Source organism: Nyctereutes procyonoides, unplaced genomic scaffold (genome assembly GCF_905146905.1).
Source record: "Nyctereutes procyonoides isolate TBG_1078 unplaced genomic scaffold, NYPRO_anot_genome, whole genome shotgun sequence".
NCBI lineage: Eukaryota > Metazoa > Chordata > Mammalia > Carnivora > Canidae > Nyctereutes > Nyctereutes procyonoides.
Window position 1 is genome coordinate 66,532,908 of NW_026575146.1, and position 142,506 is coordinate 66,675,413.

At 44.2% G+C, this 142,506-nt stretch overlaps 5 protein-coding genes across 11 annotated transcripts; all 5 read left to right on the forward strand.

Moving 5' to 3' along the window:
* The first annotated feature begins 1,653 nt into the window (after positions 1-1,653).
* On the forward strand, positions 1,654-43,407 carry ZNF671 (zinc finger protein 671). 3 transcript variants are annotated; one of them, XM_055311792.1, is made up of 4 exons: positions 1,654-1,800; positions 34,967-35,093; positions 39,217-39,339; positions 39,974-43,407. In XM_055311792.1, the coding sequence occupies exons 1-4, from the start codon at positions 1,789-1,791 to the stop codon at positions 41,167-41,169; spliced, it is 1,458 nt and encodes a 485-aa protein (XP_055167767.1). In that variant the 5' UTR covers positions 1,654-1,788; the 3' UTR covers positions 41,170-43,407. The 3 variants fall into 3 exon arrangements, with proteins under 3 accessions (XP_055167767.1, XP_055167766.1, XP_055167768.1); XM_055311791.1 differs by lacking the exon at positions 1,654-1,800 and adding an exon at positions 19,133-19,389; XM_055311793.1 differs by lacking the exons at positions 1,654-1,800; positions 34,967-35,093 and adding an exon at positions 19,133-19,389.
* A 2,052-nt stretch (positions 43,408-45,459) lies between these two features.
* On the forward strand, positions 45,460-71,469 carry LOC129500886 (zinc finger protein 211-like). Its single transcript, XM_055311775.1, is given in 4 exon segments — positions 45,460-58,592; positions 61,510-61,636; positions 66,700-68,849; positions 68,851-71,469. Coding segments are annotated over 4 exon segments (2,406 nt in total). The 5' UTR covers positions 45,460-58,559; the 3' UTR covers positions 68,947-71,469.
* Positions 71,470-80,983: 9,514 nt separating this feature from the next.
* Positions 80,984-97,748, forward strand: LOC129500902 (zinc finger protein 211-like). The gene is made up of 3 exons (XM_055311805.1): positions 80,984-81,160; positions 84,080-84,206; positions 91,831-97,748. Exons 1-3 carry the CDS (start codon positions 81,128-81,130, stop codon positions 92,391-92,393), a joined length of 723 nt encoding a protein of 240 aa, XP_055167780.1. The 5' UTR covers positions 80,984-81,127; the 3' UTR covers positions 92,394-97,748.
* Positions 97,749-98,381: 633 nt separating this feature from the next.
* On the forward strand, positions 98,382-116,171 carry LOC129500883 (zinc finger protein 665-like). 3 transcript variants are annotated; one of them, XM_055311770.1, is made up of 4 exons: positions 98,382-99,617; positions 100,809-103,076; positions 105,970-106,096; positions 111,483-116,171. In XM_055311770.1, exons 2-4 carry the CDS (start codon positions 102,960-102,962, stop codon positions 114,377-114,379), a joined length of 3,141 nt encoding a protein of 1,046 aa, XP_055167745.1. In that variant the 5' UTR covers positions 98,382-99,617; positions 100,809-102,959; the 3' UTR covers positions 114,380-116,171. The 3 variants fall into 3 exon arrangements, with proteins under 3 accessions (XP_055167745.1, XP_055167744.1, XP_055167746.1); XM_055311769.1 differs by having other exon boundaries at positions 98,382-103,076; XM_055311771.1 differs by lacking the exons at positions 98,382-99,617; positions 100,809-103,076 and adding an exon at positions 103,436-103,770.
* A 10,070-nt stretch (positions 116,172-126,241) lies between these two features.
* On the forward strand, positions 126,242-137,372 carry LOC129500881 (zinc finger protein 850-like). Of its 3 annotated transcripts, none has more exons than XM_055311764.1 (3): positions 126,242-126,432; positions 128,523-128,649; positions 133,349-137,372. In XM_055311764.1, exons 1-3 carry the CDS (start codon positions 126,391-126,393, stop codon positions 137,164-137,166), a joined length of 3,987 nt encoding a protein of 1,328 aa, XP_055167739.1. In that variant the 5' UTR covers positions 126,242-126,390; the 3' UTR covers positions 137,167-137,372. The 3 variants fall into 3 exon arrangements, with proteins under 3 accessions (XP_055167739.1, XP_055167740.1, XP_055167741.1); XM_055311765.1 differs by lacking the exon at positions 126,242-126,432 and adding an exon at positions 126,950-127,107; XM_055311766.1 differs by lacking the exon at positions 126,242-126,432 and adding an exon at positions 127,985-128,028.
* The last annotated feature ends 5,134 nt before the right edge of the window (positions 137,373-142,506 follow it).

The window sequence follows — 142,506 nt, forward strand, 5'->3', positions numbered from 1 at the left end:
ACTTTGCTGCAGTTAGATTACTATAACATTAGATTCAGTTTCCAGTGAACACATTTTTGTTTCTGAATGACGCTATGGAATAATATATGCATTTGGATTTGTGACCTTTTAGAGCATCTAGAAATATTTTTAGCCATTAGGAACTTGCTGAGCTTCTGGGAATCAGAAATCATGTCTCCGGGCAGCCAGGGTGGCTCAGCGGTTTAGCGCCTCCTTCAGCCCAGGGCGTGATCCTGGAGACCCGGGATCAAGTCCCACGTCGGGCTCCCTGCGTGGAGTCGGCTTCTCCCTCTGCGTTTGTCTCTGCCTCTCTCTCTCTCTCTCTCTCTCTGTTTCTCTTACGAATAAATAAAATCAAAAAAAAATCATGTCTCCAAACACTTGGTTAGTTGTAGACAGTACTCCCTAGAAATATGATAGAGCCCCTTTAGTAAGGTACGAAGCTACTCCTCTGCTATTGGACCAGTAGTCAGCCTCTCCAGACTCCTGATAACTTCCTCCCCTGGATCAGAATTCAGTTAAGAAACTCACTCCAGGGCCTATGGATCCAGGCAACTAGATTACCCAGAATGCTCAGCGTGAAGCGGCAAGTGTGGGTGACCAATACAGTCTTAGAAAATAAGTGGTTCCGTGGGAGGCACAGCTCGTAGAGGCGGAACTTCCTGTGTTCTCTACTTGGGAGTCGTTTTGACTGCTCTGGGAGTGGGCGTTCATGGTGAGGCCCTACAGAGCGCGGGCTGGGCACTGAGGTGACTAACCGAGAAGACGCGAGGGGACGCGCTGTCCACGCCGCACACACCTGGGTCCGGGGGTCCGCTCTGTCCACAGAGTCTCATGGCGGCGGCCGCGCCCAGGGCCCGGATGCAGGTAAACACTCGTCCCCCGGGCCCTCCCTGCCCTTCCCCCACCCAGACCCTCAAGGCCCGAGCGCGGGGCGTCTGCTCGTGTCCCTGCGGCCCCGGCCCGGTGTCCGGGACGGGGAGGCGCGGGCACGCTGGCATGCGGGAGCGGGTTGCAGGGGAGGGGCGGGCTGGGGCAAGGCTGCGGGGGTTCCTGAGGCGGGAGGACTTTGACGTTGGGGAACTGGTAACGTGAGGCGGGGTCGCGCCGGACTGGTGGCCCGCGCGGTGCGGTAACTTCAGGTGAAGACTAGTAAATGCCAGGGGGAGTTTTGGCCAAAGAAGGAGCAGGATCTCCCTGAGGGTTTCAAAACTCCCCCAGGAATTCAACGAAAGCAGATTGGAGGAGGGTGATGAGTTCACTGAGGTCACTGCTGGTAAGAGGCCTAGAAGTGAGACAGCTAGCCTTAGGTCACCTGGCTCCGGGTCTAGGAAAGGGAACAGGCATGGACCCATTTCTCTGAGACCTGCCTCTTCGCACAGGTTCCCATGACTACAGAAGCTGTTTTGGAACCCACAAAGATCAGTGGACGGCGTCCCAGGACCTTGAGGGTCCTAGCCCCCTATTCCCATGTTGTCTGGATTGTGATGTTGTTGGACTCTCAGTGCTATTTCTCCAGACTTTGTGTCTGGGACACTAGAGAAGCCGTAGGCCCAGACTCCTAAGTCCACTGCAGGCTGTATATAGGGGTATTCCCATTACTGGGAACTGATGTGAACAGATGTGGAAAGTTAACCTAGGAGCCACTACCAGGATGTGCATATGCTTAGAGGTAAAAGTGATCAGAATGAGTAAGTGATATTGAGATCTTAACAGACTTCATTTGGATGCAGAGTGAACAGTCTGGACTTGAGAGAGTAAGAAGGAAGATCAGAATGAAGGCTACTAATGATAGCCCAGGTGAGAATTAATGGACAGACTTGTAACTTAGAAGTTGTGGTTGGAATCTGGATGCCTGTTGTAAAGGGTAAGTCAATTTTGTAATGTGGAGGATGAGTGAATTAAACTAATAAGTGATGACCTTAGGGTGTTTGATTTTAGCAACTATAGGGATGAAAGTTGCATCATTTGAGATGAGATACTTGGTAGCTTTGTTTTGACCATGTTAAGAGTCTAAGGTATCTCAGAGACCAGGAAATGGAGCCCTAAAATGGGCACCTGGACACACAGTTGAGAAATCTGGGAAGGAATTCAGATTGGATATATTTAAAATGTAGTAGATATTGTGAAGAACAAGTTGAGTAAGCTCTGGTCACATTTAAAAGAGGCAAAATTAAAAAATAAATAAATAAAAGAGGCAAAATTCAGGTTATGGTGGCAAGGCAGGGGAGACTAGGGGTCCAAGAACTGGGTCTTTTGTTTGCATACCAGGGTGATGGTGTCGGGTTTCATATCTACAGGGGAGGGGAGATAAGTGACCAGGAAGGTAGAGTGTATCAGACAAGATAGTCTGGCAGGTGGTCAAAGCTTCCAAGGGAAAAGTGGACAAGAGATGGATCCAGAGGCAAACAGTAATTGAGGCAAATTATACTCAGACTGGGTATCCCTGGGTGGCTCAGCGGTTTAGTGCCTGCCTTTGCCTCTCTCTCTATGTCTGTCATGAATGAATGAATGAATGAATGAATGAATAAATAAATAAATAAATCTAAAAAAAATTATACTCAGACTGGAACAGGTTCTTATTTACCATCCTTATGGATTCACCAAGAGTTATTATTTTTTTATTTCATTTCATTTCATTTCATTATTTCATTTCATTTCATTTCATTTCATTTTTTTATGATAGACATAGAGAGAGAGGCAGAGACACAGGCAGAGGAAGAAGCAGGCTCCATGCTGGGAGCCTGACCCGGGACTCGATCCCGGGACTCCAGGATCATACCCTGGGCCAAAGGCAGGTGCCAAACCGCTGAGCCACCCAGGGATCCCCAAGAGTTTGTTTTGACTCTGGTGGGGCCTGGGGTGTTTTCATTCAGCCTGGTATGTGATGAGGAGCAAATGTGGTCATCTGTGAGAATCATTAGTCCTGGGGGGGTGTCATTGGGACTGGCCTGGCATGAGGACTGGATGGATAGAAGAAAGTTGTACTTGCTGAGGGCACATTTTGAGAATACTGAGCTTTGATAATGTATTTGCCATACTTTAAAGTGTTTTTATTTTGTATGATAGTTACTTGGGTTATGAAGAGGCCCTCAAATTTTAAAAATCCAGCCTGGGGATCCCAGGGTGGCTCAGCGGTTTGGCGCCTGCCTTTGGCCCAGGGTGCGATCCTGGAGTCCCGGGATCAAGTCCCATGTCGGGCTCCCGGTATGGAGCCTGCTTCTCCCTCCTCCTGTGTCTCTGCCTCTCTCTCTCTCTCTCTCTCTCTCTCTCTCTCTCTCTCTATGTCTATCATAAATGAATAAATCTTATAAATAAATAAATAAATATATCCAGCCTGAAGAGACTGAATTAAATGGTATGTCTGATTAAAAATGTAAGGGTACCTGTGTGGCTCAGTAGTTGAGCCTCTACCTTTAGCTTAGGTCATGATCCTGGGATCCTGGGATTGAGCCCCACAGTGGGCTCCCAGCAGGGAGCCTGCTTCTCCCTCTACCTGTGTCTCTGCCTCTCTCTCTGTGTCTCTCATGAATAAATAAATAAAATATAAAAAAAAAAAGTACCCCACTAGGGGCACCTGGCTGGCTCAGTTGGTAGAGCATGCAACTAATAACCTTGGGGTCATGAGTTCAAGCCCACAAAGGGCGTAGAGCTTAACTTAGCAAAAATAAAAAGTATACTCACTGGTCTACATGTGTATAGATGAAAGAAGAGTGGCTATGAAGTGATAAGTAATGGTGGAAGATTGGAGAAGGGTACATCTGGCTTCATGACAAAGTCTTTTCCATTTGTCTATAGACTGAAAAATAGCCATAACAAAAGATATGTTATTGTATCAGTAATTTTATATGTTGAAAAGAAGTTAAAGGGGATCCCTGGGTGGCTCAGCGGTTTAGCACCTGCCTTTGGCCCAGGGTGCGATCCTGGAGTCCTGGGATAGAGTCCCATGTCGGGCTCCCGGCATGGAGCCTGCTTCTCCCTCCTCCTATGTCTCTGCCTCTCTCTCTCTCTATGTCTATCGTAAATAAATAAATAAAATAAATCTTAAAAAAAAAAAAGAAAAGTTAAAAAGGATAACAGGGGAAAAAAGAGTGGCATAATAGGAAACTTTTTGTTTCAGGTGTAAGCATGTAGCAAACATGAGAATATATGTTTGCAATATGTCCAGCTTATTTTATTCAGTTTTACTGAAATGAAGCTGCTTAAAAATATATAAAAACTTCTACCTTTCTAGTCTCCACTATATTTTTTTCCTATGTTCTTGAGGTTATTTGTGGCTACTGAATTGCTATGGTGGAAATAAAATATATTGGTGTAGTACTGGCAACTCTGAGCTTGATGTTCAGTGATATCACACTGGCAGTTTTAAGTTGGCCATAGTGGGAATATGTATACTGGGGAAATTGCGAACACTACAAATCATGGCTTGATTTATTTTATTTTATTTATTTATTTTTTTATTTTATTGTTGGATATCTAGACTTAAGTGATGGAGAATACAATAATGCAGGTTAAACTATATATGCTGTATGTGGCCACTGCACAAGAAAATTTAGGAAATATTCCTTTGCTATTCAAAAATGATTATTTCTTACTACAAAAAAGCCACATCACTAAAGAATGAATAAAGTTCTGAATAAGTCTTTGTTGTTTCATTATCTTATTTGTCAAAGCAAATTCATCTTAAAAACTTGGCAAAAGTTTGAAAAGACATTTTTACCAAAAAAAGACATACAGCTGGCAAATAAATGAAAGAATAGTCAACAGAAATGCAATTTAAGATCACGGTGAGATACTGCTGTACAATTATTGGAAGGGTTTTTTAAAAGGGTTAAAGGTTTAAAAAGATTATACCCACTTACTGCCAAAGATATGGCAGAATTGGAGGTCCCAAATACTGCTGTTAGGAATACAAAAACAACTATTTTAGATCATAGTTCGTTAAAATTCTATATCCATTAACCTCAGACATTTCAGAGGAAAATGAAATATATCCATATGAAAAATTGATTTAAATCTTTTTACTTGCAACAGTGAAAAACTGGAAATAACCCATATTCATACAGATAAATGAGTAAACAAATAGTTGTACATCTACAAAATATGAATACTCAGCAATATAAAAAGAATGAACTACTAATATAAGCATCATTGATGAATCCCAAAAAGTATGCCGCTGAAGGCACCCAAGGGGAGAAAGTAAATACTTAATGACTTTAATTATATTAAGTTCCAGACAATGCAAACTAAAGTAATGAAAGATAAATCAGTATTTAGCTACAGGGCACAGTGCTATCATTAAAGGATGTGAGGTAAACATGGGAGTGATAGATAAGTTCATTATAAACACAATGTTGGAGGTATCTGGGTGGCTCAGTCAATTAAGAGTCTGACCTTGGATTTGGGCTCAGATCATGATCTTAGGGTTCTGAGATTGAGCCGTGCACTGGGCTCCACAATGAGTGTGACACCTGCTTAAAATTCTTTCCCTTCTGGCACCCCGGGTGGCTCAGCGGTTTAGCGCCGCCTTCAGCCCAGGGCATGATCCTGGAGACCTGGGATCGAGTCCTGCCTCAGGCTTCCTGCATGGAGCCTGTTTCTCCCTCCGCCTGTGTCTCTGCCTCTTTCTCTCTGTGTCTCTCATGAATAAATAAATAAAATCTTAAAAAAAAAATTCTTTCCCTTCCCCTGCCTTTGCTTTCTTTTTCTCAAAAATAAATAATAAGCAAACATGATGATGGCTTCAAGTATTTACATAAATGTCAAAACTTATCAAATTGTATGTTAAATATATATATTTACCATTTATACCTTACTAAATTTTAAAAATACCATTTATACCTTACTAAATTTTAAAAATATAATTCAATGTAAATTTTTTTAATTTCCTATTTTTAGGAAATACCCTACATTGATTTTACCATCTCTCTTCTTATGCTCTGCAAAGGCTCCTTGCCTCAGTGGTCAAAAATTAAGTGAACAGTGAAGACTTTCCACCAGATTCAATAGGAATGCTGGCTGGGTCATAAAGTTCCCATAACTTGAAGAAGAGATATCCCTTCTCTGTGTCCTCATTTTTTTCTCTTCACAGAAATGACCTTGAGGACAGTTCACAGAGGCTACAAGAATCCACAAAACTTTCAGGTTATTTTATTTCGTTGTACCTAATGCTGTATGATTCATAGTTCAGGTCTAAGAATTTCTGTATCTATTAACACTTCACAGCCACAGTGATTGGAACCTTGTGGATATCTCTTTAAAGAGGAACATTCTGAGCAATTGGTTAGTCCCTGCCTCCTGCTGTTAATCTAGTGTTTAATTGTTATTGTTTTGTTTCTTTGGTAATCTCCACATTCAGTGTGGGTCTCAAACTCATGACACTGAGATCAAGAGTCACACGCTTTTGTGACTGAGCCAGCTAGGTGTCCCTAATCTAGTGCTTCTGTAGCAATTATAATTTCCCCTACATTTTTACAACCAGTGATGCTACCCTACAGAATTTTGGACATGAGGGCCCATAGCTCCATTGCAGGACCTAGGAGGTTTTCCTCACCACTGCTGAGTACAAGGCAAGATCCCTTGTGAATAAGAATTTCATGGTGCTCTCAGAAGCACCAAAGGTGTCATGAGAATTGCTTCCTTCTCAGGTTGACCTTGAAGCCCAGAAACTATTACGGCATTTAAACTACAAAATAGGACCAGAAAGCCTGTAGTCTTTCACTGGAAGCTCTGGGCAGCAATGCAAACAAGGGCAAAAGTGGAGAACTACTCTCTGCTGTGATACTGTCAACCTCTGAGGCACACAAGGTTTGGTATCCCAACAAAAGTGCCATTCCTTTAGGTTTGTAGAACCCAACTGTTTTTCAAATCATCCTATAGCGTGAACAGTACCCCAAAATTAAAGGTGGCATAACCAATAAGGCCTCTATTATACAAACCAGAGTATAGGGAGGCAAGTTTCTCCTGAGTTGGTGACTTGATGGCTGGGAAATTCCATCACAGGAGTCACATGAACCATACCCCTGGAAAAAGTCCATGTTGTCGAGTCAAGAGTATCTCCCACTGGGCCAAACATGGGTCAGGTACAAGGCACAGCATATCAAAGAGAAAAAAAAAAAGAGTACTCGGACTTCTCAGTAATCTCCGTTATGAATGGAAAACACCCAAGTTGCCCTGAACTCACTGCACTAGATGAACGATGGAGACTACAGGCACCTGCTAGGTAGTAGAGGTTAAGTGGCTTCTTCTGCAGAAACCTCCCATGGCATAAATCTGGACAGGCCATGAGCAGGTTAGAAAGTGCAATGCAACTCCAGTGTACTTGGAATTTGTATATGTTTGGATGTGGTTCAGTTCAGACAGACTGCAACATCATTAGGGATCTCCCTAAGCTCCAACGTATGGAACAGGGACATTGTACATCCTTACACATGAGAGATGTTTCTACCCATGTGAAATTTGTATTCAAAGAGTGAAGGCTTTGGGGTTCTGGCGTTCTCACATTCATTGCTTCATAAGACCTTGATGCAGTATGAACTTTTCTGTGTGTCATGAGGCTGGAGTTTTTAGTAGGGGATTTCCCATGTATGCTGCACACATAAAGCTTTTCTTCAAAGTAAGCATTTTGGTATTTTAAGAGCCTGAAGCAGTAGTTCTAGAACTGCACACATTCCTAAAATTATAAAGTCATTTTCCAGTGTGAATTTTCTGATGTGTAGTGAAGGTAGAGGTTTGGCTAAAGGATTTCCCACATTCCCCACACTCATAAGACTTTTCTCCAGTGTGAACTCTAATGTATAATGAGGTTAGACATATATCAAAATGATTTCTCGCATTCACTGTACTGATAAGGCTTTTCTCCAGTGTGAGTTCTCTGATGTTGAAGGAGCACAAAAATTTTGACAATGATTTCCCACATTCACTGCATTCATAAGGCCTTTTTCCAGTGTGTACTCTCTGATGGTAAAGGAATGAAGAGCTTTTCTTAATTATTTTCCACGTTCACTGCATTCATAAGGCCTTTCTCCAGTGTGAACTCCCTGATTTGTAATGATGTTGGCATGTATCATGGATTTCCCACATTTACTACATTCATAAAGCCTTTCTGCAGTGTGAACTCTCTTACATTGAAGTAGTGCAGAGCTTTGGTGAAAAGATTTCCCGTATTGTGTGCACTCATAAGGCCTTACTTCAGTGTGAGTTATCTGATTTGAATGAGATTAGAGTTTTGGCTTAAAGATTTCCCATATTCACTGCACTTATAAGGCCTTTCTCCAGTGTGAATTCTCTGATGTTTAGTGAGGTGGGAGCTTTGGCTAAAGGATTTCCCACATTCACTGCACGTAAAACATCTTTCTCCAGGGAGGATGGTCTGGCACTGAACAAATGTGTATTTGAAAGGTATCCTCACACTTCATTCCACTATTTGACTTCTCCCTGGTGTGTGTGGCCTGTTGATGACGAAATCCTGAGTTGTACAGGAAGACCTCTCAACCTCCCCAAGGGTAAAGGGCTTCCCTGACAGAATTTGCAGTTGTTTACAAATACATCACTTCTCAGTAGTTTCTCTCCAGTGTTCTGCTTTTAGTATGGATAAAGGTTTGCTCTGAAAATAGTTTCTCAAATGTCCCATACATGCATAATTTCTGCCTGTGATGTGTTCCCTGGTACTCAGCCAAATGAAAAATGTCACTCAAGATCATCAAGCATTTCATGGCGGTTGGCCTTCTGGGAAGTTAGACCTGCCTTGATAATCCCGATTTGTGATCCCTCTTAAACTGAAATATGCTGCTCAGAAAGTGCTTCCTTATCCTCTGCTCCATACCAACAACCTGAAAGCAGAGAAATGCTGGTGAATTACATATTAACTTTGTGTAGGGAAACAGTGCTATTACAGATGTCTGACAAACCCAAGATTGAGTGCATGGGATTATCTGATTGGGTTCAGGTTGAGGATGAGGGTGCTTAGCAGTACTGGCCAATTGATGTTGAGAGAATGGCGCATTCCTCACAAGATGAATGGCAAAATCATGAGATGTGACACAAAGATCACAAGCAGGATCTACACCTCATTCCTCCGCAAACAACTTTTGGCCTTTCAGCAGCAATTGGTGACACATGAGTGCTAGATAGAATGTTATGTCCAGCCCTTGAAAATCTAACTGCAAGAGTTGCTGTTGTTCAGAGATTGAGAATGTGCATACTTCATGACACAAATGTATAGGCCAATGTCATACAACACTGCAGATGGAAAAAGCATCCAACACTGCAGTATGAAAAAGCTTTGAGATGTAGAGTTGAGAGAGGTGAGGATTATCCTTGAGCTAAAGTAAGAGCAGAAGTGACAAGTAGTAGAGTTGACAAGGTGGATAAGCGTGAATAATGGGTAAAGAAAGGCAAAAATGAGGTGTGGGTGCCACTGTGGCACCAAAAGACAAGCAAATGGATCTCTGGTATAATTTGCACTCAGCTCTAGGGTCATGACCTCCCCCAGCTGCTGCGGCTTATCACAAGGCTACGTTTGAGTTTGTCTTGCTTCAGCTGGATTCCTTTCCATCCTGTGAACCTCTCCCACACACCTTAATAAGCTACTACACAGAACCTGGATGATTCAAATACTAAGGTAAAGACAGGACAGATACAGCTCTGACTGTTCAAATATAACTCAGCACATGATAGACCATGGGAAGGGAAACTAAATATTACAAGAATAACCCATGGTCCACATAAATACCAAGTCAGTGATGGCAATTTCTGGTACAAGGAAGAATGAAGAAATATTAGTGAGAGGAACGAAGTAGAACCTTGGGTGGCCTGGGCCTGGAAAATTCACCTGGTGATGGAGAAGGCAAGCAAGATGGAATCCACAAGTGCATGTCTTCTGATTCTGGATCTATCCTTTCCAGCTAGGAGTAACAGGTGTCAGGCCTACTCAAGGAAGGAGAGGACAGTGTTCAGACCCCAGCCCTACCAACCACAGCACGTATTCAGGGAACTGGGGAAGGAAGCAGTGCCCAAGGTGCTAATGTGAAAAGGGCTGACATGCCAATGGATAAAGGGGAAGGGCAGAGACTAGCTTGTGGCACAGGGGTACATTTTAGGGCCTCACCCAGTGAGACCACAAGTAGCAAATTCTCCAGCATCATACCATGGGTACAGGTGTCTCTGAGCTTCAGCAAGGAGACCCTATTCTTCCTAGAAGTACACAACCACACCCTCAAAGATCACACAGACCTGCCATGATTGGGAGAAATGAAACCACAAATAGCCACTTTCCTGAAGACCTGTAGTCCATTCTCACATATGTCTATCCTATGCCCATCCTTCTTCCAGTTCCCCAACTCAGAGTGGAAACTACACCTCTGGTGCTATTGGTGCTGTTGTCTCTTATGGGGGCCATTAATTACTAGGCCCAGCCATCAGCAATAAGCAGGTGGACAAATAGATATCTAAACTGTGAACCTGGCATAGAGGCATTCAACACCCCCTGCCAATTTCCCTGGTATGGATAAGATCATGTAAGCCCCAATACCAGGACCCTGGGGTCCTCAGACATACTGCCTCTCCATATATATGTCACTCTAGACTGCACATCCCTCACATCTCCTGTACCACACCTCTGCCATATCCACCATCATCTCCCTGTCCTCCTACTATTTAAGAATCTCCCTGGCCTCCACACATATTAAAGTATTTTGATCACCTCCTTTTCACTTCGCTGGTGAGGGTGGGATTCCTACTCAGAGTTGCGGGAATTGTACAGATGCACACGAATATTGGACAAAGATTAGCAGCATCTTATTAACCATACATTTTCACAGCCTGGGATAGTAGACCATCACATACCACATAGGGCTACATGGGGTTACACTATGTGAAACACTGAACAACCAGCAGCTGTAGGATCAAGTTTTGTAGTATCAAGAGGGTAGGTGCCCCTGGTTCCTACAGGAGGATACAATTCCCTTTTCTGAATAACAACAAAGAGCAGACAAGGAAGTGAAACCCACTGCAAAGAGATAAGCAGGAACTATTCCTGGTCCTTTTTATTAAAAGGGTACAGTCAAAAGATCTTATCTGAGGGGCACCTGGGAGAGTGTCCGACTCTTGATCTCAGCTCAGGTCTTTTAAAGATTTTATTTATTTATTCATGATAGTCACACACAGAGAGAGAGAGAGAGAGGCAGAGACACAGGCAGAGGGAGAAGCAGGCTCCATGCACCAGGAGCCTGACGTGGGATTCGATCCCGGGTCTCCAGGATCGCGCCCCGGCCAAAGGCAGGCGCCAAACCGCTGCGCCACCCAGGGATCCCTCAGCTCAGGTCTTGATCTCATGATCATGAGTTCAAGTGCCACGCTGGGCTCCATGCTGGGCTTGGACTCTACTTTAAAAAAATTTTTTTTTTGAAGACCTTATCTGCAGGAGCAGAGTGAAGTGGGGAACTGGTGCTTAGGCCATTTGAGGTTGTCCTGTTTCAGTACATGTTAAGGCAACATATAATACTGAGACTTTTCAGGCCTTATACCACATTTAGCAAACCTTACCCAGAGTTTGCTTGGCAAATTCATACAGGATCCAGTTGTAACCTAGATTTCCCATGGCTCATTAGTGGCACCAAGTGCCAAAGTCTTCATTGCAGGCCTCCCTGCGGGGCTCCATTTCTTGCCTCAGTGTTGGCAAGAAGAATCATGTATTGCTTTCATATACCTATGGCCTTCTTCCACTTCTATATGCACTTGCTGTTCCCTTACCAATTGACCTTCCTCTTCCTCTACTTGACCCTCATTCAAGTTGGCCCATTTGAGGCCTACCATCTCTAATAGATGACAACATTTGCCCGCAATCTCATCCTCTAGGTTGAATGAAACATGAAACAGCACACCAAAGTCGCCAAAAAAATCCTACTAGAGGGGATCCCTGGGTGGCTCAGTGGTTTAGCACCTGCATTTGGCCCAGGGCATGATCCTGTGGTCCTGGGATGAAATCCCGCATTGGGCTCCCTGCATGAAGCCTCCTTCTCCCTCTGTCTCTGCCTCTCTCTCTCTCTCTGTCTCATGAATAAATAACATCTTTAAAAAAAAATCCTACTAGAGAGTCCTCAGAGCAGCAAATGAGCACCAGCTCCAAGCTGATGGTCCTCTTGCCTCAATCCTAGGCCTCCCATGTCCATTTTTCACTTGGAAGCCTTGGTCATCTGCCATACTATCCTCTCCCCAATACATCCTCTCTTTATGGCTAGAATCCAACCCCTTTTCCTAAACCACCACTCTCATCCATTAACCATCCCTTGGACTATGACAATAGCCTCTACTCTGATCTTCCTTTCCTCTCTCAACCCCAGTGTGTTCTCCACTCAACAACCTGTTAAGACCTTCATAAAATGGCCTCTCCCTCTGATCCAAACCTCCCACCACCCGGAGACAGATAAACATCTTTTCCAACCATTTTTATCCTATTGTCCTCTGCTTTTTGATCTTATCTAAAAGAGAGGAAACCTGTGGTTTCTTGATCACCAATTTACTTTTACCTGTAAGCATTTGGAAATCTTGGATCCAGTTCCTGGAAGAACCCTACACACCCATTTATACTGGTTGCCAGTAATGAGCATATCTGTACATAAACTGGACACCGACATACCTTAGGGCTTGGGTTCCGACTTAAAGACTGGAGGAGGAACAGCACTAAGAGTCCTCCAACACCACAATCCAGAGAAAATGGGGGTAGGAGGTTGGGCCCTCCAATGATCTGTGGATTCCATAACAGCTTCTGCAGTCATGGCAACTTGTGCAAATACATGGGCTTTAGAGAAATAGGTTCAGGGTGGCGTTGGAGGAGCTCATGCTTCCTTGCACTCTTCTCTAGTCCCAGAACCAGGGGTCCAAAGGCTAGCTGTCTCACTCCTGGGCCTAGGTGCTCACTGTTGGCTCTTACCAGCAGTGACCTCAGTGAACTCATCACCCTCCTCCCATCTGCTCTTTTCTTTGAACTCCTCGGGGAGTTTTAAAACCCTCAGGGAGATTCTGTCCCTCCTTTGGCCAAAACTCCCCCTGGTGTTTACTACAGTCCTCACCTGAAGTTACCGCACCGCGGGCCACCGTCCCTACGTGACCCCGCCTCACCTTCCTGTTCTCCCACGTCAGAGTCCTCTCGCTTCAGGCCCCCCACAGACTCTGTACCAGCCTGCCCCTCCCCTGCAACCCGTTCCCGCACCCCGGCGTTTCCCTGTCCCGGACACCGGGCCGGGGCCGCAGGGACGCGAGCAGGCGCCCCGCGCTCGGGCCTTGAGGATCTGGGTGGGCGGAGGGCAGGATGGGCCTGCGGAACCAGCGTTTACCTGCGCTGGGGCCCTGGGCGAGGCAGCTGGCATCGGACTCGGGGGGCGGGGCGAACACCCTCGACCGCGTCCCTATCCGGGCCTCAGCAGGGGCATCTATCATGATGCTTTTTATATCTGCTTTGACAAAATCTGCTCTGTATATTTAACAAAGGGAATTTTTTCCCATGACCTTTTTCTTTTTAATTTTTTTTTTTAATTTTTAGTTATGATAGTCAGAGAGAGAGAGGCAGAGACACAGGCAGAGGGAGAAGCAGGCTCCATGCACCGGAAGCCCGACGTGGGATTCGATCCCGGGTCTCCAGGATTGCGCCCTGGGCCAAAGGCAGGCGCCAAACCGCTGCGACACCCAGGGATCCCCTCTTTTTCTTTTTTATAGAGAAAGAGAAAGTGCAAATGGTGGAGAGGGAGAAGAACAGAGAGAATCTTAAGCAGGCTTCAGGCCCAGTTTGGAGGCTGGTGTGGGGCAGTATCTCATGATCCTAAGATCATGACCTGAGCCAAAATCAAGAGTTCCATGCTTAACTGACTGAGCCACCCGGTGCTCCGTTTCCATTGTCTTTTACGAGCTGCAATTCTCGTAAAAGCCTTATCCACCTATAATTAATATTTTTGTGTGTTTTGAAGTGGAAGTCTAAATTAGTATTTGACCAGTTGGGTTTCCCATTGCACAGCCAATATATTTAACAGCCACTATTAGGACAACTGTAGCCCTAAGAATAAACAGAATTTGAGCCTTTGCAAGTTTTAGACAATTTCAACTAATAGTGAATTTAACTTGATATCTGTGGTCAGTTGAAAAAGGCTCCTTTATATGGCAAAAGAAATTTTGCAGATGTGATTTTTTTTTCAGACGTGATTAAGATAAGAGTTTTGGGATGGGATGATTATCTGGGATGGATTAACCTAGATGAGCTCTAAGCATAATCACAAAATTGGGGACAGAGGGAGATTTGACTATAGAAGAGGAGAAGGCAATGTGATAAGGCAGATTATTCTGCTGCAAGGAATATGGACAGTCACAAGAAGCTGGAAAAGGCAAAGGAAATCTCCTCAGGAACCACTCTGCCCACACCTTGACTTTAGCCTCATAAGAATCACTTCAGACTCCTGGCTTCCAAAACTGCAAGAGAATAAATCTCTGTGTTTTTTTTTAAAGGTGTTGTTTTTTGTTGTTGTTGTTGTTTATTTATTCATGAGAGACACACACACAGAGAGGCAGAAACACAGGTAGAGGGAGAAGCAGGCTCCATGCAGGGAGCCTGACGTGGGACTCAATCTCGGGTCTCCAGGATCATGCCCTGGACCAAAGGCAGGCGCCAAACCGCTGAGCCACCCAGGGATCCCCAAATCTCCATTGTTTTAAGCCACTAAATTTTTTATGGTAGCAATAGGAAATATCTAATGCAAAAAAGGGTAAACTTCTTATTTGCCTGCAACAGGAAGCATATCTATAAGACATAATCTCCACGAACAATGATGGGGCTAGTGCTTTGGGTTTTTTTTTTTTTTTTGAAGATTTTATGTATTTGTTTGAAAGAGACAGTGCATGAGCTGGGAGGTGGGGGGCAGAGGGAGAGGGACAAGCCAACTCTGCGCTGAGTGGGGAGCCTGACACAGGGCTCAATCCCATGCCGAGATCATGACCTGAGCTGAAGTCAGATGCTCAACTGACTGAGCCACCCAGGTGCCCCATGATGGAGCTAGTCTTATATAGGATATTAGGAAGTTTGGTATTTAGTGCGTACTGGACTTTCAGAAATGGGAGTGTTTAGAGTCGGACAGAATTTTGTCTCTGTTATCACAGGCACTGGAGTACCTCTGGTGTCCAGAAGCTTCCTGTCAGAAACATGGCCCCTGGAATGAGGCACTTGGCTGATTGGTTGTTGGTTAGGAGCCTGGGACTGTCCCTGGTTGGCTGTCTTCCTGGACTAGGATTTATAACTGATTGATTTTCAGATGTTTAGTAATGATACTGATTGTCTAGCTTTCAGAAGTGTAGTACCGGAACAAGGCTGACTCCAATGGACTGATTTTCTGAGCCATATATATTGATGCACAGTTATCTCAAATGAGCTGTGAGTAGTTGTTGAAAGGATAGTCTTGGGATCCCTGGGTGGTGCAGCGGTTTAGCGCCTGCCTTTGGCCCAGGGTGCAATCCTGGAGACCCGGGATCGAATCCCACGTCGGGCTCCCGGTGCATGGAGCCTGCTTCTCCCTCTGCCTATGTCTCTGCCTCTCTCACTCTCTCTCTCTGTGACTATCATAAATAAATAAAAATTTTAAAAAAACTTAAAAATATAGTCTTGTCCTTTGTTTTTTATTTTTATTTTTTTAAAGATTTTATTTATTTATTCATGAGAGGCACACAGAGAGAGAGGCAGAGACACAGGCAGAGGGAGAAACAGGCTCCATGCAGGAAGCCCAACTTGGGACTTGATCCCTGGTCTCCGGGATCACCCTGGACCAAAGGTGGCGCTAAACCGCTGAGCCACCCGGGCTGCCCATTTTCCTTTGTTTTTTAAAGAAAGATTTTTTTATTGGGATGCCTGCGTGGCTCAGTGGTTGAGCGCCTGCCTTCAGCCCAGGGCGTGATCCTGGAGTCCCGGGATCGAGTCTCACATTGGGCTTCCTGCAGGAAGCCTGCTTCTCTCTTTGCCTATGTCTCTGCCTCTCTCTTTCTCTGCATCTCTCATGAACAAAATCTTTCAAAAAAAAAAAAAGATTTTATTTTTTATTTTTATTTTTTTTCAAAAAAAAAGATTTTTTTTTTATTTTTTTATTTTATGATAGTCACAGAGAGAGAGAGAGGCAGAGACACAGGCAGAGGGAGAAGCAGGCTCCATGCACCGGGCGCCCGATATGGGATTCGATCCCGGGTCTCCAGGATCGCGCCCTGGGCCAAAGACAGGCGCCAAACCGCTGCGCCACCCAGGGGTCCCAAAAAAAAAAGATTTTATAAGAGAGAGAGCACATGTGAGAGAGTATGAAAGGTGGGAGGGGCAGAGAGAGGGAAAAGCAGACTTCCCGCTGAGCGGGGATCCAGACATGGGACTCCATCCCAGTACCCATGCGATCATGACCTGAGCCAGACAGACACTTAACTGACTGAGCCACTCAGGTGCCCCAGTCTTTTTCTTTCTTGAATTTGAAAAATAAGAATTTCCAGGGATTGAACCCCATGTGGAGCTCCATGCTCAGTGAGGAGTCTGCTTCTCCCTCTCCCGCCTCCCCACCTCTTGTGTGCTTGCTCACTCTCTCTCTCTCAAATAAATAAAACCTTTTTAAAAAAAGAACTTTATTTTTTTCAAAGATTTTATTTATTTATTCATGAAAGACACAGAGAGAGGGAGAAAGAGGCAGAGACCTAGGCAGAGGGAAAAGCAGGCTCTCTGCAGGGAGTCTGATGCGGGACATGCTCCCAACATCCTGGGATCACGACCTGAGCCAAAGGCAGATGCTCAACTGCTGAGCCACCCAGATGCCCTTTTAAAAAAGAATTTTAAATTCTAAATGCTGGGATCCCTGGGTGGCGCAGCGGTTTGGCGCCTGCCTTTGGCCCAGGGCGCGATCCTGGAGACCCAGGATCGAATCCCACGTCGGGCGCCCGGTGCATGGAGCCTGCTTCTCCCTCTGCCTGTGTCTCTGCCTCTCTCTCTCTCTCTGGGACTATCATAAATAAATAAAAATTAAAAAAAAATAAATTCTAAATGCTATCTGTTGCTCTTCCCTTAACCTATCTTGCAGGACAAATCATAAGGAATTGTATCTAAGCTCTAAACCCAATGTGGGGCTTGAATTCACGATCTTGACATCAAGATTTACATGCTCTACTGACTGAGCCAGTCAGGTGCTCCAGGAATTGTCTTGATCTTTATTTGTAGAGATATGATTTTCAACTAGTGTCATTTAAATGAGTTTAGTGTCAATTACTGTGGTGAGAAAATAAACCTAACTGCTAAATTTTGGTATTTTATTGAAAAGCAAAATATAAAAACACTTTAGGCATCCTGACATTGTCAATGAAGAATGCAGAACAAAAATCACTGAAGGTAAGACATATATTAGAGAGAACTCCTGGCAACCCTACTCATGATGTGCCTCATCCAATTAAGATAGTGCCTAAAATCTAGTAGTTGCTCATTGAACATATATGTGAGAATGAGTTACCATGACAACATAGTTTTGCTATTGATTTTTACCATTCTGATCTTTCCTAAATACCCTTTTATCTCATTCCAATTGCTCCATGTTTCCAGGAAAAAAAAAAAAAACTGTAGACAAAGCTTTGATTGTGGTCAAGATTCCAATACAGCTATGCGCTCAACTTCATTTTTTTCATTTTTCATACTTATGTACTCAGAATTTTTTTCAGTGATAATCTCAACTCCCTGTACTGAAAACTACTTAAAGTAACATGTGAGGGGCACCTGGGTGGCTCAGTTGGTTAAGTGTGTGTCTTTGGCTTGGGTCATGATTTCTGGGTCCTGGAATGGAGTCTGCTGCTCTTGCTCTCTCCCTCTCTACATTCTCTCTGTCAAATAAATAAGTCTTTAATAAAAATTAAAAATAAATAAAATAGGGATCCCTGGGTGGCGCAGTGGTTTGGCGCCTGCCTTTGGCCCAGGGCGCGATCTTGGAGACCCAGGATCGAATCCCACATCGGGCTCCCGGTGCATGGAGCCTGCTTCTCCCTCTGCCTATGTCTCTGCGCCTCTCTCTCTCTCTCCCTCTGTGACTATCATAAATAAATAAAAATTTAAAAATAAAAAATAAATAAAATAACACGTGAAATGATACATTCAACAATGACAGACACTGTCCAGGGAGGAAGTGACATTCAAATGGTTGTGCTCTTTCAGACAGATCTCAGATCTTAAAAGCAATTCTATGTATCTTAGGATATGGAGTAAGAAATATTATCTGGGAAAAAAAAGAAATATTATCTGGAATAAACAGTGTCCCTCGCTGGGTTGATACAATCACTGATTATACAACCAGGAGTAAAGTTTTCTGAGTTAATTTGTCCACTAACTTCATGGATGTTAAACATCCCTTTTTTTTTCTTCCACTCCATGGCCCTGTCTGGAGTCTCTTCCCTCTTGTCCCTAACCAGAACTGAAGTTTGCAAAACTGATTCTAAAGCTTCATTCTATACGTTTATTTAAAAAGCAGCAAAGTGGGATCTCTGGGTGGCGCAGCGGTTTGGCGCCTGCCTTTGGCCCAGGGCGCGATCCTGGAGACCCGGGATCGAATCCCACGTCGGGCTCCCGGTGCATGGAGCCTGCTTCTCCCTCTGCCTGTGTCTCTGCCTCTCTCTCTCTCTCTCTCTCTCTCTCTCTGTGACTATCAGAAATAAATTAAAAAAAATTAAAAAAAAATAAAAAGCAGCAAAGTAATTGTTATTAGCTCCAAGATATGAGTGGGCGGAGAGAGACTTTGTGGTGGTGTGTGTCCATTTGTTTTTGCAGCTTTGGTGAATATACGAAGTAATATGTCTACAAACATTTCTGTGATGGTACAGAGTACACTTCGCAGAATCTGGATGCCGCCGGTGACGAGGAGAGAAGTCACACCACATGCTTGAGGGGTAGGGATACCATTGACCACGCCCTTCGCGGTGGTCCCTTACTTTTCCCAGGAACATCAGCCCAGAGCCACTTTCCTGGATCTATGGTTCCTAGAGAACTACATTACCCAAAAGCCTAAGCGCCGCAGTCCAATGAAAGCCCGGGAGAGGGGCGTTTCCGTGAGTGCGACAAGCTGTTGGGCGGTACTTCCGGCGTCCTCTTCGCAATGAACCTGTCGCTTTTTGCTAGGATCTACCCAATCCTAGGCTTTTGAATGCTTGGTTAGGCCGGAGGTGAAGGAGTTGTCCCCGTTTCACAGAGACTAGTCGGAGGCTCGGCGCTGGCGACGCCCGCCGTGGCCCCGCCGTGGGGCTAGACTTGGGACTGCGGTGTTTGAGTTCCCGACCTAGACCCGGGACGCTCCGGGCCTCGCTCCGCCCCCGAGTCTGATGGCGGCGGCGGCCGCGCCCAGGGTCCCGACGCAGGTAAACCCTCGTCCCCCAGGCCCTCGCCGTCCTTCCCACCCCCACCTCCAAGACCCTCAAGGCCTGAGCACCGGGCGCTTGTTCGCGTCCTGTGGCCCAGGCTCGGATGTCCGGGACCGGGAGGCGCCGGTGGCCGGGGGCCCCGTGTGTTTGCGCCGGCGCGCGGGCGTGCGGGAGCGGACTGCAGGCGAGGGGCGGGCTGGGGCAGAGGCGGGCGGACTCTCTTCTGTTCAGAGAGCGTGAGGCGGCGGCTCCCCTTTCAGGAGAAGTTATACTGTCATTGTGGGGACTCTGGGAGCCATAGGGGTTTTGAATAGAAGGTCTTGATGTGAATGATGACTAACAAAGTAGCTGCGTTTTTGCCGGAGCAAAACAGATCAGGTTTGGACGTGGAATATGAATGTGGATTCTTAGAGACCGGTAGGTAGGCTAATGCAGTGGACTCCCAGGAATGTTTTGATGCTGGGTGAACCAGAGTAGTGCCAGAAGAGAGAAGAATCTGTTCTTAGTCAGATTCTGGAGTTCTTTAAAAAGATTTTATTTATTTATTCATGAGATACCCCGAGAGGCAGAGACATGGGCAGAGGGAGAAGCAGGCTCCCTATGGGGAGCCTGCTGTGAGACTCAACCCAGGACCCCGGGATCACAACCTGAGCTGAAGGCAGAAGCTCAACCACTGAGCCACGCAGGGGTCCCCTGGATAGATTTTAAAGATAAAAGCAAGAGTAGTTACAGCTGCATCATATGTGGCTGTGATTGAGCTTAAGGAGTGAAAACCCAGGTTTTTAATTTTTGCTATTCTCGTGTTTTTCATGAACGTCTTGAAAATGAAAATCGGGAAGTCAAAGTAGGAAGATTTCAGAGGGATCAGAAGTCGAATTTTGGACGTGTTTGATTCTGCGATGTCTCAGGGTAGAGGTGTCAAATGGGTATCTGGGATGGAAGGTCTAGGGTTCTAGGAGAATTGGCTGGATTAGATTCCTCCAGGGTGAGAATAGCCATCTGGGCTAGGTCAAGGCCTGATCAGATTTAGGTTAGCTGTCATAGGTATGTTATTTTATTGTATTTAAAGATTTTTTAAGTAATCTCTACACCCAACATAGGGCTCCATCTTAGAACCCTGAAATCAAGAGTCCTGTGCTCCACTGATTGAGCCAGCCAGGTGCCCCTTAAGTATGTTATTTTAAATGGTCCCTGGTGTGAAAGGGGAGGACTGTTGCTCACTGGCAGGGGTAGTAGGGGAAAAAGTGTAGGCATTCTTGACATTTCCCTCCAGAAAGGAGACTTGACATTTGAAAGGGTTCTGCTCAGTGTCTGCATGAAGAAAATGTAGGGCATGAGGATCTGGCCTGGGATAGTGACCCACCAAGGCTGGGGTGCTGTAAAATCGCTACTGATGGATGACCTCACCTTCACTTTTGAACAGCCTGTCCTAAGAGAAGCACACATTGAAAAACTCTTCCAGTGCTAGGAGTGATTCCACTTCACTCAATGTTGCCAAAGACTTAAAATACCACAAATACCATATGATAGATTATTCCAGCCTTCATAGGTTTTTGACTAAAATTTTCCATGGACAAACTCACTGGGAGCATCTTGCCTTGCAAGAAGTTCCTACCAAAGCAATCCTCTAATATAAGTTGTTCCAACACAGGAGATGTTTCTGCTCACATGCCCTATACATGACTTTTTTGAGTGTAGTGGAGGCAGAACTCTACCTGTAACCATCTTAGCTTGGACTTTTTTTTTTTTTTAATTGAAGTAGAATTGACACACAAAATTACTTTAGTTTCAGTGTACAAGACAAGTTTATACATTATTGGCTTGGATTCTTTAACCAAGAAACAGTTTTTTTTTTTTTTTTAAGATTTTATTTATTTATTCATGAGAGACACACAGAGAGGCAGAGACACAGGCAGAGGGAGAAGCAGGCTCAATCCCGGGTCCCCAGGATCACACCCTCAGCTGAAGGCGGCGCTACACTGCTGAGCCACCCCGGCTACCCAAGAAACAGATTAAAGAGAGAAAAATAGTTGATGTGTGCAACAAAGATGGGAGAAACCTAAATCAAAAGTAACTGAAAATGGTTCAGAATTCCAGTTTATATGGCATTTTCAATAAAGAACAATAAGTTTGTAGGGAAATGGCAGGAAGAAAATTAGTATTAGACTTCCAAGGGCACCAGACTGTAGTAAGGTAAACACATGGGAGGAAACTAGTTTGCAGGTTCTTTTGGTGCCAGGCTCTGGGCTGGTAAGGATCTGTCTCCAATTAATGGAGAATTTATATCCTACTTTTAGGGAGAAAAAGATTTTTATGATTGCTGTTTTTTAATTGCCTTTAGCTCAAAATAATTTTTTATGTCAAAGTTACATATTTTGAGATAATATATTCTGGTTTCCTTCTTGAACTACAAAAGAGCCAGGGAAAAAAAATTTGAATTACCCAAATTCCTAGATTATTCTAACTTTGTAATGTCTATCTAATTGATTTCATGAGAGAATTTAGCATTAATATCTTGAAGAATCCATTGTAGGTAATGAGTTGATTTTTTTCTTCCCTACATTTAGATTGGTCCCTTCCATGGGGTTTTTAAGACAATATTCACTGAAATTATTTTATGTAGGAACCAGTTCTCTTATGGAACCCTATTTGAGAAAGTCTGCTTAAGATTATGACCACACCAACTCCAGCTTATAGGGGTAGGTTTACTCACACCAAGTCTCAATTCTCTGATACCACCTGGTATCCTACAGTTCAATTCAAATCTGACACTATTCACCAGGAAATAGCATCAGATCTCACAGGTTAAGGGTTTAGTCTTCTGGGGACACCTGGGTGGCTCAGTGGTTTAGGGTCTGCCTTTGGCTCAGGTAGTAATCCTTGAGTCCTGGGATGGAGTCCCACATCGGATTCCCCACAGGGAGCCTGTTTGTGTCTCTGTCTATCTCTATCTCTCATGAATAAATAAATACTTAAAAAGAAATAAAAGGGGTTTAGTCCTATAAGATTGTCTATCCATACCCCTTCAGACACCAGTCACACAAGCATGTCGTCGCTTGTGTTTCTAACCAACTGGCTATAGATTGGAGATTCCAACGACCCCCTCCTTTGGTTTGATTAATTTATTACAATGGCTCGCAGAACTCAGGGAAACATTTTACTTAATAGATTAATGTATAATCCAAAAACAGCCCTGTGGAAGAAATGCATAGGGCAAGGGCGCAGAGGTTCCATGCCCTCTCCTGATGAACTGCTCTTCCTGAATCTCCACTAGTTCACCAAACCTGGAAGCTCTCTGAATCCTGTCCTTTTGGGTTTTGTGGAGTCTCATTAAATGGGCATGATTGATTGAACTCAGTCTCCAGTCAGTCAGCTCTCTCCAGAGGCCAGGATATAGGAGTAAAAGTTCCAACCCTCTAATCACATGGTTGGTTTTCCTGGCAACCAACCCCCACCCTTAGATGCCTTCAAAAAGTCACCTCATTAACAAAAGAAAAGACATCTTTTCTCTCATCACTTAGGAAATATCAATGGTTTTAGGAGCTCTGTGCAGGGCACAGGAATAAAGATCAAATATATATTCCTTGTGAATCACAGTATCACTTTGACCTAGTAAATAATATACCTATGTTCATAGAAAATTCAGAGAACTTATGATCTGCATTGTGACTTTATTTATGCCTTAATGAATTTAAGTGTTTAAATGTTGTGATGTAAAACGAAGAAGATTATGTATCTTGTGAATGTTACATTCTTTTTTTGATATTAAAAAGCAGACACTCAACCACTGAGTCACTCAAGCATCCCCGATTCTATATTCTTAATATCGTCTCTATGCTTATTTTTTTTTTATTTATGATAGTCACAGAGAGAGAGAGAGAGGCGCAGAGACATAGGCAGAGGGAGAAGCAGGCTCCATGCACCGGGAGCCCGATGTGGGACTCGATCTTGGGTCTCCAGGATTGCGCCCTGGGCAAAAGGCAGGCGCCAAACCGCTGCGCCACCCAAGGATCCCTCTATGCTTATTTTTCGATTTATCACTTTATGAGAGGATAGGCGAGAGTAATTTATACATTTGTACCGACAATTCTTTTCAGTTTTTTATATTTAAATTTATATTCAGTTTTAATATTTTATATATTTAAATTATAAGGAGGGATTACCAGACTATATAAAATGCATGGGCAAACTCCATACAGTCTGTGATAAATGATCCTTCATTACAAAAATAGCGATAAGCTAAAAAGAATGGAATGAAGTAAGACACAAATACTAATAAAAGGGTTGGAGTAGTTATATTAATATAAGAAATGGTCATATTACATTTACATTTCTGAGAAAGTAATGTGGCCAAAGATAACATAGGAGCATTTAAAATATTAGATAAGTAATTTAATCAAGAAAATGTAAGAATGCTAAATGTATTTGTACATAAGAATAAGCCTTCAATGGGATCCCTGGGTGGCGCAGCAGTTTGGCGCCTGCCTTTGGCCCAGGGCGCGATCCTGGAGACCCGGGATCGAATCCCATATCGGGCTCCCGGTGCATGGAGCCTGCTTCTCCCTCTGCCTGTGTCTCTGCCTCTCTCTCTCTCTCTGTGACTATCATAAAAAAAAATAAAAATAAAAATAAAAAAAAAAGAATAAGCCTTCAAAAATTCTTTTTAAATATTGTTATTTTTTAATTTTATTTTTTCCCTAAAGACTCATTTATTTATTTGAGAGAAAGGAGAAAGAGAAAGTGCACCCAAGTAGGAGTGGCAGAGGGAGAGGGAGAGAGAATCTCAAGCAGACTCTGTACTGAACACAGAGCCTGATGTAGGGCCCTAGCCCCTGACCCCAAGATCATGACCTGAGTGGAAACCAAGCGTCAGAAACTTAGCTGACTGTGCCACCCAGAAACTCCTTAATTTTATTATTTTTTAAAGTAATCTCCACACCCAATATGGGGCTTGAACTCACAATCCCGAGATCAAACATTGCATGTTCTATCACCTGAGCCAGCCGGGAGCCCCCCCAAATTATTTTAGTAATTAATAGACTAGATACAAAAACAGTAAGGATATAGAAGGCACCATGAACATCATCAGCTAACTTGATTCAATAGATATGCATAAAACATTGCTCCGGATTACAGCAGAATGCACATTATTTTCACCTACACATGGAATATTCAAGATAATAAACTAAATGCTGGGACATAAAATTAATTTCACTTATTTTAAAATTGAATTATACAGAAAATAGTCTCTAATTTCTAAATCATAAATTTTAAGCTACCCTACAAAACCACAGACATTTAAATTTTACAGGACACTTAAATTATCAAAAAGTAAGAGAAGACATGAGGAAAACCAATAAAGGATAAACTGGGAGCATAGTTTTGTAAAATAGGTGAGGGTGATTTAAATATAGCACTATAAAATAAAATACATGAAAATGGATAAACATATTCTAATTAAACTTGAAGACTTCTATTTCATATACCTCATGGCAGCCAAAATTTAAAATTAAGAAAGATTGAGAGAGGTTTGTCTTCTGGGGAAGATGGCAAAGTAGGAGGATCCTAAGCTCACCTTGCCCTATGGATACTCCTAGATAATATACACTTCAGTGTAAAAAAAAAAACAAAACAAAAGAAACAAACAAAAAAGCAGAAAATGACCCAAAGACTGATAGAACAGACTCTCCACGGGTAAATATAGAGAAGATGCCATGTTGAAAGGGGTAGGAAGGACAGAGACACGGTAAGGAACCAAACCAACCCACAAGATTGTGGGAGGAAGGGACACTGTAGGCACAGAAGGGAGAGGAGCAGACTTCAAACCAGGTACCCCAGACACCAGGAACCCACAATGGGAAAACTAATACCCATATTTGGCTTTGAGAACCAGAAGGGCTTAACTTCCTGAGTTCTTGAAATCAGGGATGGTTAAAAACTGGAACTTTAAAAATAAATCAGTGACCTTGAGGGCAATAGAAAACAGAGTCCCTGACCTTAAAAAGACAGCATAAAAACAACCCCACTGAGATACAGCATAGAAGCAGCAGTTTTAAAAATGCCTGGTATGTACTGAAAGGAGATTTATTTGCTGGTTTCAGAATATGTGCTGGAGGTGCAGAATTTTTTTTTTTTTTTTTTTTAATGATAGTCACACACAGAGAGAGAGAGAGGCAGAGACATAGGCAGAGGGAGAAGCAGGCTCCATGCATCGGGAGCCCAATGTGGGATTTGATCCCGGGTCTCCAGGATCGTGCCCTGGCCCAAAGGCAGGCGCTAAACCGCTGTGCTACCCAGGGATCCCTGGAGGTGTAGAATTTTCAGGAGAGTGCTCCAAGAATTTTAAGAGTTGTCAGGTACCGTTTTCCTCTGCTGCACCCCCAAGCTAGTTACACAAACACCTGCAGGAACCACCACAGTATGAACCCTCTCCACGTAGCTTGCCTTTGGCACACCCCACTCTCTCCAGTCCAGCCTCACTGGAGTCCCTCCAAAGTGGCTGTAGGTCCCCTGCAATAGCAGACCAGTGCAAACCCTGTTAGCACAATGTGTGTCATGCTGTCTGTGGACCTGCTCTACAGGAGTTCTCCAAAGTGACTTCAGTTGTTCTCCCACAAGCAGAACAACACAAACCTTGCTAAAATGTCTGCATTCTCCAGACTACCCACCTCTCCAACACTCCTTCTGCAGGATTCCACCAAAGGTGGTGCCACAAGCGTGGCAGGGTACAGGCAGTCTGGACAGGGGCCAGCACCACTGCAAAGTGACTTCTGTCCTGGGGAGAAGGAAAGATAACCACACATACCAGATTGACTGTGGCCCCAGCACTGGGTTGGGGCAGACATTTGGGCTGATGTTAGGCCACACCCACCCCTGATGGCCTCTCTGGACGACACAGTGTCCCACTATTCATTGTGACTGCAGCTCTGGCAAATGCCTGGTCTGACTCAACTTAAGCCAAGGTGGCCCCAGACTGCTCCGTTAACAATAAAGGGACCAAATTCTGCCCACAATAGTCAGAGAACATTTGCATATTTACTGAACTGAAGGCAAAAATGGCTCAGCCAGCCACAACAGTAGGGTGCACATAGCACACGGAGGAGGCACTGCTGAGGCATCATGGTCTGGTGAATAGGTGACATTGCACTGCAGGGCATGACAGGCAGGACCTCTTCATAAGGAATACATCACCATTAAACCAGCCCTAGAAGAAATGTTAAAGGGAACTCTTTTAAGTGGAAAGGAAAAACTATAAACAGGAGTAGGAAAAGTAGGAAGATCAAAAGCAGTAAAGTTAAGTATATCTATAAAAATCAGTAAAGGGATTCAGAAAATAAAAGGATATAAAGTATGATTCCATAGACTTAAAATGTGGAGTGGAGGGAAGAGGATTAAAGAATGAGTTCAAACTTGTGACTCTCAGCTTAATATGGACTGTTATATGCATAAGATATTATATATAAACCTAATGGAAACCAAAAATGAAAACCAGTAATAGATATGCAAAAATGGGGAGGAGGATGAGGGGAGAAATCTGAGCGTATAACTAAAAAAGCCAGAAAATAATGAGAGCAGAGAGCAAGGGAAGAAAGGAACAGAGAAGAACTACAAAAATAATCACAAAACAAGTAACAAAATGGCAAGAAGTACATACCTATCAGCAATTATGTTGAATGTAAATGGATCAAAGGCTTCAATCAGAAGACTTAAGGATGATGGATTGGGTACAAAAACAAAAGCAAGACTCAAACTGTATACTGCCTATAAGAGACTCATTTTTTACTTCAAAATATGTACAGATTGAAAGGGAAGGGCTGGAAAAGCATTCATCACATAAATGGAAGTGCAAAGAAAGCCAGGGTACCAATACTTATGTTGGACAAATAGGCTACAAATTCTGTAACAAGACATAGCAAGGCACTGTATAATTATAAAGAGAATAATCTAACAAGAAGCTATAATAATTTTAGTTATTTATAAACCCAACATGTGAACACCCAAATACATAAAGCAGCTAATAGCAAACATAAAGGGAATAATTGATAGTAATAAAATAATAGTAGAGGATTTTAATATCCTAATTACATTGATGGACAGATCAAACAAAGTCAAGGAAACAGTGACTTTGAATGATACATTGGACTAGATATATCTAACATATATTCAGAACATTCCATCCTGAAACAACAATATATTTTCTATTCAAGTGTATGTGGAACATTATCCAGAAGAGATCATGTTAGGCCACAAAACAAGTCTCAACAAATTCTTTAAAAAAAAAAAAAAAGATTTTATTTATTTGAGAGAGAGTGAGAGCCAGATAGATCAAAAAAGGAGAAGCAGACTCACTGCTGAGCCAAGGGCCTGAAGCAAGGCTGGATCCCAGGACCCCAAGACCAGGACATGAGCCAAAGGCAGATGCTTAACCGACTGAGCAACCTATGTGCCCTCAACAAATTAAAAAAGTGTAGTCATACCATGCATCTTTTCTGACTGCAATGCTCTGAAACTAAAAATAAATCACAAGAAAAAAATCTGTAAAGAACACAAATGAATACACGGAGGTTAAATAACATCCTACTCAACAATGTATTGGTCAACCAAGAAATCAAAGAGGAAATAACAAAATACATAGAGACAAATGAAAACGAAAATGTACAATGGTTCAAAATCTTTTGAGATGCAGCAAAAGTTGTCCTAAGAGGGAATTTTATAGCAATACAGGTCTACCTCAAGCAGCAAGAAAAATATCATATAAACAACCTAATCTTGGGATCCCTGGGTGGCTCAGTGGTTTAGTGCCTGCCTTTGGCCCGGGGTGCGATCCTGGAGTCGGGCTCCCGGCATGGAGCCTGCTTCTTCCTCTGCCTGTGTCTCTGCCTCTCTCTGTCTCTCTGTCTATCATGAATAAATAAATAAATCTTAAAAAATAAATAAATAAAAATAAACAACCTAATCTTATACCTAAAGGAACTAGAAAAAGAACAAACAAAACCCCAAACCAGTAAAAGGAAAGAAATAATAAAAATTAGAGCAGAAATACAATAGGAATAAAAAAAATAGAACAGATCAATGAAACCAGGAGCTTGCTTCTTTGAAAAGATGAACAAAACTGATAAACCTTTAGTCACACTTACCAAAAATAAAATTAGGGGCACCTGGGTTCAGTTGGTTAAGCATCTACCTTCAGCTCAAGTCATGATCCCAGGGTCCTGGGATTGAGTCCCACATCAGGCTCCCTGCCCTGCAGGGAGTCTGCCTCTCCCTCTGCCCCTCCCCCAATCATATATTTCATTCTCTCTCTCTCTCTCTCCCTCTCCCACTCCCCCTCTCCCCCCCTCTCTCTCAAGTAAATAAAGTCTTTAAATTTTTTTTTAGAGAACAAAAATTAAAAAGGGAGAGAGGATTCACACAGAATCAGAAACGAAAGAGGGTAAATAATAACCAAAACCTCAGAAATGCAAAGGATTTTAGGAATATTATGAAACATTATGTGCCAACAAATTGGATAATCTAGAGGAGATAGATAAATTACTAGAATCATATAACCTCCCAAAACTGAACCAGGAAGAAATAGGAAATTTGAACACACTGATTACCAGCTTTGAAATTGAATCAGTAATCAAAAATCTCTGAACAAAGGAAAGTTCAAGACCACATGGCTTCACAAGTGAATTCTACTAAACTTTGAAAACAGAGTTAATGCTTACTCTTCTCAAACTGTTCCGTAAAACAGAAGAGGAAGGAAAGCTCCCAAATTCATTGTACAGGCTAGAATTACTCTGGTACCCAAACCAGATAGACAATACAAAAGAGAGAGAACTACAGGCCAATATCTATGATGAACGTAGGTGCAGAAATTCTCAAGAAAATACTAGTAAACTGAACCCAACCAAACATTTTAAAACATCATTCACCATGATAAAGTGGGATTTATTCCTGGGATACAAGGTGGTTCAATATTCGCAAATAAATCATTGTGCCACACCATATCAACAAGAGAAAAGATAAAAACCATGCAATCATTTGAATAGATGTAGAAAAAGTGTTTGGCAAAATACAGCATCCACTCATGCTAAAAACCCTCAACAAAGTAAATTTAGAGGAAATATATCTCAACATGATAAAGGCCATATCTAGAAAACTCACAGTTACCATACTCCATAGTGAAAAACTGGGAGCTTTCTCCCCTAGGATCAGGAGCAAGAGAAGTATGTCCACTGCCAACCACTTTTATTCAAAATAGTTCTGGAAGTCCCAACCAAAGCAATGAAGACAGCAAGATAAAAGGCATCCAAATTGGTAAGAAAGAAGTAAAACTTTCACTATTTGCAGAGGATGTAATACTTGATATAGAAAACCCAAAAGACTCCACCAAAAAACTACTGGATTGACAAATGAATTCAGGAAGGTCACAGAATACAAATCTATTGCATTTTTATGCACTAATAATGAAGTGGCATAAAGAAAAAATAAGACAATCTCATTTTATGATTGCACCAAAAATAATAAAATGCCTAGGGATACTCTTAACCAAGGAGGTGAAAGACCTGTACTATGAAAACTGTAAAATACTGACAAAATAAAGTGAAGATCACTGAAACAAATGGAAAGATACCACATGCTCATGGATTGGGAGAATAAATATTGTTTGTTTGTTTTTTGAGAATAAATATTGTTAAAATGTTCCTATTACCAAAAAAAAAAAAAGTTCCTATTACCTAAAGCAATCTACACATTTAATGCAATTCCTATTAAAATACCAACAGCATTTTTTTTAAAGATTTTATTTATTTATTCATGAGAAACACACAGAGAGAGAGAGGCAGAGATACGGGCAGAGGGAGAAATTGAATCAGGGGCTCAATCCCGGATTCTGGGATCAGGACATGAGCCAAAGCCAGACGTTCAACCACTGAGCCACCCAGGCGTCCCCCCAACAGCGTTTTTCACAGAACTAGAACAAATAATCCTAAAATTTGTATGGCACCACAAAAGACTCCAAGTAGCCAAAGCAATCTTGGAAAAGAAGGATAAAAATGGAGGTATCACAATCACAGATTTCAAGATATACTACACAGCTCTAGTAATCAAAACATTATGGTACTGGCAGAATAATAGACACATAGATCAATGGAACAGAATAGAGAGCTCAGAAATAAACCCACTACTATACAGTCAATTAATCTTCAACTCAGGAAGCAAAAATATCCAAAGAGAAAGACTTTTTTTTAACAAATGGTGTTGGTGGGATGCCTGGGTGGCTCAGTGGTTGAGTGTCTGCCTGTGGCTCAGGGCATGATCCTGGAGTTCCGGGTTCGGGATCGAGTCCCACATTGGGTTTCCTGATAAAATCTTTGAAGAAAAAAAAAATGGTGTTGGGACACCTGGGTGGCTCAGTGGTTGAGCATCTGCCTTTGGCTCAGGGCATGATCCCGGAATCCAGGATTGAGTCCTGCATCGGGCTCCTTGCAGGAAGCATGCTTCTCCCTCTGCCTGTGACTCTGCCTCTCTCTGTGTGTCTCTCATGAATAAATAAATAAAATCTTAAAAAAAAAAAGGTGTTAGGAAAACTGGACAAGTATATGCAAAACAATGATCACTTTCTTGCACCATATGCAAAAATAAACTCAAAATGGATGAAAGACCTAAATGGAAGACCTGAAATAAAAATCCTAGAGGAGAGCACAGTAGTAATTTCTCTGACTTTGGTCATAGCAACATTTTTCTAGATATGTCTCCTAATGCAAGGGAAGCAAAAACAAAAATAAATAATTTTGCTTGGACTACATCCAAGCAAAATGTTTCTGCAAAGCAAAGCAAACAATAAAGGGTTAGTATCTAAAATATATAAAGAACTTCTATAACTCAACACCAAAACCCAAATAATTTAGTTAAAAAATGGGCAGAAGACACGAACAGACATTTTTCCAAAGAAGACATCCGACTGGCCAATGGGCCCATAAAAGGCTGCTCAACATCACTCATCATCAGGGAAATGAAAATCAAAAAACTACAATGAGTTTCACCTTACACCTGTCAGAACGGCTAAATTAAAAAACACAAGAAACAACAAGTGTTGGTGAGGATATGGAGGAACAGGATCCCTTGTGCACTGTTGGTGGGACTGCAAGCTGGCAAGGTGATATATATATATCTCCAAAGGAATATTATTCAGCCATAAAAAAGAATGAAATCATGACACATGCAATAATATGAATGGATCTAGAGAGTATATTGCCAAGTGATATTGGTAGAGAAAGACAAATACCATATGATTTCACTTTTATGTGGATCTTAAGAAAGAAAACAATGAAACAGAAAACAAGACTCTTAAATATAGAGAATGAACATGGTTACCAGATGGGAGATGGTGGGAAAGCTGAAGAGGATTGAGAGTACACTTATCATGATGAGCACTGAGAATTGTGTAGAGTTGTTGAATCACTATATTGTCCATGTGAAACAATTATATTGGAATGGGGGGGTTGATATCTCCAATGTCTAAAATTGTGAAAAGATCAACACATAGTCCATACAAAAAAATAGTATTAATCAGAGCAAGAAATAAGACTAGTCTAAATGGGCAAAACATGAGTGGTCAATGGAAGGGGGAACCTAAGTGGCCATTAGACATATGAAAAGATAAGCACACTTAAATTTAGAAATTCATGCCAAGTACAACTGTCTTTACAGAACACATAATAGAGTGTAAAGATGAGGGGATCCCTGGGTGGCGCAGCGGCTTAGCGCCTGCCTTTGGCCCAGGGCGCGATCCTGGAGACCCGGGATCGAATCCCACGTCGGGCTCCCGGTGCATAGATCCTGCTTCTCCCTCTGCCTGTGTCTCTGCCTCTCTCTCTCTCACTGTGTGCCTATCATAAATAAATAAAAATTCAAAAAAAAAATAGAGTGTAAAGATGATTCTAACTCCTCTGAAAACTTTACTAGAACTGAACTCACAAATGTAGACATAAATAGCCCTGAGATAATATTAATAATGTTCAGCAGTGTATAAAATGTACTGTATACCATAATCAAGAGAAAGAGGGATCCCTGGGTGGCGCAGTGGTTTGGCGCCTGCCTTTGGCCCAGGGCGCGATCCTGGAGACCCAGGATCGAATCCCACATCGGGCTCCCAGTGCATGGAGCCTGCTTCTCCCTCTGCCTATGTCTCTGCCTCTCTCTCTCTCTCTCTCTCTGTGTGTGACTATCATAAATAAATAAAAATAAAAAAAAAGACTCCTTTCTATAAGGAGAGTTTAAAAAAAAAAAAAGATACTCCAGTGGTGCCAGGTTGCTTTAATATTATGAAAAGAAACAATGTTATCTAACATGAGCTGCTTAAAGAAGAAAGCGTATCAATTTGTGCAGAAAAATCACTAGCATAAATGAATGTAATAGTGCTATGTATAGGTTCTATCCCTTTACATATATGTATAAGACATGTATAAGAACTCATGTAAGATGTAGATATAGATGTGTGTGAACTGTAGTCTGTATGTCAAAAATATGTAGAACACAAAAATTGAATGATGAAAATTTTACAGATCAATTCTATAGCATCACGTAGTAAAATTCTTAGGAATGAATATAATGAAATCTGTTTAAGTTCTTCCCTTAGGGACACCTGGATGGCTCAGCAGTTAAGGTTCTGCCTTCAGCTCAGGGTATGGTCTTGGAGTCCCGGGATCAAGTCCCACATAGGGCTCCCTGCATAGAGCCTGCTTCTCCCTCTGCTTAAGTCTCTCCCTCTCTCTCTGTGTGTCTCTCATGAATAAATAAAATATTTTAATAATATATTTTTAAAAACAAGTTCTTCCTTTAACACTCATTTCCAAATACCTTATTGAAAACCACAAAGTTGGGGATCCCTGGGTGGCTCAGCGGTTTAGCGCTTGCCTTTGGCCCAGGGCGTGATCCTAGAGTCCCGGGATCGAGTCCAGAGTCAGGCTACCTGCATGGAGCCTGCTTCTCCCTCCTGTATCTCTGCCTCTCTCTCTATGTCTATCATAAATAAATAAATAAATCTTAAAAAAAAGAAAAGAAAACCACAAAGTTGTGCTCACTTCGGCAGCACATATACTAAAATTGGAAAACCACAAAGTTGTCTGAATATTACTGAAAACTTCATTGTTGAAACCTACAAACACTTCTGCTGAGAGAAGTTGAAGGTGTCCTAAATAAATAGTATGATATTTTCCATAGAACTCAGTGGCTTAACTGTTTCTCCCTAGAAGTGTATAGTATCTCCTTAGTCTTCAGTATTAAGGAATACTGTCCTATTGGACACGGAATCTGGTGACAGTCAGGAATTTAGTCTGAGCTTCCATTGACTACACAGATCTATCTGAGGCCCAGTTTACCTTAGTGTGACAGTTGGAGAGGTTTGGGGGGGGGGGGAGTTTCTAGTTCCCACAGGAGATGACCACTTGGAACCCTCTGAATCGAGAGTGCAGGCTAAAAGGATGTGGGTGATCCACAATTGCTTTCTTTCCTCCATTGTGATGGGTTTGAAGTAGTATTGGGAGAGTGACCAGAGGATAGCATATAATTCCTCAGACAACAATCCCAACCACCCTGTGTTTTGTATACTACTATTTTCCCTCACATCAGCAATAAGGAAATGGAGGCATAGAGAGGTGAGGCTTCCTGTCCAAGGAACCAGAATCAGTAATGGGGTTACTTGCTGTAAACCCAGGTAGCTTCCCTCTAGAGCTCAGGCCCAGAAGTCAGATGCCATCTGCCAGATTCCATTTTCAGTTTGAACCCAAACACCATGTGGTTGGTTATAATTCAAGCTCAATGTTTGTGAATTTGAACATAAAACACAGTAGAAATGTGCTACAAAATTTGAAATGAAGTCCACCCTAAGCTGCTATTTAGTCCTGAGGAAAAAATATTTCTTAAATTGTAAATCTTGAGTCATCTTGCTTAGAAAAACATCTTAATTTTATCCTAGTGAAGCCCATTTTGGATTTATAATCTTTACAAGTATAAGAAGATAAATTTGTTGACTTAAGCCACAAAGCTGCTAATGATTTGTTACAGCAGCTATGGGAAACTAGTAGTGTGCAGCAGAGAATTGAAAGAAGGCTGAGGGTACCTGAAATATGCATGTAGTTCTGGGTGCCTGCAATTGAAGAAAAGGTCCAAATGGGGAGACCTTCTGGCAGGAATGGAGGCTTTCCTTTGGCAATTAGGGCAAGATGGGATCCTGGGTGTATTGACAAGTGTTCTCTCCACGTTGTATGCAGAGTGACATGTGAGGAGACTGGTGTGATGTCTGTGGTGTGAGAAGAGTCACGGTAGGTAGCTGAAACTATGAGGGAGGTGTGGTCTGACAAGTGATCTGCACGAGAGGAGTGTAAACTGATGGTCCTGCATCCCCATTCTTGGAGGCTTCCATGAGAATAGTGAGCCCAGGTTTATGTCTAGGGGGTATGATTTAGGGTACCCCGGGGGGATTGGCTGGCAAGTAGGGAGTGGGTGAGCATGACATTGTTATGGGTGGATAGAGTGGGGATACTCAGTCAAGAAACTTCCCTGGACCTTGCTGGCCATGTCATTGCAGGGCTGTGTGATCTCTGAGGACGTGTTTGTGTACTTCTCCTGGGAAGAATGGATGCTCCTTGATGATTCTCAGAGACTTTTATATCAGGATGTGATGCTGGAGAACTTTGCACTTTTAGCCTCACTGGGTAAGGTCTGCATGCCAATACCATCTGCTTTCTCTTTTTTCTCCAGAGACTGCTCTGTCCTTCCCATGGTCAGATCATAGGCACTGCTTCCTTACCTGATCTACCGGGGTAGATGCTATGGGTGTCAGGAGTGTTCTCACCTCTTAGCTAGCCAGTCCTAAAGCCATGCAGCAAAGGAATTGGGAGTTACAAGGTGTGGTTTGCCCAGTCAATCCCACAGTCTTGGTCATTTTCAAGCCTGTTGAATCTGTCCAGAATTAGGGCACCTCTGTGCTTAAGGTTCTGCTCCCTTTCTCCAGGTGACATTTTCTGGGACTTAATTTTTTTTTTTAAGATTTTATTTATTTATTCATGAGAGACACAGAGAGGGGGAGACATAGGAAGAGGGAGGAGAAGCAGGCTCCATGCAGAGAGCCCAATGTGAGACTTGATCCTGGGACTCCAGGATCATGCCCTGAGCCAAAGGCAGATGCTCAACCACTAAGCCACTCAAGTGTCCCATCTGGAACTTAATTGTACCAGGAGTTACAGGCACTCACATAGTCACTACTTAAGGGGACCTTTGTGCTATTTCTCCAAAACCTTCAAGGTTTTTTTAAAAAAAATTTAAAAGACTTTATTCATTTTAGAGAGAGAAACAGAGAGAGCATGAGCAGGGAGAAGGGGTAGAGGGAGAGAGAGATAGAGAGAGAGAGAGAGAGAGAGAGAGAGAGAGAATACCAAGCAGGTTCCACACTGAATGCAGGGCCCTATGATCCCATGACCCTGAATCATGATCTGAGTCAAAACCAAGAGGCAGACATTCAACCAACTAGCCACCCAGTTGGCACCGCCCCCCCGCCAAGGTTTTTTTTTTTTTTTGTAATTTTTTTTTTTATGAATTAATTTTTATTGGTGTTCAATTTACCAACATACAGAATAACACCCAGTGCTCATCCCGTCAAGTGTACCCCTCAGTGCCCGTCACCCATTCACCCCCACCCCCCACCCTCCTCCCCCTCCACCACCCCTAGTTCATTTCCCAGAGTTAGAAGTCTTTATGTTCTGTCTCCCTTTCTGATATTTCTCACACATTTCTTCTCCCTTCCCTTATATTCCCTTTCGCTATTATTCATATTCCCCAAATGAATGAGAACATACACTGTTTGTCCTTCTCCGGTTATTGTGGCCAAGTTCAAAAAGGGTGTTGCCTGAGTTCTTCTCTGGGATTTTGATGGAATCTTGTCTCACATTTAGATCTTTCATCCATTTTGAGTTTATCTTTGTGTATGGTGCATGAGAGTGGTCCAGTTTCATTCTTCTGCATGTGGATGTCCAATTTTCCCAGCACCATTTATTGAAGAGACTGTCTTTCTTCCAGTGGATCGTCTTTCCTCCTTTATCATATATTAGTTGAGCATAAAGTTCAGGGTCCACTTCTGGGTTCTCTGTTCTGTTCCATTGATCTATATGTCTGTTTTTGTGCCAGTACCACACTGTCTTGATGAACACAGCTTTGTAGTACAACCTGAAATCTGGCATTGTGATGCCCCCAGATATGGTTTTCTTTTTTTAAAATTCCCCTGGCTGTTTGGGGTCTTTTCTGATTCCACACAAATCTTAAAATAATTTGTTCTAAGTCTCTGAAGAAAGTCCATGGTATTTTGATAGGGATTGCATTATACGTGTAAATTGCCCTGGGTAACATTGACATTTTCACAATATTAATTCTGCCAATCCATGAGCATGGAATATTTTTCCATCTCTTTGTGTCTTCCTCAATTTCTTTCAGAAGTGTTCTGTAGTTTTTAGGGTATATTTTGAGAACCATTTGAATGGTAAATGGTTCTCCAACCTTTTATTTTCAGGTTGTAGGTGTCCTTCTGTCTAAAATGAGTCTCTTGTAGACAGCAAATAGATGGGTCCTGTTTTTTTATCCAGTCTGAAACTCTGCGCCTTTTGATGGGGTCATTAAGCCCATTCACGTTCAGAGTTACTTGAACTTCTTCTTAAAGGGGAGTTTTAAGAGTCCCCCTTAAAATTTCTTGCAGAGCTGGTTTGGAGGTCACATATTCTTTCAGTTCCTGCCTGTCTTGGAAGCTCTTTATCTCTCCTTCCATTTTGAATGAGAGCCTTGCTGGATAAAGTATTCTTGGTTGCATGTTCTTCTCATTTAGGACCCTGAATATATCCTGCCAGCCCTTTCTGGCCTGCCAGGTCTCTGTGGAGAGGTCTGCTGTTACCCTAATATTCCTCCCCATGAAAGTCAGGGACTTCTTGTCTCTTGCTGCTTTAAGGATCTTCTCTTTATCTTTGGAATTTGCAAGCTTCACTATTAGATGTCGAGGTGTTGAACGGTTTTTATTGATTTTAGGGGGGGATCTCTCTATTTCCTGGATCTGAATGCCTGTTTCCCTTCCCAGATTGGGAAAGTTTTCAGCTAGGATTTGTTCAAATACATATTCTGGCCCTCTGTCCCTTTCGGCGCCCTCGGGAACCCCAATTAAACGTAGGTTTTTCTTCCTTAGAGTGTCGTTCATTTCCCTTAATCTGTCTTCATGGTTCTTTAATTGTTTATCTCTTTTTTCCTCAGTTTCCCTCTTTGCCATTAACTTGTCTTCTATGTCACTCACTCGTTCTTCCACCTCGTTAACCCTCGTCGTTAGGACTTCTAGTTTGGATTGCATCTCATTCAATTGATTTTTAATTTCTGCCTGATTGGATCTAAATTCTGCAGTCATGAAGTCTCGTGAGGCCTTAATGCTTTTTTCTAGAGCCACCAGTAGCTGTATAATGGTGCTTCTGAATTGGCTTTCTGACATTGAAGTGTAATCCAGATTTTGTAACTCTGTGGGAGAGAGGGCTGTTTCTGATTCTTTCTTTTGAAGTGAGGTTTTCCTTCTAGTCATTTTGCTCAGTGCAGAGTGGCCAAAAACAAGTTGTATTGGAACACGGGGGAGTATCACTGGTCCGTCTAGCTGGTCTTCTGGGGGAGGGGCCTGCTGTGCTGATTTTCAGGTGTCAGCACTTGGGGGAGCTGCTCTGCCCCTGCCTGCTGCAGGGCTCAGCGGGGGTTGTTTACCCCGTGGGACCCAGGGAGGAACAGCAGCAGTTGCTATGGCAACTCTGGAAGCCTGGATTCAGCCTCCGCAGGAACTACGGGGCTCGGGGCTCTCGGCTCTCCGTCCGCAGGGCCTGGAGGCTCCGGGGCGGGGCCGCTGATCTGCTCAGCTCGGGGCAGGAGCGTCCTTGCTGTCCTGGGCCCTCCCGGCCTCTGCCTGTCCCAGGGGGAGGCCGGATCCTGGGCTGTGTCCCGGCGCCCTGTGCTCCGGGGCCTGCGCTGTGGGATTCGCGCTCCCGCCCCGCAGCCCCCTCCCTGGAGCCGCTCCCGAGCCCCTCCGAGCTGCTCCGGTCAGTCCCTCCGTGCGCGCTGCAGCCCTTAGGGAGCTCGGCGCACTCCCCGGGGCGCAGGTGTCTGTTAGTGTCCCAGGGAGCCCGAGGGCATCCCCGCCCTCCTGGGTCCTGCTCCAACTCCCTGCGAGCCCCTTTCCGCCCGCCCGGGAAGGTTGGTGCAGCTCCTGCTCCTCCGGGACGGGGCTCTCCTGTCCTGGGGACACTCGCCCCGGCCTCAGCCCGGCTCCTCGCGGGGCCCCTCCCCCTCGGAGGCCTTTTGTTTCTTTATTTCTTTTTCCCCGTCTTCCTACCTTGATAGAAGCGCGGACTCTTCTCACTGTAGCATTCCAGCTGGTCTCTCTTTACATCTCAGGCCGAATTCGTAGATTTTCAGGATGGTTTGAAGGTTATCTAGGTAACTTGGTGGGGACAGGTGATTTGGGGACCCTGCTCTTCCGCCATCTTGCCCCTCCCTTGTTCTGTAATTTTTTTTTTAATTTTTATTTATTTATGACAGTCACAGAGAGAGAGAGGCAGAGACACAGGCAGAGGGAGAAGCAGGCTCCATGCACCGGGAGCCCGACGCGGGATTCGATCCTGGGTCTCCAGGATCGCGCCCTGGGCCAAAGGCAGGCACCAAACCGCTGCGCCACCCAGGGATCCCTGTAATTTTTTTTTTAAACTTATGAGAGTGTCATAGGATGCATTGTTCAGTGTTGTAGGATGCTCACCTGTCCTATGTCTCCCTTAGGAATTGCATCCTCACGATCTCACTTAGTCACTCAACTGAACCCAAGGGAAGATCCCCAGATGCCTGAACAGGTGAATATGAACCCAGCCACAGAGAGAGAGGCTCAGAAGGGACCTGGACCTGGTGAGTAGATATGAGGAAAGGGGATGATATCAAGATTGGATTCAAAACTAGCTATATTAACTTTTCACACCAGTGTTCAGCTTCAAGGCTGGTGGCTACACAAAATTTCTACCCATCTTTCTCCATTCTTGACATTGCAGCTTATCTCCTGTCTGACTTCTAGCCGCTTGCCATCTTCCATCAGCCCTATACCCAGGCCACACTCCTGCTCAGTCTACATTGTTCTCCAGTATTGGCCTATACTTAATATGTCGTGAGATGCACACATATCCCTAAATAATCCTTGAGCACCAGCTATACACTTGTAAGTGGACCTTCCTGGGCCTGCACCTGCCCTTCTGCATAGCACTTGCCCTTCTGCATAGCACTTGCCGGTCTTCACAGCCAGATACCTACTGGAAGCCACTTGCTGTACTCTATCCCCATATCCCTGTCTTCAGGAGGCCCCTTTCATTCAGTGACCTTCAGAGACCCAGTTCTGCATTGCATCTCCTTCCTCAACCCATCCCTAGCTCTCTTGTCCTATAAACAGTCCCTCTGATGTGTTCCTGGGTGTGTCATACACACATTGACAACAGGATTGCCCCTCCACAGAAGTCTAACGTGCACATCAGCAGTACTTGTCTGCTTTCAGGTTGTCGGTGTGCAGTGGAGGACGAGCAGAGTGTTTCTTTAGAGGGAATGTCACAGGTCAGGACTCCTGTGGCCAGTCTGAAGACCCACCCATGTGGCGGATCTGGCTCCAGACTGAGAGGAATCTTACACCTGCCTGAACATGAGGTGGGAGAAGCGGGGCTGAAACCACAGCCATGTGGGGCAAGTTGGAAACACTTCTGGCTCAGTGCGAATCTTCATCAGCGCCACACTGGAGAGAAATCCTTCAGAGGGGGTGAAGGCAGGGATTCCATGAAAAGCCACCAATTCTGTGTACCAGAGAAGACCTTTGTGTATGGTGAGGGTAGAGTGGGCTTTCCAGCCACCTCCAGCCTTCCCCTGCACCAAGTTCCCCATGTGAGCCCTAAGCCCCACAAGAGCACCAGGCTTGGGGGAGCCCTCCACTCTAGACAGCAGCAGCAGCACAGGTGCATCGAATGTGGGAAATTATTCACCCGCAAGGACACACTTACTCGGCACCAGAGAATCCACACTGGAGAAAGGCCTTATGCATGCAGCAAATGTGGGAAGTTCTTTAGTCAGAGCTGTGACCTCTTTAAACACAAGACCATCCACACTGGAGAAAGGCCTTATGAATGCAGTGAATGTGGGAAGTTCTTTCGACAAATCTCTGGCCTTATCGAACACAGGCGAGTTCACACTGGAGAAAGACTCTATCAGTGCAGTAATTGTGGAAAATTCTTTAGTAGTAAGTCTAACCTCATTAGACACCAAGAAGTTCACACAGGAGCAAGGCCTTATGTATGTAGCACGTGTGGGAAAGAGTTCAGTCGCAAACATACACTTGTTCTGCACCAGAGAACTCACACTGGAGAAAGGCCTTATGAGTGTAGTGAATGTGGGAAGGCCTTCAGCCAGAGTTCCCACCTCAATGTACATTGGAGAATTCACAGCAGTGATTATGAGTGCAGCAGATGTGGGAAAGCCTTTAGCTGCATCTCTAAACTTGTTCAGCACCAGAAGGTTCACTCTGGAGAAAACCCTTATGAGTGCAGCAGATGTGGGAAAGCCTTTACCCAAAGGCCAAATCTTATTCGGCACTGGAAAGTTCATACTGGTGAACGGCCTTATGTGTGCAGCAAATGTGGAAAAGAGTTCAACCGTAAACACACACTTGTTCTCCACCAGAAGATTCATACTGGAGAAAAGCCTTAATACTACATCAGATATGGGAAATCCTTTAGCCAGTGCCCCCAACTTACTGTTCCCTTGAGAATTCCTAGCAGTGATTATGGGTGCTAAGAACATAAGACAGCCTTTACCCAAAGACCAGATGTTATTCAGCCCTGAAAAGTCCACACTGGAGAAAGGCTGTAGCGGTACAGGGAAGGTGCCATCTCCTTATTCAGCCCACTAGCTCTCCCCAGAGTGAAGTTCTGAGAGTATGCCATCATTTAAAAGTAGTACCTCATAGACACAAACATCTGTGCTAGGGAGATTACTTGTGAGTGCCTGCTATGTCTGGTACTTTCAGGAGCTGTGTTGTACATTGTAAACTGCTGAGTCCCTTTGCCAGTGGCAAGAGCTGTCCTGCTGTTACCATCTGGGGGAGTCTCCGAGTGCGTGTCAGTCACTCTGGCATGCTCAGGCAGGCAGACTTCTTTGCTATCTCCACAGGCTTTATAAGGAGTCGTGATTGGCCTCCGTGTCCCATGCCCCCTTCTGTCCGAGTTAGGCATGGAAAGAATCAGCACACAGGATGGGTTTTCCAGGTAGCTTGCAAAGGTTGCTTTTCATGGACTTTTTCATTTGCCCCCCTCTGTCTGAGTTAGTCATGGAAAGAATCAGCACACAAGATGCGTTTTCCAGGTAGCTTGCAAAGGTTGATTTTCATGGACTTTTTCATCTTGTGTGAGACTTTTGTGGATGTATACAGTCTCATGTCCTCTAGCCTTGGAACCACATGCCTCACATCACTCATGTTTCAACAATAATGAAGTACTTATTCTTTGAGCTATTTTTAATCTGGAAGGTCCTGCTCGTTGTGTGTAGTGTTGAGAACACAGTTGTATTCTAACAACATGAAAGGATAAAGTTGTAAGAGTCCTCAGTTTTCCATGTCTCAAAGAAGAGACTATGATGGCAGAAAAAAGCTCTCACTCCAGGTTTGGCCTAATTTGTGTTGCTACCCAAGGTCTTTTAGGAAAGACTTAGGAGCTTTGTGAGGCCTATCATGACAGCCTGAGTGCTAGTTTAATTTGTGGGTCCATAAGTAACTATGTGGAGATGTGGTTGTGACAATCTCCAGTGCATCTGGAAGCAGAATGAGTTTGGTCCCTTTTCCCCTGGACTGTTCATATCACCAAGTACTGTTAAAAGGAGACTGGCCTCTGGTACCTGACAGGGAGCCTGAGTTCAGAATTCAGTAGACAGATGTCACTGGTGGGAAAACCTACAGGAGCCAGGTGGGAACTATAATGGATACAGAAACCAAAGTGTGACTAATAAGGAGTTAGAGACATTGCAGCACAGTAGAAGGTACTGTGAAAGGTACCTGCTCACAGTATTCCCATACTGTGGTGAACAGGATGAGAAGAGTACAGAAATTTTCAGGACTTCCAGAGCTATGTCTCCTGTGGCCAAGATCACTTGCAGGCAAATAATCTAAATATTTTGTGGATTCCCTTCAACTCGAGATGCCTCAGGTCAGAACTATTTCTATGCTAGCAGGAAACTGGGTGACAGAAAGGAGATCTGGGATTCTAGGGATGTAGTTTTTGTGACTTATTCAATGTTCTTAGTAACTCATATAGAAACCGCTTTCATTAGTTGCCAATTTATGCTGCCACTGAGGCAGGACTACTCCCAAGATGCTAGGACAGAGATGATGGAGTAAACAGGGTTGCCTATGGGATTTAATTTGTCTTTTTCCTATTTTCCTAAGGAGGACTCTTCTTTATTTGAGAACTCTCTTCTAACATAGTCATTTTGTAAGTTTCCCTGTAATTCCTATGTTAGCAGCATTCCCCACATTTTGATATATTGTGCCTTTGTTTCTAGAATTGGTTTAAAATTGCACTAAAAAGGGCAGCCCTGGTGGCCCAGTGGTTTAGCGCCACCTTCAGCCTGGGATGTGATCCTGGAGACCCAGGATCAAGTCCCACATCGGATTCCCTGCGTGGAGCCTGCTTCTCCCTCTGCCTGTGTCTCTGCCTCTTTCTCTCTGTCTGTGTCTGTCATGAATAAATAAATACAATCTTAAAAATAAAATAAAATAAAATTGCACTAAAAAATTTCTAGCTTTATTTCTAGTGACTTCTGAGTATCTGGCTTTGACACTCTGTTAAGATAAGGCCCGTGGGATTTATTATTTTTTTTAAAGATTTTTTTAAATTTATTTATTCAGAGAGAGAGAGAGAGAGAGACTGAGAGGCAGAGACACAGGCAGAGGGAGAAGCGGGCTCCATGCAGAGAGCCCGACGCCAGACTCGATCCCGGGTCTCCAGAATCACACCCCGGGCTGCAGGCGGCGCTAAACCGCTGCGCCACCAGGGGTGCCTGGCCCATGGGATTTATTATGTATTGTTTAATATCCAAAAATTGGGCAGCCCGGGTGGATCAGCGGTTTAGTGCCACCTTCAGCCTGGGGCGTGATTCTGGAGACCCAGGATTGGGTCCCACATTGGGCTCCTTGCATGGAGCCTGCTTCTCCCTCTGCCTGTGTCTCTGCCTTTCTCTCTCTCTCTCTGTGTCTCTCAAGAATAAATAAATAAAATCTTTTAAAAATAATAATAATAATATCCAAAAATTTCCTGACCATACCAAGTCCCAGTTTGTTTTGCTGATGGTTTCCAACTGGCATAATGGTTAGATAGTCCAGCTTGACTGTATTACCAGAAATACATAAAAACTCCTACTGGGATCTTCTGACTCTCTGGAAGCCAGGGTTCATCACTCACATATTTGTGGCTTAATCTGGGAGTGAATCACACAAGAATGTGTGAATAAGAATCTGGGAAACTGCCTGGATATTTGAATCCAATATGGTCCTGCATTTTCTTTCTCTTGCTATGTTACATCCTTTGCTTTTAAGAAAACCTCACATGAATATGTTCTGTGGAGTCTTGCAAGTATTTTAATTACAGTACTTGTGAGACATTTGCAGTTGGTGATGAGGATGGGATATTTGATACAACCCTTGATTCTAGTTCAAATAATAATGCCTAAGAGGAGACTGCCTGACTGGCTCACTGGTAGAGCATGTGACTCTTGATCTCAGGGATCGTGAGTTCAAGCCCCCTTCCCCCCCATTGAGTGTGGAGCCTACTTTTTAAAAAATGATGTATTGCACAGGAAGAAAGATGACAGAGGCTGATACGGAAGGATTTTTGTCAAAAGGTTGGTTTCCAGACCATCCTTGGGTTCCATATGCAGAAATGCTGCACCCAGAAAGAGGAGGAAAAACGTTAAGTGACAACTGGAGTTTGTAGGTCCATGCTAAATAGATTGTAAATCAAATACAAACAGAGGATGTCAGCCAAGAGTGTGGTTCCTTGGCTGTACCCCCCCACCACCACTTATTCTAGTAAAAATAAAAGCATCAGAGAGGCAGCTAGAGGCTCTCAAAGCTGTAGATTACAACCTGTGGTTCAGTATGATACCATATCTTCTATCGCCATCCCTCTGAGCCAGCTGATGATTGCCACAATAAAAGGGGAGACATATGTGAGGCATGATGCTATGCATCTCTTTGTTCAACTCTCTTGGGGTTTAATGTTGGGAGAAAGATAAGGATTCTTCAGAAAAAAGGTAACTATTAATAAAAGACATGGAAGCAATCTCAGAATAACTGAATTAGATAAAGATGTTCAGGTGGTAAATTAAAAGTGACATCTTTTAAAAGGAGAAGGTAGGGATCCCTGGGTGGCTCAGCGGTTTGGCACCTGCCTTTGGCCCAGGACACGATCCTGGAGTCCTGGGATCGAGTCCTGCGTTGGGCTCCCAGCATGGAGCCTGCTTCTCCCTCCTCCTGTGTCTCTACCTCTCTCTCTCTCTCTCTCTCTCTCTATGTCTATCATAAATAAATAAATCTTTTAAATAAATATTAAAAAGAGAAGGTAGATGGAATAGTTTCTAAAATTTTAATGGATCACTGTAAGAAACTGGTAATCTGTTCAAAGTACTGGGACAAATTCTCCCAATTCATCTTAGTCATAATGAACTTTTAAAATGTTAAGACTAGAGGATCCCTGGGTGGCTCAGTGGTTTAGCACCTGCCTTCGGCCCAAGATGTGATCCTGGAGTCCCGGGATCAAGTCCTACATTGGGCTCCCTGCATGGAGCCTGCTTCTCCCACTGCCTGTGTCTCAGCCTCTCTCTCTCTCTCTCTCTCTCTCTCTCTCTCTCTATATATATATATATATATATATATATATATATATATATATATATAATGAATAAATAAAATCTTTAATAAAATAAAATATTAAGACTACAAAAAAGAGGCTTCTATAATCCTCTCAGAACCTATTCTGATTATAACCAGGCAAGGAAATGCAGAAGATTATGACTAAGAGATGGGAAGGTCAGGGTCTCATGACCTTGCAGAAGGGACCCCAAGTCTACTTTGAATCATATTGGTAACATGGCTTGAGGGCAGTAAAAAAAAATATACAATTACTAGACTTGATGATCTATGTATTGTTACAACTTAAAAGTCAAATGAAAATTGAGAGGGAAATATCATAGGAATGTTATTCTATAGGAGGCTTACAGGTGAGAGTAAAGTCCACAAAGGAATTTCTGGACAGAAACCATGTATGAGGGATGCCTGGGTGGCTCAGCGGTTGAGCATCTGTCTGCCTTTGGCTCGGGTTGTGATCCTGGAGTCCCTGGATGGAGTCCTGCATCAGGCTCCCTGCATGGAGCCTGCTTCTCCCTCTGCCTATGTCTCTGCCTCTCTCTCTCTATATTTCATGAATGAATAAATAAAATCTTAAAAAAAAAAGAAACCATGTATGATTATTGCCTCCCCCAACCATAGTGTGTTATTGGAATGGATATGATGTCATATAAATCTACCTAGTCCTTTTTCTTTTAAGTAAGCTCTATGCCCAATATGGGGCTTGAACTCAGGACCCCAAATTCAAGAGTCACATTCTCTACAGACTGAGCCAGCCAGGTTTCCCAAGTTAAGGACCTTCTATTTTTTTTTTAATCAAAATTTTTAGGGGGGATGCCTGGATGGCTCAGCAGTTGAGCCTTTGGCTCAGGGTGTGATCCCAGAGACCCAGGATCGAGTCTCACTTCTGGCTTCCTACATGGAGCCTGCTTCTCTCCCTCTGCCTGTGTCTCTGCCTCTCTCTGTGTCTCCCAAGAATAAATGAATAAAATCTTTAAAAAAAAATTTTTTTAGGGACACCTGGGTGGCTAAGCGGTTGAGTGCCTGCCTTAGATCCAGGGCATGATCCTTGGGTCCCAGGATCAAGTCCCATATCGGGCTCCCTGCATGGAGCTCACTTCTCCCTCTGCCTGTGTTGTCTCTGCCTCTCTCTCTCTCTCTGTCTCTCATGAGTGAATAAATAAAATCTTAATTTTTTTTTCTCCTCCCCATTCCCTTGGTGGAATTTACTAATCAGTGACTATAGGATGTCAATTAAAATTGATAGTGGGACATAATTCCCCTATCCCACAATTGGGTTATTATCAGTCTAGAAGTTTGTTTCCCAAGAGTGAGGCATCTCTTCAATATTTTAACGCTAATTACTCTTTATTTCATTTCATTTACTCATTTGCAAAATGAAAGCAGGTATTATTGACTTAATCCAGAATTGAATCATCATTTTGGAAATTTTGGGAGAAAAAAGTTCTTTTTCTCCCTACTGTGTAAAATGTGGCTTGTAAAACAATATTAGAAAAGATATAAAATTTTACGTTTGGCATTCTGGATAGTTTTCCCACACGTCTTTACCTTTGCAGGCCACACTAACAAATTCCAAATTATAAGTCATGCTTGAATATTATTTTTATGAAAGATGATGTCAATATTGGGTAAGGGGAAATGGACTTAAAATAATGTTTCAACCAAAGACTAAGTGTATATTTGAGAAATTCAGTGACATTTCCAAAGTTATGCATTTTTCTAATGTTTGTGAGAAAAACATTTCATAATTTATGATCTCTTTCCTCTAAGAATTTCTTGTTAGAAACACTGCTAAAAACATGCTAAGATTATTACCATCCATATTTTACATTCTATATAATATAGCTTTCATTTCATTTTCTATTAAATTTTTTTAGATTTATTTATTCATGAGAGACAGAGAGAGGCAGAGACATAGGCAGAGGGAGAAGCAGATTCCCTGCCAGGAGCCTGATGCGGGACTGGATCCCAGGACTCCAGGATCATGCCCTGAGCCAAAGGCAGACGCTCAACCACTGAGCCACCCAGGCATCCATTTTTTCCATTAATTTTTAATTTCAGTGAACGCAAATATTCAAAAACGGTTTTGTTCCATCTGGTTTGGTTCATGCTTAGTAATATTTTACTTATAAAACTTCGAAAACACGGGGGCCTGGGTGGCTCAGTTGGTTGGGCATCTGCTTTGGGCTCAGGTTATGATCCGAGAGCCCTGGTATAGAGCCCCTGATCAGCGGTGAGCCTGCTTCTCCCTCTCCTTCCCACTTGTGCTCTCTTTCACTACCTCTCTCAAATAAATTTAAAAATAAATAAAATATTTAAAACTTTGAAAACACTGCAATATTTTTATCTTAAAGAGATTTTTTTTAAAGATTTTATTTATTTATTCATGAGAGAGACAGAGACACAGGCAGAGGGAGAGGCAGGCTCCATGCAAGGAGCCCAATGCGGGACTTGATCCCAGGTCTCCAGGATCACGCCCTGGGCGGAAGGCAGGCACTAAACCGCTGAGCCACCCAGGGATCCCTCTTAAAGAGATTTATTAAAGAGAGAGCGAGTGGGAAGGGAGGGACAGAGTGAGAGGGAAAAAGAGAATCCCAAGGAGACTCTGCTGAGCCCAGAGCCCAATATAGAACTCGATCCCACGACCTCCAGATCATGACCTGAGCCTAAAACCAGAGTTGAACTCTCAAATGACTGAGCCACCCAGATACCCAAGTTGTTTCCTGCTGTTCATCCAGTACCCCGGAAGGCTGGTATTCATCATTCATTTAGACAATATGAGGAATAATATTTTTTGAATATTGAAAAACAATTAAAAATACAGAAAATAAGACTTTACATAATACCATTAAATGAAAGGCTAAGTAAATACTTAAACTTCCTGTCTTAGAAAAAGTATTGTGGTAAAGAGAACTTTCAAAATTAGTGATGGAAGGATACATTTTTGAAAGGTTCTGGAAGAGATATAAAAATATATTAATATTATTAAAGTGGGAAGAATAACAAGGACTGTGAATACATCACACAGACAGCATTTACTTATGTGGATATTTTACAGCAAATCTCAAATATACAATTTTATTCAATTAGGGTTTTGTTTTTGTTTTTTGAGAGAGAGACAGAGCATGGGGTCACACAAGTGGAGGGATTGGGGCAAAGGGAGAGGAAGAATCTTAAACAGACTCCATGCTCTATGCAGAGACTGCTGTGGGGATAAATCTCACAACACTGGGATCACGACTTCAGCTGAAATCAAAAGTCAGATGCTTAACTGACTGAGCTACCCAGGCGCCCCAGATATGTATTTTTTTTTAGAGGTAAAAAGTTTATTTCATAAAACAAGTATTTTTATTGTACCAAGAATAATATAAAATTATTATCAAGTGTCTACATTATTTTTTGCCTCCACACAGGTATTGCTCAGTGTTTTTAAGAATGAAGAAAATTAAAAAAAAAAAAAAGAAAATTTGGGGATCCCTGGGTGGCTCAGCGGTTTATCACCTGCCTTCGGCCCAGGATGTGATCCTGGAGTCCCAGATCCAGTCTCGGATCGCGCTTCCTGCATGGAACCTGCTTCTCCCTCTGCCTGTGTCTCTGCCTCTCTGTCTGTGCTTCTCATGAATAAATAAATAAAATCTTAAAAAAAAATAATGAAGAAAATTTTGGGTCCCTGGATGGCTAAATCGGTTAAGCAACTCCCTTCGCCTCAGGTCATAATCCCGGAGTCCTGGGATTGAGCCCAGTGTTGGGTTCCTTGTTCAGTGGGGAGTTTGCCTCTCCATTTCCCTCTGCCCCTCACCTCACCCAGGCTTGGTCTCTCACTCTCTCTCTCTCAAATAAATAAAAATCTTTTTTTAAAAAAAGAATGAGGAAAATTTCACTTTGGAAGCAAAATGATTAGTGACTCTAATAGTCAACTGCTCAGATTAATTCTACATCCTTTCAGACTTCACTGCTAAAATTTCTCTAAAGTATTAATTTTTTCATCATCAATTGATGTTTCCCCAGAGCTTTATCTGCCATCACCTTTGAATCACTACATAGTCACTGATTTTTGCCTAATTTTTAAAAAAGATTTTATTTATTTATTCATGAGAGACACACAGAGAGAGGCAAAGACATAGAGGGAGATCACGCTCCCTGCAGGGAGCTCCATGCGGGACTCAATCCCAGGACCCCAGGATCACGCCCTGACTCCAAGGCAGACGCTCTACCACTGAGCTACCCAGACGTCCCCTTTTTTCCTAGTTTTTATTTAAATTCCAATTTGTTGGGACGCCTGGGTGGCTCAGTGGTTGAGCGTCTGCCTTCCGCGGCTCAAGGCATTATCCTGGTTTGGGATGAGTCCCGCATGGGGCTCCGGCTTCTCTCTCTACCTGTGTCTCTTCCTTTTTCTCTGTCTCTCATAAATAAATAAATAAATAAATAAATAAATAAATAAATAAATAAATAAATAAATAAATAAATTTAAAAAAACAGATTTTAAAAGATTTTATTTATTTATTCATGAAAGACACAGAGAGAGGCAGAGACATAAGCAGGCTCCATGCAGGAAGCCCAATGCGGACCCATTCCCGGGTCTCCAGGACCACGCCCTGGGCTGAAGGCAGACATCCAACCGCTGAGCCACCCAGGCGCCCCAACAAATGTTTTTTTTTAAAAAGAATCTGTATTCTGGTTTGCCTCTTTTCCCCCTACTATGTTCATGTGTTTTCTTTCTCTTTCTTTCTTTCTTTCTTTCTTTCTTTCTTTCTTTCTTTCTTTCTTTCTTTCTTTCTTTCTCTTTCTCTTTCTCTTTCTCTTTCTTCTTTCTCTTTTTTTTATTCATGAGAGACACACACAGAGAGAGGTAGAGACACAGGCAGAGGGAGAAGCAGGCTCTCCACAGGGAGCCCTATGTGGGACTCAATCCCAGGACCCCTGGATCCTGCCCCAAGCTGAAGGCAGACGCTCAACCACTAAGCCACCCAGGTATCCCTTGTGTTTGGTTTCTTAAGTTCCACGTGAGTGAAATCATATGGTACATGTCTTTCTCTGAGTATTTCACTTAGAATAATACTTTCTAGTTCCACCCACATCTTTGCAAATGGGAATATGTCATTCTTTTTTATGGATGATTAATATTCTATTGTATATGTAAATACACATTTTTTTAAGATTTATTTATTTATTCATGAGAGACACGGAGAGAGAGGCAGAGAGAGAAGCAGGCTCCTCACAGGGACTTGATCCCGGATCCCAGGATCATACCCTGAGCTGAAGGCAGATGCTCAGCCACTGAGCCACCCAGGCATCCCTACCCCACATGGACTTCTGAGCTCTTTCTATAATTAGGGTGTTGTTGATAATGCTGCTATAAATATTGAGGTGCATGTATCTCTTCAAATCAGCATCTTTGTGTCCTTTGGGTAAATACCAAGAAGTGCAATTGCTGGATCATAGGATAGTTCTATTTTTAACTTTTTGAGGAATCTCCATACAGTATTCCAGAATGGCTGCACCAGTTTGCATTCCTATCAACAGTGTAAGAGGGTTCCCCACTCTCTGCATCCCGACCAACACCTGTTGTTGCCTGTGCTATTAATTTTCGCCATTCTGACTAGTGTGAGGTGAAATGTCATAGTAGTTTTGATTTGTATTTCTCTGATGATGAAAGATGTTGAGCATCTTTTCATGTGTCTGTTAGGCATCTGCATGTCTTTTTTGGAAAAATGCCTATTTATGTGTTCCACCCATTTCTTTTTGGGTGTTAAGTTTATAAATTCTGTATATATTTTGTTTTTTTTTTTTAAGACTTTATTTATTTATTCATGAGAGACACGGGGAGAGGGAGAAGCCGTCTCCGTGCAGGGAGTCCAATATGGGATTCGATCCTGGGACTCCAGAATCACACCCTGGGCAGATGGCAGGTGCTAAACCGCTGAGCCACCCAGGGATTCCCCCCTAAATTCTGTATATATTTTGGATACAAACCCTTTATCAAGTATGTCATTTGCAGGAGCTTCTGAGTGGCTCAATTAGTTGAGCATCTGACTCTTGGTTTCAGTTCAGGTCACCATCTCAGGGTCATGACATCAAGCTCTGTGTCAGACCCTGGACTCTGCTTGGAGTCCGCTTGAGATTCTCTCCCTCTCCCTCTGCCCCTCTCACTCTCTCTGTCTCTCAAGTAAAAAAAAAAAAAAAAAAGGTATGTCATTTGCAAATATCTTCTCCCAAGAAGAATTTGTTGACTATTTCTTTCACTACGTAGAAGTTTTTTATCTTGACAAAATTCTGATACTTCATTTTTGCTTTTGTTTCCCTTGCTTCAGGAGACATATCTAGTGAGAAGTTGCTTCACCTCACATCAAACAGGTTACTGCCTCTGTTCTCCTCTAGGGTTTTGATGGTTTCTTATCTCACATTTAGGTATTTCATCCATTTTTTAATTTATTTTTTGTGTATGATGTAAGAAAGCAGTCTAGTTTCATTCTTTCACATGTTGCCGTCCAGTTTTCCCAATACCATTTTTCTTAAAAAATAATTTATTTATTCATGAAAGAAACAGACAGGCAGAGAGACAGGCAGAGGGAGAAGCAGGCTGCTTGTGGGGAACCTGAGGCCGGACTCGATCCCAGGACCCCAGAATCATGACCTGAGCCAAAGGCAGATGCTCAACCACTAAGCCACCCAGGCGTCCCCAATACCATTTCTTGAAGGGATTGTCTTTTTTTTTTCCCATTAAATATTCTTTCCTAAAAAAAAAAAAAAAATTATTTCCTGCTTTGTGGAAGATTAGTTGACCATATAGATGTGGGCTCATTTCTGGGTTTTCTATTCTGTTCCATTGATCTATGTGTCTGTTTTTGTGCCATTACCATATTGTTTGTTAATCACTACAGCTTTGTAATAGAACTTGAATTCCAGAATTGTGATGCCTCCATCTTTGCTTTTCTTTTTCAAGATTACTTTGGCTCTTTGGGGAATTTTGTGGTTCCCTATAAAATTTAGGATGGTTTGTTCTAGCTCTGTGAATAATGCTGGTGGTGTTTTGATAGGGCTTGCATTAAATGTATAGAATGTTTTGGGTAATATAGATATTTTAACAATGTTTGTTCTTCTAATCCATGAACATGGAATGTTTTTCCATTTCTTTGTGTTATCTTCAATTTTTTTAATCAATGCTTTATGGTTTTCAGAGTACAGATCTTTTACCTTTTTGGTTAGGTTTATTCCTAGGTATCTTATGGTCATTTGTGCAATTGTAAATGGCATCAATTTTTTTTCTCTTTCTGCTTCTTCATGATTGGTGGATAAAAATGCAATAGATTTCTGTATGTTGATTTTTTATCCTGTGACTTTACTGAATTCATGTATTAGTTCTAGGAATTTTTTGGTGGAGTCTTTTGGGTTTTCTATACAGAATATCATGTCATCTGCAAATAGTGACTGTGTGACTTCTTCCTTGCCAGTTGTGGATGGCTTTCATTTTCATTTGTTGTCTGATTGCTGAGGCTAGGACTTCCAGGACTGTGTTAAATAACAGTGGTATGAGTGACCTTCCCTGTCTTGTTCCTGACTATTGAGGAAGAGCTCTCAGTTTTTCCCCAATGAGGATGATATTAGCTGTGGGTCTTTCATATATGGCCTTTATGATGTTGAGGTACGTTCCCTCTATCTCCACTTTGAGGTGTTTTTTTTTTTTAAGATTTTATTTATTCATGAGAGAGAGAGAGGCAGACACAGGCAGAGGGAGAAGCAGACTCCGTGCAGGGGGCCTGATGTGGGACTCGATCCCAGGACCCCGGGATCACGCCCTGAGCCAAAGGCAGATGCTCAACAACTGAGCCACCCAGGTGCCCCGAGTGTTTTTTTTTTTAAATCATGAATAGATGTTGTACTTTGTCAAATGCTTTTTCTGCATCTATTGAGAGGATCATATGGTTCTCATCCTTTCTTTTACAAATGTGGTGCATCACATTGGTTGATTTGCAAATTTTGAATCACCCTTGAAGTCTAGGATAAATCCCAATTGATCACGGTAAGTAATTCTTTTAATGTACTGTTTGCTTAGCTAGTATTTTATTGAAATTTTTTATATTCATGTGCACCAGGGATATTGGCCTGTAGTTGTCTTTTTTAGAGAAGTCTTTGTCTGGATTTGGAATCAGGGTAATTCTGGCCTCATAGAATGATTTTGGAAGTTTTCCTTCCATTTCTATTTTGTAGAACTCCTCTGTGAAGCCATCTGTCCCTAGACTTTTGCTTGTTGGGAGATTTTTGATTACTGATTCAATTTCCTGGCTGGTTATTGGTCAGTTCAAGTTTTTTATTTCTTCCTGTTTCAGTTTTGGTAGTTTATGTATCTGTAGGAATTTATCCATTTTTTTCCACATTGTCCAATGTGTTGTCATATAGATTTTCATAATATTCTGTTATACTTGTTTGTATTTCTGTGATGCTGGTTGTTATTTCTCCTCTTTCACTTGTGATTTTACTTACCTGGGTCCTTTCCCTTTTCTTTTTGAACAGTCTGGCTAGCAGTTTATCAATTTTATTAATTTTTTCAAAGAACCAGATCCTCATTTCAAGAACCTATTCTAATGTTCTTTTAGTTTCTATATCATTTATTTCTGTTCTAATCTTTATTATTTCCCTCCTTCTCCTGGCTCAGGGCTTCATTTGTTGTTCTTTTCCTAGCTCCCTTAGGTGTATGATTAGATTGTGTACTGAGATTTTTTTTAAGATTTTATTTATTATTCATGAGAGACACAGAGAGAGGCAGAGACATAGGCAGAAGGAGAAGCAAGCTCCATGCAAGAAGCCCGATGTGGGACTTGATCCTGGAACTCCGGATCACACCCTGAGCGGAAAGCAGACGCTCAACCACTGAGCCACCCAGGCGTCCCTGTGTACTGAGATTTTTCTTGCTTAACTGACTGCGCCACCCAGGTGACCCCCAGAGCAAAGGTTTCTAATGTACATTTCCTGAGTGTCTCTGCAGTGAGTGGAGGAGGCTAAAGAATTAAAGGGCTAGGATTCCAGGATCTCCACTGCTGAGAATGCCACACACTGAAGCCACCTAGCCACCTACTTCTTTGGCTTGAAACCGTAACTCAAGAAGGAGGCCATTAGATGCAGGAAGTTCCAATGCTCTAGACACCTACATAAGCAAACTGAAACTTCAAGTAAATTATTGTAAATGCCTTAAGGGTAAGAGATCAAAACCTAAGAACACCCAATCACAAACAAGCAACTAGGCTTTCCTAAATGAGGTGATTCCTTAAGTTATAGCCAATCTTATAACTTCTTTGCTTTGTTTCCCCTTTTTGTCTACAATAGACTTATCTCTAGTTTGGTTTGATGCTGCCCAATTGCATTTGCTGTATACTCAAACATGCTGTTTGAAATATTATTTTACCTCACTTTATCTTTTAACAGAGCTAATTTATGTTTTTAAAGATTTTATTTATTTATTTGATAGAGAGAGCACAAGCAGAAGTAGGAGAGGGAGAAACTGGCTCTCTGCTGAGCAGGGAACCTGGTGCAGAACTTGATCCCAGGACCCTGGGATCACTACCTGAGCCGAAGGCAGATGCTTAACTGACTGAGCCACCCAGGGACCCCTAACAGAGTTAACTTAAAAAAACAAAACAAAACAAAGCACAAGGTTCACCCTTGCTCAGTAGTGCTTTTATTTCTTAAAAAAGATTTTTATTTACTTGTTTATTTTTTAAAGACTTATTTGAGAGAGTTTAGTTTAAAGTTTATTTGAGAGAGATGGCCATAGATAGAGCACTAGCAGAGGGGGAAGGGCAAAGGGAGAGGAAAAAGCAGACTCTTTGCCCAGCAGGGAGCCTGATGTGAGGCCCCATCCCCGACCCTGGATCATGACCTGAGCCAATTGGCAGAAACTTAACCAACGGGGCTACCTTGGTGCCCTAAAAGATTTTATTTTTAAGTAATCTCTATACCCAATGTGGGTTCTGAACTTAAAACCCTGAGATCAAGTTGGTCTATCAACTGAGCCAGGCAGCGCCCCTCAGTGCTGCTCTTATTAAGGAAAGCTTTCTCACTGCCCAGTGTAGTATTCCATCCAATCCCCTTGTATGACAAAATCATGACCTCTCCTTGTTTCCATTGCACCTGCCACATTCTAACATGCAACATAATTTAGTAGTTCTGCTTTCAGGTTTCCTCTATTTTCCTTGAACCTAAGAAATGCCACATGAATGCAGGACTGCTTGTCTTATGCCTGCATTTTTCCCATACACCTACCAAAAGTTCCTGAAAACCCAGTATGTGTTCAATTCACATTTGGTAGAACAGTGAATAAATACGACATTTCAACTTCTCCCTTATTTTAACTACCCCAGGTACTGTAAATTTCCTCTTTAAGTCTCTATCCAAAGTGGTGTGAAAATTAGTAAAGGAAACCACTAGTAGTAGTGGAGTACCTTTCCATTAGTAAAGGAAAGGTAATGTGGAGTCAGGAGATCCTAAAAGAGGTTGCTGGTGGGACATATATAATCACGAGGAAAAAATACAATTTTAATCTTGACAAGGGAGGATGCTTTGTGGTACGAATTTAATATCCTGCTTTTAACAAAAAAGATGCTCTGTCCTTAAATCAGCAATGATGTACTAACCATGACATGCAGTAAATGAAACACTGCCACACTCTCAAAATTTTGTTCTTCAATGACTTTTATTGAAAGACACCCTCTCAAATCTCCTAAGACCTAATAAAAGCTGGCTTTACCTTTGTCTCTTTAGATTTGCTTGTGATTTACCATAGTGTGGTTATCTAGGTTGAAATTCCTCTGTTATTCTTGAATAAGCTTAATTTACTAGCAAATTAACTGCTATTATTTTTAAGATTGACAGTAGTATTTCTCAGTGTTTTCAGGAATAAAAAAAATCACGTTTTTGAGATAAAAGCCTCAGAATAACCAAACACATTAGTCCAGCACAGTTTGATTCTCTCTCTTCTCAGACTCTTAGAGCCTTCTTCTAAAAGTTCTGAGGTTGTCACTCTTTTTTAACCTTTACTGATGTGTGGGGAGATGGAACATGGGTTTTCTAAGAGCTATTCTTCCACTAAATAGCTGAAATGGGTATTTCACCACTGTTTTTCCGATATAATTTCAAATACTGAAGCAACAGTACTGCTAGGGCCTGAAGAAAGAAGAATCATTCCCAGCAAGGAGATGAGATCACTGGGTTAAGATAACCCTTTATTTCAGGGCTCAGATTGTCTCTGCACACATGCGCCAAATGAAAATGACAATATCTGTTCTGTACCCAAAACAGCATCAGTTAAGCTCCTTTGTGTTTGAGATGATGTCAGATTCGTAAAAGATATTGAGGATACCTGAGAATATAGAGTAAGAAATATATGGGTAGGGGCTTGTGGGTGGCTTGGCTGATTGGGTATCGGCCTTTGGCTCAGGTCATGATCTCAGGGTCCTGGGACCCAGTCCCTCATCAGGCTCTCTGCTTAGCAAAAAGCCTTCTCCCTCTCCCTCTGCTGGTGTTCTTTCTCTCTTTCTCTCAAATACATAAATAAAATTTTTTTAAAAAGAAATATATGGATACAAGTGTTCCTCAATAGATGGGACACAATCACTATACAGGCAAGAGAGGACTAGTGTGGAGCCAGAAGCCGAACCTGTCACTGACCACTTCATTCAGGGTGGCCTAACATTCCTGCTCTTCTTCAATATCAGAGAAATATATGGGGTGTGAAAAAGGAAACCACAGGCCCCAAATGGAGTCACTTCTGCTAGGCCATGCCACCAAACCAGCAAGTAATTCCAAAGCTCAATGCATTTTCAAACTCCCTCAGAAATTTAGTTCCAAGCTCAGTAAGGGATTTTCTGGTCAGTACCAAAAAGGTACTCTGCCACATATATAGGCCATCTCAATTCCCCAAAGAAATATGAGGGACTCTCCTAATAAGACTCTTTTGTCCCCACAATAAGGTGATCTTACCTGACATAATCCTTTGTTCTGTTTATGACATTTAGGTCCTATCTTTAAAAACCTTCCCTTTCTGTAGCGCTTTGGAGCTGCCCTCTACTTGCTAGATGAGATGCTGCCCAAGTCACAAATCACTGACTAAAGCCTATAGACCTTAACAATGTCTTAGACTTAATTTTAAACGGACTTTTGTGGAACGCCTGGGTGGCTAGGCAGTTGAGCATCTGCTTTGGCTCAGGGCATGATCCCGGAGCCCAGGATCTAGTCCTATATCCGGTTTATGTCTGGGGCCTGCTTCTCCCTCTCCTATGTCTCTGCCTCTCTCTCTGTGTGTCTCGCATGAATAAATAAAATATTTTTAAAAAACAAAAACAGGGAATTTTGTATTCGTCCTAACCAATTCCAAAACTGACTAACGTTTCGGGATACATGCATTGATGAGCAACATCTTTCAACTATGTACATTCATTATATATCTGGAGTGCTGTACGAAATGACATGTAATTTACCTAAGTAAAAGGATTTGAGAGCACCTAAAATAATAGTGTCTTGGAAGCTGACTGGACTTCCTGGAGTCTAAAATTATGACCTTTCTCCGCCTTTATTTATTTTTAAAGTTTTTATTTACTTATTATTGAGAAACACGGGGGGGCTGGGGCGCAGAGACACAGGCAGACGAAGAAGCAGGCTCCCTGCAGGGAGGCTGACCTGGGACGAAGAAGCAGGCTCCCTGCAGGGAGGCTGACCTGGGACTCGACCCCGGTTCTCCAGGATCAGGCCCTGGGCTAGAAAGAGGGACTAAACCGCCGAGCCACCCAGGCCGCCCCTTTATCCGCCCTTAACAGGAAGTGATGACAGTGCCTCTGGGTAGGAGCAGCACTTTCCAAAGGCCCCAGGATGCCACGTGACCTCCGCTCCAGTATTCCTGGGTGGAGGACGCCCTACTGGAGGCTGCCCTACCTCTGGAAACCACACTACCGGGAAGAGCCTGGGCACGGCGCAGCGAGGAGCCAATGAGGGAACACAATGCCGCGTTTCTAGGCGGGCGCCATCCTAGGGGGCGGGACTTCCGGCCTCATCTCACTGTAAATACTTTTCCTCTGGTTGGGTCTGTTTATCCCCCAAGGGGTCGGGCACAGAGTCGGGGTGACTAGTCGTGAAGACGCAGAGGGACCCACTGTCCTCGCCAGGCACACGGAGGCCCGGGCCCACTCCGAGTCCGATGGCTGCGACCGCGCCCAGGACCCCGGCGCAGGTAAACGCTCGTCCCCCGGACCCTCCCCGCTCTCCCCGCACCCAGACCCCTAAGGCCCGAGCGCGGGGCGCCTGCTCGTGGCCCTGCGGCCCCGGCCACGCCCCGGCGTTCCGGACAGGGAGGCGCCGGTGTGCGGGGTCCCCGCGGGTGAGCGCCTGCGGGCTGTATTGCTGCCGCGGGCAGCAGGGGAGGGGCGGGCAGGGGCTGACTGCGGGGGTGGGGGTTGGCTTCGTGAGCAGCAGTGAACTGCACGTGTCCATTCTTTCTGTCAAAGCAGGTGCCGCGCGGCCAGTGAGGCCTGCGCCCTCGCTGCCTGACGGGGCCGTCTGTCTTGGCGGTGCTGAGAGGGGGGCGACCCGGGTGTACATAGGCTTTATCTGGCCGCAGAAGGGCACGCCCCGCGGGGGTAAGCGAGGAGGAGGGAATCGCAGGAGTCGGTGGATTGTTGATGGACTCCGTGGCCACCGTGGACGTGGTCAACCGGTTGACTCTGGTCTATGTTTTGAGAAGGGCCGAGGCCGATTGTGGGTGTTGCAGGTGAGAAAAGGAAGGGAGGAGTCAGGGCAAACCCCAGGGCCTTCGTTACGTGAACCTTAAAAAGTGCCAGTTCCCCGTAAAAATGGCTTGATGTAGGAGCGACAGAGAACTGCGGTTTGGAATAAAGCAGCTGAGTCAAAATAGCAGGCCAGTGTGGAGAACAGGAGAGAGGTAGTCTATTTTAAGGGGAAAGGGGGGAAGTTGGGGAGGCTGTTGTAAACTACAAGTCCACTGGAGTAAGTTGGGAGTTGCGGCTTCTCATTGGCTGAGCTGTTGGGTGCGGTGATCAGGAAAGCCTGTCTTTTTGGGGCCTGAGGTAGTGAAGTCGTGTCCCATATAAGGTCAATCCCATCGCTTTCTGTTGGGCCTGCAGTTGATCACATTGGTAGTGCCTGAGAGCTCCCCGAAGTGCAACCTCCCGACTCCAGTTTGTTTGTTTGTTTGTTTGTTTATTTAAAATTTATGATAGTCATACAGAGAGAGAGAGAGAGAGGCAGAGACATAGGCAGAGGGAGAGAGAGAAGCAGGCTCCATGCACCGGGAGCCCGACGTGGGATTCGATCCCGGGTCTCCAGGATCGCGCCCTGGGCCAAAGGCAGGCGCTAAACCGCTGCGCCACCCAGGGATCCCCTGACTCCAGTTTAGTGAAGTTTCCCGTTATGAATAGCAGCGGAAGGGATTGAAGCTCCCGTGAACCTGATGGAAGTTGGCAGTATGTTGATTATCCTTTGGGGTGTCCTAACTTGTCTTGACATGGTTAAGCATCTTAGACGTCTTAGGGAAGTGTGAGTGATGGTGTGGAGTGGGCAGCTGGACAGGACATTTTGGGAAACTGGGGGAAAGTTGCAGATTGGAGGCTTCCCAAAGTGATGGCTGTTGTGCGGAGCAGGGGGAGAATTGGGTCCCATTTAGGAAGGGCATGCAGGGACGCCTGGGTGGCTCAGCGGTTTAGCGCCTGCCTTCGGCCCAGGGTGTCATCCTGGAGTCCCGGGATGGAGTCCCACTTCAGGCTCCCTGCGTGGAGCCTGCTTCTCCCTCTGCCTATGCCTATGCCTCTGCCTCTGTCTCTGTCTCTTTGTCTCTCATGAATAAATAAATAAAATCTTAAAAAAAAAAAAGGAAGGGAATGCAGAGAATATTAGCAGTGCTATTAGTAGGTCACCGGGTACTACTAAACTGTGCTGAAGAGTGGTTCTGTTGTTCAGCGTGAGTTTTTATAGTTGCTGGGCATTGCGAACACAGGTGAAGGTAGAGAGAATGATCTGGCAGTCAGATAGGCAAGCCTTCCACAGGGTGATGGATGGAACAAGAGATAGCAGAGGACAACTGGGAGTTTTGGGGTTTTTTTTGTTTTTGTTTTTGTCTGTCTGTTTTAAGGCGGCTCCATGCCCTTGTGGAGCCCAAAATGAGACTTGACCTCTGGACTCTGAGATCAAGAGTCAAATGCTGAACCTACGAGTGTTTGGGAAACAGGGGCTACTATCTTACCAGTTTTGTAGGGCTTCAGCAGAATTTTGGGATCAGCTTTTACCATATTTGGGGTCTTTCAAAGTCTTGCTGCTGGATAAGGTCTGGGCAGATGTGATCATTGCTGCTTCACTGTGCCTGGCAGGGAGACCTTTAGTGCTGGGGTCTTCACAACGGTTCAGTGGACAGTGGTGGGTTCTGATGGTTGAGGGACAGCATGGGCAGCACAGAAGTAGAAGAGGGTCTGTGAGTATCCTAAGTTGACATGTGCTTGTGAGTGCCTGTCATTGAAGGGAGGATTACAGGCAGGTTGAGGAGGGCTTCTCAGCAGCATCTGAGGCTTTCCCTCAGTTGGGATCCATGAGAGTCCTGGGGTGGTAGTGGAGCCATCAAACATCCTTTGGATGACCTGTGACGAGTACAAGAGTGAGTGGTGGGAGAATCGTGTGGTGTGGGGGCAGGAAGGCGTGGGCGTTCATCTGTGGGGTCTGAAGACAGGAGAGAGGTACAGTCTACAGAATCATGTGCACATGGAGAGGAGGTGTGAGCCAAGGACCTCAGGGTCCTGATATTGAGGACTCTCTGGTAAAGCAGGGCCCATACCTGGCTGTCTCGGGGCATAATCTGGGAGCCTTCATTTGGAATATCGTGACAGGGAGATGGGACCTTGCAGGCCACACCCAGAGCTTAGATTGCACCTACATGTCCTGTGTCTGTTACTACTGAGGACTGAACAGTGATTGACGGGAAGGCGAGAGGAGTGCAGCATTAGTGGCACCAGGACCTGGCATTTATCTTACAGTGGGGAGCTGAGGTGGCAGGGGAGACTGGGGTGCTTTGGGGGGGGGGTTGGATTGTGGGTTCTCAGAGAGAGAGAGAATGTTCATGGTTCCATCTGTCGCTGTCCTGACAGGGTGGCGTGACCTTTGAGGACATTGCCGTGTACTTCTCCTGGAAGGAGTGGAGACTTCTGGATGAGGCTCAGAGACGGCTGTACCACCATGTGATGCTGGAGAACTTTACACTTATATCCTCACTGGGTAAGACCTTCACCGTCCTCATTCACCTGGATTAGTAGACTCTGTATTCCACATCCCCCTCCTCCCTTTTCCAGGGGATGGTTTGTCCTTCTCATGTGTGGCCTGTGGGCACCGCTTGCTTCCCCAGCTTTCTGGGTAGTTGCTTTTGTGGCTAGCTCTGAGTTGTTGGTGTGCCCTTTCCTCTGCCCTGCAGTCCCCGTACCCTGTGTACTGAACCCTGAGGGTGACATTGGAGGTCAGTAGTCCTGCAGTGAGGCTGATGGATTGCACCTGGCTTGCCCTCTGCCCGGCTGGGTACATGTGTTCAGATCCGTGCCATTTCTGTGGCCCGCCTTTTGATACCTTGTGACATTTCCTTGTGCCTGCCTATGCCTGAAACTGCAGGCATTGGCATGTTTACTTCTTAAGTGGACCATGGGCTACTTCTCAAGAGTGTCATCTGTGGTTCTTTCTGTAGTGTTTACATCTCTTCTTTCATCTGGTCGCCTTCCTTCAATTTTTGAGAAATGATTGGCAAATAAAATTATATTATTGAAATTATATTATATAATGATTTGGGATGCCTGGGTGTCTCAGCAGTTGGGCGTCTGCCGGGTGTGATCTCCATTCAGGGATCATGTCCCGCACTGGGCTCTCTGTGGGGAGCCTGTTTCTCCCTCTGCCTGTGTCTCTGCCTCTCTCTGTGTCGCTTATGAATAAATAAATAAAATCTTTAAAAGTAAATAAGGTGTATTATATGATGATTTATTATAGAATATGAAACTATTACCTAAATTAAGGCAATCAACACACCGATCACTTGATATAACTTTTTTCGGCAGCCCGGGTGGTTCAGTGGTTTAGTGCTGCCTTCAGCCAAAGGCGTGATTCTGGAGACCTGGGATCAAGTCCAATGTCAGGCTCTCTGCATTGGTCCTGCTTCTCCCATGCCTGTGTCTCTGTCTCTGTGTGTGTTTATGTCTCTCATGAATAAATAAATAAATCTTAAAAAAAATTTACCTTTTTGTTAGTATTGTTGAGAAAGCTTAATATCTACTCACTTACCAAATTTCAGGTGTACAATACGGTATTAACAACTGTATTCAAGGCAGCCCGGGTGGCTCAGCGATTTAGCGCAGCCTTCAGCCTAGGGCGTGATCCTGGAGACCTGGGATGAGTCCCACAGTTGGGCTCTCCGCAGGGGGCCTGCTTCTTCCTCTGCCTGTGTCTCTGTGCCTCTCTCTCTCTCATGAATAAATAAATAAAATCTTAAACAGACAAAGAAAAGAACTGTATTCAAACTGCTGTACATTTGGTCCTTAGAACTTACTCATGTTTTAAGTGAAAGTGTGTATCCCTGACCACCATCTCCCCATTTCCACCAGTCCTAGCTTCTGGCATCCTGTTTTCTTTTTTTGTGAGTTTGGGTATGTTTGTTTTTTCAAGAATATCCTTATATGTAATACTGTGCAATACTTGTCTTTTACTGTGTGGTTTATTTGACTTAGCATAGTATTTTTCAGGTTCATCCATGTTATGGCAAGTGGAAATTTTGCTTTCTTTTTTATGACTGAATATTCCTGTGTATGTGTGTATACTAAATGTTCTTTGTCACTTTAAACACACAGGCACAGTTAATGATATTTCCACATATTGGTTATTGTGAATAATACTGCAGTGGGTATGTGTGTGAAGATACTCTGTGGAGATACTGATTTTCTTTGGCATACATACCTAGAAATGACAATGGTGGACCATGTGGTAGTTTTTTTGCTTTTGTTTTTTTTTTGTTGTTGTTTATTTTTTTTTTATTTTTTTATTTATGATAATAACAGAGAGAGAGAGAGAGAGAGGGAGAAGCAGAGAGAGAAACAGGCTCCACGCACTGGGAGCCCGACGTGGGATTCGATCCCGGGTCTCCAGGATCGCGCCCTGGGCCAAAGGCAGGCGCCAAACCGCTGCGCCACCCAGGGATCCCCTGTTGTTTATTTTTTAATTTAAACTTAGTTAACATGTAGTGTAGTAACAGTTTTTGGAGTAGAATTCCATGATTTGTCACTTACATGCAATTCCCAGTGCTCATCACAAGTGCCCTCTTTAATATTCATCACTTATCTGGCCCATCCCCACCACATCCCTCCATCAACTCTTAGTTGTTCTGTATCCTTTTTCTTTTTCTTTTCTTTTCTTTTTTTTTTTTTTAAGATTTATTTATTCATGAGAGACACAGAGAGAGGGGGTGTGGGCAGAGACACAGGTAGAGGGGAGTAGCAGGCTCCCCAAAGGGAGCCCAATGCAGGACTCAATCCTGGATCCCAGGATCAGGCTGTGAGCCAAAGGCAGACGCTCAACCACTCAACCACCCAGGCGTCCCTTTTTTTTTCTTTCTCCTTTTTCTACTCCCCCTTCTCATTTGTTCATTTGTTTTCTTAAATTGCAGATATGAGTGAGATCATATGATATTGTCTTTCTTTGATTGACTTACTTCACTTAGCCTAATAACCTCTAGTTTCATCCATGTCATTACAAATGGCAAGATTTCATTCTTTTTGAAGGCTGAGTAATACTCCATTGTATAAATATACCACATCTTCTTTATCCATTCATTAGTCAGTGGACATATGGTTCTCTTCTTGTCGATAATGCTGGGGTGTATATACGCCTTCTTATCTGTGTTTTTGTATCCTTTGGATAAATATAGTTGTTGGTTTGTAGGGTAGTTCTGTTGTTAACTTTTTGAGCAACCTCCATAATGTTCTCCAGAGTGGCTGTACCAGTTTGCATTTCTCATTAACAGTCCAAAAGTGTTCCCCTTTTTCCACATCCTCACCAACACTTGTTTCCTGTGTTGTTAATTTTAACCATTCTCACAGGTGTGAGATGATACCTCATCATGGTTTTGATTTGTAGTTCCCTGATAGGAATAGTGTTAAGCATCTTTTCATACATCCGTTAGCCATCTATCTGGATGTCTTCTTTGGAAAAAGGTCTATTCGTGTCTTCTGCCCATTTCTTAACTGGATTATTTGTTTTGTGATGTTGAGTTTGGTAAGTTCTTTATAGATTTTGTAGTAAGCCTTTATCGTATATGTTGTTGGCAAATATCTTCATCCATTCTGTAGGCTGCCTTTTAGTTTTGTTGATTGTTTCCTTTGCTATGCAGAACCTTTTATCTGGATGAAGTCTCAATAGTTCATTTTTGCTTTTGCTTCCCTCATTTCTGGCAACGTGTCTGATAAGTTGCTATGGCTGAGGTCAAAGAGGTTTCTGTCTATGTTCTCTAGGATTTTGATGGTTTCTTGTTTCACATTTAGATCTTTCATCTGTTTTTTAATTTTTTTTCATGTATGGTATAAAATAATGGTCCAGTTTCATTCTTTTCCATGTTGCTATCCAGTTTTCCCAGCACCATTTGTTGAAGAAACTGTCTTTTTTTTCCTTTGAATAATATTTCCTTCTTTGTGGAAGATAGTTGACCATAGAGTTGAGGGTCCATTTCTGGGCTCTCTTTTCTGTTCCATTGATCTATCTATCTGTTTTTGTGCCAGTACCATACTATGTTAATCACTACAGCTTTGTAATAAAACTTGAAATCCGGAATTGTGATGCTTCCAGTTTTTTCTTTTTTCTTTTTTTTTTTTTAAGATTTTATTTATTTATTTATGAGAGACACAGAGAAAAAGCAGAGACACAGGCAGAGGGAGAAGCCAACTTCCTGCAGGCACCCCAATGTGGGGCTCAATCCCAGACCTGGGATCCGGGATCATGCCCTGAGCTGAAGGCAAACGCTCACTCATCCTCTGAGCCACCCACGCACCCCTCCAGTTTTGTTTTTCTTTTCGGAATTGCTTTGGCTATTCAGGGAATTTTGTGGTTCCATACAAATTTTTAGGATTGTTTGTTCTCGCTGTGTGACATATGCTGGTGGTATTTTGATAAGGATTGCATTAATTTTAATTTTTTAAAAGATTTTATTTTTTTTATTTATTAGAGAGAGAGAGAGAGAGAGAGGCAGAGACACAGGCAGAGGGAGAGGCAGGCTTCATGCCAGGAGGCCGATATGGGACTCGATCCCAGGACTCCAGGATCAGGCCCTGGGCCAAAGGCAGGCGCCAAACCACTGAGCCACCCAGGGATCCCTCCTACAGTATTTTTCTTTTCTGTTTTCTTTTTTCTTTTCAGTAGGCTCCACACTCAGCATGGAGCCAAACACAGAGCTTAAACTCATGACCCTGAGATCAAGACCTGAGCTGCAATCAAAGATCAGATGCCCAACTGACTGAGTCACCCAGGGGCCCCGTCCTACAGTATTTCTATCTTCCTGGTACCATGTAGTTCCTTAGCTAGGGCTTCCAGGGAAGAGTCCTTCATGTATCAGAGTATGCTGCAGACATGACCAGGTGGGCTCATAGAGGACCTGTTTCTGGCGAATCACAGCTGGGAAAGCTGGTGATATTAGGCCTCTGTTCATATCATACTGGGTACCTTTGTTCAACCAGAGTTTGCTGTAGTTGGCAATGGCCACACCCATTTCTGGCTTTCTTTCTTCTCTGTTGGCAGTTTGTGGACTTCTGGGTTCTGTTTCTTTGGTGATGCCTTGACTTCCAGCGCAGGGGTAATCGGTGCTCCTCGGGCCTCCACATCTCACCCCTTTCTCTCACTGCTCTTTCTGTGTAGTCCAACATTCACACTTGCCCAGTTTGCCATGAGATGTTAACAAATCCCTGAACTGACCTTGAACAGTAGCAAATTTCTTGTGATTGGATTTTCCAAAGCCTTCTACTCAGCCAAATATCTGCAGCAAAAATGGGCCTACACGAAGCTGTGGGCAGAGAACAAGTTGTAGACCCTGGCTCTCTTCCTGGTGTCATACCTTAGTTTTGTATTCTTCTAGTGAGCTCTCCATGATACTTTGATCTTAAGGGCCCAGTAACACACAGCAGTCACTCCTTCAACTGAATTCCATCTCCAGTGTCTAGAAAACCATGCCATACGTTTATGCTAAGGTAAGACTGGCATGTATGTGATTGGCTTACCCATCACTATAGTCAACACATACTTCACCAGTATTTCTTTGTGTTCAGGTTGCTGCTGTGGAGCAGAGGCTGCGGAGGCACCCACTGAACAGAGTGCTTCTGGAGGTGTGTCACAGACCAGGACGCCCAGGATAGCTCTGACTTCCCGGATGACCCACCCCTGTGAGATGTGTAGTCTTGTCTTGAGAGACATTTTCCACTTGGCTGAGGAGCAAGGAAAAGAAAACAGCCAGAAACTGTTAAGGTGTGGGGCATGTGGGAAACGATTTTATTTTAGTATACGGTTTAAACAGCAGCAGGAGCAGCACGGGGCTGAAAAACCATTCAGAAACCGTGTAGACAGGGTCTCTGTTGTGAAGAGCTGGGGACTCCACAATTCTGGAAAGCCCTTTACCTGTGGGGAAGTTCAGAAAGATTTTCTGTCTGGTTCGGGGCATCTGCAGCAAGAGGCCACTGAGAGTAGGGAGAAGCCAAACACAATCATCCAGTGCAGAGCAACTTTACAAAGCAGAAAAAGTCATTATCCTTGGGGAGAATGCAAGAATGCCTTTGGTCCCCAACATTCACATATTCAGGACCAGGGTGTTCACCTTGGAAGACAGTGCTTTATGTGCAGTGACTGTGGGAAGTCTTTTAGCACTCATACTGCTCTCCATTATCACCAGAGAGTTCACACTGGAGAGAGGCCTTATGAGTGCAGTGAGTGTGGCAAGTCCTTTACCCGAAGACATAGCCTCAATGTGCACCTAAAGGTTCACTCAGGTGAAAGGCCTTATAAGTGTAATGAATGTGGGAAATCTTTTATTTGTAGGTATGAACTCCAGTATCATCATAGAAGTCATTCTGGAGAAAAACCTTATGAGTGTAGTGAATGTGGAAAATCTTTTACCTCTAGCTCTGCCCTCAGTTATCATCAGAGATCTCACAGAGGAGAAAGACCTTATGAGTGCAATGAATGTGGGAAATCTTTTACTTCTGGGTCTTCCCTCAGGTACCATCAGAGAGGTCACACGGGAGAAAGGCCTTATGAGTGCAGTGAATGTGGGAAATCCTTTAGACAAAAATATTCCCTCTCAATACACCAGAAAATTCATAGTAGAGGAAGCCCTTATAAATGCAACAAATGTGGGAAATCTTTTTCTTGTAGTTCCAGTTTCCATTATCATCAGAGAATTCACACAGGAGAAAGGCCTTATGAGTGCAGTGAGTGTGGAAAATCTTTTATCAGTAGCACTGCCCTCCATTATCATCAGAGAATTCACACTGGAGAAAGGCCTCATGAGTGCAGTGACTGTGGGAAATCTTTCAGCACTCATAGTGCTCTTCGATATCATCACAGAGTTCACACTGGAGAGAGGCCTCATGAGTGCAGTGAATGTGGCAAGTCCTTTACCCGAAGAAATAGCCTCAATATGCACCTCAAAGTTCATTCAAGTGAAAGGTTTTATGAGTGTAATGAATGTGGGAAATCTTTTATTTGTAGGTATGAACTCCAGTATCATAACAGAGTTCATTCTGGAGAAAAACCTTTTGAGTGCAATGAATGTGGAAAATCTTTTACCTCTAGCTCTGCCCTCACTTATCATCAGAGATCTCACAGAGGAGAAAGGCCTTATGAGTGTAGTGAATGTGGGAAATCTTTTACTTCTGGGTCTTCCCTCAGGTACCATCAGAGAGGTCACACAGGAGAAAGGCCTTATCAGTGCAGTGAATGTGGGAAATCCTTTAGGCAAAAACATTCCCTCTCAATACATCAGAGAATTCATAATGGTGGAAGCCCTTACCAATGCGACAAATGTGGGAAATCTTTTACTTTTAGTTCCAGTTTCCATTATCATCAGAGAATTCACACAGGAGAAAGGCCTTATGAATGCAATGAGTGTGGAAAATCTTTTATCAGTAGCACTGCCCTCCATTATCATCACAGAGTTCATACTGGAGAAAGGCCTCATGAGTGCAGTGAATGTGGGAAGTCCTTTATCCAAACATCTTCCCTCTCAGTACACCAGAGACTTCATAAGAGAGAAAGGCCTTACGAATGCAGTGAATGTGGTAAATCCTTTACCTATAGTTCCAGTTTCCATTATCATCAAAAAGTTCACACTGGAGAAAGGCCACATGAGTGCAGTGAATGTGGGAAGTCCTTTATCACTCGTACTGCTCTCTGTTACCATCACAGGGTTCACACTGGAGAACGGCCTTATGAGTGCAGTGAATGTGGGAAATCGTTTAGGGGAAAATCTAACCTCTCTCAACATTGGAAAGTTCACACTAGAGAAAGGCATAATTGTATAATGAATATGCAATTTCCTTATTCAGTGTAATGACACTGGTGAAACTCTCTGAGGAGGCATTTGCCTGATTTGAATCTTTTACAGTTGGAGATTCCTTACAATTTCAGTTATGTTGGAATATATGTGGCTAAGTTGCATTTTCTAACTTGTCCAGAGATCCCTCTAAATTTATGTAACTGACAGTTCAGTGACTATTTCACCTCTGCCAGCTGGTAGGTCCACACAGTGCACATCTGTCCTCACCCCAGTGTACTCCTTGTACTCAGGCTGACCTCTGTTCTCATGAATTGCAGCAGATTAGCAGTAACCTGAGGCCTTAGGGGTCAGCTTTCCTTCTTCCTTGAATACCTTCAAGGCATGGACCTAAATCAGTGATGATCCAGAGAATATCATGAGTTTGGCTGGCAGTTTACAGAGAATGACTACGTTTTTGAGAGATACCTTGGTCTTATGTGATGCTTGTGATGAGTTTCTCCAGCTTCCAGGTCACAGAACGGAGAACTATCTGCTGCACGTTGATTTGGCCGACATGGTAATCAAGGCCTTACTGTTTAAGTCCTTTTTGATTTTGAATTTCTACTTACTGTACAGGCTAATTTATAAAGAGACGTGGGCTCATCAGTCATCAGAGGCTCACCTTTTTAGGAATCTCCAATTATCTGTGCCTGTGGAGGGAGAGGAGGAAGGCAGAAAACAGCTTGCCAGGTTTTTGTTTTGTTTTGGTTTGGTTTGGTTTTTTTTTTTTTTTTTTTAAGTAAACTTTGTGTCCAACTTGGGACTCAAACTCAAAACCTCATGAATCACAGGCTCAGGCAGCCTGGGTGGCTCAGCGGTTTAGCACTTGCCTTTGGCCCAGGGCATGATCCTGGAGTCCTGGGATCGAGTCCCACGTTGGGCTCCCTGCATGGAGCCTGCTTCTCCCTCTGCCTTGTGTCTCTGCCTCTTTCTCTCTGGATCTCTCGTGAATAAATAAATAAAATATTAAAAAAAAAAGAAAAAGAATCACAGGCTCTACTGACTGAGCCAGCCAGATGTTTCAGTAAGCAGCCTGCCAGTTTTGACTAAATTTGCATTGCTGCCCCACAGCCTCCTATGCAGGGCTTTCTGGTTTTCTTTTGAGGCCTGGATGCCATGTGATTTTAGGATCCTCAGTGATGACCCCAAGGAGGGGGCAAGTGTGAGATCCTCAGATGCTTCTGCAAGCAGCATGAATTTTTCCCCATACTCAAAAGAGATCTCACAGGGGATGTCAGCACCATTGAGGTGGTATCTTCCCATGTCTACAAACAGCTATGTGCTCTGATGTCCACAGTTCACTAGGCTAGGGTCTCTGGTTCTAAGACCACAGGGGGCAGGGGGAAACTGTAACTGGTACAGAAACACTGGCTTAATAGGAAATGGAGGAGACTGCAGCCAACTGGATGCAGTGTGCCTCTTCTAAAAGTGCATCCGAACACGTTTCTGTGGCAGTGACTCTGCAGGATTAGTGTGTGCACAAATCTTAGGAGGTATAGGTGTGCGTTTCTTATGTAGCTGAAGTCATTGTCAGATAAAATAATTGAAAGCTAGACTTTACAAATGGCAAAAATAATAATAATAATAATAATAATAATAATAATAATAATTGAAAGCTATTGATTCCTTTACCCCCCTCATTGTTTACCACTTCAAAGCCATTACTGCACAGAGAGGAAAACAAGATATTAAAGGAGGTGGAGGGGGCGCCTGGGTGACTCAGTGGTTGAGCGCCGGCCTTCGGCCCAGGATATGATCCTGGAGACCCAGGATCGAGTCCCACATGCAGGGAGCCCGTTTTCCCCTTTGCCTCTCACTCTCTGTGTGTCTCATGAATAAATAAATAAAATCTTAAAAAATAAATAAATAAAAATAAAAGGGGTGGAGGAATCTGTAGTTTTTTGATGTGGCTCTTAAGACCCAGGCACTGTTCCTGTTGGCTCTGGTGGAAATGTCCTTCACTGCTCCCGGTATTTGCAGACACCGAGGTAAGACTGACCCCTAGAGGACATGGGAACAGGTGGGACTGTCAGTATAGGGTTGCCAAACATATTTTTGAGCCGATTTTTAAAACTATAAAGGTTTAATTTACAGATGTTAATAAACTGCGTGTTTATAAATGTACAATTTGATAAGTTTTGACAAGCATATGAATCTCTGAAAACCATCATAACCTTGATAATGACTATATATGTCATGGTATATTTACCTCCTGCCCTATTACAGACTCTCCTTACGCTACCCACCTCTTGGTAACCATTGTACTTTGTTTTGCAATGGAAGCCATCACATTTTTTATTTATATGTTTGGAATCAAACTGTTTACTCTTTTTTTCCTGATTTCCTTTGTGTTTTATAATTACTTTGACTTTCATCAATGATATTATGAGTAGCTCACTTTTCTAACATTCTTATGTTTGGGTATGCTACTGTTACTTTATTCATCCTTTTTATGGGCTTTTAGGTTATTTCTAGATTTGCCTATTGAAAATAAAGCACTCAACAAACATTTGTGTCAGTACTTTCATATAGACATGCTGTTTTTATTTTTGTCAGTAATGTTCAATATCTGAGTCACGTGGTAGATGAATACTAACTTTTGAAGAAACTGCTATACTGTGATCAAAATGATTGTTTGCCAAAAAAAAAAAAAATGATTGTTTGCTTTTGCATTCACATCAACAGTGGATGGAAGTCCGTATCTTCTACATACCTGCCAACACTTGATATGACCATTCTTTAATTTCAGCTCATGTAATAAGTGTGTAGTATAATCTCAGTGTAGTTTTATTTTTTTAAGGATTTTTATTTATTTATTCATGAGAGAGAGAGGCAGAGACATAGGCAGAGGGAGAAGCAGGCTCCCTGCAAGGAGCCCCATGTGGGACTTGATTCTGGACCCCAGGATCATTCCCTGAGCTGAAGGCAGACTTTCTTTTTTCTTTTTTTTTTTTTTTTGAAGGCAGACTTTCAACTGCTTAACCACCCAGGTGTCCCCTTAGTGTAGTTTTTATTGCATTTCCTGAAGGATTCATGATTTTGAGCATCTTTTGTTTTACTTGCCAATTATAAATCTTATGTATTTCTTTTCCATTAACATCATTTGCCTATTTTCTTGTATGTGAGTTACAGCAATTTTCCTTTTCATTTACAAATAAGACACTAAAGCAACAAAGGCATGTTTAAAAGAAAACCCCAAGCCCTGAGTACAGTTGCTTTGCTACCACTACATCACCAAACCTGGGCTTAATAGCTAACCTATTGTAGATTAGTAGTTTTAGTTTTAAGTTGTGTGTTGTAGTTTTAACTTTTCCTCAATCAGCCCAAAGTTTCCTGGTTACAGTAGTGTAATCCACCTAATAAGTCCCCATTGTCCCCCCAAATGGGGATGACTTTGCCCAAATAATCCTTTTTTTAAAAAAAATATTTTTTTAAAAAATATATTTATTCATTCACGAGAAGCTCACAGAGAGGGGCAGAGACATAGGCAGAAAGAGAAAGAGAGAAGCAGGCTCCATGCAGGGAGCATGATGTAGGACTTGATCCCTGGATTCCAGGATCACACCCTGGGCTGAAGGCAGGCGCTCAACCGCTGAGCCACCCAGGTGTCCCTCCTTTTTTGTTTTTATGACATCCTTGTCCTGCCTTTAAAAACTTTCTGCCCCATTGGAGCTCCCTTAATAATTGCAAGATGGGATGCTGTTCAATTCATAAATTGTTCAATAGAGATAATTTGATCTTCAAATTTACTCAGTTGAATATTGGTTTTTTTTTTTAGCAGAAACACTATACATGTTTAAATTTAGCGTGCATTCTTACCATCATGTTAGCACTTTCATAAATGCAGGCATGCAGAAATACAAAAATCCATCTCTGATGTAGTGTTTGCCTCTTTACAAAGTTAAATTCTCCCATTATGATTGTGGGATATTCTCAGAGAAAGCACTGAAAAGCTGTACTTGGGTGTTTGGTGGAAAACTAAACTTTGGCATCTGCAGGAGATTTTACAAGCCCAGGCAGACAGCAGATTTGGGGTCTGAGAGCTGGCTGGAGGTGTGTGAGTATCACAGGCAGGAGACATTTATCCTGACCGGCGGGAGGGGAGATACTCCCTGAACACCCTGAGGGGTGAGTGTAAGTCAGGCTGGTCTCACATTAGTAAAGACAAGGTTGGCACGCACACCCGGCAGAGTTGCTTCCTCCCATCCCACGCGGTATACGGGAAGAACGTCTCACCGTGGAGTGCCAGCCTCCAAGTGATTTAATTCCTTCTCTTTCTGTAACAACTGATCACCCAAAGAATCGTCATTCCGTGTCTCCGATCTGGGCTTTTTTTCCAGACAGCTAGCTCAGGGGAAGTTGGATGGGCCCAGGAGGGGACGGGCGCTGGGGTCATATCCTGCCTCCCCCTGACCTGGAAGTACTTGGAGCCTGGGGCAGCGGGAACTCTATCAGAAAAGACAGGGGTTCCCCTGAGTGGTATTTCACCCGGAACATCCGGTCAGTGCCGGCCTCCCTCTCCACCAGAAGGATGGGAGTCCAGGTGGCGTAGGGCCTCTACCAGAATGAAGAGGGTCCCTAGTTCAGGCATGTGGGAAGCTGCGGAGTCCTTTTTTTCCTCCTGGACATGCAGGATCATGGTGCCATCTCGCAAAATCAGCCAGGAAGGGGCCTACAGAAGGGCCTAGTGCCTAGTAAGACGGCAGGGGTGGCACAGGAAGAGAGGAGACGCCTGGCAGTTGTTGGAAGGACCCTCTGTTGAGTACCCGTACTTTGCTGGAGCTGATATTCCCATCAATCCTTAAGGTGGTGCCTGCCCACAGCTCTGGCCATTCTTGCTCCCCAGGGACACAGCACAGTCCACAGATGTGTCCTCCATTCCTCCCACAGGCATCATCATGACTGCTCTGGCTCCTCTTGGCGGTGATGAAGTGTAGACGTCTGGACTAAACTCAGTGGATTATGTTGTCCATGATTATTTTAATGGAAAAAAGCCTCGGGTCCAAGATGATCAAAAAATGATGACCTTGTTGTACTGTCCCAGCACAGGGGTGTGAGAGCACCTAACCTGGGGTTCCTAAACAGACTAGATTTGGCCACTCCCCAATTACAAAATCCAAAGACAGAGAAATGTGTGGTGGTTAAAGAAGAAAGGACCTCAGCGAGGACAACGCAGGGAAGACAGTGGAATAACCTCTCAAAAATTGTCTCCAAAGTGCTCAAAACGCTTCCGGGTTTGTAGAAGGAAAATGTGGGGCAAAGGTGAGTAGGGACTTGCTGGTAAGCAGTAAAAGACAAATAGGTCATTGTCCTGGAGTCAATCATGGGTGGGGTCTTGCATGTTCAGGGTAATCCTTAGTGCTTAAGGTGTAGTTTGGGTTCCCATCAGAGGATGCTTTGCCATCAGGGTCTTCCATCTGAGTCGAGACAAGCTGGAAAGAAGAACCTAGCTAGAAAGTTTGAGGTCAAATGGGGGCAGCCAAGGTCCTCTTTCAGTACTAAGAGAAACAGTATGTATGTGTGAAGCCACTTTGAGCCCTCAACCAACCTAGTAATCCTAAGGTTTAACAAGAACACTTAGCCCACATGATTGATTAACATTTCTCTGTTCATCTATAGATCATGCATTCTCTCCTAGAAAGAGTGAGCACTTCTGCATGCCACAAAGCAAAACAGACCCTCTTGCACAACCCCTAGGCACTAAGGAACCAGACCCCCTTGTACCACCTACCAGCACTGTGATGACATCTATAGCTAGCAGCACCAAGTGTGCATATAGTCAAGAAATGTTACAGACCAATGTAGTCCCTTTACTGGTTCACTGTCCTGACATTAACAACCTGTAGGCAAGACAGAAACCTCGGAATTGGCATTTGTACTAGAATCCACCTTCTCCGTAGGTGGCCAATCTCCTGATAAAGATCATGTTCTGTTCCAGTCAACACCTGCCTCGCTAGTATTGACTTCTGGGAGTTCTAGGTAGCCAGAACTGGGTTTTGGAAACAGAGAAGGGTATTTGAACACAGAGGCACACACACAGAGCAACCCATCCATGTGAAAAAGCAATTCTAGGGATACCTGAGTGGCTCAGTGGTTGAGTGTTGGCCTTTGGCTCAGGGTGTGGTCCTGGGATTCCGGGATCAGTCCCATATTGGGCTCCCCTTGAGGAACCTGCTTCTTCCTCTGTCTATGTCTCTGCCTCTCTGTCTCTTGTGAATAAATAAAATATTTTTTTAAAAAAGAAAAAGCATACCAACTGCAAACATTGTTTTTCTTCATCAGGTAGAGTGGTTAGAAGCTTTTCACTTTTTTTGTTTTAAATATTTTATTTATTTATTTGAGAGAGAACTAAAGGAGCACAAGCAGAGGGGAAAGGAAGAAGCAGGCTTCCCTCTGAACAAGGAACCTGATGTGGTGCCTGATTTCAGGACCCTGGGATCATGAACTGACCTGAAGGCAGACGCCTAACTGACTGAACCACCCAGGTGCCCCAGAGGTTTTCACTTTCAATGTTCATAAAGGAGTAATAATCCATTAATAATAGAAAATCAGACGCTCTAGACTTATTTAATGAAGATAACACATGAGTATTGATAAATTTTGTAGCTTCTGTTCTGAAATCCTACAGCTGTAGAGGAGATTCATGTGAATAACAAGAACGGTAACTGCCCTGTCTTCAGGAACCACAACTAGTGGATGGAATGTTTTACTTTGTGTCTATTTTACCCAGATACGTCTTAACTAATTCTTGGGCTACCACCAAAGTGTCTGAGTCAGTAAGTCTCACTTGTGGGCTTAACATGAGCATTTCTAATGAATTGGGTGAAGCTAATGGAGAGAGTCAATGCAGAGATGAAACTATGAAAACAGGTTATTTAGGCAAGGTCAGGCTGACTCCCTCCAGGCTTCAATACAGGGAGGCTGTAGATCTACAGGCTATGATGAGCAGCAGAGCAAAGGGTTCAAATGCACGTCTGCTGAGTGTCTCTGCAGTGAGCCAGGCAGGCTAAAGGCTTAAAGGGCTAGAGTCCCAGGGTCTCCACTGCAGAACTGTGCACAGGAAGACACTTTGCCACCTGATTCTTTTGCTTGAAAGTGCAAATCTACAAAGAGACCACTACATGCAGGTGGCTCCAATGCCCTAGCCACCTACATAAGCAAATTGAAACTTAACCTGGAGCAAATTCTTGTAAATGCCTCAATGGTGAAACCAAAAAAAAAAAAAAAAAAAAAAAAAAAAAAAAACCCAAACACACACAGTCATCTGTATTGCTCTCCATGCTGGGCATGGAGTCTACTTAAAGCATCCACTTAGAACAAAAACACAAAACAGTCAACTAGAGTTTCCCAAATAAGACCTTAAGCTATAAGCAATCATATAAATTATAGCTTTGTTTCCCCTTTGAGTCTACAAAAGCCATTTCCACATTTGATTTGGTGCTGTCTGAATGGATTTGGTGTTTGTTCAGATAAATTCTTTGAAATTTTCAAATAACTCACTTCATTTAAGAGAGCTAATAAAAAAAAAAAACTCCATAGAACACAGCCTTGCTCAATGGTGTTCTTATTTTTCTTTTTAAGATTTTATTTATTTATCCATGAGAGACATAGAGAGATGCAGAGAAAGAGGCAGAGACACAAGCAGAGGGAGAAGCAGGCCCCATGCAGGGGGCCCGACATAGGACTCAATCCCAGGTCTCCAGGATCACGACCCAGGCCAAAAGCAGGTGCTAAACTGCTGAGCCACCCGGGCTGCCCCTCTTATTTTTTTTTAAGATTTTTATTTATTAATTCATGAGAGAGAGGCAGAGACACAAGCAGAAGGAGAAGTAGGCTCCATGCAGGGAGCCCAACATTGGACTCAATCCCGGGACTCCAGGATCACGCTCTGGGCCAAAGGCAGGCGCTAAACCACGGAGCCATCCAGGGATCCCCAATGGTGCTCTTATTACTCAGGGCTCCTAGGATGCCAGGGTGGCTCAGTGGTTGAACGTCTGTCTTCAGCTCAGGGCATGATCCCGGGGTCCTGGGATCAAGTCCCACATTGGGCTCCCCTCAGAGGCTTGCTTCTCCCTCTGCCTGTGTCTCTGTCTCTGTGTGTCTCTCATGAATAAATAAATAAAATCTTTTAAAAAGAATGAGGGCTTCCCTTCTGGCCAATTAATTATTGCACCTGGTCTCCTCGTCTCACAAAATCACCTCTCCTTGTTTCCATTTTGACATAGAATATAACTTAGTAAATCTGTTTTCATGTTTCCTGTGTTTTCTTTGAACATAATACATGGCATTTGAAGGCAGGACTTCTTGTCTTCTGCCTGCATTTCTCCCATGCATCTACCAAAGTTTCTGAGAAACCAATATGTACTCAATGCATATTTGTTAGAACAATGAATAAACAACATTTCAATTTTACTTGCATTTTTATTCCAAGCATCTTACATTGCTTCCTTAACTCTCCCTCCAAAGTGGTGTGAAAATTAGTAAAGAAAACCATATTTAAATATTTATATTTCTATTTATGATAGACACAGAGAGAGAGAGAAAGAGGCAGAGACACAGGAGGAGGGAGAAGCAGGCTCCATGCTGGGAGCCCGACGTGGGACTTGACCCCGGGACTCCAGGGTCGCGCCCTGGGCCAAAGGCAGGCGCCAAACCGCTGAGCCACCCAGGGATCCCCAAGAAAACCATATTTAAAATGGAGATCTAGGGATGCCTGGGTGGCTCAACGATAAGCATCTGCCTTTGGCTCAGGGCATGATCCTGGGGTCCCAGGATCGAGTCCCGCATCAGCCTTCCTGCATGGAGCCTGCTTCTCCTGCCTATGTCTCTGCCTCTCTCTCTCTCTCTGTGTCTCTGATGAATAAATAAAATCTTTAAAAATAAATATATAAATAAAATGGAGATCTAATAGAGTGCCTGGGTGGCTCAGTCCTTGAAGCATTCAGCTTTTGATTTTGGCTCAAGTCATGATCTCAGGATTATGAAAGTTAGCCCCACATTGGGCTCTACCCTCAGCAGGGAGTTTGCTTGAGAGCCTCTCTGTCCCTCCCCCACTCATTCTCTCTCTCTCTTTCTCTCTCTCTCTCTCTCTCTCTTTAAAATAAATAGAATCTATTAAATGAAATGGAGGATTCACACAGGGAGGAATAGATAATCAGCAGGGAAAATGAGTATTATTTTTATTTTGAAGAGGGAGGATGCTTTCTCAGTACAAATTTAATCTCCTGTTTTGAAAAAAAGGATGATCTCTACTTGCCCCAGGAACCACACACTAACCAGGACATGCAGCCAATGAAAAACTGTCACAACTGGAAACTTTTTCTTCGATGAACTTTTACTGATAGCAAACCTCCCACCTTCTTATTAAACCCTAATAAAATCTGACTTTAGCTTCTAACTCTTCAGTCTTGATTGTGGTTTGTCGTGGTTGCTAATCCCCAGTTGAAATTCCTCTATTAGTCCTGAATAAACTCAGTTTTCTAGTAAAATAATTGGTTATTTACTCATAGAGATGACAGTAGCATTGCTCAATGTTTTCAACAATGAGAAAGTCACATTTTAGAGATAAAAGCCTTACCATAGTGACCAAGCACATTGGTCCACCACAGTCACATGCTCCAGTTGATTCTAACTTTTCTCAAACATCTTAGGCTTCTTCTAAAAGCTCTCTAAAGGGGATCCCTGGGTGGCGCAGCGGTATAGCAGCGCCTGCCTTTGGCCCAGGGTGCGATCCTGGAGACCTGGGATCGAATCCCACGTCGGGCTCCCGGTGCATGGAGCCTGCTTCTCCCTCTGCCTGTGTCTCTGCCTCTCTCTCTGTGTGTGTGACTATCATAAAATAAATAAAAATTAAAAAAAAATAAAAGCTCTCTAAAGGGGCACCCCTAGCGGCTCAATGGTTTAGCACTGCCTTCAGCCCAGGGCCTGGTCCTAGAGACCTGGGATTGAGTCCTATGTCAGGCTCCCTGCATGGAGCCTGCCTCTCCCTTTGCCTGTGTCTCTGCCTCTCTCTCTCTGTGTGTGTATGTGTGGCTCATGGACAAACAAGTAAATAAAATATTTTTAAAAAATAAAAAAAGCTCTCTAAGGTCCTCTAAAAAAAAGAAGAAAGGAGGAAGGGAGGAGGAAGGAGGAGGGCGGGAGGAGAAGGAAGGAGGAGGGAGGGAGGAGAAGGAAGGAGGGAGGAGAAGAGATGCCTGGGTGGCTCAGCGATTGAGCTTCTGCCTTCAGGTCGGGGTGTGATCCTGGAGGCCTGGGATCGAATCCCACATCAGGCTCCCTGAATGGAGCTTGCTTCTCTCTCTGCCTGTCTCTGCATCTCTCTTTCTCCAAGTCTCTCATGAATAAATAAATGAAATCTTTAAAAAATATAAAATTCTCTGAGGTCATAATTGTTTTTTTTCAGCTCTTATTGATGTGTAGGGAGATAGAATGTGGATTTCCTCATAGCTATTTCTGCCACTATCTTTAAATAGCTCCATAACCCTTATGAACTACTTTCTGAAATGTGCATTTCATTTCATAGCTGTTTTTCTGTGATAACTTTAATTCCTAAAGCAACACAATTGCCAGTGCCTGAGGAAAGAAGAATCACTTCCCAGTAAGGAGATGAGATCACTGAATTCAGATAACCCTTTGTTTCAGGGTTCAGATACTCCCTTTGCACACTCACTGCAACTGAAAATGGCAATATGTGTTTGATTTGAAAAATAGCATCAGTTAAGTTCCACTATGTATGGGGTGATATTAGATTCCTAAAAGAAATTAAGGACATTTGAAATTATGGATTAAGAAATATATGGATACAGTGTTCCTTAATAGAAGGGACACAACCACTATACAGGCAAGAGAGGATTAGTGTGGAGCCAGAGGCTGACTCTGTCACTGACCACTTCATTCAGGGTGGCCTAACATTCCCACTCTTCTTCAATATCAGAGAACTGTAAGGGGTGTAAAAGAGTAAACCACAGGCCTCAAATGGAGTCACTTCTGTTAGGCCATGTCACAAACCAGGTAGTAATTCTAAAGCTCAATGCACTTTCAAACTTCCCCAGAAATTTAGTTCCAAGCTCAGTCAGGAATTTTCTGGTCAGCACCAAAAAGGCAATCTGCCACATGGATGGGCCATCTCAATTCCCAAAGAAATGTGAGATATTCTCCTAATAAGACTCTTTTGTCCCCACAATAAGGTGACCTCACCTGACATAATCCTTTGTTGTTTATGACATTTAGGTCTTATCTCTAAAAACCTATCCCTTTCTGTACAGCTTGGAGCTGCCCTTTACCTGCTGGAAGAGATGCTGCCCAAGTCACAAATCACTGACTGAAGCCAATAGACCTTACAATGTCTTAGACTTAATTTTTGTTGTTTAACACGGACTTCTGTATTCTTCCTAACCAATTCCAAACTGACTATAACGTTTCGGGATACAAGCATTGATGAGCAACATCTTTCCAGCTATGTACTTTCATTTAATATATCTGGAGTGCTGTACGAAATGACATGTAATTTACCTAAATAAAAGGATTTCATTTTATTTATGATAGTCACACACAGAGAGAGGCAGAGACAGAAGCAGGCTCCGTGCACCGGGAGCCCAACGTGGGTAGGATTCCATCCCGGGTCTCCAGGATCGCGCCCTGGGCCAAAGGCAGGCGCTAAACCGCTGCGCCACCCAGGGATCCCTAAATAAAAGGATCTGAGAGCATGTAAAATAATAGTGTCTTGGAAGCTGACCGAACTTCCGGGAGTCTGAAATTTTGACCCTTCGCCTTTAACAAGAAGTGATGCTAGTCCCTCTGGGTAGCAGAAGCACTTTCCTGCAGCCCTCAGGATGCCACGTGACCTCTCCAACTCTACTGGGTGGAGGACACCCCCCCCCCCCAGGGTGCCTGAGCTCTGGGAACTACACCACCCGAAAGAGCCTGGGCACCGAAGGCGCACAATGGGGCCAATGAGGGCACAGGACGCGGCATTACTACGCGGGCGCAATCCCCGGGGGCGGGACTTCCCGCCTCCTCGCGTAGGTACTTTTGCCTCTGGTTGGGTCTGTTTATCCTGTAAATTTGGGTTCTGAGTCAAGGTGACTAACCCTGAACACCCGAAGGTACGTGCTGTCTTCGTCGCACCCAGTGGGGGCAGGGCCCCGCACCGCCTCTCCAGGCCAATGACAGCAGCCGCGCCCAAGGCCCCGACACAGGTAAAAGCTCATCCCCCGGACCCTCCCCGCTCTCCCCGCACCCAGACCCCTAAGGCCCGAGCGCGGGGCGCCTGCTCGTGGCCCTGCGGCCCCGGCCACGCCCCGGCGTTCCGGACAGGGAGGCGCCGGTGTGCGGGGTCCCCGCGGGTGAGCGCCTGCGGGCTGTATTGCTGCCGCGGGCAGCAGGGGAGGGGCGGGCAGGGGCTGACTGCGGGGGTGGGGGTTGGCTTCGTGAGCAGCAGTGAACTGCACGTGTCCATTCTTTCTGTCAAAGCAGGTGCCGCGCGGCCAGTGAGGCCTGCGCCCTCGCTGCCTGACGGGGCCGTCTGTCTTGGCGGTGCTGAGAGGGGGGCGACCCGGGTGTACATAGGCTTTATCTGGCCGCAGAAGGGCACGCCCCGCGGGGGTAAGCGAGGAGGAGGGAATCGCAGGAGTCGGTGGATTGTTGATGGACTCCGTGGCCACCGTGGACGTGGTCAACCGGTTGACTCTGGTCTATGTTTTGAGAAGGGCCGAGGCCGATTGTGGGTGTTGCAGGTGAGAAAAGGAAGGGAGGAGTCAGGGCAAACCCCAGGGCCTTCGTTACGTGAACCTTAAAAAGTGCCAGTTCCCCGCAAAAATGGCTTGATGTAGGAGCGACAGAGAACTGCGGTTTGGAATAAAGCAGCTGAGTCAAAATAGCAGGCCAGTGTGGAGAACAGGAGAGAGGTAGTCTATTTTAAGGGGAAAGGGGGGAAGTTGGGGAGGCTGTTGTAAACTACAAGTCCACTGGAGTAAGTTGGGAGTTGCGGCTTCTCATTGGCTGAGCTGTTGGGTGCGGTGATCAGGAAAGCCTGTCTTTTTGGGGCCTGAGGTAGTGAAGTCGTGTCCCATATAAGGTCAATCCCATCGCTTTCTGTTGGGCCTGCAGTTGATCACATTGGTAGTGCCTGAGAGCTCCCCGAAGTGCAACCTCCCGACTCCAGTTTGTTTGTTTGTTTGTTTGTTTGTTTAAAATTTATGATAGTCATACAGAGAGAGAGAGAGAGGCAGAGACATAGGCAGAGGGAGAGAGAGAAGCAGGCTCCATGCACCGGGAGCCCGACGTGGGATTCGATCCCGGGTCTCCAGGATCGCGCCCTGGGCCAAAGGCAGGCGCTAAACCGCTGCGCCACCCAGGGATCCCCTGACTCCAGTTTAGTGAGGTTTCCCGTTATGAATAGCAGCGGAAGGGATTGAAGCTCCCGTGAACCTGATGGAAGTTGGCAGTATGTTCATTATCCTTTGGGGTGTCCTAACTTGTCTTGACATGGTTAAGCATCTTAGACGTCTTAGGGAAGTGTGAGTGATGGTGTGGAGTGGGCAGCTGGACAGGACATTTTGGGAAACTGGGGGAAAGTTGCAGATTGGAGGCTTCCCAAAGTGATGGCTGTTGTGCGGAGCAGGGGGAGAATTGGGTCCCATTTAGGAAGGGCATGCAGGGACGCCTGGGTGGCTCAGCGGTTTAGCGCCTGCCTTCGGCCCAGGGTGTCATCCTGGAGTCCCGGGATGGAGTCCCACTTCAGGCTCCCTGCGTGGAGCCTGCTTCTCCCTCTGCCTATGCCTATGCCTCTGCCTCTGTCTCTGTCTCTTTGTCTCTCATGAATAAATAAATAAAATCTTAAAAAAAAAAAAGGAAGGGAATGCAGAGAATATTAGCAGTGCTATTAGTAGGTCACTGGGTACTACTAAACTGTGCTGAAGAGTGGTTCTGTTGTTCAGCGTGAGTTTTTATAGTTGCTGGGCATTGCGAACACAGGTGAAGGTAGAGAGAATGATCTGGCAGTCAGATAGGCAAGCCTTCCACAGGGTGATGGATGGAACAAGAGATAGCAGAGGACAACTGGGAGTTTTGGGGGTTTTTTTGTTTTTGTTTTTGTCTGTCTGTTTTAAGGCGGCTCCATGCCCTTGTGGAGCCCAAAATGAGACTTGACCTCTGGACTCTGAGATCAAGAGTCAAATGCTGAACCTACGAGTGTTTGGGAAACAGGGGCTACTATCTTACCAGTTTTGTAGGGCTTCAGCAGAATTTTGGGATCAGCTTTTACCATATTTGGGGTCTTTCAAAGTCTTGCTGCTGGATAAGGTCTGGGCAGATGTGATCATTGCTGCTTCACTGTGCCTGGCAGGGAGACCTTTAGTGCTGGGGTCTTCACAACGGTTCAGTGGACAGTGGTGGGTTCTGATGGTTGAGGGACAGCATGGGCAGCACAGAAGTAGAAGAGGGTCTGTGAGTATCCTAAGTTGACATGTGCTTGTGAGTGCCTGTCATTGAAGGGAGGATTACAGGCAGGTTGAGGAGGGCTTCTCAGCAGCATCTGAGGCTTTCCCTCAGTTGGGATCCATGAGAGTCCTGGGGTGGTAGTGGAGCCATCAAACATCCTTTGGATGACCTGTGACGAGTACAAGAGTGAGTGGTGGGAGAATCGTGTGGTGTGGGGGCAGGAAGGCGTGGGCGTTCATCTGTGGGGTCTGAAGACAGGAGAGAGGTACAGTCTACAGAATCATGTGCACATGGAGAGGAGGTGTGAGCCAAGGACCTCAGGGTCCTGATATTGAGGACTCTCTGGTAAAGCAGGGCCCATACCTGGCTGTCTCGGGGCATAATCTGGGAGCCTTCATTTGGAATATCGTGACAGGGAGATGGGACCTTGCAGGCCACACCCAGAGCTTAGATTGCACCTACATGTCCTGTGTCTGTTACTACTGAGGACTGAACAGTGATTGACGGGAAGGCGAGAGGAGTGCAGCATTAGTGGCACCAGGACCTGGCATTTATCTTACAGTGGGGAGCTGAGGTGGCAGGGGAGACTGGGGTGCTTTGGGGGGGGGGTTGGATTGTGGGTTCTCAGAGAGAGAGAGAGAGAATGTTCATGGTTCCATCTGTCGCTGTCCTGACAGGGTGGCGTGACCTTTGAGGACATTGCCGTGTACTTCTCCTGGAAGGAGTGGAGACTTCTGGATGAGGCTCAGAGACGGCTGTACCACCATGTGATGCTGGAGAACTTTACACTTATATCCTCACTGGGTAAGGCCTTCACCGTCCTCATTCACCTGGAGTAGTAGACTCTGTATTCCACATCCCCCTCCTCCCTTTTCCAGGGGATGGTTTGTCCTTCTCATGTGTGGCCTGTGGGCACTGCTTGCTTCCCCAGCTTTCTGGGTAGTTGCTTTTGTGGCTAGCTCTGAGTTGTTGGTGTGCCCTTTCCTCTGCCCTGCAGTCCCTGTACCCTGTGTACTGAACCCTGAGGGTGACATTGGAGGTCAGTAGTCCTGCAGTGAGGCTGATGGATTGCACCTGGCTTGCCCTCTGCCCGCTGGGTACATGTGTTCAGATCCGTGCCATTTCTGTGGCCTGGCTTTTGATGCCTTGCTTTAGGTGACATTTCCTTGTGCCTGCCTGTGCCTGAAACTGCAGGCATTGGCATGTTTACGTCTTAAGTGGACCATGGGCTACTTCTCAAGAGTGTCCTCTATGGTTCTTTCTGTGGCGTTTACATCTCTTCTACTCTCTGCCTTCCCTTGAGCTTTAAGATATTATTGACAGATAAGATTATATCAGTGAAATTACATTATATGATAGTTTTTGATATACCTTATAAGATTGGTGTAGTTTTTTTTAGATTTATGTATTTGAGAGAATGAGAGGGAAAAAGTGTGTGTACTTGCACGTGCAAGCAGAGAGTAAAGGAAAGGAAGAGAGAAGCCTAAGCTGACTCAGTGCTGAGAACGGAGCCTATGGTGGGGCTCGATATGAGGACCCTGATATCACTACCTGTGCAGAAACCAAGAAATTGGATGCTTAAACCACTGCACTACCAGACACCCTTACTTTATGAAATTAACAAAATGAGGGACACCTCGGTGGCCCAGGTGTTGAGCGTCTGCCTTTAGCTCAGGGCGTGTTCTCAGTTCCAGGATGGAGTCCCACTTCGGGCTCCTTGCATGGAGTCTGCTTCTCCTTCTGCCTGTCTCTGTCTCTCTCTCTTTCTCTGTCTTTCGTGAATAAATAATTCTTAAAGAAAAAAACAAAACAAAAACAAAATGAAGTTATAACACACCATCACTTAACATAATTATCTTTTTTGATCGTGATAGTGAGTCAAGAACTTAATACCTATCCTGTTATCAAAATCAAGTGTCGAATACAATATTAACGACTGTAATCAACCTGTTGTACATTAGAATCTCAGAACTTCCTTATCTTGTAAGTGAAGATGTGTACCCCTAACAACATCTCCCCATTTCCCTGAGTCCCTAGCTTCTGGCTTCCTACTTTGTTTACAGGAGTTTGATTTATTTCTTTTTTTTTATAAGTATTTTTATATAATACTTAGATAAGTGATACCCTACAAGGTTTGTGTTTTGCTGTGTGCTGTTTTGACTTTGCATGATGTTTTCCAGGTCCATCTGTGGAAAGTGACTATGTTGCCTTCTTTTTTTTATGGCTGAATATTCCTGTGTGTGTGTGTGTGTGTGTGTGTATGTGTGTGTACTAAATTTTCCTTGTCTCTTTATTTCATTTATTCATTTAAATACAATTTATTTTTTTGGGCTGCCCCAGTGGCTCCGTGGTTTAGCACCGCCTTCAGCCCAGGGTGTGATCCTGGAGACCTGGGATCGAGCCCCACATCAGGCTTCCTGCATGGAGCCTGCTTCTCCCTCTGCTTGTGTCTCTGCCTCTCTCTCTCTCTCTCTTTCTCTCTCTCTCTTTCTGTGTCTCTCATGAATAAATAAATAAAATCTTAAAAAAAATTATTTTATTTTTTACATATACTCCATAACAGTGTGGGGCTTGCACTTAAAATGCCAAGATCAAGAGTCACATACTTTATGGACAGAGGCAGCCAGGCTTGCCTCCTTTGTCACTTTAAACATTCATACACACTTACTGATGTTTCCATTTATTTACTGTTACGAATAATACTTCAGTGAATATCCATGTTCAGATACTTATGGAGATACCGATTTTGTTTCTTTGGGATACATAACTAGAAATGGCAATGGTGGACTATATGGTAATTGTATTTTAAATTTTTGGTGGGTTGCCCTAATGTTTTCCATAATGATTTCCCTATTTCCATTTCCAGTAGCAGAAATCAAATGTTATTTTCTCTGCACATCCTGACCAACATGTTACTTCTTGTCTTTTTGGTAAGAACCATTGTAACAGGTAGGAGGTGATAACTTATGGTTTTGGTTTGCATTTCCCTGATGATCCTGATCACAGGTTACTCATTTGTACATCTTTTTTCACTGTCATGTATTTCATTGGCTCTGCTGTAACTTTTCAATTTGATATAGTGGTATTGTTACTTGTTGGTTTTGTTGTTTATGCTTTAGATGTCATATTCAAAAAATCATTGCCAGGAATAAGATTAAGGAGGCTTTTCTCTATGTTTTTTTTTAGGAATTTTAATTTAAGGTCATATGTTTAGGTCTTTAATCAGTTGCAATTTCATTTCCCTGTGTGCTATATGATGGGGATCCAATTTCATTGTTTTTTTTATTGAAATATTCAGATTTCACAACAGTATTTTATTATTATTTTTAAAATATTTTTTTATTTGAGAAAGAGCAATTGAATGCATGCACAAGGAAGGGAATGCCAGATGGGGAGAGAGAGAAAATCAAGCAGACTCTGACCTAAACACAGAGCATGAAGTTGTGCTTGATCCCACAACCATAATAAGATCACCACCTTGGCTGAGACCAAGCGTCAGATGCTTAATTAACTGTACCACTCAGGCGCCTATTTTTAAAAAATATTTTGCTTATTTATTTTAGAGAAAGAGAAAGAGGGACAGCAGGGAAAGGCTGAGGGAGAGGGAGAATGATTCCAAAGCAGATTTTCTGTGGACCATGGAGTCCGATGCAGGCTCCATCTCACAACTGTGAGTTCATGACCTGAGCCGAAACCAAAAGTCTAACACTCAACAGACCGAGCCACCCAGGCACCCCTCACAATGGTATTTAAAGATTTGTTTATTGGGGTGCCTGGGTGTCTTAGTTGGATAAGCATCTGTTTTTGATTCAGGTCATGATTCCAGGGTCCTGGGATCAAGCTCCGCATCGCTCCTCCCACTCCTCCCTGCTTGTGTTTTCTCTTTTTATCTCTGTTTCTCTCTCTTAAATAAAGTCTTTAAAGAATAGTAATAATAGGGGGATCCCTGGGTGGCTCAGCAGTTTGGCGCCTGCCTTTGGCCCAGGGCGTGATCCTGGAGTCCCAAGATCGAGTCCCGTGTCGGGCCCCTGGCATGGAGCCTGCTTCTCCCTCTGCCTGTGTCTCTGCCTCTCTCTCTCTCTCTCTCTCTATGTCTATCATAGATAAATAAATAAATCTTAAAAAAAAAAAAAGAATAGTAATAATAGTTAACTTATTTTTTTTAAGATTTATTTATTTATTTGAGAGAGAGAGACCAAGATAGGAGAGGCAGAGGGAGAGGAAGATAGACAATCCCAAGCAGCTCCTAGCTAAACAATGTGGAGATTGCTCTCACCACCCTGAAATGAGAACCTGAGCTGAAACTAGGAATTGAAGCTGAATCAACTTCCCAGGCCACCCAGGCTCCCCTGAGATTTCACAACATTATTAAAGAGATTTTTCTGCCCCATTGTGGGTTTTGGCATAATTGTAAACAATTAGTTGACTATATATGTGTGTGTTTACTTCTGGGATTTTTCTTCTATTCCCATTGTCTGTTTTTAAGCCAGTACCCTATTATTCTGAATACTATAGCTTTGTAATCTAGTTTTGGAATCAGAAATGTCCTGCCTTCAGATTTGATTTTCTTTCTCAAGATTGCTTTGGCTTGGGATATTACTCAGCCATTAGAAACGACAAATATCCACCATTTACTTTGATGTGGATGGAACTGGAGGGTATTATGCTGAGTGAAATAAGCAATCAGAGAAGGACAAACATTATATGGTCTCATTCATTTGGAGAATATAAAAAATAGTGAAAGGGAATAAAGGGGAAAGGAGAGAAAATGAGTGGGAAATATCAGAGAGGGAAACAGAACATGAGAGACTCCTAACTCTGGGAAACGAACAAGGGGTGGTGGAAAGGGAGGTGGGTGGGGGATGGGGGTGACTGGGTGACAGGCACTGAGGGGGGCACTTGATAGGATGAGCACTGGGTGTTATGCTATATGTTGGCAAATTGAACTCCAATTAAAAAAAAAAAAGATTGCTTTGGCTTTAGCCTTTAGTTGAATTGGTGACGGTGATACTGGAGCAGGCAGCTGGAGTCTCTGTTGAGCAAGGATTCCAGTAGTACCTGCCCTGTGGCTGATGGAGATAGCCTCAGCCCTTATTTCCCACCCATCCCCATTTGTCTCTGCTAATACACTGTCCAGCTTTCTTTTCTGTGTCCTTGTGCCCTTTTTTTTTTTTTTTATGACAGTCACAGAGAGAGAAGGAGAGAGAGGCAGAGACACAGGCAGAGGGAGAAGCAGGCTCCATGCACCGGGAGCCCGACGTGGGATCCGATCCCGGGTCTCCAGGATCGCGCCCTGGGCCAAAGGCAGGCGCCAAACCGCTGCGCCACCCAGGGATCCCCCTTGTGCCCTTTTTAAGCTCCACTGTGTACTACCCAGTCTTAATGGCACTTTTGAGCTCCCTGAGATAATGGTATTCATAGATGACTGTTAAATTAATTTTTCTTGGGGTGAAAGATGGTATCTCCTATTCTACCATCCTCTTTGGGACAGTTTGGTTGTCCATGTGCCTATTTTCCTACAGTATTTTTTTAAGATTTTATTTATTTATTCATGAGAAACAGAGAGAGGCAGACATAGGTAGAGGGAGTAACAGGCTCCTCGCAAGGAGCCTGATGCAGGACTCGATCCTCGACCCCAGGAGGATCCAGGGATCTGAGCCACCCAGGCATCCCTCCTACAGTATTTCTATCATCATGGTACTGTGTGGTTTTCAGCTTGAGCTTCCAGGGTAGAATCCTGTGTGTATCATAGTATGGACATGCAGCAGACATGACAGGTGATCTCCTAGGGGCCCTGTTTTTGGCAAATCTCAGCTGGGAAAGGCGTGAAATTAGGCTTCTATTCAGATCATACTGGGCACCTTTGTTCATCCAGAGTTTGGTGTGATTGCTGATGGACACACCCCTTTTCCATGTTTCCTTCCTATGAGGCTTGTAGTACAAGGAATTGTTAGGCTGAAAACACTTTTGCCATCACTCCAAGGTCAGGATCTTACCCTACCACTGTTTCAGAAGACCAGTCAGCTGTACCAATTGATGAGAATGTTAGCTCTATAGAGCTCTCTTTGGTATTCATATTCACATCCACTGCTGCTTTCTTACAAGTTTTTAACATACAAGCAGTCTAGAATCTTTATTCTTAGTGGACCAAACTTTTTTTTTTTAATTTTTTTTAACTTTTATTTATTTATGATAGTCACAGAGAGAGAGAGAGAGAGGCAGAGACACAGGCAGAGGGAGAAGCAGGCTCCATGCACCAGGAGCCCGACGTGGGATTCGATCCCGGGTTTCCAGGATCGTGCCCTGGGCCAAGGCAGGCGCCAAACCGCTGCGCCACCCAGGGATCCCTTAGTGGACCAAACTTAATGTCTGTGACAGACATAATCTCTTAGAAACTGAAAAAGTCCATCGTTACTAGTTTGGTCCAAATCCATAGAAAAAAAATCCCACTTTCCTATTTAAAAATTCTAGTATTAAGCTGTAAGCAAAAAAGAATTATGGGCCCCTGGGCAAAGATACGTGTAATCCTGAATTTTATTTTCCACTCAATAAACAAGATTCCTAAAAATAAATAAATAAACACGAAAAAAAAATCACCAGTCACGGCTGGGTGATTCCGAATCCCCAGAATCAGACTTTTGGCCTCACTCTTTGCCCCCAGTGCCACCTACCCATGAGCTGCAAGGATGTCACTAAAAATGGCTAGTCACCCAAGGGCACGTCTTCCCCCTCCTTCCTTGCTAGAGGAATGTGTGTCTACGTGGACCGTGTCTGATGATGGGAAAAGAGTGTTTGGTGAATGCAAATGTTCTTTTAACTCAGCTTTTGCCCCTTGGCAAAGATTAAGCAAATGGGCTCCAGGTTCTGTGGCCTCTTATCCCACCTCTTGTCCCTCCCCTCTCTCAAAGTCTCCAGAGAGGCCACAAGAGAGTCGGGCAGGGCTCCCCCAGGCACCAGCCCACAGAGATCCTCTGCTTCTCTCCTGCTGAAGGGAAGGGAGATCTTAAGGTTGGGAAGGGTGGCAGGGCCTTGTACCCATCTGTGGACACGCAGTTGGTAGAGAAATAAAGGTTGAGTACCTGTGGCAACAACAACAACAACAAAAAAAAATGGTGATTGGGTGTTTTTTTTTTTTCAATTTGGTTTGTTTTAATGAAACTGGCAGAAGTCTTAGCACACAGGTAATCAAAGACTAAATTACTAGCTTCTAGGCATTTTAAATATTTAAAACCTTGAGGTTTTATTCATCTTGTAAACATAACTTAGACCTTGTTGGCATTAAGTTTGAAAAGTAAAATATTAAACCATGATTTTCATCAGCCTGCCTGTGGTCAGTATACACTCTCTTTATTATGAGAATGAAACCAAGTAATAAGCAAAATACATCAGGAATTTCAAATTATACTGTAAAGAAGGTCCCGGCTGCCCTCTCTCCTGGGAGCGATCTAACTTATGCTGACCCTGCCACTGGCTGAGGATGATCCCCACTGTCCACCAGACAGCACAATGCCCCAGCCGCGCCACCGTCAGTTCCTCTTGCTCCATGTCTTCTGAAGCAGTAAGACTGCCTCCACCTCTGCTGGCTCCGCCGTCCTTCATTGGGCTTGGATTCACTGGGTCAGTGGTTTGTGACTCCTGTCAAGACTCCTGTCAAGAGTAAACTTGACAATTTGTGGATTCTGGGTTCTCATCCTTTGGTAACTACATAACTTCCAGTACAGGAGTAATCGGTGCTCCTCAGGCCTCCACATCTCATTCATTCCTCTCACTGGTCTTTCTGTGTACTCTAGCATTCACTGAATGTTTTACCATGAGACATTCACATGTCCTTATTTTTAAAAATTTTTTTCTAAAGATTTTCTTTATTAGAGCACAAGCAGGGCAGGGATCAGAGGGAGAGGAAGAAGCAGGTTCCCTGCTGAGCAGGGAGCCCGGTGTAGGATTCAGTCCCACGTCTCTGGGACCATGACCTGAGCCGAAGACAGGTAAATAACTGAGCCACCCAGGTGCCCCATTTACCTGTTCTTAAACTGATATTGAACAACTGCAAAATTTAGTGTGATTGAATTCTTCTACAACTTTGTACTTAGATAAGTATCACCAGCAGAAGTGGTCCTAAACTAAGTTGTGGGAGGAGAAGTAAGGTTTAGACCCCTTGGCTCTCTTCCTTGTGTCATACCCTAGTTTGATATCCTTTTGGTGGGATCTCCATAACAGTTTGACTTTCAAGGCACAACAATGCACAGCAGCCACTCTTTCAACTGAATTTCATCTCCAGTGTCTGGAAACCATGCCATACACTCATTCTCAGGTGAGACAGTGGCATGTATAAATGTATGTGACTGTCATGTATGTGACAGTGGCATGTGATGGGGTGAGCCCCCTGCTATAGTCAACACATATTTTACCAGCATTTCCTTGCATTCAGGTTGCTGCTGTGGAGCAAAGGCTGCAGAGGCACCCATTGAACAGAGTGCTTCTGGAGGCATGTCACAGACCAGGACACCCAGGGCAACTCTGTCTTCCTGGATGACCCACCCCTGTGAGATGTGTGGTGCAGTCTTGAGAGACATTTTCCACTTGGCTGAGCATCAGGGAAAAGAAAGGAGTCAGAAACTGTTGAGGTGCAGGGCATGCGGGAAACAATTTTATTTCAGTATAAAGTTTCAACAACAGGAACATCACGTGAAACAAAAACCATTCATAAACATGGACACAGTATCTTTTGTAAAGAGCTGGGGAATCCATGATTCTGGGAAGTCCTTTGCCTGTGTGGAGGTTCAGAAGGACTTCCTGTCTGGCTTAGGGCATCTACAGCAAGAGGCCACTGAGTGGGGAGAAGTCAAACACAATTACACAGTGCAGGACATCTTTACAAAGCAGAAAAAGTCATTATCCTTGGGGAGAATGCAAGAATGCCTTCGGTTACAAACATTCACATATTCAGGACCAGAGTGTCCACCTTGGAAGACAGTACTTTATGTGCAGTGACTGTGGGAAAATGTTCAGGTACACATCCTTATTTGTGATACACCAGAGATTTCATATAATAGGAAAAGAACATTATGAATTTGAAAAATATGGAAAATCCCTTTGGCAAATGTCAACCCATAGTCAACATGAAGATATTCACAGTGGATCCAAGCAGTACACATGCAGCAAATGTGGGAAATCCTTAAACCGCAAATTTGTCATTTATCCCCAGAAATGGCACAATGGGGTGAAGAGTAATGATTGCATTACATGTGCAAAATCTTTAATCCATAGATCAGGTTTTATTACTTACAGGGTTCAGCCTAGAGAAAGGTTTTATAAGTGTAGTGGCTCCACAAAATATTTTACATTTATGTAAAATTATCAGAGATCTCCATTATCATCAGAGATCTCACACAGGGAGAAGACTTTATGAGTGCAGTGAATGTGGGAAATCTTTTACCACTAATTCTGTCCTCCATGCTCATGGGAGAGTTCACACTGGAGAAAGGCCTTATGAGTGCAGTGAATGTGACAAGTCCTTTCTGCGAAAATATAGCCTCAAAGTACATATAAATGTTCATTCAGGTGAAAAGCCTTGTAAGTGTAATGAACGTGGGAAATCTTTTAAGTGGAAGTCAACACTGATTAAACACCATAGAATTCACACAGGAGAAAGGCCTAATGAGTGCAGTGAATGTAGGAAATCTCTTATCTATAGCACTCACCTTCATTATCACAGAATTCACATTGGAGAAAGGCCTTATGAGTGCAATGAATGTGGCAAGTCCTTTATCTGATGAAATATCCACAGGTACACAAAAAAATTCACTCAGATGAAAGCCTTTATAAGTGAAATGATTGTGGGAAGTCTGTGAAATGTAAGTCAACATTGATTAAATACCAGAGAATTCACACTGGAGAAAGGCCTTATGAGTATAATGAATGTGGGAAGTCTTTTACTACTAATTTGGCCCTCTGTTATCACCATAGAGTTCACACTGGAGAGAGACCTTATAAGTGCAGTGAATGTGGCAAGTCCTTTGTCAGAAAAAATAGCCTGAGTGTATGCCTAAAGGTTCACTCAGGTGAAAAGCCTTATAAGTGTAATGAATGTGGGAAATCGTGGAGGTGTAAATCAACATTCATTCAACACCAGAGAATTCACACAGGAGAGAGGCCTTATGAGTGCAGTGAATGTGGGAAATCCTTTACCAGTAGATCTGCCCTTCATTCTCACCAGAGAGTTCACACTGGTGAATGGCATTATGAATGCACTGATTGTGGGAAATCTTTTACTACTACTTCTGACCTTCATTCTCACAAGAGAGTTCACAATAGTGAAAGGCCTTATTTGTGCACTGAATGTGGCAAGTCCTTTATCCAAAGAAACACTCTCAATGTACACGTGAAGGTTTATGCCAGTGAAAGTCTTTATAAATGTAATGAATATGGCACATCTTTGAACTATAAGTCAACATTGATCCAACTCCAGAGAATTCACACAGGAGAAAAGCCTTATCTGTGCAGTGAATGTAGGAAGTCTTTTAGTTATAGCCGTACCCTCCTATATCATTGTCAGAGTCACCTTGCAATAAGCCCTTATGATTGGAGTGAATGTGGGAAATCTTTTACTTGTAGTTCTTCTCTCTATGATCACAAGTGAGTTCACACTGGAGAAAGGCCTTACAGATGACAAGAATGTGGGAAGTCTTTCACTGCTCGTTCCCTCCTCCATTCTCACCAGAGACTTAACACTGGAAAAAGGCCTTATGAGTGCAGTGAATGTGTCAGGACCTTCCAAAGAAATATCCTCAATGTACACATAAAGGTTCATTTGGGTGAAAAGCCTTATTAAGTGTAATGAATGTGGGAAATTGTTGAAGTATAAGTCGACATTCGTTCAACACCAGAGAATTCACACAGGAGAGAGGCCTTATGGTTGCAGTGAGGGAAATCTTTTATTAGTTACAGTGCTCTTAGTTATCATCACAGAGTTCACAATGGAGAGAGACCTTAGGAATCCTGAAGATGTGGGAAAACTTTCAGCTAAATTTCTTTTTTTTTTTTTTAAGGATTTTATTTATTTATTCATGACAGACGCAGAGAGAGAGAGGCAGAGACACAGGCAGAGGGAGAAGCAGGCTCCATGTAGGGAGCCCGATGTGGGACTTGATCCTGGGACTCAAGGATCACGCCCTGGGCTGAAGGCAGGCACTAAACCACTGAGTCACCCGGGGATCCCCTTCAGCTAAATTTCTAATCTCATTCAACTTGAGAAAGTACACAGTAGATAAAGTTCTTAATAGGTGATAATATGAACTGAATGGTTATGTTCACTAATGGTGACATGTCGAATCCCTGTCCTCTAATGCAGTAGGAGTAGCAGGTTCTGTCTTTTGAAGGTAATATTTATTAGAATGGGTCATGTGTGTAGATCCCTAATGAATGGTATTGATGTTTTATAAGAATCTGAGATCGCTAGCTTCCCCTACCAATCATGTGAGGACCCTTTGAGAAGATCTCCAATCAATCAGGAAGCTGGTCCTTGCCAGACACAAAACCAGACCATATGGGGAATGTTATGTGAGGTACCCAGCTTCCAGAACTGAGAAATAAATAAATGTTGCTTACAAGCCACCCAGTTTATCATATTTTGTTAGAGCAGCCTGCGCTCAGACAAACATGAAGAATATGGGTAATTCTTCGGGCAAAGATACTGTTTCAGAGAAATCAGAATACACTCTGGAGCAAGGCCACATGATTAAGGTGAAGGACACCATTCCTTTCACCAAACTTCTGTCTTTATTCCACATCTGAGAGTTCACACTACAGAAAGGCTTTAAAATGGCAGGGAAGATGATATTTCCTTCCCTAGTATATGATGCTGAGAACCTTTATGAGGCAGCCATCTTCCCAATTTGAGCTTTGTTCACCTGAATGTCCACAATGGAATGACTTCCTTAGGTTCCAGGTATTTGAGAAAAATTTGGAAGTTGTACTCTGTGATCTGATGTATTCAAAGTCCTTGCTGGAAGTCACTGCCAGATCCTGTGGCAGACGTCCTTTCACCTCAGCCACCTTGATGGTCCCAATAGTGAACTTCTGTCACCACCCATATGCTCAACACCATATGCATTATCCATTAGTGATGCTGACCTTTGCTTTGTCATTAGCTGATGGCAATTATGGGTGTTTAGAACTCCTTATTCCCTGCTATGTTAGGGCATGGATGTGAGCCAGTGTTGACCCTCAGTACCTCATCAATATTCTGGGTGGTGTTTTGCCGAGAATGAGTAAATCTGGTAGGGGCATTGTTGGTCTCCTGAGGATTGTGATAAATCTTTGTGGCTTCCAAGTCAGCAACAGAGGAATTAGGTGCTAAGTGTTGCTCTCCTTTAGGTATTGCTGTCTTTTTGATTGAATTACCATGAATCTTAGGTATCAGATTCACGCTAAGGGGTGGTTTGAAATTAGAATTGGGCTCTGCCAGCACATAGGAGATTCATTGTCTCCCAAATTTACTGTATCTCCGAACGGATGATTGCAAATAAATAATACATATGTACGTCAGTTCTACTCTTCAGCTTGGGCCTCAATTTGTATTGAAACTCAAGACCTTTGTTATGGGCTGAATTCTGTACCTAAAATTCACATGTTAAAGTTGTAACCCCCAGTACCTCACAATATGGCTTTAGTTAGACAGAGACTCTTTTAAGGAGATGGTGAAGTTGATGGGTTATTAGGATGGACTCTTATGAGATATGACTGGCTTTGTGATAAGTGGAGATGAGGTTACAGGCACACACAGCTGACCATGTGAAGATAGGAAGCCTCTCTATAAGCCAAGGAGTGGAGTCTCAAGGAGCTAACCTTACTGACACCTTATATCCGATTTCTAGACTCCAGATTTGTGGAAAAATAAGTTTCTCTTATTTTCCCAGTGTGCAGTACTGTATTATAACACTTCTAGGAAATACAGCCTCTTAGGATCCACATCTGGGTTTTATATTCTGGATGCCAGGAAGTTTTGAGTGCTCACAGGTCACCCTGAAGAGGGAGCAGCTGAGACCATCTCCAGTGCTTGTGGAGACCATGTGAATATTTTGCTTGTCTACAGCTGATAGCACAGTGCCTTCCACTGTTGAGTGGAACTCTACCTCAGATCCTTCAGAGGAGTTATGTGACCTGATGTACAGTATTCACCTGTGACATCACAGGGGAAGGGGAACTGTAAGTGGTCATCTAGATGACTACGTAATTAGGTAATTAGAGGAGATATCAGGCCCCTAGTGGAGTACATTTGGTGTCAAAGTGTATCCACAGATGTAGTGAGTAGCTGGGCAGGATCAGTGTGCACAGAAATTCATCACTTCAGACACAGGTATCCTGTGTAACAGATCATTGTCATAAAATAATCCAAAAGTCTCTGAATTCTCCTATTTTCTGGGGTGCTTAACGTGTCCAGGCCATTGTGGTGCAGGCAGGAAAAAGCTAAAGACCAGGGAGAACGCATAGTCCAGGGAAGTAGCTTTTGTGACCCAATGGAGGGGAGGGGGGACATCTTCCTTCCAGGTACACCCTAGCATCTACAGCAGAAAAAGGAAATGTAAAAAAAAAAAAAAGAAAGAAAAAGAAAAAGGAAATGTTACTGGAGGTGGTGCAGAGGCCTACTCTTGCTTGGTCAAGATAATCAGTCCCGATGTCCATAAACGATTTCTCCAAGGTGGACTTCTCAGCATTTTTCTCTGGTCTGAGAGCTTGGAGGTGGTTTTGCAAAGATGTCCTTTCAGTCAACACCCTTTTCTTCTTTGGACATATACCAGTATTGATCTCTTCATGTGTTTGAAACATTTGGGTTATTTCCAGGATTTGGGTTATTTTCCGCTTTTGACTTTCACAAACCCCTCTATATATTTTCATTAGATTTCCTTATGCAGGGCACGTTGGTGGCTCAGTTGGTTAAGTGCTTGCCTTTGGCTCAGGTCATGAATCCATGGTTCTGGGATGGAGACCCTATCAGGCTCCCCGCTCAGCAGGGAGTCTGCTACTTCCTTTCCCTCTGCCCCTTACCCTACTTGTTTTGTCTCTTGCTCTCTTTCAAATAGATAGGGCAGCCCGGTGGCTCAGCGGTTTAGCACTGCCTTCAGCCCAGTGTGTGGTCCTGGAGACCCGGGATCAAGTCCCATATCTGACTCCCTGTGTGGAGCCTGCTTCTCCCTTTGCCTGTGTCTCTGCTTCTCTCTCTCTCAGTGCCTCTCATGAATAAATAAAATCTTTTTAAAATTCCATATGCAAATAGAGTCTTCATTTCTCTTCTGTTAAAACTCAGAGTGTGGGGATCCCTGGGTGGCGCAGCGGTTTGGCGCCTGCCTTTGGGCCAGGGTGTGATCCTGGAGACCCGGGATCAAATCCCACATCGGGCTTCCGGTGCATGGAGCCTGCTTCTCCCTCTGCCTGTGTCTCTGCCTCTCTCTCTCTCTCTGTGACTATCATAAATAAATAAAAAATAAAATAAAATTCTCAAGCTCCTAACTTAAAAAAAAAAAAAAAACTCAGAGCGTAATGCCTAAGTCACAGGTAGGTCAGTGTTAACATTTTCATGAATGGGGTCAATATGGGATTCTAAACTTCACTATTGTATTCTTACCAGGCACGTATGAGAGTTCCAGTATTTCCAGTCCCTGTCAATACCTGGTACCGCCAGTCTTTAACGTCCGCCTTTTTATTACGCGTGTAGTACTATGTTCTAATTGCATTTCCTAGGGATTTCTGATGTTGAATATTTTTTCATTTGTTTACTACCTATATGACTTCCTGGGTAAAATTCCAATTTGTATCATTTGCCTGTTTTCTCTCCTCTCTCTCTCTCTCTCTCTCTCTTTTTATTTATGATAGTCACAGAGAGAGAGAGAGAGAGGCAGAGAGACAGGCAGAGGGAGAAGCAGGCTCCATGCACCGGGAGCCCAATATGGGATTCGATCCCGGGTCTCCAGGATCGCACCCTGGGCCAAAGGCAGGCGCCAAACCGCTGCGCCACCCAGGGATCCCTCTCTCTCTTTTTTAAAGATTTTATTTATTTGAGAGAGAACATGTGAGAGAGAACACAAGCAGAGGGAGGGGCAGAGGGAGAAGCTAACTTCCCACTGAGCAGGGTGCTGGATACCTGGCTTGATCCCAGAACCCTGGGATCATGACCTGAACTGAAGTCATGTGCTTAACCAGCTGAGCCACCCAAGTGGCCCTTGTCTATTTTCTTTTATGTGAGTTTAAGCTAGTTCCCTTTTCAATTACAAAAACTATATACATACGGGCAGCCTTGGTGGCTCAGTGGTTTAGCGCTGCCTTCGGCTCGGGTCGTGGTCTTGGGGTCCCAGGGTCGAGTCCATGTCAGGCTCCCTGCATGGAGCCTGCTTCTCCCTCTGTCTGTATCTCTGCCTCTCGCTCTATCTCATGAATAAATAAATACAATCTTTAAAAAAATAGACTATATACATACAACAAAGATAAATGTTAGAATTTTCTCATTCTTACATGGTGTGACATTTTTCTCTATGGAGTCATGGTAATACTGGAAGGCTATTTCTTCATTATTTTTCCAGATTTTTTGTGTTTTGCTCAATATCATGGCCCAAAACACCTTACATGTATAAATCTAGGGTGCATTTTTACCATGACAGCATCATTTTCTTAAGTTTAGGCATTCAGAAAAACAAAAATTCATCCCTCATGTGTAGTGTTTGCCAATATCCAGAGTGTAAATCGCACACACACACACACCCCGCTCCCTTATGAGAACAGGATATGCTCAGAGAAGGTTCTTAGAAACTGCATTTGGGTGTTTGGTAGGAAACCACTCACTGTGGAGGCTGCACGCTGGCTGGGGGTGTGCAGGAGCATCACAGGCAGGATAAGTTAATCCTGACAGGCTGGAGGGACCTCCTTGAACACTCAGGGGTGACTGTAAGGCAGGGGTGTGGGGGACACACCCACACCCACTGGGTTCAGAGTTGCTTCCTCTGATCCCACCTGTACATTGGAAGGATTTCCCACTGTGGAGCACCAGCCTCCAATTAATTTAATTCCTTCTCTTTCTGTAATAGTTGACTGCTGGTCCCCAAAGAGTCGACATTCCGTGCATCTCACCACTGCTCTGGGCTTTGTTTCCAGACCACTGTCTCGGGAAGCTTGCAGGGCTGGCCACTTCCAGCCTCCCTTTGGCCAGAAAGGACTGAGAGACAGGTGGGACAGGGACTGTCCTGAGAAAGACAGGGATTCCCCCCTGGGCAAGACCTCACCCAGAACATCCATATCAGTGCTGACCTCCCTCTCCACCTGAAGGGCCGGAGTCCAGGCAATATAGGGCCTTTACCATAAAGAAAAGGTTTCCTTGGTCAGGCTTGCAGGATCTGCGGAGGCCTTTTATTTCTTCCACACACACTTGGGATCATGGTCTCATCTAGCCAGGAAGGAGCTTGTGGGGTGGTCTGCTGCTGGGTGAGAGGGCAGGAGCGGCACAAAGACAAGACACCTGGCAGTTGTTGGAAGAACCCTCTGGGTTGAGTACCCGTAATTCGCTGGAGCTGACGTTTTCACCATCAATCCTTGAGGCATTGCCCTGCCCAGAGCTCTCTGGCCATTCTTGCTCTCCAGGGACACAGCACAGTCCACAGGTGATCCTACGTTCCTCCCACATGCTCTATCGTGACCACTCTGGTACCTCCTGGCAGTGACGGGGTGTAGATGCCTGGACTAAACTCAGCAGATTAGGTTGTCCACAATTATCTTAAGGGGAAAAAAACCTCAGGAGCTGGTTTGTCAACAAATTCTGACTTCTGACTTTGTTGTAGTTTCGGGGCACAGGGATGCGAGAGCACCTAACCTGGGAGTGCTTTGTTTGACAGATTAGCTTTGGCCACTCTATGGTGACAAAATCCAATGGCAGAGAAAGTTGTGGTGGTGAAACAAGAAAGGAATCTCTTTCAGCCTGACCAACACAGGAAAGACAATAGACTAGCCTTTCAAAGACTGACTCCAGAGTGATGAACAAGAGTTTGAGGTTCATATAAGGAAATATGGGGCCAAGGTGGATAGGTACATGCAAGGAGGCAGTGAACATCAAACAGATCGTTGTCTTGGAGTCAGTGGATTGAGTTTGCTGGCTCAGGGCAATCATTAGTGGTTGAGGGGGTAGTTTGGGTTCTCATCAGGGGATGCTTTGCCATAAGGGTCAATGGTCTGCATCATGAGACCGCTGGAAAGAGAACTCAACTGGAATGTGACCTCAATCTGGTGGCAGCTGAGATTCACTTTTCAGTACTAAGAAAAACAGTATATATGGTTGAAGCCACCTCAGGCCCTTGGGTGACCTAGTAATCTTAGAGTTTAACAAGCATCCTTAGCCTACATGATTAACTTTTTGTTTATCTACAGATCATGCATTCTCTCCTAGAAAGAGCTGAGCACTTCTGCATGCCACAAAGTAAAACAGACCCTCTTGCACACACCCTTGCACCACTGCGATAACATCTATAACTAGAACCATCAAGTCTGCATGTTGTCAAAAAGTGTTAAGGACTGCTGTGCTTCCTTTACTGGCTAACTGCCCTAGAATCCTTTAAAAACGCCTGGGAGGACAGCCTGCGTAGTTTGGGCCACGGCATGATCCTGGAGACCCAGAATTCGAGTCCCATGTCGGGCCCTCTGCCTGTGTCTCTGACGCTGTCTCTGTGTCTCTCCTGAATAAATAAATGGAATCTTTAAAAAAAAATAAAGAATGGTTTAAAAAATAATAAAAACTCCTGGGAGAGGTAGAAACCTTGAGGTTGATCTTTGTACAAGAGTCCACCTTCTCCCCAGGTGGCCAGCCTTCTGAATAAAGCTTTTTCCTTTCCAATCAATACCTCTCTTGGGCAGCCCCAGTGGCGCAGCGGTTTAGCGCCACCTGCAGCCCAGGGCGTGATCCTGGAGACCCTGAATCGAGTCCCACATCAGGCTCTCTGTATGATGCCTGCTTGTGTCTCTACCTCTCTCTGTCTCTATGAATAAATAAATAAAATCTTTTAAAAAAAATACCTCTCTCTTGAGTATTGATTTCCGTAGTGCTAAGCAGCTGAAATTGGGATTTGGTAATATGGGAATGTATGTGAACACAGGCACAGACAGAGCAATCCACCTGTGTGCCAAAGCAATTCTAAAAGGATATCATACGGGGATGCCTGGGTGGCTCAGTGGTTGAGTGTCTGCCTTTGGCTCAGGTCCTAATCTCGTGTCCTGAGGTAATCTGCCACATGATTGGGCCCTCTTACCCAAAAGTTGAGGCATAGCCCTAGAAAGACTATTTTGCCTCACATTAAGGCGCCCTCACCTGATATAATCCTTTTTTTTTTCCTGTTTATAATGTATTTGTCCTATCTTTAAAAACCATTCTGGGTGCCCTGATGGCTCAGTCGGTTAAACATCTGCCTTCAGTTCACGTCATGATCCTAGAGTGTAGGATCCAGCTCCCTGCTCTGTGGGAGGCCTGCTTCTCCCTCTGCCCCTGCTCATGCTCTCTCAAATAACTAAAATATTTTTAAAAGAACAAATAAAAATAAAAATAAAGGAACAACAAAAAACCCTTTCCCTTTCTGTACTGCTTCCTTGAGGCTGCCCTCTACTTGCTAGATGGGATGCTGCCCAAGTCAGAAATCGCTGAATAAAGCCAACAGCCCTTTAGGAGGCAATGTTGAATTTTTTTAAAATTTTTATTTATTTATGATAGTCACAGAGAGAGAGAGAGAGAGAGAGAGAGAGAGAGGCAGAGACACAGGCAGAGGGAGAAGCAGGCTCCATGCACCGGGAGCCCGATGTGGGATTCGATCCCAGGTCTCCAGGATCGCGCCCTGGGTCAAAGGCAGGCGCCAAACCGCTGCGCCACCCAGGGATCCCCAATGTTGAATTTTTATCATTTAGAAGGGAGGTTTCTATTGTTTTCTATTGTTCCTAACTACAAAACGTATTCTAACGCTTCAGGGCGCAAGAATTGATGAAAAACAACCTCTCCAGCAACTCAAAACACACCTTTCTTTCTGAAGTACCTCAAGAAATGATAGGTCATTTACCTCTGCGAAAGGATTGGAGATTTGAGAGCATCTAAAATAATAGTTTTCTCCTTTGAAAACTGTTATGGAGTCTGAAATTATGGCTCTTCTTCACCCTTAATAAAGAAAAAAGCTGGTCCCGCTATAGAAGCAGGATTTCCCGGCAGACCTTAGGATGCCACCAAAAAAAGCCCTGAACCTCCAGGGTGTAGGACCCACTACGGGAGACAGCCAGACCTTCTAGGAACCACACCACCTGGAAGTGCCTGGGCACTGAGGGAGCGGCGAGGAGCCAATGAGGGAATAAGAAGAGGCGTTTATGGGCGGGCGCCGGCCCCGGGGCGGGACTTCCGGCCCATTACGACCTTAGGCTTCTTTTTCCGTTTGTTTACCTTGCCTGGGTTCAGGAAAGCAATTTCGGAAGGATTACTGATCGAGAAGAGGTAAGGGCAGGCTGTCGCTCCAACGCAAGACTGGGGTCCGAGGCTCCGCAACGCTTCTCATGATGAAGACTGGAAAAAGAATGATGGTCCGGGTGTCCGCTCCGTTCCCTCAGCTCTCGGCCCTACTCCGCCTCCCGAGTCCGATGGCGGCGGCCGCGCCCAGGGCCCCGGCGCAGGTAAACGCTCGTCCTCAGGACCCTCCCCGCCCTCCTCGCACCGAGACCGCTAAGGCCCGAGCGCGGGGCCCCTGCTCGTGGCCCTGCGACCCCGGCCCCGGCGTTCCGGACAGGGAGGCGCCGGTGTGCAGGGACCCCACGTGTGACCGCGGGCGCGCTGTATTGCAGGGGAGGGGTTGGCTGGGACGGAGGCTGCGGGGGTGGGAGTTGGCTGCGCCAGCAGCGGGGAGCTACACGGGTCCATTCTTTCTGTCAAAGCAGGTGCCGCGCGGCCAGTGAGGCCTGCGCCCTCGCTGCCTGACGGGGCCGTCTGTCCTAGCGATGCTGAGAGGGGGGCGACCCGGGTGTACATAGGCTTTATCTGACCGCAGAGAAGGGCACGCCCCGCGGGGGTAAGCGAGGAGGAGGGAATCGCAGGAGTCGGTGGATTGTTGATGGACTCCGTGGCCACCGTGGCCGTGGTCAACCGGTTGACTCTGGTCTATGTTTTGAGAAGGGCCGAGGCCGATTGTGGGTGTTGCAGGTGAGAAAAGGAAGGGAGGAGTCAGGGCAAACCCCAGGGCCTTTGTTACGTGAACCTTAAAAAGTGCCAGTTCCCCGCAAAAATGGCTTGATGTAGGAGCGACAGAGAACTGCGGTTTGGAATAAAGCAGCTGAGTCAAAATAGCAGGCCAGTGTGGAGAACAGGAGAGAGGTAGTCTATTTTAAGGGGAAAGGGGGGAAGTTGGGGAGGCTGTTGTAAACTACAAGTCCACTGGAGTAAGTTGGGAGTTGCGGCTTCTCATTGGCTGAGCTGTTGGGTGCGGTGATCAGGAAAGCCTGTCTTTTTGGGGCCTGAGGTAGTGAAGTCGTGTCCCATATAAGGTCAATCCCATCGCTTTCTGTTGGGCCTGCAGTTGATCACATTGGTAGTGCCTGAGCTCCCCGAAGTGCAACCTCCTGACTCCAGTTTAGTGAGGTTTCGCGTTATGAATAGCAGCGGAAGGGATTGAAGCTCCCGTGAACCTGATGGAAGTTGGCAGTATGTTCATTATCCCTTGGGGTGTCCTAACTTGTCTTGACATGGTTAAGCATCTTAGATGTCTTAGGGAAGTGTGAGTGATGGTGTGGAGTGGGCAGCTGGACAGGACATTTTGGGAAACTGGGGGAAAGTTGCAGATTGGAGGCTTCCCAAAGTGATGGCTGTTGTGCGGAGCAGGGGGAGATTTGGGTCCCATTTAGGAAGGGCATGCAGGGATGCCTGGGTGGCTCAGCGGTTTAGCGCCTGCCTTCGGCCCAGGGTGTCATCCTGGAGTCCCAGGATGGAGTCCCACTTCAGGCTCCCTGCGTGGAGCCTGCTTCTCCCTCTGCCTATGCCTATGCCTCTGCCTGTCTCTGTCTCTGTCTCTTTGTCTCTCATGAATAAATAAATAAAATCTTAAAAAAAAAAAAAGGAAGGGAATGCAGAGAATATTAGCAGTGCTATTAGTAGGTCACCGGGTCCTACTAAACTGTGCTGAAGAGTGGTTCTATTGTTCAGCGTGAGTTTTTATAGTTGCTGGGCATTGCGAACACAGGTGAAGGTAGAGAGAATGATCTGGCAGTCAGATGGGCAAGCCTTCCACAGGGTGATGGATGGAACAAGGGATAGCAGAGGACAACTGGGAGTTTTGGGTTTTTTTTTTGTTTTTGTTTTTGTCTGTCTGTTTTAAGGCGGCTCCATGCACTTGTGGAGCCCAAAATGAGACTTGACCTCTGGACTCTGAGATCAAGAGTCAAATGCTGAACCTACGAGTGTTTGGGAAACAGGGGCTACTATCTTACCAGTTTTTTTTTTTTAATTTTTATTTATTTATGATAGTCACACAGAGAGAGAGAGAGAGGCAGAGACACAGGCAGAGGGAGAAGCAGGCTCCACGCACCGGGACCCCGACGCGGGACTCGATCCCGGGTCTCCAGGATCGCGCCCTGGGCCAAAGGCAGGCGCTAAACCACTGCGCCACCCAGGGATCCCTATCTTACCAGTTTTGTAGGGCTTCAGCAGAATTTTGGGATCAGCTTTTACCATATTTGGGGTCTTTCAAAGTCTTGCTGCTGGATAAGGTCTGGGCAGATGTGATCATTGCTGCTTCACTGTGCCTGGCAGGGAGACCTTTAGTGCTGGGGTCTTCACAACGGTTCAGTGGACAGTGGTGGGTTCTGATGGTTGAGGGACAGCATGGGCAGCACAGAAGTAGAAGAGGGTCTGTGAGTATCCTAAGTTGACATTTGCTTGTGAGTGCCTGTCATTGAAGGGAGGATTACAGGCAGGTTGAGGAGGGCTTCTCAGCAGCATTGAGGCTTTCCCTCAGTTGGGATCCATGAGAGTCCTGGGGTGGTAGTGGAGCCATCAAACATCCTTTGGATGACCTGTGACGAGTACAAGAGTGAGTGGTGGGAGAATCGTGTGGTGTGGGGGCAGGAAGGCGTGGGCGTTCATCTGTGGGGTCTGAAGACAGGAGAGAGGTACAGTCTACAGAATCATGTGCACATGGAGAGGAGGTGTGAGCCAAGGACCTCAGGGTCCTGATATTGAGGACTCTCTGGTAAAGCAGGGCCCATACCTGGCTGTCTCGGGGCATAATCTGGGAGCCTTCATTTGGAATATCGTGACAGGGAGATGGGACCTTGCAGGCCACACCCAGAGCTTAGATTGCACCTACATGTCCTGTGTCTGTTACTACTGAGGACTGAACAGTGATTGACGGGAAGGCGAGAGGAGTGCAGCATTAGTGGCACCAGGACCTGGCATTTATCCCACGGTGGGGAGCTGAGGTGGCAGGGGAGACTGGGGTGCTTTGGGGGGGGGTTGGATTGTGGGTTCTCAGAGAGAGAGAGAGAATGTTCATGGTTCCATCTGTCGCTGTCCTGACAGGGTGGCGTGACCTTTGAGGACATTGCCGTGTACTTCTCCTGGAAGGAGTGGAGACTTCTGGATGAGGCTCAGAGACGGCTGTACCACCATGTGATGCTGGAGAACTTTACACTTATATCCTCACTGGGTAAGGCCTTCACCGTCCTCATTCACCTGGAGTAATAGACTCTGTATTCCACATCCCCCTCCTCTCTTTTCCAGGGGATGGTTTGTCCTTCTCATGTGTGGCCTGTGGGCACTGCTTGCTTCCCCAGCTTTCTGGGTAGTTGCTTTTGTGGCTAGTTCTGAGTTGTTGGTGTGCCCTTTCCTCTGCCCTGCAGTCCCCGTGCCCTGTGTACTGAACCCTGAGGGTGACATTGGAGGTCAGTAGTCCTGCAGGGAGGCTGATTAATTGCACCTGGCTTGCCCTCTGCCCGGCTGGGTACATGTGTTCAGATCCGTGCCATTTCTGTGGCCCGGCTTTTGATGCCTTGCTTTAGGCGTCATTTCCTTGTGCCTGCCTGTGCCTGAAACTGCAGGCATTGGCATTTTTATGTCTTAAGTGGACCATGGGCTACTTCTCAAGAGTGTCCTCTATGGTTCTTTCTGTGGCGTTTACATCTCTTCTACTCACCGCCTTCCCTTGAGCTTTAAGATATTGTTGACAGATAAGATTATATCAGTGAAATTACATTATATGATAATTTTTGATATACCTTATAAGATTGGTGTAGTTTTTTTTAGATTTATGTATTTGAGAGAATGAGAGGGAAAAAGTGTGTGTACTTGCACGTGCAAGCAGAGAGTAAAGGAAAGGAAGAGAGAAGCCTAAGCTGACTCAGTGCTGAGAACGGAGCCTATGGTGGGGCTCGATATGAGGACCCTGATATCACTACCTGTGCAGAAACCAAGAAATTGGATGCTTAAACCACTGCACTACTTTATGAAATTATTAACAAAATGAGGGATGCCTGGGTGACTCAGTAGTTGAGTGTTGTCCTTTGGCCCAGGGATTGGCAAGTTTACTTCTTAAATGGACCATGGGCTACTTCTCAAGTCTGTCCTATATAGATCTTTTTATAGTGTTCACATCTCTTTTTCTACCTGCCTGCCATGAGCTTTTTGGAGATATTAACTCGTGAAATTATAGTATAGAATGATTTAATACATTATGAAAATGTTTTTTAAGTTTATTTTTGTATTTGAGAGTGAGAAAATGTGAGGCAGTGGGGGACACCTGAGGGAGATAGAAACTCAGCTGAGCACAGAGCCTCAGCAGGGTTTGATCTCTCAACCCAGACGTCAGTTCCGAACCAACCAAGAGCTGGACGTTAAATTGACTAGGCCAGGATGCCTGGGTGGCTCAGCGGTTGAGTATCTATCTTTGACTCGGGGCATGATACTGGGGTGGGATGGAGTCCCTCATCGGGTTCCCAGTGAGGAGCCTGCTTCTCCCTCTGCCTATGTCTCTGCCTGTCTCTCTGTCTCTCATGAGTAAATAAATAAAATCTTAAAACAAAAAATGACTAGGCCCTTCAGGTGCCCCAATATTATGAAATTATTAACAAAATGAACCTAATCAACACAGCATCAATTGACATAATTACATTTTTGTCCCGGTGGTTTGAAAGGTTAATATATCTACCCTTATAGCAAATTTCAAGTGTACAGTACAATATTAGCAACTATAGTCAAAGTGCTGTATATGAGATCCTCAGAACTTATCTTGTAAATGAAAGGGTGTACCCCCTTCTGACATCTCCCCATTTCCCTCAGTCTACAGCTTCTGGCATTCTGCTTCCTATTTCTAGGAATTTAACTTATTTCTTTTCTTGATGAATATCCATATAAGTGGATTGTTAGCCTTTGTCCATATACAGAATTTGTATTTTGTTGTGTAGCTTAGTTGACCTAGCATAATGTTTTCCAGATTTATGTTTTACGGCAAGTGGCACTGTTGCCTTCTTTTTTATGGCTGAATATTCCTGTACACTCTTTTTTTTAAGATTATTTATTTATTTATTCATGAGACACACAGAGAGAAAGACGGGCAGAGACACAGGCAGAGGGAGAAGCAGGCTCCATGCATGGAGCCCGACACAGGGCTCGATCCCAGTTCTCCAGGATCACGCCCTGGGTTGAAAGCAGCGCTAAACCACTGAGCCACCCAGGCTGCCCCTGTACACTCTTTTATGGATGAGTATTCCTGCCCTGTATGTGCTAAATGTTCTTTGTCACTTATTTTATTTATTTGTTTAGATAGTATTTATTTATTTGTAGACTCCATGCCCAATGTGGGTCTTGAACTTAAGCACCTTGAGAGCAAGAGTTGGATGCTCTACAGACTGTCATCCAGGTGCACCATGTTTGTCACTATAAATACTCACACATGCTTGGTCATGTTTCCCTATATTGGTTATGTGAACAATACTGCAGTGGATTTTCATATTCATATACTTTCTGGAGATACTGATTTTGTTTCCTTGGGATACATACCTAGAAATGGCAATAATGGACTATATATAGTTGGAATTTAAATTTTTGTGGGTTGGGACCCCTGGGTGGCTCAGCGGTTTGGCGCCTGCCTTAGGCTTGGGGCGTGATCCTGGAGACCCAGGATCGAGTCCCGCGTCAGGCTCCCTGCATGGAGCCTGCTTCTCTCTCTCTGCCTCTCTCATGAATAAATAAATAAAATCTTTAAAAAATAATAATAATAATAAATTTTTGTGGATCTCCCTAATACTTTCCTTTTTTTTTTAATTTATTTATGATAATCAGAAAGAGAGAGAGAGAGAGAGAGAGAGAGAGGCAGAGACACAGGCAGAGGGAGAAGCAGGCTCCATGCACCGGGAGCCCGATGTGGGATTCGATCCCGGGTCTCCAGGATCGTGCCCTGGGCCAAAGGCAGGCGCCAAACCGCTGCGCCACCCAGGGATCCCTCCCTAATACTTTCCATAATGACTTCCCTATTTACATTCTAGGTGGCAGTATTCAGTGTTTTTTTTTTTTTCTGCACATCCTGACCAATATATTACCTCTTGTCTTTTTGGTAATAGTAATTGAACCATATAGAAGGTGATATCTTGTGGTTCAGTTTTCATTTCACTGATTTTTCCTGATTGTTAGCAAGTGTTACTCGCTTGTACATCCTTTTCACTCTCTTCTGTGTTTCTTTGGCTCTGCTGCAACTTTTAATTTGATATAGTCGTACTTGTTATTTTTTGCTTTTGTCATGTATGCTTTAGATGTCATATTCAAAAATTCATTGGTAGGGGATCCCTGGGTGTCGCAGCGGTTTGGCGCCTGCCTTTGGCTCAGGGCACGATCCTGGAGACCCGGGATCGAATCCCACATCGGGCTCCCGGTGCATGGAGCCTGCTTCTCCCTCTGCCTGTGTCTCTGCCTCTCTCTCTCTTTCTCTTTTTTTTTTAAGATTACTTTTTTTTTAAATTTTCTTTATTTATTTATGATAGTCACACACACATGAGAGAGAGAGAGGCAGAGACACAGGCAGAGGGAGAAGCAGGCTCCATGCACCGGGAGCCCGACGTGGGACTCGACCCCGGGTCTCCAGGATCGCGCCCCGGGCCAAAGGCAGGCGCCAAACCGCTGCGCCACCCAGGGATCCCTCTCTCTCTCTTTCTCTCTCTCTCTCTCTCTCTCTGTGACTATCATAAATAAATAATAAAAAGAAATTAAAAAAAATTCATTGGTAGGAATAAGGTTAAGGAGGCTTTTTTCCTATGTTTTTCTAGGAAATTTAAATTTAGGGCTTGAGATCATATGTCTAAGTCTTTAATCAGTTTTAAGTTCATTTCCTTGAGTAAGATGGGGATCCAGTTACATTGTGTCTTAATTTGGATATTCAGATTTCACAAAAGTATTAAAAGAGATTCTTCTTTCCCCAGTATAGATTCTTGGCCTAATTGTCAAGATTACTTGTCTGTATATATATTGCTTTACTTCTGGGCTCTTTATTCAGTTTTACTGGTCTGTTTTTATGCCAGCACACTAATATTTTGAAAAGAATAGCTTTGTAATATAGTTCGAAATCAGAAGTGTGCTGCGTTCAGCTTGATCCTGTTTTTCAAATTGCTTTGGCTTCAGATATTAGTTATCTGGATGGCCAAAGATGCCAGTGTTCTCCTTGGAGCAGGCAGTAGGATCCTCTGCTGAGCAGGGACTGTGGTAGCACCTGTGCTATGGCTGATGGAGATAGCCTCAGACTGATTTCTTATCCATCCCCGCATGTCTATGCTCATACAGTCTCCAGCCATCTTTTCTGTGTGCTTATGCCCTCTTTTATGCTCCACTGTGTTCTAGTCAGTGTTATGGGCTCTTGAGCTGTCTGAGGTTAATGTCATTCATAGATGGCTGTTGAATTGATTTTTGTTGGGGTAAAGGATGGTTTCTGCTTTTCCACCATCCTGCTGACATCAATCGTGTAGGGTGTTTTTCTTTCTTGTGTCCTGAGTGGCTCTAGGACAGTCTTAGTGGTTCAGTTGGCCTGTTTATCTACAGTATTTGTATTGCCTGGGACCCTGTGTTGCTCAACTAGGGCTTATAGGGAAGAGGCCTTTGTGTAACATGGTATGGACATGCTTCTCACATGACCAGGTGGCCTAAGGGGAACCTGTTTCTGGTGAATAGAGCTGGAGAAGGTACGATATTAGGATTGTGTTTAGATCATACTGGGCACCTTTTGGTTTTTTTGACCAGAGTTTGGTGCTGTTGCCAATGGCCACACTTCATTTCTTTCTTTCCTTCCTTGCTGTTGACAATCTGTGGACTTCTCGGTTCTACTCCCTGGTAATTCCATGATGTCCAATGGAAGGGTTGTTGATCCTCCTCAGGCCTCCACATCTCACCCATTTCTCTCACTGCTATTTCTGTGTGGTTCAACATTCACCTCTGAAAATTTTGCCATGACATATTCATATGCCCGTAAGATGACCTTGAACGAAAGCAAATTTCTTGTAATTATATATTCCTACAGCCTCTATTCAGCCAAATGGCAGCAGCAGCAATGGTCCTACACAAACCTTTGGGCAGAGAACAAGTTGCAGACCCTTTGTTCCTTGTGTCATACCCTAGTTTTTTTATCTTTCTAGTGTGTTCTCCATGATACTTTGACCAGTTGGGCCCAGGAATGTACAGCAACCTCTCATTCAAACAAATTCCATCTCATTTGTCTGTAAAAACAGACTGTACAGTCAGTCATGCCTAGATGAGTGGGCTTACCTCTTCGCTTTAGTTAACACATGTTTCAGGACACCTGGGTGGCTCAGCGGTTCAGCGGCTACCTTTGGCTCAGGGCATGATCTGCGGTCCTGGGATCGAGTCCCTCATCGGGCTTCCTGCGTGGAGCCTACTTCTCCCTCTGCCTGTGTCTCTCATAAATAAATGAATGAATGAATGAATGAATGAATGAATGAATGAATGAATGAATGAATAAATAAATAAATAAATAAATAAATAAATCCTTAAAACAAAACAAAAAAACACATGTTTCACCAGCCTTTCTTTGCGTTCAGGTTGCTGCTGTGGAGCAGAGGCTGTGCAGGCACCCATTGAACAGAGTGCTTCTGGAGGTGTGTCACAGACCAGGACGCCCAGGGTAGCTCTGACTTCCCAGAAGACCCACCCCTGTGAGATGTGTGGTCCAGTCTTGAGAGACATTTTCCATTTGGCTGAGCAGCAGGGAAAAGAAAACAGCCAGAAACTGTTGAGGTGCGGAGCATGTGGGAAACGATTTTATTTCAGTATAAAGTTTGAACAGCAGCAGCACGTGGGAGAAACACTATGCAGAAACGATGGGGCCTGTGACGTGAAGAGCTGCAGAATCCATGATTTAGGAAAGCCCTTTACCTGTAGGGAAGTTCGGAAGGACTTCCTGTCTGGCTCGAGACATCTGCGGCAAGAGGCCACTGTGAGTGGGGAGAAGCCAAACACTATCACACAGTGCAGGGCAACTTTACAAAGGAGAAAAAGTCATTATCCTTGGGGAGAATGCAAGAACGCCTTTAGTCCCAAACATCCCCATGTTCAGGACCAGGGTGTCCACCCTGGAAGACAGTGCTTTGTGTGTAGTGAATGTGGGAAAACATTCAGGTACAAATCGTTATTTGCTATACACCAGAGATCTCATACTGGAGAAAGATATCATGAGTTTGGCAAATATGGAAAATACTCTAGGCAAAGATCAACCCTGAGTGAACATGGAAAGACTCACAGTGGATCCAGGCAATACACGTGTAGCAAATGTGGGAAATCCTTAGGTCCCAAAACTGTCCTCATTCATCCCCAGAGATGGCATCATGGAGTGAAGAGTTATGTGTGCAGTGAATGTGCAAAATCTTATAGCTGTAGCTCAGTGTCGATTACTCATAGAGTTCAACCTGGAGAAAGGTTTTATAAGTGTCATGCCTGTGGAAAATCTTTTCCCTCTATGTCTGCCCTCTGTTATCATCGGAGATCTCACACAGGGGAAAGACCTTTTGAGTGCAGTGATTGTGGAAAGTGTTTTACTGCTCGTTCTGTCCTCCATTCTCACCAGAGGGTTCACACTGGAGAAAGGCCTTATGAGTGCAATGAATGTGGCAAGTCCTTTTTGCGAAGAAATAGCCTCAATGTACACATAAAGGTTCACTCAAGTGAAAGGCCTTATAAGTGTAACGAATGTGGGAAATCTTTGAAGTGTAAGTCAGCATTCATCAAACACCAGAGAATTCACACAGGAGAAAGGCCTTTTGAGTGCAGAGAATGTGGCAAGTCCTTTCTCCGAAAAAATACTCTCAATGTACACATAAAGGTTCACTCAGGTGAAAGGCCTTATAAGTGCAATGAATGTGGGAAATCATTTAAGTTTAAGTCAACATTCATTAAACACCAGAGAATTCACACAGGAGAGAGGCCTTATGAGTGCAATGAATGTGGGAAATCTTTTATATCTAGGACTGACCTGCGTTATCATCAAAGAATTCACACTGGAGAAAGGCCTTATGCGTGCAGTGAATGTGGCAAGTCTTTTGTCCGACAAAATATCCTCAAAGTACACAGAAAGGTTCACTCAGGTGAAAGGCCTTATAAGTGTAATGAATGTGGGAAATCTTTGAAGTGTAAGTCATCGTTGATTAAACACCAGAGAATTCACACAGGAGAAAGGCCTTATGAGTGCAGTGAATGCGGGAAGTCTTTTATTACTAGTTCCGTCCTTCATTCTCATCAGAGAGTTCACACTGGAGAAAGGCCTTATGAGTGCAGTGAATGTGGGAAAACTTTTACCACTAGTTCTGTCCTCCGTGATCACCAGAGACTTCATACTGGAGAAAGGCCTTATGAGTGTAGTAAATGTGGGAAAACTTTTACCACAAGTTCTGCCCTCCATTATCATCACAGAGTTCACACTGGAGAAAGGCCTTATGAGTGCAGTGAATGTGGCAAGTCTTTTGTCCGAAGAAATAGCCTGAGTGTACACCTAAAGGTTCACTCAGGTGAAAAACCTTATAAATGTAATGAATGTGGGAAATCATTGAAGTGTAAGTCAACATTCATTCAACACCAGAGAATTCACACAGGAGAACGGCCTTATGAATGCAGTGAATGTGGGAAATCTTTTTCTGCTACTTCTGTCCTTCGTTCTCACCAGAGAGTTCACACGGGAGAAAGGCCTTATGAGTGCAATGAATGTCAAAAATCTTTTACCTCTAGTTCTGCCCTCCGTTCTCACCAAAGAGTACACACAGGAGAAAGACCTTATAAGTGCAATGACTGTGGCAAGTTCTTTCTCCACAGAAATAGCCTCAATGTACATATTAAGGTTCACTCAGGTGAAAGGCCTTATAAATGTAATGAATGTGGCAAATCTTTGAACTATAAGTCGACGTTCATCCAACACCAGAGAATTCACACAGGAGAAAAGCCTTATCTGTGCAATGAATGTGGGAAGTCTTTTAGTCATAGCTGTGCCCTCCGGTATCATCGTCAAAGTCACCTTGGAATAAGTCCTTATGACTGTAGTGAATGTGGGAAATCTTTTACCACTAGTTCTGTCCTCCGTGACCACCAGAGACTTCACACCGGAGAAAGGCCCTATGAGTGCAGTGAATGTGGGAAATCTTTTACCGCTCGCTCTGTCCTCCGTTCTCACCAGAGAGTTCACTCTCGGGAAAGGCCTTATGAATGCAGTGAATGTGGCAAGTCCTTTGTCAGAAGAAATAGCCTCAATGTACACATAAAGGTTCACTCAGGTGAAAAGCCTTATAAGTGTAATGAATGTGGGAAATCTTGGAAGTGCAAGTCAACATTCATAAAACACCAGAGAATTCACACAGGGGAAAAGTCTTTCACTTGCAGTGAATGTGGGAAATCTTTTATTAGTTACGGTGCTCTTGGCCATCATCACAGAGTTCACAGTGGTGACAGGCCTTAGGGGTCCTGGTATTGTGGGGAATCTTTCAGCTAAATCTTCAGTCTCCTTCAACATGAGGAAGTCCGTAGTAAATAAAGTCCTCGTGGGTGATATTACGAACCAAATGTTTATGTTCACTAAAATTGATTTGTTGAATCCCTGTCCTCTAATGCAATAGGATTAGCATGTAATGTCTTGGGAGATAATTTAAAGAGATAGTTTCATAAAAATCTGAATTCACCCTGGAGTGAAGCCTCATAAGTAGGTGAATAACAAAATTCCTTTAGCCGGTTATTTGTATTCATTCCCCCACTTGAGAGTTCACACTGCAGAAAGACTTAAAATAGCATAGAAACTGATATTTCCTTGCTTAGTATCTCTGGAGGAGAACCTTTATGAGTCCATCACCTTCTTGAATTCAGCTTTGTTTACCTGAATGTCCACAGTGAATTGACTGTCCGTAAGTTCTAGCCTTTTGGGAAAAATTCAGAATGTGCATATTGCGTTCTGATATGTTTGAAGTTATTGTTAGAAGTCACTGTTATATTCTATGGCAGAAGTCATTTTACCTCTGCCACCAGGATGATCCTGATAATATACATTAGTCACTACCCAATATGCTTAACAGTGCTGACGTCTTTGTGTTGTCATTTGCTGATGGAAATTATGGGTAATTGGACCTCTTCATTTCCTTCTTTTTTTTTTTTTAAGATTTATTTATTTATTTATTCAGAGAGAGAGAGAGGCAGAGACACAGGCAGAGGAAGAAGCAGGCTCCATGCAGGAAACCCGACGTGGGACTCGATCCCAGGTCTCCAGGATCACATCCCAGGCTGCAGGCAGCACTAAACCGCTGCGCCACCGGGGCTGCCCTCTTCGTTTCCTTCTAATTTTGGTCATGCATGTGACCTAGTTTTGATTATCAGTACCTAATCTGTGTCCTGGGTGGTTACTTGCACAGGAAGACTAAATCCCTTAGGGACTTTGTTGGTCTTTAATGCTGTGGATTAAAGCATTAATGAAGCTTCCAAGTCAGTAATAGAGGAATTGGATGCCACTTGTTGCTCTGGTTTATGCATTAATAGGTCTTTTTATTTAATTACCTTTAATTGTAGGTGTTGTATCCATTCTTTTTTTTTTTTTTTAAGATTTTATTTATTCATGAGAGATTCAGAGAGAGAGGCAGAGACACAGGCAGAGGGAGAAACAGGCTCCATGGAGGGAGCCAGATGCGGGACTCGATCCTGGGTCTCCAGAATCACACCCTGGGCCGAAAGTAATGCTAGACCGCTGAGCCACTGGGGCTGCCCATTTGTATCCATTTTAAGGAGTGGTTGGAAAGCAGAGTTGGGCTCTGCTGGCACTTAGGAGTGAACAGATTTCATTGCATCACAAATTTATTGTGCCTCAGAGAGGAAAATACCTACATATGTACATCTTTACTGTTCTCCATCCTGGGGAATTTGCATTAACTCTAACAACCTATCTGATGGGCTAAATGTGCACCCACAATTCCTATTTTGAAGTTGTAACCTGCCAGTACCACACAATGTGAGTATAGTTATACATGGCATCTTAAAAAAGATCATGAAGTTGAAATGGGTTATTAGGATGGACTTTTAAGCAGTCTAGCTGGTTTCATGATAAGAGATGAGGATATGGGTGCACATGGATGACCATCTGAAGACAGGGAATCCCCATCTACCAGCTAAGGAGAGGCCTTAGAAGAAACTAACCTTGCTGATGACACTTTATGTCCAATTTCTGGACTCCAGATTTGTGGGAAAATAAATTTCTCTTGTCTAATCACCCAGAGTGTGGTACTGTGTTACATCAATTTTATTTAATACAGCCTCCTAGGGGCCACATCTGGGTTTTGTGTTCTAGATGCCAGGAAGTTTTGCGTGTTCACGGGTCACCCTGAAGAGGGAGCAGCTGAGACCATCTCCAGTACTTGTAGAGACCATGTGAATATTTTGCTTGTCCACAGCAGATACCACATAGTGCCCTGCACTGTTGAGTGGAGTCTCTAACTCAGATTCTTCAGAGGATCCATGTGACCTTTGTACAGTATTCACTTGTAACACCACAGAGGCAGGGAAACTCTAATTGGTAATCTAAATGATTGGGTAATTAGGGAGTAGAGGAGTCATCAGACCCATTTATGGAATGTATCTATTATAAAACTGTATCACAGATATAGTGACTGGCTGGGCAGGATCAGTGTGCACAGAAATTCTTTAATTTCAGACACAGGTATCCTGTGTAACAGAGGTCATTGTCATAAAATTATCCAGAAGTCTCTGAATTATATCCTCTCTCTGGTGCTTACATGTCAAGGCTGTTGTGTTGCAGGCCAGGAAAGGATAAAAACAGGAGATTTAAAAAAAAAAAAAAAACAAAAAAACAGGAGATTTCATAGGCTAGGGATGTAGTTTTGTAACCCTGCCTTGCCAGCATTCTTACAGTATCCTATACAACTATGGCAGACACCTGTTCTGAAACATCCATCTCCCAGGTTTTCTCCCAGATACTCCCTGTCATCTAGGGCTGTAAAAGCAGGTCTTAACTGCCAGTGGTGGTGTGGAGTTCTACTTCTGTTAAGATTGCCAAAGGTTTGCTTCTGTCCTGACGTTCTTAAATAAACCATTCCTCCTCAAGCTGGAGATCTCACCCTCTTTCTTTTTTGTCTTTTAGGATTTTATTAGAGTACAAATTGGGGTAGGGGCAGAGGGAGAAGCAGTTTGCCCACTGAGTAGGGAGCCTGATGTGGGGCTCCATTCCAGGACTCTGAGATGACGACCTGAGCTGAAAGCAGATGCTTAACCGACTGAGCAACCCAAGTGCCCTCACACCCTTTTTCTTTGGTCATTCAGCTCTGACGTTTCACATATATGTCCCTTTTAGTCAACAGTACTGTTTTCTTCAGATTTACACCACTACTGATCTATTTAATTAGAGCATTTGGTACACTTGGCTTATTTCCAGCTTTTGACTTCCACAAACAAACTCCTCTATATGTTTTCATTATAATTCCTTATGCAGATAGAGGGTTCATTTCTCTTATGTTAAATCTCAAAGTGCAATGCCAAAGGCAGAGAGAGGTAGGCCGGTGTTAACATTTTCATGAAAGAGCCAAAATGGGATCTAAGCTGTTCACTATTGCATTCCCACCAGGCATGTATGAGAGTTCCAGTATCTCCAGCCCCTGCCAATACTTGATAGTGCCAGTCTTTAAGGTCAGCTCTTTTAATACATGTGGTGTAGTGCTATGTTGTAATTGCATTTCCTAGGGATTTCTGATTTTTTTTCATGTGTTTACCTTTACAAGCCCAGGCAGACAGCAGATTTGGGGACTGTGACCTGACTGGAGGTGTCCAGGAGCCTCACAGGCAGGAGACATTAATCCTGACAGGCTGGAGGGGAGGGACCTGCCTGAACACCCTGAAGGGTGACTGTCAGTCAGGCTGGTCTCACATTAGTAAAGACAAGGTTGCTGTGCCCACCTGACAGAGTTGTTTCCTCCCATCCCATCCAGTACACAGGGAAGGATTTCTCACCGCAGAGCGCTAGCCTCCAAGTGATTTAATTCCTTCTCTTTCTGTAACAGCTGAGGACTAGTCCCCAAAGGAAACTACGTTCTGTACATCTCACCACTGCTCTGGGCTTTGTTTCCCGTCAGCTGTCTCAGGGGAAGTCTGCTGGGCCTGGGAAGGGCAGGCGCTGGGGTCACATCCCGCCTCCCCCTGACCTGGAAGGACTGGGAGCAGGAGGGTGTGGGAGGAAGTGAAGCCTATCTTAGAATAGATCTGGGGTCAGTGTTCTTTTTTTTTTAATTTTTTTTTTTTTTTTTAGATTTTATTTATTAATGAGAGACACACACACGGAGAGAGGGAGAGAGACAGAGACACAGGCAGAGGGAGAAGCAGGCTCCATGCAGGGATCCCTGATGTGGGACCACACCCCAGGCTGTCGGCGCTAAACCGCTGCGCCCCTGGGGCTGCCCTGGGGTCAGTGTTGGTGCGGTTTTTGTTTGTTACCTCCAGGTGGTGACTTTGCCAGTTGGTTTGAACTATCCCTTTTGACCTTGTGCCTGTTTTGATCCACTTTCTGGCCTCCATGCTAAGCAGCACCCTCTCCACCTGAGGGTTCCCATGTCAGAAAGATCCTTTGCAGTTGCTGACTGGGGGATACACAGGAAGGTCCGGTTTCCTGGTTCAACATGAATCTGCCACCTGGGTTCCGAGAGATATCGGCTCCTCTACATTGTCAGCTTAGTGGCCAAAACAGGGGACCCTCACCTATAGTGCACTACTGGGATTCTAGAAGTCTGGCACTGACTTCTACACTTTTACTGGCTGTGCATAATAGTGGAGGACAGGAAGACAGCCAGTGTAAATCTCTTTAAGGCTGCCTTTAAACGAACAAGGGGTGGTGGAAAGGGAGGTGGAGGGGGGTGTGGGGGTGGGGGTGACTGGGTGTCGGGCACTGAGGGGGGCACTTGATGGGATGAGCTCTGGGTGTTATGCTATATGTTGGAAAATTGAACTCCAATAAAATAAATAAATAAGTAAAGTTAGGGTATGTAGGCATAAAAAAAAAAAGGCTGCCCTTAATGCCTGAGGGCTTTAATGTCAGTGGCTTAAAAGCAATCTATTTCACCTACTAGCATTTTTATTTTTGAAAAACAAAAAGAAAAAAAAAGAAAAACAAAAACAAAAATAGAGAAAGAGGGAAAGGAAGGAAAGGAAAAAAAGGAAGGAAGGAAAGAAAGAGGAGAGAAGGAAGGCCAGGATGGGTACAGCCCATCTTGCAAGGAAGAGGGTACCCAGAATAAGTGCTTTAATATGGGAACCTGGAGAGGCCTTTTATTCTATGGACCCTTGCATGAGCATGATGTCATCTTGGGGAGTCAGTGAGAAAGGGGCTGAGCACGTGGAGATTGGGATGCGGTCTCCTGAGGACCTCAGTACCAGGCAGAAGGGTAGGGGTGGCACAGGGACAGAGGAGACACCTGGAGGGAGTTAGGACCCTGGGTAGTAGATTTAGGAAGGACTCTCTGGGCTGAGTCCCCATACTTCCTCTGGAGCCTAAGCTCCCACCACTGATACTTATGGCAATGCCCTCCCAGTGTTGACCTGGTAGATCCCTCAGGGACACAGCACAGTCCACAGGTGATCCTCCATTCCTCTTACATGCACCATCATGACTGCTCTGGCACCTCCTGGCGGTGTTGGAGTATATATGTCTGGACTGAACTCAGCAGATCAGGTTGCCCACGATTATCTTAAAGGAATAAAACCTCAGGAGCAGGTTTGTCAACAAATTCGGACTTTGTTGTACTGTCAGGGCACAGGGGTGCAAGAGCACCTAACCTGAGGGTCCCAGACAAACTAGGTTTGGCCACTGCCTGGTGACAAAATCCAAAGACAGGAAGAAGTGGTGATGAAACAGGCATCAGGGTCTTCCATCTGAGTCAGGGGACAAGCCGGAAAGAAGAACCCAACTGGAAGATTTGAGGTCAAAATGGGGACAGCCAAGGTCCTCTTTCAGTACTAGGAAAATCAGTATGTATGGGTGAAGTCACCTCGGGCCCTTGGGTGACCTCGTAATCATAAGGTTAAAGAAGCACCATTAGCCCATGTGATTGGTTGTTTCTCTGTCTACAGACCATGCATTCTCTCCTAGAAAGAGCTGAGTACTCTGCATGCCACAAAACAAACCAGATCCCCTTGCACAACCTCCCAGCACTGTGATAACATCTATAGCTAGCACTGTGGAGTCTGCATGTTGTCAAGAAGTGTTAAGTACTGCTGTGCTCCATTTACTGGCTAACTGACCCAACTCCTCTAAAAACCTCTTCATGAGGCAGAGACTTTGGAGTTTTTCTTTGTACAGTGGTCTGCCTTCTTTCCACACGGCCAGCCTCCTCATTAAAGCTCCTGTATCACAAAAAAAAAAAAAAAAAAAGCTCCTGTATCTTTCCAGTCAGCACCTGTCTCTTGATTATTGGCTTTATAGTGATGTGCAGCCAAACTTGGGTTTTGCTAACAACATATTTGAACACAGAGCCCCACAGAAACATTGCAATCTTTCCATGTGCCAAAGCAATTTGAAAAGGATACCATACTGGGATGCTGGAGTGGCTCAGTGTAAAGGCTCAGTATCTGCCTTTAGCTCAGGGTGTAATCCTGGAGTTCTGGGATAGTGTCCCGCATCGGACTCTCTGCATGGAGCCTGCTTCTCTCTCTGCCTATGTCTCTGCCTCTCTCTGTGTCTCTCATGAATAAATAAAATCTTAAAAAAAAATAAAAGGATACCATACTGCTGATAATTGTTTTTCTGCATTGAGGTAGTTGATATGAAATGTCAGGGTGAGGGATCACACAGTCAAGAAAGAATTCTTGACTCAGGAAAGGATTTGGTGAGAAAAAAGTGATTGATTAAAGCATGGTGACAGGATCCATGGTCAGAAAGAGCTGCACTGTGACTGATTATATAATTTTCAGTTGGGACTGGGGTAGGGAAAATGTTAGCCTGTAAAGTATTTTAGAAGCAAGGTTTCCAGGACCTTGAGAGGTAGCTGTTGTTAGGTCAAGGTCATTTGCTGCTGTCTACTAAAATCTTAGTACTGAGAGCCCCTTCAAATGTAGATTAGTGGGCTCTTTGTTTAGAGAACGATTGCTCTTGAGGGAATAGGTAGAAGTAAAGGAAGTTTCCAAAGGGATATTCATATGGTAAAGAAGATCTACCGGATACTGGCATTTGGGCTAAAATTCTCTTTTTCCTTTAGGAAAGTGCTAACAAATAAAAAAAAAAAAAAAGGAAAGTGCTAACGCTGAGGGAGTTACCTTCCTGGAAGGTCACCCTCCCTGTCTCAAGTAGTTGTCAATGGGGAGTAAGTTGTAAAGAATTTTAATTTTTTTCCTTTCCCTTGTTCTCCACATCAGAGTGATTAGCCGGTTTTCATTTTTATGTTCACAACGGAGTAATAATCTGTTACTAAAAGCAAAACCAGACATTCTAGACATTCCACTTTTTTTTTTTTTAAAGATTTCATTTATTTATTCATGAGAAACAGAGACAGAGAGAGAGAGAGGCAGAGACACAGGAAGAGGGAGAAGCAGGCTCCATGTAGGGAGCTGGATGTGGAACTCAATCCTAGGACTCCAGGATCACACCCTAGGGCTGAAGGCAGGCGCTCAACCACTGAGCCACCCAGGTGTCCCTAGACACTCCACTTTTAATGAAAGAAACAAATGTGTGCTGATAAATTTTCTGCCTAGGTTATGAAATCCTGCAGCCGTAGAGGACATTTGTGTGAATAACAAGAATATCAGGTGCCTTGTCCACAGGAACCACAGCAAGCAGATGGAATGCTTTATTGTGTGTCTCTCTCACCTGGAGGCTTCTTAAAATACTCATTCTATGGCTACCCCCAAAGGCCCTGAGTCAATAGGTGTGTCTTGTGGGGCTGAGAATGAGCATTTCTAATGAGCTGAGGTGAAGCCGATGGAGAGCTCAGTGCAGAGATGAAACTGTAAAAACAGGTTATTTAGGGAAGGTCAGACTGCCTGCCCCCCAGGCTCCAGTATAGAGAGGCTGTAGATGTACAGGCTGTGACGAGCAGCAGAGTCAAAGGTTCTTTTTTTTTTTTTTTAAGATTTTATTTATTTATTCATGAGACACAGAGAAAGAGAGAGAGAGAGAGGCAGAGACAGAAGCAGGCTCCATGCAGGGAGCCCGACGCGGGACTTGATCCTGGGACTCCAGGATCACGCCCTGGGCTGAAGGCAGGCACTAAACCACTGAGCCACCCAGGGATCCCCTAGAGTCTAAGGTTCTAATGGACACCTGCTGAGTAGCTATGGTGAGCCAAGCAGGCTAAAGGCTTAAAGGGTGGGAGTCCCAGGGGCCTCACTGCAGAGGACTCCACACAAAGCCACCCTCCTGTGTTTTTGCTGCCAACTATTAAGAAAGACATTAAGACTCAGATGGCTATGGGACGCCTGGGTGGCGCAGTGGAAGAGTGTCTGCCTTCGCTCAGGGCGTGGTCCCAGAGTCCCAGGATCAAGTCCCACATGGGGCTCCCTGAAAGGAGCCTGCTTCTCCCTCTGCCTGTGTCTCTGCCTCTCTCTGTCTCTCTCTCTGTCTCTCATGAATAAATAAATAAAATCTTAAAAAGAAAAAAAAGACTCAGGTGGCTCTAATGTCCTACCACCTATATAGGCAAACTGATATTCTTGTCAAAGGTAAAAAAAAAAAAAAATGGAACCTAAGAACACCCAGTCAGAAATGGCTAACAAGGCTTTCCCAAATAAGGCAATTCCTGAAGCTACAGCCAATCATATTACTTGTTTGCTTTGCTTCCGTTTTTTTTTTTTTTTCTGCAAAGGCTTTCCCCCTAGTTTGATTTAGTGCTGGGGGACTGGATTTGTGTTGCTAAAATGACTTCTTCAAAGTTTTCATATAGCTCACTTTATCTTTAACAGAACTAATAAAAATAAAAACCGCCAGGCCTCATGCTAGCTCAGTGGTATACTTAAGGAGGGCTTTCTTACTGCCCAGTGTCACGTTCCATCCAATCCCCTCTTCTCACAAAATCACCTCTTCTTGCTCCATCACTCCTGCTACAACTTAACATGCAATATAGCTTAGTATTTCTGCTTTCATGTTTCCTATGTTTTCTTGAACCTCATAAAAGCCACAGGAAGGCAGGACTGCATGTCTTCTGCCTACATTTCTCCCATGCACCTACCAAAGTTCCTGAAAACGCCGTATGCGCTCAGTGCACTTTGTTAGAAGAGTGGATAAACATGGGCTTTCAATTTCCTGGTAATTTTAACTCTTCAGGTACCCTAAATGTACTCTTCTAAGTTTCTCCAAAATAGTGTGAAAATTAGAAGAGAGAACTCATGGAAGATGTATTAAGGAATCACAGTACAAACCGGTATGAGAAGCATAATCAGCAGTTAAGAAGGAAGACAATTTTTATCTTGACAAAGGAGACTTTCTAGGGATGATTTTAATCTCCTGCTTTTTTTTTTTTAAGAATTTACTTATTCATGAGACACACTGAGAGAGACAGAGACAGAGACAGAGACATAGGTAGAGAGAGAAGCAGGCTCCATGCAGGGAGCCTGACATGGGACTAGATCCCAAGACTCCAAGATCAGGTCCTGGTCTGAAGGCAGTGCTAAACCGCTGAGCCACCTGGGCTGCCCAATCTCCTGTTTTTAACAAAAGAAAGGATGATCTCTCCTTGCCCCAGCAATCACACTCTAATCAGGGCATGTAGCCAATAAGAGACTGCCAAACTCAGTCTTGTGTTTCTCAAGGACATTTTATTGAAAGTTATCCTCCCCAATCTTCTCCTAAGACCTAATAAAAGCTGACTTTTGTTTTTTTTTAATTGTGGTTTGCCATAGTGTGCTTATCCATAGTTGAAATTTCGCCATTATTCTAGAATAAATTCAGTTTGCTTATAAATAACTGGCTATTTATTTAAGGTTGACCGGTAGCATAGCTCAATGTTTTCAGGAATGAAAAAAAAAAACACATTTTCAAGATAAAAGCCTCAGTGTCAGGCACATTTTTAGCACAATGATATGCTGTTTGATTCTATCTTTTCTCAGACTTCTTAAGCCTTCTCCTAAAAGTTCTCTGAAGTCATAACGCTTTTTTAGCGTTTACTGATATGTAGGAAGATGGAATGTGGGTTTCCCCAGAGCTATTTCTAACACTGTCTTTAAACATCTGAAATGTGTTTCACTGCTGTTTTTTGGAGATAATTTTAATTCCTAAAGCAACACTACTGCCAGGGCCTGAAAAAGAATCACTTCCCCACAAGAAGTTGAGATAATTGGGTTCAGATAACCCATTATTTCAGTGTTTAGATTCTTTCTTTGCACACATGCTCCAACTGGAAATGGCAACGTGTTCTATACCAAAACCAGCAATCATTAAGTTGCTCTGTGTTTGACATGTCAGACTCTTATTTTTTTTTAAGATTTTTTTTTAAGATTTTATTTATTTATTCATGAGAGACACACAGAGAGAGGCAGAGACACAGGCGGAGGGAGAAGCAGGCTCGATGCGGGACTCGATCCCGGGTCCCCGGGGTCACACTCTGGGCCCAAGGTGGGTGCTCAACCTCTGAGTCACCCAGGCGTCCCTGACATGTCAGACTCTTAAAAGGAAATGAATATATCTGAGAATATGGAGCAAGAAATATATGAATAAAAGTGTCCCTCAATAGTTGGGACAGAATCAGTATGCAGGCAAGAGAGGTTTAATGTGGAACCAGAGTCTTACTTCATCATTGTCCCCATAATTCTGGGTGACCTACCATCCCTCATCCCCATTCATGTAACCAACCTGTATAGGGCATGAAAAAGGAAACAATTGGGCTCCAAATGGAATCGTTTCTGCTAGGTAGGCCATGTCACCAAACCGCGGCAGAATACTGAAACTCATTACATTTACAACCTCCCCCAGGAATTTAGTTCCCACTGCTAGGAATTTTCTGGTAAGCAATAAAAAGGTAATCTGTCATATGGATGAGCCCTCTCCATCTCCCAAAAGATGAGGGATTCCTCTAATAAGTCTTTTTTGTTCCCACAATATGGTGAATCAATTCTTTTCTGTTTTTTTTTTTTTTTTTTTTTACTTATTTATGATAGTCACACAGAGAGAGAGAGAGAGAGAGAGGCAGAGACATAGGCAGAGGGAGAAGCAGGCTCCATGCACCGGGAGCCCGAGTGGGATTCGATCCCGGGTCTCCAGGATCGCACCCTGGGCCAAAGGCAGGCGCCAAACCGCTGTACCACCCAGGGATTCCTATTCTTTCCTGTTTTTGATGCTGTTGTACTACCTTTAAAAACCTTTTCCTTTCTGTAGCTTTTTGGAGCTGCCCTCATCCCATCCCTTAGATGGGATGCTGCCCAATTCACAAATTGCTGAATAAAGCCAAGAGAGCTTTACAATGTGATGAGTTGAATTTTTGTTAACTGGAAATTATAGTTCCCAATCAAGCCTACTGAAACTTACAAAACTGACTTTAATGCTTCAGGGTGAAAACTTTTGAGGAGCAGCAATATATTCCCAGCTATGTAAAGTCTCATTTATTTCGGAACTGCTGTCCAGAAGTAATGTCATCTCAGTAGAAGAATTTGGGACAATCTAAAATAGTAGTTTTCTCCTTTGGAAGCTGGGCTCATGGAGTCTGCATTCATGACTCCTCTCTGCCTTTAAGAAGGAGTAAAGCCAGGAGTCCAGGGTGGCTCAGTTGGTCAAGCCTCTACCTTAGGTTGGGGTCACGCGGGATCCAGAGTCCCATAAGACTGCTCACCGTAAATAAAATAAATAAATAAATAAAATAAATAAAATAAAAAAAAAAGGGATCCCTGGGTGGCGCAGCGGTTTGGCGCCTGCCTTTGGCCCAGGGCGCGATCCTGGAGACCAGGCATCGAATCCCACGTCGGGCTCCCTCTGCCTATGTCTCTGCCTCTCTCTCCCTCTCTCTCTGTGTGACTATGATAAATTAAAAAAAAAAAAGACTCTGCTCAACGGAGAGCCTGCTTCTCCCACTCCCTCTGCTATTCCGCTGCTTGTGCTCTGTCAAGTAAATAAAATCTCAAAAAAAAAAAAAAAAAGCAATGCTCATATACTTCTGCATAGGAGCACCACTTTCCTGCAGCCTTCAGGATGCCACGTGACCTACGCTCCAGAACTCCAGGGTGGAGGATCCCTACCAGAGACCGCCTGAGATCAGGGAACCACATCACCCGGAAGAACCTGGGCAAGGGCGCAGCGAGGAGCCAATGAAGGAATAGGACGCGAGGTTTCTAGGCGGGCACCATCCGCTGGGGCGGAACTTCCGGCCGGAGGCCCTGGCGGTCTTTTTACCCCCGTTAGGTCCGTCTGTCTCCTAAGGTTTCAGAGTGCCGGTTCAGAGTCGGGGTGACTAGTGAAGACGCGAGGGGAGGCACTGTCCTCGCCGCACACACTAGGACTGGGCCCCGCTCCGCCCCATGAGTCCAATGGCGGCGGCCGCGCCCAGGGCCCTAGCGCAGGTAAACGCTCATCCCCCGGACCCTCCCCGCCCCCCCCCCCCGATTATCAAGGCCCGAGCGCGGGGCGCCTGCTCCTGTCCCTGAGACCCCGCATCGGTGTGCTGGGACCCCCGGTGTGAGCGCCGGCGCGCTGCGGTGCGGGAGCGGACCGCAGAGGCGGGGCGGGCTGGGGCAGAGGCTGCGGGGATAGCGGTGCGGGGTGGCTGCGTCAGCAGCGGGGAGCTGCACGTGTCCATTCTTTCAGGAGCAGTGACGGCCAGTGAGGCCTGCGCCCTCGCTGCCTGACGGGGCCGTCTGTCCTAGCGTTGTTGAGAGGGGGGCGACCCGGGTGTACATAGGCTTTATCTGGCCGCAGAAGGGCACGCCCCGCGGGGGTAAGCGAGGAGGAGGGAATCGCAGGAGTCGGTGGATTGTTGATGGACTCCGTGGCCACCGTGGACGTGGGTGAACCGGTTGACTGGTCTATGTTTTGAGAAGGGCCGAGGCCGATTGTGGGTGTTGCAGGTGAGAAAAGGAAGGGAGGAGTCAGGGCAAACCCCAGGGCCTTCGTTACGTGAACCTTAAAAAGTGCCAGTTCCCCGCAAAAATGGCTTGATGTAGGAGCGACAGAGAACTGCGGTTTGGAATAAAGCAGCTGAGTCAAAATAGCAGGCCAGTGTGGAGAACAGGAGAGAGGTAGTCTATTTTAAGGGGAAAGGGGGGAAGTTGGGGAGGCTGTTGTAAACTACAAGTCCACTGGAGTAAGTTGGGAGTTGCGGCTTCTCATTGGCTGAGCTGTTGGGTGCGGTGATCAGGAAAGCCTGTCTTTTTGGGGCCTGAGGTAGTGAAGTCGTGTCCCATATAAGGTCAATCCCATCGCTTTCTGTTGGGCCTGCAGTTGATCACATTGGTAGTGCCTGAGAGCTCCCCGAAGTGCAATCTCCCGACTCCACAGTTTAGTGAGGTTTCCCGTTATGAATAGCAGGGGAAGGGATTGAAGCTCCCGAGAACCTGATGGAAGTTAGCAGTATGTTCATTATCCCTTGGGGTGTCCTAACTTGTCTTGACATGGTTAAGCATCTTAGATGTCTTAGGGAAGTGTGAGTGATGGTGTGGAGTGGGCAACTGGACAGGACATTTTGGGAAACTGGGGGAAAATTGCAGATTGGAGGCTTCCAAAAGTGATGGCTGTTGTGCGGAGTAGGTGGAGATTGGGTCCCATATAGGAAGGGCATGCAGGGACGCCTGGGTGGCTCAGCGGTTTAGCGCCTGCCTTCGGCCCAGGGTGTCATCCTGGAGTCCCAGGATGGAGTCCCACGTCAGGCTCCCTGCGTGGAGCCTGCTTCTCCCTCTGCCTATGCCTCTGCCTCTCTCTCTCTCTGTGTCTTTCATGAATAAATAAATAAGAATCTTTAAAATAAAAAAAGAAGAGGGTCTCTGAGTATCCTAAGTTGACATGTGCTTGTGAGTGTCTGTTATTGAAGGGAGGATTACAGGCAGGTTGAGGAGGGCTTCTCAGCAGCATCTGAGGCTTTCCCTCAGTTGGGATCCACGAGAGTCCTGGGGTGGTAGTGGAGCCATCAAACATCCTTTGGATGACCTGTGACAAGTACAAGAGTGAGTGGTGGGAGAATCGTGTGGTGTGGGGGCAGGAAGGCGTGGGCGTTCATCTGTGGGGTCTGAAGACAGGAGAGAGGTACAGTCTACAGAATCATGTGCACATGGAGAGGAGGTGTGAGCCAAGGACCTCAGGGTCCTGATATTGAGGACTCTCTGGTAAAGCAGGGCCCATACCTGGCTGTCTCGGGGCATAATCTGGGAGCCTGCATGGGAATATCGTGACAGGGGGATGGGACCTTGCAGGCCACACCCAGAGCTTAGATTGCACCTACATGTCCTGTGTCTGTTACTACTGAGGACTGAACAGTGATTGATGGGAAGACGAGAGGAGTGCAGCATTAGCGGCACCAGGATCCTACGTAGCATTTATCCCACGGTGGGGAGCTGAGGTGGCAGGGGAGACTAGGGTGCTGTGTGTGTGGGGGGGTTGGATTGTGGGTTCTCAGAGAGAGAGAGAATGTTCATGGTTCCATCTGTCGCTGTCCTGACAGGGTGGCGTGACCTTTGAGGACATTGCCGTGTACTTCTCCTGGAAGGAGTGGAGACTTCTGGATGAGGCTCAGAGACGGCTGTACCACCATGTGATGCTGGAGAACTTTACACTTATATCCTCACTGGGTAAGGCCTTCACCGTCCTCATTCACCTGGAGTAGTAGACTCTGTATTCCACATCCCCCTCCTCCCTTTTCTAGGGGATGGTTTGTCCTTCTCATGTGTGGCCTGTGGGCACTGCTTGCTTCCCCAGCTTTCTGGGTAGTTGCTTTTGTGGCTAGTTCTGAGTTGTTGGTGTGCCCTTTCCTCTGCCCTGCAGTCCCCGTACCCTGTGTGCTGAACCCTGAGGGTGACATTGGAGGTCAGTAGTCCTGCAGTGAGGCTGATGGATTGCACCTGGCTTGCCCTCTGCACCTGGCTTGCCCTGGTACATGTGTTCAGATCCGTGCCATTTCTGTGGCCCGGCTTTTGATGCCTTGCTTTAGGCGACATTTCCTTGTGCCTGCCTGTGCCTGAAACTGCAGGCATTGGCATTTTTACGTCTTAAGTGGACCATGGGCTACTTCTCAAGAGTGTACTCTGTGTTTCTTTCCTTAGTGTTTATATCTATTTTTCTACCCGCCCCCTTCCCTTCAGGTTTGTGAGCAATGATTGACAGATAGTTATATTATTTAATATGTAATGTATTATGTAGTATAATTATTTCATTTACTCACACATTATGAAATTAATACCGATATGTAGCTAATGAACACACCCGTCACTTGGCATAGTACACTTTTGTTTTTGACGGTAAGAAGGCTTAATATCTTCCCTCTTAGCAAATTTCAACTGTAAATGCAATATTAAGTGTACTCTACATGCTGTATGTTAGTTCCTCCGAAATTTCTCATCTTTTAAGTGAAAGTGTGAACCCCTGAGCACCCGCTGCCCCCTCCTGTAATTCTTAGTTTGTAGCATTCTACTTTTTGTCTTTGAGTCTGATTTTTTTTTTTTTTTTTTTTTTTTTTTTTAATGGGTAAATGCAAGGCTGGATGCCTGGGTAGCTTAGTCTACTTAGTGTCTTCCTTTGGCTCAGATTGTGATCCTAGGGCCCTGGGATCCAGTCCCACATCGGGCTTCCTTCTCAGTGGGGAGTCTGCTATCCTTATCCCTTCCCCTCTGATTATGCTAGCTCATGCTCTCTCAAATAAATAAACACTTTTTTTTTAAAGATTTTATTTATTTATTCATGAGAGAGAGATAGAGAGAGGCTCCATGAAGTGGGTCTGATGTGGGACTTGATCCCAGGTCTCCAGGATCACTCCTTGGGCTGAAGGCAGGCACTAAACTGCTGAGCCACCCAGGGATCCCCATAAATAAATAAACACCTTTAAAAAAAAATTAAAAACCTAATATCTAGGGCACTTGGTGGCTTGCTTGGTTAAGCATCTGACTCTTTTTTATTTATTTATTTTTATTATTTTAAAGATTTATTTATTCATGAGAGACACACAGAGAGAGGCAGAGACACAGACAGAGGGAGAAGCAGGCTCCACCCAGGGAACCTGGATGCGGGACTGGATCCCAGGTCTCCAGGATCTCATCCTGGGCTGAAGGCGGCACTAAACCCCTGAGCCACCCACGCTGCCCCTGACTCTTGGTTTTGGCTTGTGTCGTGATCCTAGGTTGTAGGTTTGAGCCCTGTGTCTGTCCCTGCTCAGTGAAGAGTGTGCTTGAAGATTCTCTCCCCATGCTCCTTCCCCCATTTACAAACTGTCTTGTGCATGTGGGCTCTCTGTCTCTCAAATAAGACTTTTTAAAAAAGGGATATCGTTGTTAGTGATGCCATACAGTGTTTGTCTTTTTTTTTTTTTTTTAAGATCTTATTTATTTATTCATGACAGAGAGAGAGAGAGGCAGAGACACAGGCTGAGGGAGAAGCAGGGTCCATGCAGGGAGACTGATGTGGGACTATATCCCCGGACTCCAATATCAGGCCCTGGGTCCAAGGGAGGCACTAAACCGCTGCGCCACCCAGGGATCCCCAAGTATTTGTCTTTTGCTCTGTGATGATGTCACTTAGCATAATGTTTTCCATGTTCATCCATGTTGTGTTGAGTGGTAATGTTCTCATTGTTATGTCTGAGTATTCCTGCATTTGTTCTTTGTCACTTTACTATTTTGTTTAAGGTTTTATTTTTTTTTTTTAGTAATCTACACTCTGTGTGAGGCTAGAAATTACAACCCCGTGATCAAATGTCCCATGCTGTACCTACTGAGCTTGCCAGGCACTCCCTAATTTTTCTTTGTCATTTTAAACCCTAAAAGATATAGAGAGTTTGTAGAGATACTGATTTTGTTTCCTTGGGATACATACATAATTAGAAATGGCAACAATAGGGGCACCTGGGTGGCTCAGTGGTTGTTGAGCATCTGTCTTTGGCTCAGGTCGTAGTTCTGGGATCAGGCTCTCTGCAAGGAGCCTGCTTCTCCCTCTGCCTATCCCTCTGCCTCTCTCTGTGTCTCATGAATAATAATAAAAAACCTACAAAAAAGAAATGGCAATGGTAGCAGATACGGTAGTTCTATTTTTAATTTTTTGTGTCTTCCCCAATGTGTTCCATCATGACTTCTGTAATTTATATGCGTAGCAATAGTATTCAAGGGTTCAATTTTCACCACTTCCTCACCAACATGTCTTGTCTTTTTGGTAATAACCATTGTAACAGCTATGAGGTAATACATTATGGTTTTATTTCATTTCTTTGATGATCAGTGATTGTGAGCTCGTCTTGGGCACTTAACATCTTCTTTTCACTTTTTTTTTTTTTTCCTTTTCACTCTTTTTTGTTTCTTTGGCTCCGCTGCAACATTTCAATATGGTTTGGTTGTATTTGCTTTTGAAAGCAAATAGGACATGCTTTGGATGTCTGATTCAAAAATTATTGCCAGGTGTAAGGTTAAAGGGGCTTTTCCCTTTGTTTTTGCTAGGAGTTTTGGGATTTCAGGTCATATATTTCAGTCTTTAATCAATGCATGTGCATTTCAAGGAGTGCGTGCTATAAGGTGGAGTCCACTTTTATTTTTTCATTTGGATATTTAGATTTCACAGCAGTAGGAAAGAAGTTTTTTTTTCCCCACTGTAGTTTGTTAGCAGAAATGTGCTGCCTAGGGTCACCTGGGTGTCTCAGTCGGTTAAGTGTCTGCAGTTGGCCTTTGGCTCAGGTCATGGTCTCAAGATCCTGGGATAGAACCCCGATTGGGCTCCCTGCTCTGCAGGGAGTGTGCTTCTTCCTCTCCCCTGCTTATGCATTCTCTCTCTCTCTCTCTCTCTCTCTCTTTCTCTGTCTTTCTCTCAAAGAAATAAATTTTTAAAAAAAGAAAGGAGAGGAAACATTTAAAGATATGTGCTACCTAAAACTGTGATCTTTCTCAAGATGACTTCATGTTTCAGCTTTTTTTTTTTTTTTTAAGATTTTATTTATTCATTCATGAGAGACACAGAGAGGGGGGTGGCAGAGACACAGGCTGAGAGAGAAGCAGGCTTCACGTAGGGAACTCGATGTCGGACTAGATCCTGAGTTCTCAGGATTACACCCTGGGCTGAAGGCAGTGCTAAACCCTGAGCCACCCGGGCTGCCCAGTGTTTCAGCTTTTGTAAAGTTGGTGACAAATATTCCAATGTCCTCTGTGGACCAGGTAGTAGGAGTCTCTGCTCATCAGGGACTGCAGTAGCACCCACCATGTGGCTGATGGAGATAGCCCCAGCTTTATTTCCTACCCATCCCCATGTGTCTCTGCTAATATAGCCTTCAGCCATCTTTTCTATGTGCTTGTGCCCTCTTATGTTCTACTGTACAGTAGTCAGTCTTAATAGAACTACTGAGCCCTCCAAGGCTAATGTCATCTATGGACAGCTATTGAATTGATTTTTGTTGGAGTGAGTGATGGTATCTCATATTCTGCCTTCTTGCTGATAACAGTCCCTTAGGCTATTTTTCTGTGTTCCTTGTGTCCTGAGTAACTCAGGGACAGTGTTGGTGCTCCAATTGGCCTGTTTTCCTGCAGTATTTATATCCTTTTCGTACTCTAGTTGCACTGCTAGGGCTTCCAGGGAAGAGTCTTTTGTGTTTCAGAGAGTGGTTATGCTCCAGACGTGACCACGTGGACTAGAGGACCTGTTTCTTGTGAATGGTGGTTGGCAAAGTTGTGACATCAGGGCTGTGTTTAGGTCATACTGGGCACCTTTTGTTTGTTAAACCAGAGTTTGGTGCCATTGCTGATGGCCACACCCCATTTCTGTCTTTCCTTCCTCACTGTTGACAATTTGTTGTTTTATGGATTTTATTCCTTTGGTAATTCAGTGATGTCTAGCGCAAGGGTTATTAATGCTTTTCGGGCCTCCTTATTTCACCCATTCCTCTCACTGCACTTTATGTGTAGTCCAACATTCACCAGTGAACATTTTGCCATAAGATACTGATATTAAGCTGACCTTGAACAAAAACAAATTTCTTGTAATTGGATATTCCTCCAGTCTTCTACTCAGCCAAGTACCAGTAGCAGAAATGGTCCTATATGAAGCTGTTGTCAGAGAACAAGTTGTAGACTCTGGTTCTCTTCCTTATGTTATACCCTAGTTTTTTATCCTTCTAGTGTGTTCTCCAAAATACTTTGACCAGTTGGGCCCAGGAATGCACAGCAGCCATTCTTTCAAATGAATCTTTTGTATTTGGAAAATTAAGCTATACACTCATGCCTACATGACTGGGTTACTTACATGTTACGTGCTCACTGCTTCGCTTTAGTCAACACGTGCTTTACCAGCCTTTCTTTGCGTTAGGTTGCTGCTGTGGAGCAGAGGCTGTGGAGGCACCCATTGAACAGAGTGCTTCTGGAGGTGTGTCACAGACCAGGACGCCCAGGGTAGCTCTGACTTCCCAGAAGACCCACCCCTGTGAGATGTGTGGTCCAGTCTTGAGAGACATTTTCCATTTGGCTGAGCAGCAAGGAAAAGAAAACAGCCAGAAACTGTTGAGGTGCGGAGCATGTGGGAAACGATTTTATTTCAGTATAAAGTTTGAACAGCAGCAGCACGTGGGAGAAACACTATGCAGAAACGATGGGGCCTGTGACGTGAAGAGCTGCGGAATCCATGATTTAGGAAAGCCCTTTACCTGTAGGGAAGTTCGGAAGGACTTCCTGTCTGGCTCGAGACATCTGCGGCAAGAGGCCACTGTGAGTGGGGAGAAGCCAAACACCATCACACAGTGCAGGGCAACTTTACAAAGGAGAAAAAGTCATTATCCTTGGGGAGAATGCAAGAACGCCTTTAGTCCCAAACATCCCCATGTTCAGGACCAGGGTGTCCACCCTGGAAGACAGTGCTTTGTGTGTAGTGAATGTGGGAAAACGTTCAGGTATAAATCGTTACTTGCTATACATCAGAGGTTCCATACTGAAGAAAGATATCATGAGTTTGGCAAATATGGAAAATACTCTAGGCAAAGATCAACCCTGAGTGAACATGGAAAGACTCATAGTGGATCCAGGCAATACACGTGTAGCAAATGTGGGAAATCCTTAGGTCCCAAAACTGTCCTCATTCATCCCCAGAGATGGCACAATGGAGTAAAGAGTTATGTGTGCAGTGAATGTGAAAAATCTTTTAGCTGTAACTCAGTGTTGATTACTCATAATGTTCAACCTGAAGAAAGGTTTTATAAGTGTCATGCCTGTGGAAAATCTTTTCCCTCTATGTCTGCCCTCTGTTCTCATCGGAGATCTCACACGGGAGAAAGACCTTATGAGTGCCGTGAATGTGGGAAGTCTTTTACGAGTAATTCTGTCCTCCATTCTCACCAGAGACTTCACACTGGAGAAAGGCATTATGAGTGCCGTGAATGTGGGAAATCTTTTATCAGTAATTCTGTCCTCCGTTCTCACCAAAGACTTCATACTGGAGAAAGGCCTTATGAATGCCGTGAATGTGGGAAATCCTTTACTTTTAGTTCTACCCTCCGTTATCACCAGAGAGTTCATACTGGACAAAAGCCTTATAAGTGCCGAGAATGTGGGAAATCTTTTATTACTAGTAATCAGTGCCGTTCTCACCAAACAGTTCACAGTGGAGAAAAGCCTCATGAATGCAGTGAATGTGGTAAATCCTTTCCCCGAAAATATAGCCTTGTCGAACACAAAAAGATTCACTCACAAGAACGGCCTTATGAGTGTAATGAATGTGGGAAATCTTTTATTACTAGTAGCCAATGTCGTTCTCACCAGAGAGTTCATACTGGAGAAAGGCCTTATGAGTGCCATGAATGTGGGAAATCTTATACTGTTAGTTCTGGCCTCCACGTTCACCAGAGAGTTCACACTGGAGAAAGACCTTATGAATGCCATGAATGTGGAAAGTCCTTTACCAGTAGTTCTAACCTACGTTACCACCAGGCAGTTCACAGTGGAGAGAGGCCTTATGAATGCAGTGAATGTGGCAAATCCTTTTCCCGAAAATATAGCCTTGTCGAACACAAAAAGATTCACTCACAAGAACGGCCTTATGAGTGTAATGAATGTGGGAAATCTTTTATTACTAGTAGCCAATGTCGTTCTCACCAAAGACTTCACACTGGAGAAAGGCCTTATGAGTGCCGTGAATGTGGGAAATCTTTTACCAGTAATTCTGCCCTCCGTTCTCACCAAAGACTTCACACTGGAGAAAGGCCTTATGAGTGCCGTGACTGTGGGAAATCTTACATTGTTAGTTCTGCCCTCCGTGTTCACCAGAGAGTTCATACTGGACAAAGGCCTTATAAGTGCCGTGAATGTGGGAAATCTTACACTGTTAGTTCTGCCCTCCGTGTTCACCAGAGAATTCATACTGGACAGAAGCCTTACAAGTGCCGTGAATGTGGGAAATCTTTTGTCAGTAATCCTGCTCTCCGTTATCACCACAGAGTTCACACTGGAGAAAGGCCTTATGAGTGCCACGAATGTGGGAAATCTTTTACCAGTAATTCTGCCCTCCGTTCTCACCAAAGACTTCACACTGGAGAAAGGCCTTATGAGTGCCGTGACTGTGGGAAATCTTACACTGTTAGTTCTGCCCTCCGTGTTCACCAGAGAATTCATACTGGACAAAGGCCTTACAAGTGCCGTGAATGTGGGAAATCCTTTACCACTAATTCTATCCTACGTTATCACCAGGCAGTTCACACTGGACAAAAGCCTTATAAGTGCCATGAATGTGGGAAATCTTTTATCAGTAATCCTGCTCTCCGTTATCACCACAGAGTTCACACTGGACAAAAGCCCTATGAATGCCGTGAACGTGGGAAATCTTTTACCAGTGATTCTGCCCTGCGTTATCAGAGAGTTCTCAATGGAAAAAGGCCTTATGAATGCAACGAATGTGGGAAATCTTTTGCTGGTAGTTCTCCTTTCCGTTATCACCAGAGATGTCATACAGGAGAAAGGCCTTATAAGTGCAGTGAATGTGGGAAATCTTTTACTGCTAGTTCTGCCTTCCGTTCTCACCAGAGAATTCACACTGGAGAGAGGCCTTATAAGTGCAGTGAATGTGGGAAATCTTTTACTGCTAATTCTGCCCTCTATTATCACCGCATACGTCATACTGGACAAAAGCCTCATCAGTGTCCTGAATGTGGCAAATCTTTTATTTTTAGTTCTGCCCTCCGTTCTCACCAGAGATGTCATACAGGAGAAAGGCCTTATAAGTGCAGTGAATGTGGGAAATCTTTTACTACTAGTTCTGCCTTCCGTTCTCACCAGAGAATTCACACTGGAGAGAAGCCTTATAAGTGCAGTGAATGTGGGAAATCTTTTGCTGCTAGTTCTGCCCTCTATTCTCACCGCATACGTCATACTGGACAAAAGCCTCATGAGTGCCCTGAGTGTGGGAAATCTTTTACTTTTAGTTCTGCCCTCCGTTGTCACCAGAGACGTCATACAGGAGAAAGGCCTTATAAGTGCAGTGAATGTGAGAAATCTTTTATTGCTAGTTCTGCCCTCCGTATTCACCAGAGAGTTCACACTGGACAAAACTGTTCTAAGTGCAATGAGTGTGGGAAATCTTTTCTCACAAGTACCCGCCTTCGAGCTCACCAGAGCGTCCACAGTGGAGAGAGGCCTTACCGATGCAGTCAGTGTGGCAAATCCTTTCCCCGAAAAGATACCCTCGTTGTTCATCAAAAGGTTCACTCGGGTGAACGGCCTTATGAGTGTAATGAATGTGGGAAATCATTTACTTTTAGTTCTGCCCTCCGTACTCACCAGAGAATTCACACTGGAGAAAGGCCTTATGAGTGCCGTGAATGTGGGAAATCATTTATATGTAGTTCTTCTCTCCGTTCTCACCAGAGACTTCACACTGGAGAAAAGCCTTATGAATGCCATGAATGTGGAAAATCATTCACTGGTAATTCTTCCCTCCGTTGTCACCAGAGACTTCACACTGGAGAAAGGCCTTATGAATGCCATGAATGTGGAAAATCATTCACTGGTAATTCTTCCCTCCGTTGTCACCAGAGACTTCACACTGGAGAAAGGCCTTATGAGTGCCGTAAATGTGGGAAATCATATATGAGTAGTAATGGTTTTAAATATCATAACAATCTTCACACTGCAGGAAGGATTTAAAATAGGACAGAATGTGATACTTCTTACTTAGTATAGTTTAGGCTGGAGGACAACCTCTGTGAGGCAATTACCTACTTGTACTGAACTTGGTTCACCTCAATGCTATGGAGTGACTTCTGATGTGTTCCAGTTGGGAAAAATTCAGAACCTGTGTTGTACTTTGATATGCATGCAGTCATTACAAAATTAAAGTCACTGTCAGTTCCTGTGGCAGATGTCCTTTCACCTCTGGCATTTCCTGATAATGTGCATAGGTCAACACCCCAACATGTTTAATGATGCTGACTTTGCCTTTTCATTTGCTGATGTAAATTATGGGTTATTAGAACTCATTCCCTTCTAAGTTAGGGCATGGATGTGACCCAGTGATCTAGTGTGTGATCTGAGTTCTGGGTGGTAACTTGCATAGGAAGACAAAATCCCATAGGGATGTTGTTGGTCTCATGATGCTTTGGTAAGTATTTGCAGCTTCCAAATCACCACACAGGGATTGTGTTCCATATGTTTTTCTGATGTATATATTAGTAAATGCCATCTTTGTTTAATTACCTTTAGTCTTTGACATTGTATGTACTCTAAGGGGTGGTTTGAAAGCAGAATTGGAAAAAAAAATAAGTAAGTAAATAAATAAATAAATAAATAAATAAATAAATAAATAAATAAATAAAATAAATAGCAAGCAGGATTGGGCTCTCCCAACATAAAGGAATGAACAGATTGCATTGCATCCCAACCTGGATGTGTCTCTAAGGATAATTGCAAATAAATCAATAATATGTACATAGATCTATCCATAAATACTCTAGCTTGTTTGTTAATTTGCATTATAACCCAAACTTTTCTGATAGGCTGAATTCTGTACCTAAAATTCATATTTTGAAGTTGTAATCCCCAGTACCTCACAATTTCACTATAGTTAGACATAGCACCTTTAAAGAAATGATGAAGTTAAAATGGGTTATTAGGATGGACTCTCAGGCAGTATGGATGGTTTCATGATACGAAATGAGTGTATGGGAACATATGGATGACCACCTGAAGACAGGGAATCTCCATCTACCAGCCAAGGAGAGGCCTCAGAAGAAACTAACTCTGCTGATGACACTTTATGTCTGATTTCTAGACTCCAGATTTGTGGGAAAATTAATTTCTCTTGTCTAATCACCCAGTGTGCGGTACTGGTACATCAGTTTTAGCTATTACATCCTCCTAGGGGCCACATCTGGGTTTTGTGTTCTAGATGCCAGGAAGTTTTGCGTGTTCACGGGTCACCCTGAAGAGGGAGCAGCTGAGACCATCTCTAGTGCTTTTGGAGACCATGTGAATATTTTGCTTGTCCACAGCTGATACCACATAGTGCCCTGCACTGTTGAGTGGAATCTCTACCTCAGATCCTTCAGAGGAACCATGTGACCTGCTGTACAGTATTCACTTGTGACACCACAGGGGAAAGGGAACTGTAAGTGGTCCTCTAGATGACTGCATAATAAGGTAATTAGAGGAGATATCAGGCCCCTAATGGAAGGTATGTATTTTTTTTTCTTTTAGTTTTAGGATTTTAATTACCCATGAGAGACATAGGCAGTAGGAGAAGCAGGCTCTCCAGAGGGACCCTTGGATCACGACCTGAGCCAAAGGCAGAGACTCAACCACTGAGTCACCCAGGTGTCCCAGAATATGTCTTATAAAAGTGTATCCACAAATATTGTAGTGGCTGAGTGGGCAGGATCAGTGTTCACAAATTCTCCACTTTCAGATACATATCCTGTGTAACAGGTCATTATCAAAATAATCCAAGGTCCCTGATTTCTCATTTCTTCTCTGGTGCTTGCTTAATGTCAAGGAAATTGTGGTGCGGGCAGAAAAAAGATAAGGACCAGGGAGAATTCATAGTTAGGGATGTAGCTTTTTTTTTTTTTTTTTAAGATTTTATTTATATATTCATGAGAGACAGTCAGAGGGAGAAGCAGGCTGCATGCAGAAGCCTGATGTGGGACTCGATTCCGGGACTCCAAGATCACGCCCTGGGCCAAAGGCAGATGCTACACCACTGAGCCACCCAGGGATCCCTGGGATGTAGCTTTTGTGATCCTGCCTAGACAGTATTGTTGGTATATCAAACTATGGCAGGCACCTCTTCTGAAACCTCTTCCCAGGTACACCCCAGTGTTTAAAGAAAAAAAAAAACCATCTTACTGGATGTGGTGGTGCAGAGACCTATTCCTAGTGTGGTTTCTCAAATTATATTTCTGTCCCAAAGACCTTGAATTAACCATTTCTTCTCAAGGTGGACTTCAGACTTTTTCATTGGTCTGAAGGCTCAGGTGTTTTGCAAAGACGTTCCTTTCAACACTACTGTTTTTCTTCTCTGGACATACAGCACTATTTCTTCATGTGTAAAAAAATAAAAAGTTTCTTTATGTGTTTGGAGCATTTGGGTTATTTCCAGCTTTTGGCTTTGGGAAACAAACCCATCTATATGTTTTCATTGTAACTCCTTATGCAGATAGAGGTTTCATTTCTCTTAAAACTCAAAGCACAGGACCTGGGTGGCCCAGCGATTGAGTGCCTGCCTTTGGCCCAGGGCATGATCCTGGGTCTGGGGATCGAGTCCCTCATTGGGGTCCCTGTGAGGAGCCTGCTTCTCCCTCTGTCTATGTCTCTGCCTCTCTGTTTCTCATGAATAAATACATAAAATCTCTTAAAACAAAACAGGGCAGCCCGGGTGGCTCAGCAGTTTAGCGCTGGCTTCAGCTCAGGGCGTGATCCTGGAAGACCCGGGATCGAGTCCTACATCGGGCTCCCTGCATGGAGCCTGCTCTCCTTCTGCCTGTGTCTCTGCCTCTCTGTGTGTGTGTCTTTCATGAATAAATAAATAAAGTCTAAAAAACAAAACAAAAACACCCCTCAAAGTTCAATGCCTAAGTCGAAGTGGGTCAGTGTAAACATTTTCATGAAATGGGATCTAAACTGTTCACTACTGCATTCCACTAGGCTTGTATGAGAGTTCCAGTATTTCCAGCCTCTGCCAATACTTAGTAGGGCCAGTCTTTAATGTCAGCTCTTTTAATACACATGTAGTACTATGTTGTGATTGCATTTCCTAGGAATTTCTGACTTCGAGCTTTTTTTTTTTTTTTAAGATTTTTATTTATTCATGAGGGAGAGAGGGGGGCAGAGACACAGGCAGAGGGAGAAGCAGGCTCCATGCAGGGAGTCCGACATGGGACTTGATCCCAGGTCTCCAGGATCACACCCTGGGCTGAAGGCAGCGCTAAACCACTGAGCCACCCAGGCTGCCCTTTAGCATTTTTTTTAATGTGGTTTTTTTATTTTTTTTTTATTCATAGAGACAGAGAAAGAGGAAGAGGGAGAAGCAGGCTCCATGCAGAGAGCCTGACGTGGGACTCCATCCAGGATTTCCAGGATCACATCCTAGGCTGCAGGCGGCGCTAAACTGCTGCGCCACCGGGGCTGCCCTTTAATGTGTTATTTACCACCTATATGTCGTCTGTGGTAAAATTTCCGTTTGTATCATTTGTGTATTTTCTTTCATATGAATTTTGACTATTCCTTTTCATTTACAAATAAGATGGTGTGGGGGCAGGAAGGCGTGGGCGTTCATCTGTGGGGTCTGAAGACAGGAGAGAGGTACAGTCTACAGAATCATGTGCACATGGAGAGGAGGTGTGAGCCAAGGACCTCAGGGTCCTGATATTGAGGACTCTCTGGTAAAGCAGGGCCCATACCTGGCTGTCTCGGGGCATAATCTGGGAGCCTTCATTTGGAATATCGTGACAGGGAGATGGGACCTTGCAGGCCACACCCAGAGCTTAGATTGCACCTACATGTCCTGTGTCTGTTACTACTGAGGACTGAACAGTGATTGATGGGAAGACGAGAGGAGTGCAGCATTAGTGGCACCAGGACCTGGCATTTATCTTACAGTGGGGAGCTGAGGTGGCAGGGGAGACTGGGGTGCAGGGGGGGGTGTTGGATTGTGGGTTCTCAGAGAATTTTTTTTTATTTTTTTTTTATTTATTTTATGATAGTCACACAGAGAAAGAGAGAGAGGCAGAGACACAGGCAGAGAAAGAAGCAGGCTCCATGCACCGGGAGCCCGACGTGGGATTCGATCCCGGGTCTCCAGGATCGCGCCCTGGGCCAAAGGCAGGCGCCAAACCGCTGCGCCACCCAGGGATCCCGAGAGAGAATTTTCATGGTTCCATCTGTCGCTGTCCTGACAGGGTGGCGTGACCTTTGAGGACATTGCTGTGTCCTTCTGTCCTCGTCATCTTCAGAGATGGCACAATGAAGAAAACTGTGCAGTGGTTGTGCAAAATATCTTAACCATAGCTCAGTGATGATTACTCATAGGGTTCATCCTTGAGAAAGGCCTTATTAGTGTAGTGACTATGTCAAGTCTTTTACCTCTATCTCTGTCCCCCATTATCATTGAAGATCTCATACAGGGGAAATACTTTATGTGTGCAGTGAATGTGGGAAGTGTTTCATCACCAGTACTGGCTTTTTTTCTCACGAGAGAATTCCCACTGGAGAAAGTCCTTATGGGGTAAGCAAGGAGGAGGGAATTGCAGTAGTCGGTGGATTGTTGAGGGACTCCGTGGCCACCATGGATGTGGGTGAACCGGTTGACTCTGGTCTGTGTTTTGAGAAGGGCCGAGGCCGATTGTGGGTGTTGCAGGTGAGAAAAGGAAGGGAGGAGTCAGGGCAAACCCCAGAGCTTGCCTTATGTGAACCTTAAAACGTGCCAGTTCCCCGCAAAAATGGATTGATGTGGGAGCGAAAGAGAAGTGCAATTTGGAACAAAGCAGCTGAGTCAAAATAGCAGGCCAGTGTGGAAAACAAAAGAGGTAGTCTTTTTAAGGGGAAAGGGAGGAAGTTGGGGAGGCTGTTGTAAACTACAAGTCCACTGGAGTAAGTTGGGAGTTGTGGCTTCTCATTGGCTGAGCTGTTGGGTGTGGTGATCAGGAAAGCCTGTCTTTTGGGGTTTGCCATAATGAAGTATCACATATAAGGTCAATCCACAGCTAGAATCCAGGCTTAATCGCCTGACCTATGAAGTCAGACCTGAGCCCAAACTAAGTTTGGACACTTAACTGACTGAGCCATCTAGGCACCCCAAGTGGGGGAAATCTTTTAAGTAGAGGGCAACATTCATTCGCCACAAGAGAATTCACACAGAAGAAAGGCCTTATGAATGTAAGGAATGTTATCAGAGAGTTCACACTGGAGAAAGGCCGCAGGAGTGCTAGGAATGTGGACCATCTTTTAGCCAAAGCTCCAGTCTCATTCAACCATGAAGTACATAGTAGATCA

Excerpts from the sequence above, each read along its gene's own strand:
- ZNF671 (XM_055311791.1), top strand. The coding sequence starts at position 19,354 with ATGGCGGCGGCGGCCGCGCCCAGGGTCCCGACGCAG. Across the intron at positions 35,094-39,216 it reads TGCACTTTTAGCCTCACTGG|GAATTGCATCCTCACGATCT; the intron begins GTAAGGTCTGCA and ends TGTCTCCCTTAG. Across the intron at positions 39,340-39,973 it reads TCAGAAGGGACCTGGACCTG|GTTGTCGGTGTGCAGTGGAG; the intron begins GTGAGTAGATAT and ends GTCTGCTTTCAG.
- LOC129500902 (XM_055311805.1), top strand. The coding sequence starts at position 81,128 with ATGACAGCAGCCGCGCCCAAGGCCCCGACACAG. Across the intron at positions 81,161-84,079 it reads CGCCCAAGGCCCCGACACAG|GGTGGCGTGACCTTTGAGGA; the intron begins GTAAAAGCTCAT and ends CTGTCCTGACAG. Across the intron at positions 84,207-91,830 it reads TACACTTATATCCTCACTGG|GTTGCTGCTGTGGAGCAAAG; the intron begins GTAAGGCCTTCA and ends CCTTGCATTCAG.
- LOC129500883 (XM_055311769.1), top strand. The coding sequence starts at position 102,960 with ATGATGAAGACTGGAAAAAGAATGATGGTCCGGGTGTCCGCTCCGTTC. Across the intron at positions 103,077-105,969 it reads CGCCCAGGGCCCCGGCGCAG|GGTGGCGTGACCTTTGAGGA; the intron begins GTAAACGCTCGT and ends CTGTCCTGACAG. Across the intron at positions 106,097-111,482 it reads TACACTTATATCCTCACTGG|GTTGCTGCTGTGGAGCAGAG; the intron begins GTAAGGCCTTCA and ends CTTTGCGTTCAG.
- LOC129500881 (XM_055311764.1), top strand. The coding sequence starts at position 126,391 with ATGAGTCCAATGGCGGCGGCCGCGCCCAGGGCCCTAGCGCAG. Across the intron at positions 126,433-128,522 it reads CGCCCAGGGCCCTAGCGCAG|GGTGGCGTGACCTTTGAGGA; the intron begins GTAAACGCTCAT and ends CTGTCCTGACAG. Across the intron at positions 128,650-133,348 it reads TACACTTATATCCTCACTGG|GTTGCTGCTGTGGAGCAGAG; the intron begins GTAAGGCCTTCA and ends TCTTTGCGTTAG.